Below are 144,179 nucleotides of genomic sequence, written 5' to 3'. Positions count from 1 at the left end.
AATTAACATATTGTATTTCGAGTCGACAGTTTAAAAAATCTATTTTCGAATTAGCAAGGGAAATTGGTACATTTTTGTCCATCTATAGAAAAAAACATTGCTTTATTAATTTTTTTATTTTTTTAATAAACTTCTTTTTTTTCATTAAAAATATTTTTGTAAAAAAAAGTACCAAAAAGAGGGATCACTTAGACCCCTTCCATATACGTTAAAATTTAAAGAAAAACTGCCAAAACCCATTTGAAATTTTTTTGGAGGGACAACAAAATTTAATTTATGAGACATACAAAAATCGCTCGTTTTATAGCCATAAATTCAGATTAAGTTGGAATTTTGGTGCTAGCTTTTTTAGTTCCGGAGATGTAGAGTAACCGATTTTACCCATTTCACAAAACCCCCCTTAAAATTTTAATTTTATAAAATACTTTCTTAAGCTGTGTTTCCGCATACACCGTAATCGGCGCCGATAACGAAAACTGAAACTAAAAAACGTTGGTGTTCGTCACCGTCTCGTTTCTGAATTGTTTTCGTTTCAGTTGGATGCATTGCGGCATAAAACAGAAACGAAATTATTTTTAATTTTGGATGTCGCACATTAAATAGAATTCCATTATTTTTGACAAAATCTATTATTTTTTCCTCTCTCAATAAAGAAAATTAATTTTTTTATTCATTTTGATTTTCTTTAAATTTGAAATAATAAAAAAATAATTAAAATAATTTCGTTCCTAAAGCACCTTAAACAACCGTCTTGATGATGTTTTCGTTCCGGCCCCAAATGACAGGTTTTTCGTTACGGATCGGTGCCGTTTTGTTCCCAATTTTCGTTGCCGATTTTTGAAACGAACTTTTTTTCGGTGCAAATGTATGGAATTTTGTTTTCGGTGACGATTACGGTGTATGCGGAAACGTAGCTTAAAGCACCGAAAAATAGTTCTGAAACGAACTTTTTTTCGGTGCAAATGTATGGAATTTCGTTTTCGGTGCCGATTACGGTGTATGCGGAAACGTAGCTTTACTTGTTTATTAATAATTTTATAGTTTTTATCAGATTACTAGAATATTATGACAGCATAATTGTCCATATTTTTTCATTACAATACTTAACTATCACTTACAATTATTCAATTCCGTTATAGTGGCCATCAATTCGCTAATCAATTGTAAAAATATTAAAAAACTTTTTAATAATTTCATTACAATACAAATACACTTGATTAATAAATATTTTTAAATTTTCCCGCTTTGAGCAATAAAATAGCGATTTTAACACCGAACTTGGAAAACAACCAAACACTAGAACTAAACAAGCAAGACTGGCAAAAGACTAAAACAACTTGAAATTGGTTGGTGGTAACCAACTTAGCAAACGACAGAAAAATAAAGAAAATAAAAAGCACCACAATAAAATTTCAAATATTAGAATACTATTTGAAGGTATAATTTGAACTACAACGAAAAACAAATATGAAAAACAAAAACGCCAAATGGCAAAACACCAAAAAGTATAGCAAAGTGTTTGTTTACAATGAATTGCATGAGTATAATAAGCCACTGGTAAGTAGCTGTTGTCCTAGAGAAAAATAACCGAAGAGGAAAGGAACAAGTATGTAGCATCTTCTAACAGCGCATGTTTAGAGTAATAATAAAGAAAGCAGCAAGAATATAAAGAATATATGTTTACTATAGCCAAAAAATCCTCTAGAGATTTAGAGAGTGTTTAAGGAAAAGTGCATTTCTTAAGTGTTAAACCGGTACAATTGAATGTTTTTCATTCATAACAAAAATCTAATGTACCCATAGTTTTCTTTTTTATTTCATTTTAATTTTTAACATTTTAGTCGCGTGCCCACGTGGTTGTTGTCATGTTTTTAGAGAGTCCTTTTCCTTTTCCCTGATAAAACTGTATGTTAAACATGTTGGTGTTGGCGATGACGTTGAAGTAAAACATGACCATTTTCATGCTTTAGCTATTTTTATGAGGTGGAATTTAAAATAGAAAAAAATTAATTATTTCCTTGTTAACACACTTTCATGCAGTCAATTTTTATTTTGTTTTTTTTAAATATTTTTCTTAGCATGTAGTCCCCTTTTAGAATTTTTGAGATTCCCCTTTTTTTACATTCTACTTATAAGTTGTGCTCCAAAATTTAGGAAGTTTTTGAATGGATTTTATGCTTATAAAGCATAAAAAGGTTGCTTATTTTTGTATGAAGACATAAGTTTGAATGAGTATGTGGAAAGAATTCATATATAACCCTGTAGTTCATGGGAGGTGAACTACTGGGTTCAATTATGTTTATTGACAAACTCGTTAAGCCAAAAATTTTGCAATAAAACAGTCTATACTCAAATCGATAACAGAAATTTGGATAATTTGGTAGATCTGTTCAAGCTGCAATCTATTCACGATGGTTTGCCAGTCCGTTTGACAGTTAACCCTTCCGTAAGTTCTATTGTGCTTAAAAAACACCATTTATTTACTACAAAACGACTGTCATTAGCCGGTCGCTTGTAAAGAAGTCATCTAGATTACACTGGTACAGTAACCAAACAATACCTAGTAAAATAGCAAATCCGTCAAGCCCGACCATATAATACCCTACACTAAGTAAAAGAGCAAAAACATGTTTCTTTTAAAATTTCAATAATTTATATTTTTGAATGATTTTCGGAAGTGGGCCTTATATGGGAGCTATGACCAATTATGGACTGATCACCATGAAATTACGTCGTGTGCTTTATGTCTATATTAAAGTTAACTATGTTGAATTTTGTGAGTATACCAATATTTTTAAGTGATTTTCGGAAGCGGGTCTATATAGGAGCTATGACTAATTATGGACCTATCGTAACAAAATTTGGTGACATTTTGTATACATAACACTTATTTGGAGCGAAATTTGTGTAGATACATATATATATGTATCTACACAAATATATATAAATTAAACATTTATGAACGATAAAGTCCAATTTCGAGAGAACATTTGTATGGAGGCTAGGTGAAATAATGAACCGATTTCAGCCAGTTTCAATAGTCTTCGTCCTTGGGCCGAAGAAATTATATGTACCAAATTTTAACGAAATATCTTCAAAATCGACTCAGAAAGTGATTCTAAGTCGATCGGTATACTTTAAGGTGGGTGTTAGACCAATATTTTTGGGCGTTACACACATCTGCACAAACGCATAATACCCTCCCCACTATGGTGGTGTAGGGTATAATTAAACATTTATGACCGATAAAGTCCAATTTCGGAAGGACATTTGTATGGGGGCTTGGTGAAATAATGGACCGATTTCAGCCAGTTTCAATAGGCTTCGTTCTTGGGCCGAAAAATTAATATGTACCAAGTTTGATCGAAATATCTTCAAAATTGCGACCTGTACTCTGCGCACAAGGTTTACATGGACAGCCAGCCAGCCAGACGGACGGACATCGTTTAATCGACTCAGAAAGTGATTCTAAGTCGATCGGTATACTTTAAGGTGGGTGTTAGACTAATATTTTTGGGCGTTACAAACATCTGCACAAACGCATTATACTCTCCCCACTATGGTGGTGTAGGGTATAATAAAACATCGAATAATTTATTGAGAGAGCTTTTGAAAAATTCTAGAAGTGAGCAATAAATTTTGTTTTATACAATAATCTTAAGGTACCGTGAAATAGCTCCCAAATGAAATAACTCCCAGTGAAATAACTCCCAATGAAATAATTCCCTTCAAAAATGAAATAATTCCCAAATTTGAAATATGAAATAACTACCAAAGGGTAAAATTAAATTACTCCCAATAATCGGCGGTTTCATAATTTTAAAAATATTAGTCCCAAAAAAGCGAAATAACTCCCAATGAAATAAATCCCAATAGCAATGAAATAATTCCCAATGTGAAGCTATTTATTTATGCAATATGCAATCTAAAACAAGTAAGAAAGTATGGTCGGTCAAGCCCGACCATATAATACCCTACACCAAGTAAATGAGTAAAAATATTTTTCTTTTAAAATATCAATAATTTATATTCATGAGTGATTTTCGGAAGTGGGCCTTATATGGAAGCTATGACCAATTATGGACCGATCACCTTGAAATTAGGTCGTGTGATTTATGACTATATTAAATTTAACTATGTTAAATTTTGTGTGTATACCAACATTTTTAAGCGATTTATGCACGTTAAAGTGATTTTCGGAAGCGGGTCAATATGGGAGCTATGACTAATTATGGACCGATCGTAGCAAAATTTGGTGACATGAATTTTGTATATATAAAACTTATTTGGAGCGAAATTTGTGTAGATACATAGATAAATTAAACATTTATGACCGATAAAGTCCAATTTCGAGGGGACTTTGTATGGGGGCTAGGTGAAATAATAGACCGATTTCAGCCAGTTTCAATAGGCTTCGTCCTTGGGCCGAAAAAGTAATATGTACCAAATTTGATCGAAATATTTTCAAAATTGCGACCTGTACTCTGCGCACAAGGTTTACATGGACAGCCAGCCAGCCAACCAGACGGACGGACGGACGGACATCGTTTAATCGACTCAGAAAGTGATTCTAAGTCGATCGGTATACTTTAGGTGGGTGTTAGACTAATATTTTTGGGCGTTACAAACATCTGCACAAACGCATAATACCCTCCCCACTATGGTGGTGTAGGGTATAAAAAGGAACTATAAAATTGAAATTATTCTTCGCCTACCAAACATTTTTTGCATTGCGGGCCTATAGCGTATCGCAAATTTTACTCCTCTGGGATGTGTCAAAAACTGGCTTTACTCTGAAAATTTGTTTTGCATTGTTTTGCAAAAGTTTTGTGCATTGCCGGCCTTTGGCCGTGCGCTAAGGTTTTCTCCTCCGGGGTGTATAAAAATCTGGCTTTGCTCAAAAAAGATTTCTTTCATTGCAGAAAGGTTTTGTAATATTTCAGAAAACCGATTTTCATTTCGCACCAGATTAAGTAATCGTTGCAACCTGACAAAGGCCGACGATGTATAAATAATCTTTTCTGAGCGAAGCCGGTTTTTGAAACACCCCTGAGGAGAAAACCTTTGCGCCCGACCGAAGGCCGGCAATGCAAAAAGCTTTTCTGAGCGAAGCCAATTTTTGATACACCCCAGAGGAGAAAACCTTAGCGCCCAGCCGGCAATGCAAACAACTTTTCTGAGTGAAGCCAGTTTTTTATATTTATGGGTTCTCCTATTGCAAAGTAGAACCCAACAAAAATTAAATAACTCCCAATACAGTGAAATAACTCCTAATTCCCAAAATAAAATGAAATAAAACCCAACAAAAATTTCATTGGGAGTTATTGCATTATGAAATAATTCCCAACAAAAAATTATGGAATAACTCCCTATGCGTTAGGAGTTGTTTCATAATGAAATAAGTCCCAAGTTGTATGGAAAATTTGTTGGGTGTTATTTCATTTTTTCTTGGGGAGTTATTTCATTTGGGAGGTATTTCACGGTACCTAATCTTAATATATTCTCGTCCGAAAACATACCTTCATTGTGCTAGAAAGGTGTGAAATTCTAGATGCTTTTTAGTTCAATGATTTAGGTAGTAGAATATCTCTGGGGATTCATCTTCCTCTGATATATTGATATCACGATTGGAGTTTCTTACTTAGACCCGTTAGAAATAAGTGCTATTGGGAAATGCAAAACAATAGTATCTCACGGACTCCCAGGTTTAAAATGTTTCTATAGTTGTAGTTTTTTAGTTAACAGGACACCAAAGTGTTTCTGGGAATTGTATTACAGATTCACTTTTCAGAAGGGGAACATCGTTCTTGGTAATGCAGGGTGACTTTTTCTAGGCTGACCTGACGGATCTGTCAGCTACGCATGTCAGAAGGTTGAATATCTTCATATGTGTATCTTAATGGTTGGGTAGATAACTCGGATTGCTTGGACGGGGGACTGGATTTCTTATTACAGTGGAATCGATTGTGGACCAACGTGCTGCTACAACTGACTCCATGATATAGTAAAGGGTGATTTATTTAGAATTTTAATATTTAAATAAAGTACTTAAAGTAGGATAAGATGTCAGAATATTTATTAAGACCCGAAAGATCAATATCTGGCATTTACATTTTAAAGATAATTTAATTTAAATGTTGGCCGCTGTAGGTGGTCCATGCGGAAGTTCCTGCTATTTTGGATTTTTTCTTGTTTTTAAAGTACCTTAAATATTTCGAATTTTTTACATTAACAAATATTCACTTAAAAATATTGAACTAAACATTGCAAGTTAAATAAGAGATTTGACAAAGTTTAAACTCATTACATTCCAGATTACTTAGAAAAACTAAAAGAACAATTGAATACTCGCTAGATCATTTAGGATATGTCGATTGACTTCATGATAGCAACCGAATTTGTTGCCAATCGAATGATTCTACCTTAGTGACCGAATTTTACAGTTGTGGCTACAAAATTTTAGAAGGGTAACAAAATTTTGGTTGCTTCAACCGAAATTCTTCTTTAGCAACTAACTTTCTGTTCATAGAATCGAAAAATTCTATGTGTGCAACAGAATAATTCGATTGGTATTTATTAGTGGTCGTGGCACCCTTCATACAATGTAAATATTTATTTTTGGATATTTGCAAAACTATAATTGTGATAGTCTTTAAACTTTATACGAATCAATTTCTTTTTAGTTCATGAAGTTTAAGTAAAAATGGTAGGGATACAAGTCGATAGTTATTTTCGAATATCAAGTGAACTTTAATTGTGAGAGTCTTTGAATTTTGTGTAAATTACATTAATGTCAGTATCCTGCTATGCCAAAAATTTAGGTATCGGATAAAGGGACGTACCCCTTCCTTACAAAGTAAATATCTATTATCGAATATATGGATAACTATAATAGTGAGATTCTCTAAACTTTGCGTGAGTTACTTTGTTACCATTGTACGTACTTGAGAACTGAACGCAATTGCAAATACAATGTAGAGTTTCTTGTTCGATTTTAATCGAAACCAAAACCGCAGTTTTTCAATTCCTAAAACCGACAATTATTCTTCGCTTTTTACTTTTAAACTATTTTCAGTAGAAAAATTCAAAATTAAGAATTGATAAACTAAATTTTTATTTGTATTTAAAAAAACAGTGAAGAACAGTATTTTAGATTCTGATGATTCATTCAATTGATGTAAAAATATCTTTAGACTTCTTTAAATGTCTTAAATTGTATTACAATAATTGCTTAAGATGATGTACGGGGCTGCCTTTCACAGGCTAGGCAAGAAAATCTTTTAATATGAAATGACAAAACTCATTTGAAAATATTGATCATTTTAATTTTTAAAAACATAATGCAAAATTTGTGTAACAAAGTCATAGTTATTTTCAAATATCCGATAAAAGTATTTCGTAGTAGCTGACTCGGTTTGCTCTCCACCCCAATTAGAAGAAAGAAAAGGTACTATTCATCATGAATGCATAATTTCATATATCTAGGTCCATTATTTTAGAAAATACAAAAGAATCACGTGTGCCTAATTTTTAATGTTTAAGCTATTATTACAAAATATTAAAAAAGTACCATTACAATAAAGAAATAGTACCATTAATTATCCTATTTCGTGTTTCTAGGTCCATCGTTATAAAATACTCAGAATTAGTTGAAAATAAGTACCTGTTAGTCCCTTTTTTAGATTCTAACTCAGTCATGATCATGTGTGTTTAGTTTTCTGCTTATAGGTTCATTATTATAGAAATTTAAAAAATACCATTTGATGGACGAAAAAATACTAATAGTTTTTGTTACCTCAATATCACTCCTCTAACGATATATATTTATTTTTTCCTCAGAAGCTTATTACCCCAACTATTATGTATATAGTTCCTATATTATCAACTGAATACTTAATATTTAATAAATTATCACAAAACTGAAAAAAACTGAAACCGATCGGTTTTCAAGTTTTTAAAACCGAAACCGCGGTTTAAATTCTTCGGTTTTTTTGAAACTCTAATACAAAGTAAATAGTTATTTTCGAATATCTAAAGAACTGTTAGAGTCTTCTAACATTTTGTAAATTACTTTCCTATCATTATAAGTAGTTTGACTAAATATAGGCTGGATTGAAACTGGAAAATTTACAAATAAATAAATGACTGTCCAGTACCTAGACATATGTAAATGAATATAATTGTCCAAATGGAGGAACATTGGCACTACCAAAACTGAAGGAATGTAGAACTAGCGGGATATATTTATGAATGAGTGTATTTATTTTTGTGAGTGTTTGTCTAAGTATCATTTGACCTTTTAATACAACTTACCTCACATTACCTCTAAATGTTTTATGTAAAAAAGTGTGAATCTTTCAATTTCTTGCAAGGGGAAGGATACATACAGATATAGGGGCGCAGATATCCATAACATTTGAGATAATTATAAACTTTAAAAAGGCCATAGAGAAAACGTTTTAAAGTGAGTTGCTTTTTATTTTAAAATTTTACTATGTACCACCTTCAATTTTTAAACAAAAATGTCTTCGACATTAAAACAAATCCTACCCACAAATTCCCAACACTTTCAAAAGCAAACTTCCCCATTTCAACATGTCTTGATTTGTTAATACCACATTTGGTTTTCCACACCAACCCCCATAATACCCCCAAATTTTCCTCAAACACTTTGTTTTCAATTGTATTTGTATACTTAAACAATTAAGTTGAAACAATTTAACTCATCATCATCTTTGAAACATAAGTAATAATAATAATAAGCACAAGTATTCTATTATCATGTTTAAGTTGTAAAAATACACACATGGGAATTTATTTGACTTTTTATGCTTAATATGCAATTTTGTTATTATATTATTAAAGGTAAAATTTCGAAGCAAATACATACGAGTAATTAATGAGGAACAAATATGGGAACCAGATAAATTGGGTAATGTTTAGGTAACATTTTCCATACAAATAATCGGAGATGAGGAAATTATATTAATTGAAGTGCTAAACAAAAGATTCGTTGTTGAGGTAAAAGTGTGCAGAAATGTTAAGTAGATTATAAAAACGAATATTATTTTTCTTAAACTATAATGTATATTTCTCTATGGACTGACATTTTTTAAATAAATGTTCAGTTCATAGAGAAATATACATAGAGCGGAAACTATAAAAATCCCAAATATAAAATTAGTGAAAATAATCACAAATACGAGTGTTGTTTTTGCTTTCAAATAGTTTTTTTTACTAAAACATTCTCATCGCATACGTTTTTGACAACTGAGTTAGGTTTTTGACAGGAGAGTTTCCGATCTACGTGTATTTGTCTATGGTTGAGTCCCTGACTTAAATGTTAGTTAAAAAGCTCCTAAGGCGTTGTATATGAAAGCCAATGAATTTTCAAATAATCCATTGTGATAGTGTAGTAAAGTTCTTAAAAATGTTGGTATCCACATCAAATTCAACAGAAATATGTTTCATATAGACATAAATCACACGACCTAATTTCATGGCGTACAGTGGTATAGAAAACAAGTAAGAGAGCTATATTCGGCTGTGCCGAATCTTATATAATCCGAAATTATATTTAAAAATAAAAATTTTAAATATTTTTAGGTAAACAAAATTTATTTTTTTTCCAAAGTTGTTTTTTTTCATTTTTTGAAAAAAAAAATTTTTCGAATTATTTTTTAATTTTTTTTTAAATTTTATTTTTTAATATTTAGCGAAAAAAAACTTTTGGTGAAAAAAAAAAATTCGGGTTAAAAAATATTTTTTTCCGATTTTGACCCATTGTATGTCCAACTTACTATGTATGGTCTTATATATGTCATTGCAAAGGTATTTGAAATATCTATCATTAGATATCCATATTGTCTATATTAATAAGTTAGTAATCCAGATATAGGTCAAAAATCGAGGTTGTCCTGGTTTCTTCCTTATATCTGAGCCATTTGTTGACCGATTTTCTCGATTTTAAATAGCAACTGAGCCGGAAGAATTCCGGAGATATTAATGTATGAATCGTGTATTTAAGTTACTTTATTTCAACAGACAGACAGACGGACATGGCTTAATCGACTCCGCTATCTGTAAGGATCCAGAATATATATGTATACTTTATAGGGTAGGAAAATTATATTGTGGAGAATACAAACTGAATGACAAACTTATATATACCCTTCTCACGAAGTTGAAGGGTATAAAAAAGAGGGAAATAAATATGTAACTTCTAAATGGTTAGTTCGGTTTGAATGAAATTTCATATGCGCAAAGAGGAAGTGTTGTCGAGTTTAAGTTTTGATTTTGGACTTCATGAAGTCCCCAAAGTGTTAAATTTTTAAATCGATATTATTTCTTCGTTTGTGTTCGTTTGTAGTCCTCGTCGAGCACTACAAAAAACCTCGTCGTACCTATCAATTATATCTTATGCTTAGGAGATACTTATTCGCATTTGAAAATTAAATTTTTAACATTTTTACCCACCATACTCCAGGTTTTTATACCCTACACCACCATAGTGGGGAGGGTATTATGCGTTTGTGCAGATGTTTGTAACGCCCAAAAATATTAGTCTAACACCCACCTTAAAGTATACCGATCGACTTAGAATCACTTTCTGAGTCGATTAAGCGATGTCCGTCCGTCCATCCGTCTGGTCGGCTGGTTGGCTGTCCATGTAAACCTTGTGCGCAGAGTACAGGTCGCAATTTTGAAGATATTTCGATCAAATTTGGTACATATTATTTTTTCGGCTCAAGGACCAAGCCTGTTGAAACTGGCTGAAATCGATCCACTATTTCACCTAGCCCCCATACAAATGTCCTCCCGAAATTGGACTTTATCGGTCATAAATGTTTAATTTATATATATATCTCCACAAATTCCGCTCCAAATAAGTTTTATATACACAAAATTCATGTCACAAATTTTGTTACGATCGGTTCATAATTAGTCATAGCTCCCATATAGACCCGCTTCCGAAAATCACTTTAACGTGAATAAATCGCTTAAAAATGTTGGTAAACTCACAAAATTCAACATAGTTAACTTTAATATAAACATAAATCACACGACCTAATTTCATGGTAATCGGTCCATAATTGGTCATAGCCCCCATATAACCCCACTTCCGAAAATCACTCAAAAATATAAATTATTGAAATTTTAAAAGAAAAATTTTTTTTGCTCTTTTACTTAGTGTAGGGTGTTATATGGTCGGGCTTGACCGACCATACTTTCTTACTTGTTTTATATAACATTTATAAAATTTTTCTGTTTAAGTTATCTAAAAAATATCTAAGAATTTATACTTTTCGAAAAGCCAACTTTATATCAAATATTTTGTATGAAAAAAATTAAAATTTTCGATATATAAAATTCAACTGTAGGACAGAAATTCTCAAATGGAATAGTCGATGTCAAAATATGGTAAACCCATTTTAGATAGCCCAATATATTCCTTATTATTTTGTAAAGGGTTCCGATATCCAAAAACTAAAAAATTTTTGGAATTTTTCAAAACTTTTTTGAGTATTGCATGATTCCTGATAATTCTATACAACTGTAAAACTTTTTTCTTAATCCCATTAGGCCCACTTCCGAAAATCTTTTTAATGAGAATAAATCTCATAAAAATTAGGGAATCCAAATAAAATTTAACAAAAATTAGATACATATAGAAAGATATCACGTGACCAAATTTAACTTCCGAAAATCACTCACGAAAACAAAATTTTGAATTTGTAATAGAATAATAATTTGCTCATATACTCAGTGTTGGGTATTATATGGTCATCTTACTTGTTTTCAAATATGTCAGTATTCGAATATAAACAAGTAAGAGTGCTATATTCGGCTGTGCCGAATCTTATATACCCTTCACCAAATTATACTTCAAAATTTTAAATATTTTTAGGTAAACAAAATTTTATTTTTTTCCAGTTGTTTTTTTTTTTAATTTTTTGTAAAAAAATTTTTTTCGATTGTTATTTTAAATTTTTCAATTTTTTTTTTAAATTTTAAAATTTATTTTTTTTAAATTTAAAATTTTTTTTTTTTGTAGGTCCAACTTACTATGGTCTTATATACGTCGTTGCAAATGTCTTTGAAATATCTATCATTAGATATCCATATTGTCTATATTAATGTTTTGGTAATCCAGATATAGGTCAAAAATAGGTCAAAAATCGAGGTTGTCTTGGTTTTTTCCTCATATCTCAGCCATTTGTGGACCGATTTTGCTGATTTTAAATAGCAAAATTCTCGAAAGCATGTCTGACAGAATTATTGAAGATTTGGATCCCGAAGATATCTGGGGTCTTCAGAAAATTGATTTCAACAGACAGACAGACGGATATGGCTTAATCGACTCCGCTATCTATAAGGATCCAGAATATATATACTTTATAGGGTCGGAAATGAAAAATGTAGAAATTACAAACGGAATGAAAAACTTATATATACCCTTCTCACGAAGGTGAAGGGTATAAAAATGTAACAAATGTTTAATAGAGGGCCTTCACAAGTCCTTCCATTTAAATTTCGGAATTAAACTATTTGCTCTAAAATCCCCAACAGAATACAGTTTTATATACCCCAGTATTTTTGGAATGTAAATATTTTATCAGACTTTGACCAAAATGGTCCAAATGAACAGATATCATAAAACTCATATTATTGGAATTGTACAAGGTAACCAGTTTTTTTGGTTAAGTCGGTTTCGGTTTTTTTGAAAACCTCATATTTCGAATATCGAAGAAACCGGGTTATTCTCCTCGAATTGCCGGTTTTTATGAGCTTTAGGGCCATTATTACAACTTGACTTTATAGTTGAAGTTAACTTTAAGGGTACCTTTTTCTATTGCTTAAAGTTACCTTTAACTATGTATAATGCCAAATTGTAATAATGGCCCTTAGAGTATTAAAAACTTAAAAAAATATTCTAAATCCAAAAAACTATTTTAAAACAAATATGTACTTCAACTATTTTAGAAGGCTTTTTATATTTAGACAAATATAACAAACGATCTAGAAAGCTTGAAAACTTACTCTATGCTTTGTTAGCTACATATATGTCCTACAAGTACACTGAGTGAAATATCATTTTCAATGTTTAGCTTTATAAAAACAAAAGATATACTCGATATACTCCAAAGCATTTAAACTGTATTTTATTCCTAAGAGATTATTTTAATCTTCATAAGGTCTTAAAATTTACTGACGTTAACGATCTTCGGGTCAAATTTGACCCAAATATAGAATACATATAAATTTTTTGCCAATTTTTTTTTAAAAAATCTAACGTAGTTGTTGACATTTGAAATTAAATAAAAGTCATAAAATATCAAAAATATCAACCACTCATTTTAGAAAAAATTAAATTTTCATTACAAAATGGGTCAAATTTTACCCGAAGACCTTATGTATGATAAGAAAAACATAGCTTTGGTATTAACCCGGGGAATCCCCGTTTTAATCCAAGTATAATGTTCAGCAAGCATGATGAAAAGAGACAGATATATATTAGTGCTACCAAACATATATTGTAGTACTACCAAAGCTCTGAAAACATTTAACTTAATTGTGCGTAACAAAAATTCAAGATTTTTGTTCCAGGTCAAACATGACCCAAGGACCTTAAGAGCAAAAAATTATATAGATATTTTTTGGCCAATTTGTGTTTCTAAAAACCTAACGTAGTTGTTGACATTTGAAATTAAATAAAATTCATAAAATATCAACCACTAATTTTTGGAAAAAATTCTATTTTAATTTAAAAATGGGTCAAATTTGACCCTAAGACCTTGTGAACGTTAAATGAAGTAATCAAAATTAGAATTAAAAAGTATTTAAGCAACTTAAAATTTTTATTCTTCTTATTTCTAGGCGTATTAATATTTTGAAACCTAAACCGGTTTATATTAAATTGCAATTTTTCGAAGTAAACGAAAACCGGTTTCTAAAAAATGTCGAAGAATCGATCACTCTAGATTCTACCTATCCATTGATATCAAACACGACTATTCCCGGTCTTGACACTAACCCAACTATAGAGGCGAAGGGCATAACAAAGAAAATCTTAATATTTTTGCGAATTTCACACAAAATAACTAATTTATTACAACACAATTTTTGGTGGAGGGTTTAAAAAATCATTTAATTATTTTATAATGGCATAAAAAGTGTTGTGTTTAATGTTTGATATTTTCACCACTATTTACCACCCTCTAAAAGCTTAATATTATTTTTAACTTCCGGTTAGTGTGTTAGATAAAAGCTTTGCAATAAAGTTTTAAAGCAAAAGCTCTTTGTGTAGAATAAAATATTTTATACAACCCCCCAAATAACAAATTGTTATTAGAATTTAGAAAATTATTCACAATAGCTTAAAATATTCATTCAATGCAAGTAAATATTTACATATTGTTCAAAATATTACCGTTTTACAACTATTGTAAATAAACATTCACATATGGAACAAATTACTCGTATTATCATTTCTGTTTGTTTATTATTTGCAATATTAAATTGTTTATCATGCAAATTCCATTTAAATAATTTAATAATGAAATAATAACAGGAATTGTATTAAATGTTTTAACCATAACAGTATAAATAAAATAAATATATTCAATTATATGGAGAATTATAATTAATTTATGAATAGCCCAGAGATTTTTTTCTTAAAATTTATTGCATAAATTATTGTTTATTTTTGATTAATGCAATTTAATTTTTCAACATAAACACTATAATTTTTTGTTGAATACAGAATTGAGTTGAAAAGAGTGTGAATTTTATTAATAATATGAAATTTATGTGCCAACAGTTGTGGTGAGAGAAATATACAAGGACATTAATGTTGAATTTTTTATAGACTTTTGCCATAAAATATGTATGTGTGGTTAAGATTTAAAGATGTAATGTTTGTAAAATTAGTGAGAGTTTAAATTTTTTATAACAAATTCTTGCCTAAATATTTTTATACATTTATTTACTGTAAGATCTCTGTTACAGTTTTAAAATAAGGATGATGGATGAACTTTGACCTTTAGTAGCGAAACATTAGATGAATGAGATTTAATCTTAATTTTATTGCCTTTAAATTTAATTAATAACATCTAGTTATTTTAAGCTATTTTCCTTCACACACCTGTCTAGCAGCACAAAAAAAAATCGCATCATTTATAAAAATTATGCATCACACTTGCAAAAGAATTAAAAAACTACAGGAAAAAAAATACAGCATCAGACATGAGTATAAAGAATTTTTAATTTAAATTAAACAAACTGTCAAATACAATAAACACATACAAAAACACACGTGCATGCTTAAACACGCAGCAACATGCAGATTCTTGAATATACACACATTCTCACAATGATCCACATACACATGAATATAAATATAAATATGCAAATAATAAGTTTATACATTGATTTTTTTTTTGTTCAATACTTGTGCATTTTTATTTAAATCTCTTTATTTTCTATGTACAATTATGTATGTGTAGAGACAATATTAATTCTTGTATGATTTAAAAAAAACATTTATTAAATTTATGTCTTAATACCAGTCGAATTTAAAACTGTTAAATATAATATCCCATTTAATGCTTAAAACCATATTTGTATGCAACATTTAATTAATTTCATAAATAGCCTTAAGGTATGCTTTAATTAAGTTTAATAACTGTAAGCCTTATTGAATAAAACAAACGGGTAAACGGATATTAAAAAGGAGTTGAATTTTCGAAACATGAAATCGTTGCATGAAAAAGTGGAAATAAATCTATAATTTCTAAACGGATGATAGTCTGATTTTAATAAAATGTTGCAATACTAAGGAAGAGGTATAGCTGAGTTTATGTTTTAAATTTGGACTTTAAATACCAGGAAGGGTCGGAGTCTTAAGACCCCAAAAGGTACTTCGGTATACGAAATATTTAAAACGATACCAATTTTTTGTTTTCCTATTCCTTTTCTATATTTTCTGGCAAAAATAACTGCTCATATTTTAGGCCAAGAATGAAACAAGTCAATTTCGGATAATCTGTTCTGATGTGAAGGTTATCACAGAGAGAGTGTTATGCATCGATCGAAACGAATAGTAGTCAGACGGGACAAGTTCTGGACTATAAGGTGAAATTTTAAAAGGTATTTACACATGTGGCCGAGCGTTGCCATGGTGGAAATATTACGGCTTCATGTCTGGCCGCATATTCTGGGCTATTTTCGGCTAATTTTTAGTGTGATTTCATCAGCTCATAAAGACTTTTGGTCTCACCAAATACAGAGCATTACCTTAGCGCCATGGATAGTTGGTGTCGATTTGGTTGGCCGCGCTTCACATACGATCTCTTAAGCTTCAGGTTACCGTAATGGAACCATTGTTCACCGCAAGTAATGATTTCGTAGCATTTAAGACATACAAAATCGTCTTTCAAGGTCAATTGTTTCAATTCGCTACTTGATTAGCTCCCAATAATTTTGCAAGCTCTTTTTGAGTTTTACAAAAGTCTGAAATTCCTTGGAATTCGTTCTCAAGGGGTTGGAACCCCACTGTGCATAGCGGAGTATAGCGTAGTACATTTCATCAAAGTTCTTTGATTTATTTTTATATACATATCGCTCATTTGTGACAATAGCATTATAATTCAAAAATGGACAATTTAATTTCATCCAATCATACATATAATTTTAACAATCAAAACCTCAGGAAAGTTGTATACAGCGATACATTTTTCTGTTTTCTTTTTTTTTTGTATTAAAAAGAGGAATAATGACATACTTTTTCAGTACAGCACAAAAAAGTGCGAAATAACGATATGAATTACACCAATGAAACATTGTGTATTTTTAATCGTCAAAACTATTTGGAAAACAGTGAAAGGTTTTTTTACAGAGACTGAAAATAACGGATTCACTTTCATTATAATGGTAAATTCTCATTCGCAGCCATTTAAATATAATGTTTTGTGTTATATTACTGAGATTTATTACAGCAAAAAGTTTTTTGTTGTTGACTCTAGAAGTTTCTTGAACTTTAGTTTCAACTTCAGCTAACAGCTTGTCGTTGTTTGTTCTAGAAGTTTCTTGAAATTTCTCGTTTGTTTCTTTGAATTGTATTTTAATTTTTTCCATCATAACCGCAAACATTGTTTTTAAAGCCATGGTGCTTGTTGTTGCACGGGTACAGATGGAGGTCTTCTTTATACTCGAATTCGTAAGTTTCGATATCAATATTAAGACGTTTGAATTCATCTATCAGCCTCTTTTGCTATTCTGCTTTATTACCTGCTGATGGTAGCTTCAACTTACTCAATTCTCTCTTATGTGGATCCACTTTCAATTTTTGAATCTTCATGACTGCTTTTTATTTTGTTACGCTTTTACACCAATTGTTATGCTTTTACCTTGTAAAAACGGTGGTTATTTCCTATAAATAAACCTTATTCTTTTGATTGCAATTATAGTTTGATGTTCATTCTAACAGCGTCTATGATAAACTAACTGAAATCAACTTGCTGTACCTAAGTATTTATATGTATACACAGTGCAATCTTCTTGAAGTTTCATGAATTATCTAACGGACAAAACTAGGATGTTCTATTTCTAGAGCTTTTAGCAGCCTTAATGTTGGTAGTGCTGCCAAATATCCACTTATGACAATTTATACAAAATCTTGTGGATATAGAAACTCATGCTAAAACCATCAAATTCATATTGATACAGCAATTTAGTAACAATACGTTGCCTTAATAAAACAATAGTATATAATTTTTTTGCTATTTCAAAATAATTAAGTTTACAATTTTTGTGTTAGTAGACATCTGGAACAAAAGTTTTTCCTTGATTGTCCTATTTTAGTATTACCCACTGTTTTCGGATTATTTATATAAATCTGCATATAAAATTTATAACAGTTTGTATTTTATTTAAATTTTTTTCCAGTACAAGTGTAAATAATTAGTTTAATTAAAATGACAAATTAATATTAATCGTTGCAATGTTTTTTTATTTCACATGTTTCATTTAATTTTTTTATTAATTATTTTTTTAGCCTTTAACATCGTTTCATTTTTCATAATTTTTTTTTTGTGTTTGCGTATAAAAACTACTTGCAATTTTTTAATCAAAATGTTTTCAAGTGTGAATTTTTTTTTTATGTAAAATAATACAGCATATTTTATTTAAATCAGCAACATACATTTATACATAAATTATTGGTAAACATAGTGTTAATTAAAATAATTAGTTATAATTTGTGAAAAAACAGCTAACAAGGTTAAGTTTAATTTAATTAAAGTGAGGTTATCAAAGAGGTAATGAAATTATTCATGAATTTATAATGATTTGTTTGTAGAAAATATTATATTTATTTGAATGACAATTAGGAATAAAGTAGGGAAATTTATAGGTCTTTGAAATAATCAAAGTGTTTAAAAAATGAGTTATATTTTGGATACACTTAAAAATAGTTTATATATGTTTCTCAAGAGTACATGTTTAAACATGCTTTGCATAACCCTGAATAATTAATTACTTTCTTAATTTTTTCTCCTCAATGTAAATTCACAGAAAAACTCTGCTAAAAAGTTCACCTTTAAACTTTAATTTTACGCTGAAAACAAATTTCAAACTTTTCAAGCATCATTAATATTGTAAAAACTAAAATCATACTTGTTCAAGTGCACTGCAGTTTGAAGTTTGTATTGGTGTCGGTGTCATTGTCACTTTTCTGCAAAAAACGTAAGAATGATACATTCGGTGTAGTCGAAATTTAAATAACCTTCTTCTTTAACTAAAAATGCTCAAACTAAACTTTGACTTCAGACTCTAATTGGATCTCATAAAAGAAAAATAAGAGTTAAACGAGAATATAAATGCTGCAGGAATATTACGACCGAGTAAGCTCAACTGATACCGCAGTATGAAATTACTGGCTGCCGCTGTAACAAAAATATCTAGGACTATTAGTGAAGACCACTCATGATGAGTTAATACATCCATATATTGCAATTGTGAATCTCAAGGCACTAGCAAACAACAACATCTCCTCCGATTGTGTGAAATCTGACCCTCTCACGAGTTTGAATTTTATCAATGACTTCGTAAAAGACACTTAATAAAGGGCTGACTATAAAACTGGAGAAGTGCTACTCTTATCAGCATAATCAATAAAGTGATAGCAATAAAGTGATCGTTCTAATGTGGTATAAACAACAAAAATTGGTTGAAAAATGTTAAAATTATTGAAAATTCCCCAGGCTATTAACATGTCTCAGGCCACTAGCACAAGCAATGTAGGAACAAAATTAATATATTTTGAGAAATATTACTTGTATATGAGTTTTTGTATTCGTAGGATATCATGCAGGTATGACCAAGAGTGCAGGTATGACCAAGAAAATTCAATTTTTTAAAGGCAGTTTCAAAACTCATATTTAAAATTTTTGTTAAACAAATTTCAGAATTTTTTTATCATCACATTGGGATTTATTGAGAATATAATAGAGAATTTAAATATGAAAAAGTTATGACAATAGCTCGTATAGTTTTTTCATACTAGCGATTTAAATTTTGCGATTTTCGAGAAAAACTAATTTTTTGGTAATATTTTGGCGAATGAGCCCAATTTCTTTACTGTTATGAATTCTAAGTAAAACTTATTCAGAATATTATAGTCCATATAATTCTAAATATACTCTAAACGTTTTATTAAAACCGGACAACTTTAACCCTTAAATCGTGAAGGTCAAAGGTAAAATTTTGCAATATTTGCTAAAAATATACTAGATTTACAATAACAGTGCAAAAATTTAAATTAACCCTTAAGAGTACTTTGGATACAAATGACCCTCAACATTTAAAATCAAGAAAAACAGTCAATTGATAAAGGGAAAAGCCAGGTTTGTCTTCAATTGTAACTATTTCAGATTTAGAAGTTCAATCACCAGAACATTTTGATTCAGCCAAAAATAAATCAAGAGAGATGTATAAGCCATCAACATCTCTAAAAAAAGGGAATCCCAAACAAACGTGCAGACTGAACCAGTTGCAAAGAAATCTTTACTTTTCAAACATGTCACTTCTGCTTTAGATCACAATAACGTTTCTGTTAGGGAAGCCTAAAGATTAATGGTCCCTATTGTATCAGCGTTTAGATATTATCCTAGTTCATTGCCATTATCACGAAGCACTATTCAACGCAAAAGGAAAGAAGGGAGAAAAGCTGTGTTTAATAAAATAAAGCAATCTGTTTATTTTGACGATCCAGTTATTGTTCATTGGGACGGGAAAACGGTAAGGAGAAATTACTTAAAGTGCCCAAACTTGTAAGTGAATACTACACTAAGTGAATTGGATTTGGAGATCAAGATCGAAGGCATGTGTTTTGACACCACATGCATTAATACAGGGTTGAAAATGGAGCTTGTGTTATGATGGAACATAAAATAGTAGAAGAATTATTATGCCAAGCATACACCACATTTTGGACATTGTTGTCAGTAAGGCATTTACTCTCTGTTTCGGATCATCCAGTTCCCTTAGATTCCTTTATTCAAAAGATGCAAATTGAGTATTTGACGAGTTTAACAAGCTTCTGACAAAGGATGAAGAAGAGAAACAATTGCTCATGCAAGTGGTTGATAGTGGGTTCCGACAGAAACTACAAAACAAGCAGTTTTTGAATCTTTGAAGCTGTATGATTAAACCAAGATTATTTACCCCATTCACCACTTTCCTGATTTTTGTATTATCCATAATATAATATAAACCAATTTACTATTTCTGAACCAGTTGTACTTAATTTAAAGCAATCCCCAAAATTACCAATTTTTTTTAATTTATTATTAATGTTACATGTCTTTGAGCGCTGTCTTCCAATGAGAATATTATGTTAAAATTTTGCTTAGATACTTGTTTTATTACTGGTAAACAAATTACGGGGTGCCCAGATATGTAAACTAGTTTTGAAATTTTGAGTGTTTAATATTGTCTATATTATTGACTTAGTAATCCAGGTAAAGATCCAAAATAAGTACACAATAGAGGTTGTCGAGGTTTTTGCTCATATCTCAGCCATTTGTGAACCGATATTTTAAATAGCAACTGAACCGGGACTATAGTGGATATATTGATGTATTGTTGATTTCAACATACAGACGGTCAGACGGACAGACCGACATGGCTATATCGACTCCGATATCTATAATGATCCAGAATATATATATTTATGGAGTCACAAATGACAACGGTTGAAAATACAAACGGAATAACAAACTTATATACAGTGGGGAGCACAAATGGGCACATGTTGGAACTTCGTGCACTTCTTAAGGAATAAAAATAAATATGTAATAGCAATACCAATGGATATTTCTGAAATACAAAAAGAAAATTCTGAAATACAGTTGGAAAATTCTGAAATACAATTAGAAACATTTTAAATATAAATTAAAAATTCTGAAATACAAATGGAAATTTCTGAAATACAATTGGAAAATTCTGAAATACAATTAGAAAATTCTGAAATACAATTAGAAAGTTCTGAAATATAATTAAAATATTCTGAAATATAATTAGAAAATTCTGAAATATAATTAGAAATTTCTGAAATATAATTGGAAATTTCTGAAATATAAATGGAAATTTCTGAAATTGAATTGGAATTTTCTGAAATATAATTAGAAATTTCTGAAATTCAATTGGAAATTTCTGAAATACAATTAGAAACTTCTGAAATACAATTGGAAATGGTGTAATAGCAAATCCAAAATTTTTTTCTGTCAGTTATTTTATGTTTAATATGTAACAAAATGAATTACAATTCAAAACAAAAAAACATCGAGTTCTAGGTAAAAAACAGACTAAACTACACATGATTTTGGGACTCATTTCTGACAATTGCACGTGAAAGTAGCACCAAAAATAAGAACTTCTGCATCATTAGTTTTGTCAAGTTGGCTGCCGTAATAATTTAATGGCCATACGAATTTTTTTCCTCAAGGTGATTTTTATCACTTTTTCTATATTTTAGCACGATTATATCTCGTATACCGTATAGTAGAAAAAAAGTACGGAACATACCTACCCGAAAAAGGTGCATCCAGTGCCTTAAAAATCGCAAAAATGACCATTTTTTAAAATTTTTTACCAATTTTTCACCTTTTTTGCTGAATAACTGGATTACAAATCCAATTATGGACCGATCACCATGAAATTAGTCGTGTGATTTGTGTCTATATGAAAGTTATTTATCATAAATTTTGTATGTTTACCATAATTTTTAACAGATTTATGTACTTTAAAGTGATTTTCGGAAGCGTGTGATTATGGGAGCTATGACTAATTATGGACCGATCATAAAAAAAATTGGTACATATAATTTGTTCGGCCCAAGGACGAAGTCTGTTGAAACTGGCTGAAGTCGCTTCATTATTTCACCTAGTTCCCATACAAATGTCCTCCCGAAATTGGACTTTATCGGTCATAAATGTTTAATTTATATATGTATCTACACAAATTTCGATCCAAATAAGTTTTATATACACAAAATTCATGTCAAAAAATGTTATTATGATCAGTCCATAATTATTCATAGCTCCATATAAGACCCGCTTCAGAAAATCACTTAAAATGAATAAATCTGTTAAAAATGATGGTATACAGCTCCACTTTAATCTAAGTTAATATTTTGATTATAAATTGCGATTCTTATAATATTTTGCCAGGTAAATAACAAATATTTTATTCCGTACCTTTTATTTTCATTGGTTCAAGTCCTAAGTTAAACATTTTGAAAGATTTGTTTTTAGAATTGTAACTTCTTGCAGTAATATTTATATCAGAGATCGAAGATAACTCGTCCATATACCAAAAAACCCAAATTGTGATTTATATTTTTGTGATAAAAATAAAAATAAATAAATAAATAACTGTTACTTTCTCTTTCATTTACATACAATAACATATTGTTAGTAATTTTTAAAAAATTATGGAAATAATATGATAAATATGAAGTAATGAAGTCTGAGTAACAGAAATGAGAATTTTTTTTAATTTGTTATTAATCTTTTGATAAATTTTATATATTTAAGCGTTGATTTGCATCAAATGCATTTTTGCCATTTATTTTTCATGTTCGCAAATAAAAGTCACAAGCTGACCTTTACGAAAAAAATAAATTATAAATCACTCATCAGATTATTTGTGTTTGTTTCTTTTCTGTTTCTCTCAACCCAAAACCTAAAATGTTCTCGAATAAATCACTCTCGCAGTGATATATTACAAAAAATTATTTTTAAATGGCTGCGAATGAAAGTGAACCCGTTATTTTCGGTCTCTGATTTATATATTTATAGAAGGAGCTATCGGAACACTCATCTACAGTGATAGAAAGTCCCTTTGTCTTTAGTTATTTGTCGAATTTCAGAAACAATACAATTTTTGTGAGTCATTATTTAATGAAAATTTTAAGCAATTTAATAAATTTAAATATATATGAACATTTATTCGTTTTATTTGATTATTCTACATAAAATTGTTCGAATTATTCTTTATTCGAAAATGGCCATTTTTAAATTGTTTGAATAATTATTCGTAAGAAATTATTCGATTAATCGAATGACCATTCGTCGGATGAATACCCTAATATAAGGGCATATATTGGGGTATTCATTACCACTCATGATCATTATATAATAATGACAAATATTAACGAAACAGACCCATAATTCCGTATTGAAATTAGAAAGTGAGAGCGTTTTCCACAAATAAACTGACATTCGTAGCAAAATCCACTTCAATATGAAACCATACTACTTTTGCTTTATTGGGTTAGATAAATAGTTTTAAATATTACAAATGTAACGATAAACCTCATAAACTACGTCTGTTAAGGTAGGGTACTTAAACACCTTATTATATATGAACGGAAAAAAACTAACAAAATGAAATTAAAACTAAATTATGATTATAAACCTAGACTACTAATTTAATTATACAATTCATTATAAAGTTAGTTTTTTTCACATTATAATTTAAATAATGATTAAAGGCAAAACGGAAAGTTTAACTAAAAGTAAATGACAATTAAAAGGGATTAAATAAAACTTTGTTAGAGGGAAAAGAGAAAAAGTATTATTATCAAATTGAATTTAAGATTGAATTTAAAATTTAAGTAAATATTTACACATGACATTTCCTTTGTTAAAAGACAACTCTTTTATTTAATTTTATATAGTTCATTAGTGTTGTGTCATTCCTCCATGACAATAGCAACTAAATTAAACGAAATTAAAGTTTGTTTTATTGTTCTAGTATTTTCAAAATGAAAATAGATTTCCAATAACTATTTACCAGTAAAATAATCCAAAAGCCAAGTGAACGAACATCATTCACATACACAACCTGATTTTCTATTATACCAACAACTACTATTCATTGATACAAACCAGCCATCATCTATCTATCTATCTATATCTATCTAGTCGGTAGGTCGGTCGGTCTACCAACCACAATATAACATCATCATCAATGATGTCTAAAATGAGAATGATTTTAACTTGTATCTGTATCCTAAGTATTGGTTTTGGTTCGAGTAGTATTGCTGTTTTCTATTTTTGGTATTTTTCAACAATTATTTGTATTGGCTACAAGTAACAAAATACTAAATTGTAAAAAACGTGACAAACATACTAAAGACACATGTTCATCTGTTTTTTTTTTTGGGAGGGGGATTTTGCTGCCTTTTTGTTTTTGGTAAAATAATGTCAACATAATATAACACAAACAAAATCTTTTTACATAATCTACTTGTACAAAATTGCTACTGAAATACTCTACACTAGTTTCAATTTAGTTTTAGTAGTATAGTTGGTGGTTTTAAGGATAGGAGTTTGTATGAAATAGTTTTTCCATAGATTGTATTTGTGGTGAATAATGTTTGGTTTAAGTTTTAAAGGTTTTTTTTTGTTTAGATTTTAGCTTAGAAATAATTTAATTTATAGTTGAAATTCAGTATTTTTAAATAAATTGCACAGTAGTTGTACATGACGTATGAGTAATTTTATATTAATCATACGTGTAGTAGTACATTATTGTTTTAAACATTGAAAATATGTAATTTAAAACTAATAAGAGAGTAATTGCTTTAAAATAAATAAATTATAGCACGCCAAAATTTAATTTATTTAAATATCAAAAAAAAAAAAATAATTTATTAAATATATTACCTTTAGAGATTTCTTTTTTGTCTTTTCTAAAACTTATCAAACTTCTCTGATGTCTCAAAATGTACGAAAGATTTGCATTAAATAAAAAACACATTTTTTTTCTTAATATTATTTGATTTTTTTATTTAATCTTAAAGAACACAGTATAAATCTAAGTATGGAGTATCACTTTCACAACACTGCTGGCACATTTGTCAAAATTTTCCATGACTAGTTTGCATAAATCTGGCTGGATTTTTTTGATCCAGCTTTAAAACCACTTGCGGGTTTGTTAATATAGATACTTCTCTTCAAATATCTGCACAACAATATATCCAATGTTGGCAGATCACACGATCACAGATTGAATTGTTTCGTGTGGAGAGTCTCACGGTGCATTGTTCCAAATGGAAAAATTGCCTAAAATACAGGTAGTTGTCTTAGACAAATACAATTTTGAATTGAAACTTAGTAGGACTAAATATTGTCATCATGTTTATAAACATTTCCATCAGTAGAACCTATTACTCATAGAATAAACGCATGAACGGAAGGAGTGAAGAAAAAGTTAGTCTCTTTTCACACATACGGGTGATACAAAAACAAAATACATGCAATGCATTGTCATGAATTAGGTTTTTGACAACAGACTTAGATTTTTGGCTCTCAGTTATCTATCTAGTTGTTGTCTATGCTACTACTTATCAACAGTGTTGATAGCACGCTGTTGTTAACATTGTTTAGAAGTTAGCTTAGCTCTAGGTGATCATTATGGAAATAGAAAATTCGATTTTTTCTGTTAGATTATTCATGAGACTTCTAAAAGATGACACAGACTATATAGAATTAACTGTCACAATTAAATTCGTGTGCAAAAGAAATTGATTATTATTTAAATTGATATTTAAGATTATTTTTCCAGAATTACACATCAAATTGGGACTTATGAAGCAGTATGTGATGACATTAGATAAAACTGGTCCATGTTTTGACTTTCTTTCAAGAATGTTTCCAGGTGTGAGTACAGAAAACTAAAATCTGTTAATGGCCCACAAATAAGACTATTAATGAATGACAACGATTTCATACATTCAATGAACGCTTTAGAAACAGCGACTTGGAAATCTCTTGTTGCCGTTGTGAAACATTTCTTAGGAAATCTGAAGGCTGACAGTAACCTCTTAATTAGCTTTTAAAATCTTCAATATAATATGAATATAACATGGATCCTATAGCGAAGAACAAAGAGAACGTTTTCATTCAGATTTAAGAGTGATGGAAGATATATACTAAGGTCGCTGTGATGAACATATGATGGCAGAATACTATTGGAGTATCACAAGGGTGTGTCCTAAGAACCTCCATCGTAGAGAATGTAAAAAAAGCTTTAAACCTGTAAAATAATTTAAAAAAATGTTGTAAAATCGATTGTTTCCTTTTTAACCCATGTAATTTCTCGGAAACTATACTTGGCTTTGAATTTGGGTATCGAATATACTTAAAATCTGTTTTAGTTTTGTCGGCACTAGTGAATGGTATGAAAAGCTAATAATCGATTTTTTCGACTTTTCGATCAATCATTTTTATTTCGATTTTTACAGTCGATTAATCGAACTTGTAGTGTATTTAATTAGAAAAAGAGTTCACTCCTTTAAAGTAACTTTTTATCATTGATTTAGTTTACTAATAATTTGTTTTCGCATTGCATTTATTTTAATGTACTAAACTGAAAAGGTAAAAAAAACAATACCAGTATTACCGTTAACAAAAATACTGGTTTCATTAATACTGGTTCTTAGTGTAGACATCTATTGATGTTCTTAAGTTAACTTTAGCTTGTTATAAATAAATATTAAAAAAATATAAAGCTAAAGCATTTTTATTGAGTACAGTACGGTATACTACAGTGGCGACGAGGATAAATTGCAAATAGTTTTTTTTTTATAAATTATTAAAGAAGTACATTATTTATATTAAAATAATATTAAATAAAAGAAATGGCCCAAGCAATAATTGGTAAAGTACCATATTTTGATCACACTCAAAATAATTGGGCTATATTCCACACCCAATTGGATCAGTTTTTTATTGCAAACGAAATAGTGAATGAACCAAAGAAAAAAGCCATCCTATTAACATCGTTATGTAAAACGTCACATATGCTGTTGCAAAATTTGGTGAGTCCGGCGAAAGTTGAAGATGTCGTTACAACGTTTGACATGTGTTTGGCAGTGATGAATAAGCATTTTAAGACTGCTACATCTGGGTTTGCTGAGCGATTTAAATTTTACAATGCTACAAAATCTTCCACGGAAACTATAAATGAATGGGCGGTCCGTGTTAGATCGTTGGCTGTACATTGTGAATTCGGTGCTAACTTAGAAACGGCTATTCGAGATAAGTTTGTGATGGGGTTGGAAAAGGGTCCGGCCCGTGATAAAATCTTTTTGGAGTCTGTGGAGAGCTCATTTGAAAAGGTCGTTGAAATCGCCAACAATGTGGAATATGCTAAGCACCAATATGATGTCATAGAGGACATTAAGGAGGAAAATTTGCATTTTATTAAAATAAATAAGACGAAACAACAAAAGGAGCAATACCAGGTTAAAACTGCAACACAACAACAGTGCAAGGTTTGTGGGCACTACAACCATAGGAGTGAGAATTGTAAGTTCAAGAATTATAGATGCAACCAGTGTAAGCAAAAAGGTCATTTAAAAAAAATGTGTAAGACTCAAAATTTTAATTTTATTGATAACAATGAATTAAGTTTATTCTCTATTACTAGTGATAACGATGGTCCTATTAAAATTAAAATTTTTGTTAACGAAAAAATGTTTGAAATGGAATTGGATACTGGTTCGGAAAATAATGTAATTTCTGAAAATTTTTATGAATCATTCTTTCTAAACTATGAACTCAAAAAGGTGGATGTGTTATTGAAATCATATAATGGCATGGATATAACTCCTTTAGGATCGTGCAACGTCGAGGTTAAATATGGAAATAAAACTAAGGTAATTCCTATTATTGTAATTAAGAATGGTGGCCCACCATTGTTGGGTAGGAATTTTTTAAAAAATTTTGAAATTAAAATTTGTAACCTAAATTATTCGGTACCTATGGCAAATGCACAACAAATTATTGGAGAATTTAAGAATCTTTTTGATGGTAGTTTTGGGTTGTTTAAGGGAGGTCAAGCAGTTTTGAAAATCAAAGACCAAACTATACCAAAATTTTTCAGGCCAAGGCCTTTACCTTTGGCAATTAAGGACAAAGTGGAAAAGGAAATAGATAACCTTGTAAGAATGAATATTTTGCAACCAGTTGGTTACTGTGAGTGGGGTACTCCTATTGTGCCCATCGTGAAGAAAAATGGAGGAATTAGAATTTGTGGGGACTTTAAAGTTACCCTTAATCCGTATTTAAATGTTGAGAAATACCCATTGCCTCGAATTGAGGATATTTTTTCCAAATTGCACGGTGGGGAGGAATTTACAAAATTAGATTTGAGCATGGCCTACCAACAAATTCAATTGGATGAACAATCAAGGAAATATACTACTATTTCAACTTCAAAGGGTCTGTTTCAGTACACTAGATTAATTTATGGTTTGGCTTCAGCTCCTACTATATTCCAGAGGATTATGGATTCTGTTTTAGCAGGGTTAGATGGAGTTGTCGTGTTTTTAGATGACATTTTGATCAGCGCACCTAATAGGAAATTACATGTTGAAAGACTCAAGCGTGTTCTTAACATTTTAAATGCTGCCGGGTTTAAATTGGCGTCGGAGAAGTGTGAATTTTTTTCTAAAAAAATACAATATTTAGGTCACATAATTGACAAAAATGGACTGCACATGAATCCGGAAAAAATTGATGAAATTATTAATATTCCATATCCAACAAATGTAAAGCAACTCCAAGCTTTTTTAGGTATAGTGAACTTTTATAGACAGTTTTTACCGGATGTATCTACACTTCTTAACCCACTTCACAATTTATTAAAAACAGATACCAAATTTGTTTGGAACGATAGTTGTTCCACGGCTGTTGATCACCTAAAATCTTTGTTGTTGGCTGATAATTGTTTGGCACATTTTAATGTGAATTATAATACCAGATTGACGGTAGATGCCAGTCCAGTGGGTGTGGGCGCAGTTTTGTCTCAAATTGATGAACAGGGTGTAGAAAGACCAATTGAATTTGCGTCGAGATCTTTAACGGATACGGAAAAAAGATATTCGCAATTAGATCGTGAAGCAGTGGCTATTTTATTTGGCGTTAAGAAGTTTCATTATTATGTTTATGGTCGTCATTTCACCTTAGTGTCATTTCACCAAAAAAGGGCATACCATTAATGGCATCAAATAGATTACAACGCATCGCTTTAACTTTATCAGGTTACCAATTTGATATTTGTCATATTAAGTCGAAAAGTAATATCGCAGACTATTTCTCTAGATATCCAAACGATTCCAAATTCCTTTTGGAAGAATTTCCTGATAACGTGTATATTAATTATTTAGCTAGCCTTAATGAAGAAGATACATTTTTGGACTTTGAGGTAATAGGTAATATAACGATGAAGGATAAATTATTGCAGAAAGTTAACAACTTTATTAAAATGGGCTGGCCAAGAAAATGTCCAGAGTCTGAACTTCTTCCATATTTTTTGAAACGAAATGAATTATCAGAGGAACAAAATTGCTTGTTTTGGGGATATCGTTTGATTATACCAGGAGAATTAACAACAAAAGTAGTAAAGTTTTTACACGCTTCTCATATGGGTATAGTAAAAATGAAGTCAATGGCTCGTGAATGCTGTTGGTGGCCAGGGCAGTCTAGGGATTTGGAAAAAATTGTTAGATCTTGCGAATCTTGTTTATTAACTCGTTCGAATCCAACACAACAAGAATTAATTCCGTGGCCTAGAACCTACGAAGTATGGTCCAGGATACATATAGACTTTTTTGGTCCATTTTTGAAACGGTGGTGTTTAGTGGTTGTTGATAGTACCAGTAAATGGGTTGAATGTGTTGACATGGGTACAAATACAACAAGTGATGCTGTTATATCCGTTTTACGTGAACTTTTCGCTCGTTTTGGACTTCCAAAATGTGTGATTTCAGATAACGGTACATCATTTGTTTCAAATAAATTTAAACAGTTCTTAAGAAATAATGGAATTGAACAAATCACAACACCAGTTGGACATCCCGCTACCAACGGGCAGGCGGAAAATGTAGTTAAAATAATTAAAAATTCTTTAAAACGTAATTTGAATAACACGCCATTATCTGAATTCCATAGTGCATTATGTCGCTTTTTGTTTGATTATAGAAACACAACGCACTCAACTATTGGAGTTTCTCCGGCTTATTTCATGTTTAACAAAAGGAAATTGCGAACGAGACTTGATCTTATTAATCCAAAAAGAAAAGTTGAAAATATAAAAATATCCGATATTAAAAACTTTGCAAAAGAAAAACAGAAAAATCAAATAAAATATTATAAAGGTTTTAAGAAAATAGTTTTTAACAAAAACGATAATGTTATTGTTAAAGATTATTCTGTTCCGGGTAAAGTTTCATGGTCGAAAGGTAAAATTTTTAAAGTTTTTTGGTAAAAATGGAATCGAATAAATTATGGAAAAGACATACAAATCAAATAATACCCTGTAATAATCCCAATGCTTTATAAATTCCGACTACCATATCAGATCCATTCCAAAAATTTTATCCCGTCAGTATAGATGAAAATGAAAATCAAAAAAGTTTGGAAAACAAAAATAATAAAAGTCAAGAAAATATTGTAAACGAAAATATGAAAAATCAAGAAAACGAAATTGTTAATTCTAAAAATAACAAATGTACAAATAACTGTAATAATCAAACTGAAGATTGTCAAACCATTAACAAAGGTAAATACAATTTAAGACAGAGAAAACAAAAAAGTTAAAAAAATATTGTATTTATCTCTACTATTTTCACATACATATGTACAATAAGTTGTAAGTTTATTTTTTCTCATCCATAAACATTTTTTTAATGAATTTTGAATAATCACAATATAATGTAAAAATTTTTATGGATGCAAAAAATATGTTGGGGGTATTGTAGTGTATTTAATTAGAAAAAGAGTTCACTCCTTTAAAGTAACTTTTTATCATTGATTTAGTTTACTAATAATTTGTTTTCGCATTGCATTTATTTTAATGTACTAAACTGAAAAGGTAAAAACAACAATACCAGTATTACCGTTAACAAAAATACTGGTTTCATTAATACTGGTTCTTAGTGTAGACATCTATTGATGTTCTTAAGTTAACTTACTTCTTCAGCAACTAGCATAAGATTAAGACGTTTAGCTTGTTATAAATAAATATTAAAAAAATATAAAGCTAAAGGATTTTTATTGAGTACAGTACGGTATACTACAGAACTCAATAATCGATTTTTTAATAATCGACCTGCATTTTTGGGAATTATATAAATTTACGGATTAAAATCATATTTTGGAAGAGTATTATAACTCCTTTATGTTGAGGTGCTCATTTTATAAACCGTAACGACAAACATTTGACAACAATTTTATGGAAAACATTTCGTAGCACATTTTATAAAAATTGTTTAAGGTTGAAAAGATGTCGCATTAAAAAATGAGGTCCTCCGTGAATATTTTCCCATGTCAGCTGAAGATTAATATATTGCAAATTGTAATGAAAACAAAAAACGTAGACAATACTAAAAATTCCGGAATTTTATTTCTATTTCGATTAATCGTTATTAAAAATCGATTTCAGCATAAAAACGAAATAATCGTTTTTAGACCCTGAAAATCTATATTCGACCATAATCGTAATCGATTTACCATTCACTAGGCGGCACCAAAATCATTGTATACATGTGTTATTATTTGCAAAAATAAATAAATGATAAACAAGAACAAACAATGCGCAAATTTGAGCTCCATATATTGAAAATTCGGTGTGCTATTGCAAATATAAAATTTTCTTGAACTTATTTATGTATTAAGTATTTCATTTAATTAGTTTTTAATTAACAATAGCACTAAATTATCCAAAAAAGTAAAATTTCATAAATTTAGACACATTTCAAATTAAAATTGTAGTATATCTGTTATTGAAAAAATTTATTTTGTAACCCCCTGTCTATACTTGACAAATATTCATCATAACAATAAATGACATTTGTTGTCAAGACAAAATTGTCTAAACAAAAGCACTAACAATTTTATCACAACGAAGCAATAATACTAATAAATGGAGACTATACCTGATAATTCATTATCTAGACAACCATTTTGAAGTTTATCATGATAAAATTTGTCAGGTATAGACAGGAGGTAAAGAAATATAAAATAATTAAAATTATGTAGTATATAATTTGCTACAAAATTGTTTTCTATTTAGAATATTCTGAAGTAACCAAAAAGAATACTTATGCCCTAATTTTATTTTTATATTTATCATAACATATTCTTCGTTTCTGTATATAATATTGAATTTTATAAAACAGAAGAAAACGTTCCCAAGCGCTTGAAACAGCAAAATCAAACGTTGAGAATTTTTATTCGTTTCAATATATTTTTCATTGATTTTTAAATTTTCAAAGAAAAAACATTTGTATTATAATGTGTTTTTATACCCTTCAGCTTCTTGAGAAGGGTATATACATATAAGTTTGACATTCCGTTTGTAATTTCCACAATATAATTTTCCGACCCTCTAAAGTATATATATTCTGGATCTATATAGATAGCGGAGTCGATTAAGCCATGTCCGTCTGTCTGCCTGTCTGTTGAAATAAATTTTCTGAAGACCCCAGATATCTTCGGGATCCAAATCTTCAATAACTCTGTCAGACATGCTTTCGAGAATTTTCCTATTTAAAACTCGGTCCACAAATGGCTGAGATATGAGGAAAAAACCAGGACAACCTCGATTTTTGACCTATATCTGGTTTACTAAGTCATTAATATAGACAATATGGATATCTAATGATAGATATTTCAAAGACCTTTGCAAAGACGTATATAAGACCATAGTAAGTTGGACATACAATGGGTCAAAATCGGAAAAATATTTTTTATACCGAATTTTTTTCACAAAAAAAAAAATTAAAATTTTTTAAAATTTAAAAAAAAATTTTAAATTTAAAAACAAGTCGATCTCTTCGTGTCTATTAGTTAACTAATTTATTTATAACCATATTTTTCTTAAGTACTAATTATACAATTCTTAAAACTAAACTAGACTAAACACATGTTGAAAAGTGTTTGCCTAAAATTATTTATATTTTATATCTACCCACACTTAACATTAGTGTGAGGGAAAATACTTTATGATCTAATCTTTTATGATCTGCACATTTTACTATCTGCTTGTATGTGTATGTCAAAGATCCTATCAAAAATAAAAGACCAGAAAATGTACAGTTTCACAAAACTGAACAGACTTGAAACGCAAACATCGTTTCGTTTTATAAAATATCAAATTTTTTTTCGTACCAAACGGAAACGCAAACGAAAATTCGTTTGAAGATACAAAATGAGGCCATTGGACTAATGTTTGCGTTTTAAGTCAATCTTTTGATGTGGTACCAAGAGTCTGAAAACATCATTTTTATGTCAACTTTCTGCCAAACAAATTAAAAAATTTTTATTTATTTTCCAACAAATAAAATTTATTGAAAAAATTGTAAAATTTTAAGAGAAGTCCTAGAAATTCCAAATAAATTAGCGTGGAATGAACAAAAAATATCAAAAAGGTTATGGAATTGATGTCGATGCAGATACAATCAACCGCTTCTTTAAAAAAGCTGGACTTCAGTCGTACATGGCCAGATAAAAACCGATCATTAGTCGCAAAACTCTACATACGATTTTATTATCTAACAAAGAATAACAAGAAGGGAAGCCTCTCATTTTTTCTACAACAACAACTTCTCTCTCTTCTCACATACAAGTAGTATGTAAATTCAACACTCTTGAGAGAGAGATTTAACTTCAAAACTTTTTCTTGAAAATTGCACAAAATTGCAATTCTAACATACACTTTCACCATCACATAATATTTTTATTATTTTTTTTCACACATTTGAACCATTTAAATAACCGAAACGTGTATATTTTGCACAAACGAAAAAAATATTTTTTTAATTTGTTTGACATTAATTTTTTGGGGGTTGAAATAAAAACTAAAATAAACACATTTGTAAAATTTCGTATTGGAAATTAATAAAAAAATTTAAATAAACTTAAGTAAGCTGAGAGTAACAATAATTCCTCTCTTCACACGTACTTGCGATATGTGAATTCAACACTTGTGAGAGAAATTAACACATTAAAATACTTGAAATTTTACCTTTGATTTTCCGACTAAATACAGACCGAACCACTTTATTACACTTCTATACACTATTTTATGATTTTTTTTTAACAATTTACAGCACATTTTATTTCCGAAACACGTTAATTTTGCTCAAACGAAAAAAAATACTTTTTATTAATTTTTGACACTTAATTTTATTTGTGGTGGAATTTAATTTATTGAACAGAGTTTCAATTTTTGGTATTGAAAATAGAAGAAAATTTACATAAATTTAAATTTTAACATTTTTATACAACTCAGTGTGTCTGGTGAAAATTAAAAAGGCACCAACACAATCTCAAAACTTTGTACTAATACATGCTCACGACTTAGGTTTTTGACAACAGACTTAGGTTTTTTCTATGACCATCAGTAACCAAAAAAACATATTTTTAATTATTTTTTAATGGAATGGTTTTTTTTTTAAAAAAGTATCAAAAAGAGGGATCATTTACCTTATACGTTCAAATTTATAAAAAGTTCCAAAATCCATTTGAATTTTTTAGACTACAATTCCACTTAAATTTAATTTCTGTAAAAGTAACAAAGCAAAATGTGGTTCGTGGTTCATATGATATTCCTTAAAAATAATATAAACTATGAAGATTATGGCTACATCGACAGGTTTTTGATAACTAACAATGCCTCATTTTAAGGTGAAAATATTTCTTAGTTAGGTATAAAGTCAAATATTATGGATAAAATTTGTGATGAAAATTAATATTTATGAATGAAAATAAAGTTCAATATTGATGATTTAGAATATTAAAGTTGTTATTAATACGATTCTAACCAAGCCGCCATTTTTATACAAGTTAAATTTAGGTGTTAAAAATGTTTCTTATATGATTTAGAGTTTCGCAATTGCTTTAAATTTATTCTGTATTCCTCGAATTATTTTAAGAATTTCTGCATTATTTATTATATATTCTATGGCCAGTTTAGATATCGGAATATTATCCCATCAAAAACTTATGCGAACCCCTCGCTGACAAAATTTATGAACTTGAAACTTAGAAATGCGGCTCAAAAAATGAGAAAATTCAATACCTAACAGAAATTCTTCAGTCATTAGAAATTATGAAGTTTGTAACAAATATTAAGAAATAAAATAAAGTTTTATAATTCATTTGGACGATTTTATAAAAACCTTTTACTACTTTTTTTAAAACGATTCCGGTAGTAAATTTCGCCGTGTTAATGAAGTGCCATATAATTTAGCTTAGATAATTTAAAATTTAGGCTTAGCAAAAATTATAAAATATATGAGGATCTTTAAATTAATTGCTCACCATTGAAATGTCTGCCTTCAATAGTAAAATATGTTGGTGAATTATATTTTCTTTTACTTTGAAGATTATATGTATTCCTATCATTCTTGTTCAATATTTCTCATATTTTATTTATAAAACAATACATTTTCGAATTAATAATTACTATTATTGCCTTCAACACCCACTCAACTTCCTTTTATTCCGGAAAATACTTAAATTTTAATACTTTTGTCACTTCACATTTTTAACACGAACATTAAACAGCCTTACAAGTACTTTTAATTAAATGATCAAAATAATAAATGCAGTGTTTATATTAAACAATGAAATAAAAAAAATTAACGCAAAAGAAAATAAATAATAAATAAAAAATTTATTCATCATGTCGTATGATTAATATTAATTTTTTAATAAATATTTTTAATATCACTCATACGCAGTGTATGAAATGATGTCTGTTATTTATGTAAATGTAAAGGTACTTATACATATGTGTGTTTGTTTGTGTATTTATATGCGTAAGTATATCATACGGATAATAATAAATAAATTTTCAGTTTTTATTAAATCCTCATTCTCGTTTTTAATCTTAATTTATTAACACTATTAAAAAATCAGTAAATACTTTATTATTTCATTCATTTTTACTGTTTACTCAAGTAAAATAATAATAATAATGCCAGCAACAACAAAAAACAACAACAACAGCAGAAACAGTAATTGCAGCAGCAGCAATACATCAGCAACAAAAACAGTACAACGACAGAACCAGACGTTGTAGCCACTGCAGGCGTTTGAGAATTGCAAATGTGCGTGAAGGGAAGGTTGGTGGCTTAAAAGAGCAGTGATGGCAATTTTATAGTAGAAAATTCTATAACTTAAGTTACAGAAGAGTAAAAATGATTAAAGGTTTATTTTAAAATAGCCATTAATATAATTTTTAAAAAAGTTTCATATTTTTGGAAAAAATACATTTAAACTATATAATTGAACAACTTTTAAGGTAGCTTTTTGAAAACTATATATCCAAAATGAACACATTATACAGCCTGTATAAAAATCGCTCAATTGGCCACACTATTGTTCTGGTTGGCATACATATGTGTGGCATGCAGTAAATGTGGATAAAAAGAACAAGCTATTTGTAATCGATTTCTCAGTTTATTGTAACTACTGTTTGCAATTATTGTGGTTGTTATTTTACACTTGTAAACACACATTCACATACTTTACATATACTATCATACGCATACAAATACAAACACACACACAGATACATCTTTTTGTTTGTAAACATGCCAAATTGCAGACTGCAGTATAAAAACTTAATTTAAATCGCGAGCTCATCTATAGAAACATTATAAAACAGCTATGAAGACAAATATAGCATTATAAAGAGAGAATTTTTATATTGATCGGCCAAAAGCTGCTATACTGCTATAATTTAAGACATTTGGTAATTATTCAAACTTTATATATATGTAATTTGAAAGTATATTTTTAATTAGGCATAAGTTAATTTTATTATAATTTATTTGTAATAATTCAAAGAATATCACTGAATACTAAAATTTGAATGCATTTTCTACCCTGTCAAGGGCATCATCAACAATCTTCATTGTCAAGGTCTTATTGTAAATTTCATATATTTAACTTACAATTATTAGGAATTAAAATATGGGAAATTTATTATTTGATTAGTGTGTCTGTTACTGTAGTCAACCTTTGGTTGACAATTCAGCTATGTATGTTTTTGTGTTTTTTCCTTTCCTTGGTGTTGATTCGTTGAATTAAACTGGAGATTGGAAACTGATTTTATATTAGTCTTTACTGTGCCATGTGTGTCCCTCAGATTAATAGTCCAGCACAATATCGACTGGTCTATCGGGGCACCCAACATTTCAAATAGAAATGTAAATGAAAACAGAGGCAATATTTAAATGTGTCTATAACTATTAAAATGTTGTACTTTGATATTTCTGAAAAATGGTTCGAAATTCTAAAATTATGTAAATAAAAAAGTTTCTTTTGATTCAAAAATGTCGAATTTTGTACCAACAGAGCGTCATATACCCTACACCACAATAGTGGTTTGTGCTGATTTTTGTAACGTTCAAAAATATCTGTCTAACACATCGATCGATACAAAATCACTATCTGAGTCGATTAGAAGATGTCCGTCTGTCCGTCCGTCTGGTTGGCTGGATGTCCATTAGAGTGTTCCAATATTGTACAGAGGAAAAAAATTCAAAAAAATCCCATCGCTAGAATTATTCTATGTTTTGAAGAAACACGCTGTGTAAAATATTAGGATGATTGGATAACGTTAACTGCCCAGCAAAAACTTCGCTTACAAAGCTACAAGTAATTTCTTTTTTAATAACTTACTACTTAAGTAAAGTCTAAAAAAACAAAATAAACAAACAAAAAAAACTGTTACTTTTTTTCAATTTGCCCATTTTTTTTATTGCATGTTTATTTTTAGAAAAATAGAAAAGAATATTGCAGTACTGTGTGAAAACCATTATTTGATGTACAATGAAATAACTAAGCAGTGGTGTAGTGAGCACAACGGCAAACTACCAAACAGAAGGTTGCAGTTTCGAATTGGGTCTACGACCTATTTTTTTTATTTTTATTTTTTTGTGTAAATAAAAATTCTATAAATAACTCAACTAACAAAACAACTTATTTCCGGCCAAAATATAAAGGATTGCTTTTGGGACATCGCGAACAAAAATAATGACTTCTTACAGTAGAAAAATAAGTAGTTGAGTCTAATTCCCCTTATTTTTTTAGGAACTTCAAATTTTGTATGACCATAAAGATCCTGCATACCAAGTTTTAACTTATTTGAAATGGGTAAGTTGTGATGCGTTGTCACAATTTTTTTGTTTTTTCCAAATATTGAATTTACAGATTGACAGGTAATTCCAAAACCCGTCAAGCCTTTATTTTATTTTAAAGCTGTTTCAAGTAATGTTTGATTTTTTAGTTGACATTTTACATCCCCTTTATTTTCCCAGCTCTGTATATCCGCATTTCCATGCTATAGCTTTATTACTTTACTCTCATTCCTTTCATAAACATACGTTGTTTTGTTTGGTGGTATATAGCTGCGTATGTTTTAAGCGTTTGTAGATACATATTCGCATTTTTACAATTAAAAAAATGTATGTATATATAATAGTATTACCGCATGTAGACAGACAAAATTTACTCAAGCTGCTAGCCACCACAGTTATTTGTTAATTATGCTACAAAATTGCACTTATCACCTGAATACCCGTGGCCATAAACGCTCGCACACTTGCAAACGTATTCTCTTTGCGCTGTTAAAGTTGATGGGGAACATGAATGAAATAATTTGTCATGTCTATAATGTAGACATCATTAACAAGGACATTGTCGAACAATATCGATTGATGTATTTTTTTATCTGGGAGATTTTTAAGTAAATGTTTATGTGTTTAAAGTTTTTGTGAAAATTATGGCAAAACTATACATTTAATTAATTGAATACTTTTTCAGTTTTTTTTCTTATTAGGCTGATGATCAACACTTCCCAATTACGGAAGGGTAAATATGTCCTACCTCTTCATGTGGCAGCAAAATTCATCGAAATATCATTGGAATATTAAAAACAAAAGACATCAGCTTTAATAGATATATAAGAAGTTTTTAACAGCTTCTAGTTGATGTAGATCATTGTGAAACATGGACGGTTTTATTAACATATATTTTTCTGTTCGGGCAACGTTCCGTGAGCTTCGTTCATTTTACGGTAAGGCCCAATTCTGTATGAATGGGTACGTCAATAAACAAAATAGTCATATTTGGAGAGATACAAATCTACATGAGATCCAAGAGCGTCCAATGCTTCCCGAAAAAGTCAATGTTTGGTGTGGCTTTTGGGCTGGCGGCCTCATCGGTCCATATTTCTTTGAGTACAATGTTGGTAAGGACCTAACATTGGACCTAATTCTGATCTATAACTGGATTACTAAGTCATTAACATAGACAATATATATAAATATCCCACACGCATCCCACTAAGCGAATGGACCTAAGCTTTCCATTGAGCAAAAAAAAAAAAATTAAAAATCCAAAAATTGTATTTCTTTAGTTACAAAATATTTATTTTGATAGATATCCCACTAGCGTCCCACTAAGGGACCAAAAATATCTTAAAGAAATGGACCTAAGCTTTCTTTTGATCAAAAACTTTTTTTTTAAAAAAGGCTCCATTTTGAAAAAAGTTAGATTTTGCAAAAAAAAGGTCAAAAATTTTATGTTTTGAGATACAAAATATTTATTTTGATAGATATCCCACTCGCATCCACTAAGCGACCAAAATGGTTTTCAAGGAAAATATCTCAGCTTTTATTTGAGCTAAAAAAATTTAAAAAAAGGTTCATTTTGAAAAAAAAGTCAACAAAGTTTTTGATTTTGCAAAAACAAGTCAAAAATGTTATGTTTTGAGTTACAAAATATTTATTTTGATAGATTGTAACATGGAGATAGTAACTAAGATCCCAATTTCTTGTACATATTTACTTTTTAAGTTACTTTTATATTCAATTATTATTTTTCATTTACATGAACACACCACTGTCTCACAACAGAACATTGAACAATATAATTCCCAAACGGTTTAGATGAAAATAAGTATAAAGCAAGGTTGAGTTACAATCGAGGCGGTTCACACAAGACACGAATGCGCTATATAAGTCTCGGAAATTGTAATATTATAATTGAAGAGCCGACAGACTATACGAAAGTAAAACCTGTTGTAAATTTTTGGAACAATACGAGACCTTTGGTTGAGTATTGGATAAATTACCTACACAGTGACTTCGGTTTTCTGTTCTCACAGCGGCTTTGGCCATAGAGAACATAGAGCGGAAACTCGAAAAAAACTCAAACAAAAAAATTACTCAAAAAAGTTACACATACGAGTGTTGTTTTTGTTTTCACATAGTTTTTTTTACTAATACATTCTTACCACTTAGGTTTTTGACAACTGAGTTAGGTTTTTGACAGGAGAGTTTCCGCTCTATGTGTTTTCTCTATGGCTTTGGCTGTCTGTTCTCACAGTGGTTTCGACTATCTCAAGGAGAATTTATTGTACAGGTGGCGTTGATATTACACCATTGCAAAAACAACATTGTGTTTTATTGTTGCTTGGGGGGCAAATGTGTCAAAAGCAAAAATTTGTGAAAAAAACAAAAATAATAATAAAAAAATTTTGAAAACTAACAAAAAATTATAAATTTAATAAAAAACAAAAAAGTAAATAAGCCTTTACATATTTTTAAAATGTTTTGCCGTGCAAAACAAGATAACTCCAAGGCGGACAACTCCAACAAGAATATATGTACCTCCAAAGAGGATGTGCCTAAGGTCTGCGAAACGAAAAGTGGTCTGAGAAAACTAGAGCTTGTCTGAAGAAGTCCAGACTTCAAATTTTGCTCCACTTAAGCCGGCGGGCATCACCTGGAACGCATAAGAAACTACCGTTTCCCGGTTTTTGTTTTGTTTGCATAGGCAGCAATTATTAATTTCATTTTATTACACAAAAATAAATTTCAAACAATTTAATTAATTTTTTTTGAAATCGAAAAGGTAAACAAAACAACTTTTGACATAAAATAAATTCGCCTATATACAACTTTTGACAAGTCGACCACAAAGGCGAAGAAAAAAAGTAGATCAGCTGTGCTGTTAACGCCACCTGTAAAGTAAATTCGCCTTGGACTATCTATTCTCACAGTGACTTCGGTTGTCTGTTCTCACAGTGGCTTCGGCTGTCTGTTCTCACAATTGTTTCGACTGCCTGTTCTCACAGTGACTTCGGTTGTCTGGTCTCACAATGGATTCGGCTGTCAGTTCTCACAGTGGTTTTGACTGCCTGTTCTCACAGTGACTTCGGTTGCCTGTTCTCACTGTGGCTTCGGCTGCCTGTTCCCGTAGTATAAGCAATCATTGTATTATTTAGAATTTAGACACTAAGAATTAAACATTGTAGTATTTTAAAACCAACGATCCTGATATAAACCCGAACCTGTTAGCACCAAACCCGAATGCAGAGCGCCGAAACTGCGTTAAGCCGATCCTGATATTCAACCCGAACCTGTTAGCACCGAACCCGAATGCAGAGAGCCGAACCTGCATTAAGCCGATCCTGATATTCAACCCGAACCTGTTAGCACCGATCTTGATTATTCGACCCGAACCTGCGTTAAGCCGATCCTGATATTCAACCCGAACCTACTAGCAGCGATCCCGATTGCACTTAAACCGAATCCCAACAGTAGCCGATATTAGCCCGACTGAATCAACGTAGCTATTCCATCGTAATTTATTTAATATATTGATTGTAATTAAAATTAAGAAAGTTTTCAATAAAGTACTATTTTAATTAAACCCAAAAAGTGTACATAATAATCGTCTTGTTACTTAAGGTTTGTGGACCCGTAAGTAAGCCCTGGACATGAGAATTTTTTTTTTGACAAACATTTTTTTGTAATCCAAAAATTGCTGCATAAAAAACTTTTCACCCAATAATTGTTTTAACAAAAATAGTTTTAAAATTTAATCTTAAAGTATACTTTATTAAGGGATATGTAAGATTCGGCACAGCCGAATACAGCTATTATAAAATCAATACTGATATTAAGCTGCTGAAATTGAAATGAAAAGTGAAAAGTTTTACTAAAAACAATGAAAACACCAACTATCATTCAATTCATTTATATCAATTCATTTAAAAAGTTTTTCTTTAGGTCAAACAAATATAACAAATAAAATTTAAACCATTGTAGAAAAAATCCTTTAAATCATAAAAGCCTCCCATCAAATATTAACTTTTTAATCTTAATAAAAAACAAAATAATTGCCAAAAATTTATAAATTTTGTTTTTTTTTTTTATAAGAAAAACTTTTGCACTCGGCACAATTCATATACTGTGTGGTTTAGTGTGGCAAACTTTTAATCTATTTCGTTTTTTCTTTGTTTTTTTTTTTTTGTTCAATATTGGTACATTGTTTTTGTAGTACTTTTATATATAATTTTTTGTTATTTTTAAAAGTACGCGGCTGGTCTCTCATGGTCATCTTATTAAGTGTGAGTAAGTATATGCGAGTACTTACACATTCAGACATATTCATGTTGCTTTTAAGTACCTACTACATGTGTTGTTGAACTTTGTAATGGTACTAGGGTGAGATGTGGAAGTAAATTGTTGCAGAATGAAAATATACCAACTCTAAAGTGCCAGAGGTCAATATGGTTAAATGTGTTCAATTAGCTGCTTTAAAGAACTTCATAAAAACAAGAAAACTTTGTTTGTTTAAACTTGAAAGTTTATTTTAATAATAAACTGTTTAAATTCTGTTGAAATTACATTTTTGAAAAGTTTAACAGAATTTATGCTGGCAGGCATATGATGAATATTAAATTTTATTTGTATTAAACATTAGTCATACGTAATAAGTATGCAGTAGTAATATTTCTTTTAAAAACAAAAGGCCACTACTTCCAAACTGCTTATTATTTTAGTATCACAAACATAAATACAAAAAATAATCTCAGCTTTAACTGCATTAAAAAAAATCAAAATATCTTTTTCTGTTTTTATACAAATAAAAACAATATGACTGAGCTGGAGTAGCTTGACACTTCATGTCTGTTTTATGAAGGATTGTATGAAACTGTGAGTAAAAACAAACACATGCACTTTAAGAAGCTTAAAGTGTGTTGCTGTTCTAAAACTTTTCAAACAATATTACACACACACACACACAAATAAATGCACAACAAATACAAGAAAATAAAGTGTTAGACGAAGAACTAGAATTCAGCTAAACAAAAGTGATGTTTTGTATCACTGTATGAGTTGTACGAAATATCAACAGAGAAGCACATACAGCAACACTTTTGAATATACACACTTTTGATGAAATTTTGTATATTCTTTGGGATAGAATGGGGATAGAATTCTTGGTTTGGTACTTTTTTTATTTATATCTTTGGGTACAATCGTAGCTCTTAATATAGTAGTGTCAAGACCTTAATCAAAGGTCTTCACATAGTCCTGATTAAGCTTCAATCGAAGGACTAAATATATTCTTGGTTATGCTTCAATCGTAGGTCTTAGTATAGTCCTGAGTAAGCTTCAATCGAAAGTCTTAATATAGTCCTGGGTAAGCTTCAATCGTAGGTTCTAATATTACTCTGGTTAAGACTCAATCATGAGTCTTAATATAGTCCTGGTTAAGCTTCAATCGTGGGTCTTAATATAGTCCTGCTTAAGCTTCAATCGTGGGTCTTAATATAGTCCTGCTTAAGCTTCAATCGTGGGTCTTAATATAGTCCTGCTTAAGCTTCAATCGTGGGTCTTAATATAGTCCTGCTTAAGCTTCAATCGTGGGTCTTAATATAGTCCAGCTTAAGCTTCAATCGTGGGTCTTAATAAAGTCCTGTTTAAGCTTCAATCGTGAGTCTTAATATTGTCCTGCTTAAGCTTCAATCGTGGATCTTAATATAGTCCAGCTTAAGCTTCAATCGTGGATCTTAATATAGTCCAGCTTAAGCTTCAATCGTGAGTCTTAATATAGTCCAGCTTAAGCTTCAATCGTAGGTCTTAATATAGTCCAGCTTAAGCTTCAATCGTGAGTCTTAATATAGTCCAGCTTAAGCTTCAATCGTAGGTCTTAATATAGTCCAGCTTAAGCTTCAATCGTGGATCTTAATATAGTTCTTGTTCAATATCAGACATAATACATTGTGACAACCTTGATATTTTTAAGAATACACAAAACAGTACCTTCATATCAAGTCCTAATATATTTAGCAACAAAACAATAAATCTAATTTCTCATCTCTATTTCGGTTCTACACTTTTTTTTTTGCCAGTTGGAAGCTGGTGCATGTAATAAAGTGGATGGCTGTAAGTGAGCAAACATACTGGCACTCGTACATGAGCTTGTACTTGTAACATCATAAATAAATATGATGAAGTGCAATGCTAAATTCTACTTGATATTGTGGTGTCTGTTACTATTATTACTATCACTACGACTGCTGCAACAAGAACAAGCCAACAAAAAAAAAAAGAAGAAACTATCACTGCTAACCCCACTGCTACTGCTGATGTTGATGCTACTTACGCTGCTCTGATAACTATAACGTTGACTATATTATGAAAAATGAAAACAAGAAGTAGCTCGGCAGCCACATCTGGTTGTGGTGGTGTGGTACTCTATAATAATGCAACAACTGTTACACTCGTATGTGAGATTTTTCTATGATTTTTTTGGTTGACTGCTTTTCATTGCTTGAAGAGAGATAAATCTACTTTTTTTACGACGACAATATGGCAAAAAAAAAAAAAATCAAAAAATAGAACAGCATAATATGAAGATGCACAGATTGTAGCAAACTTTTTACACAAGTCGACAATATAATCTTGAAGGCAAATGTTAAAGAAATTTAAGTATACATATGTGATCTTTATATACATATATATGTATGTTAGTTTTATCTACATACAAACATGTATGCATTTGCTAACCAGCAGCTGTTGATATGACAACATTCATAAATTTCCACACATACGAACAATTCACTCCTAATGGATTTGTACTTAGACAATGGGTATGGAATAATAAATACTTAATATTGTTAAATGCCACTTTTGCTTTTATTATCCATTCTGTTATTTTCTTTTTATGTAAAAAAAATATGTAGCATCATTTAGTTTTTATTATGGCAGGCCAAAGGGTTAAATTGTATGTGTGGACAAGTGCTTGTGTATTAAATGTTAAAACGTTTTAAAGTACTTTTTATGACAGCTTTAATAATAATGAAAAAACTATTTTATTTTACTACAAATGAGGAAAATTTTCTGTTTAAATAAACTGATAAAATTGAAGTTATTTTAAAATATCAATGTTGTTTTACTACTATTTGTATATTATAATTTTAATATTTTTTCCATACTCATAGAGAAATCGATATATACGTGAGTTTTTCTTGATCGGTTCAGATGTCCTTTGAAATGAACTTTAAAGTTCCAATGGATAAACAGTTCTAAAAAATTTATATAAAATATATATTTTATCATAAAATGGGTTTTAAATAAAGCTTAGAAGTTCAAAAGCTTTCCCCCTGACTCAAAAAGAGTGGACGTACAATTTTTGATTTTCATACAAATTTTTAAAAATAATAATTCGAATTAGACTGCTGACTTTCATAGCTTTTGTTTGTTTGATTTGGGATCAAATATTTTACATATAGTTACGCAATTGCATTATCAATTTGAATTTAATGGTCTGTAACGGCTGCTTGCAACATTCATCATGTTTGTAAACATTTTTATCAGTAGAAACTTTTATTTGTCAACAATATTGATAACACGCTGAATTTGATGTTTTATATTTGTTAATAAGTGACGAAAAACACAAAATATGAATATTTTTTTCATCCGTGCACTTCAAATGACTTCAAACACAACATAAATAAAATTTGATTGTCAGTCACAACAGGAGACGATCAAATAATCAAGCTCAAATAAAAAAATCAAAACTTTTTGATTTTCATCAATCATTGCCGACAACGCATACGTGTAGCCGAAAAAGAACGACTGCACGCACACAACTATGTGATTGATGTGTTTATTTGATCGTCTCTAGGGCACTTTAAAGCTGCTAACAATAAAATTGTACCTTCTAACAGCCCTAGGAGTTCATTGTGGAAATATAACATTCTAGTTTTGTCCTTTAGATAATTTATGAAATTATTAGAAGATGGCACTGTGTATGTAAATTGTAACAGCGAGTGGGATACCAGTTAGTATTTCCTTGGCGTTGTTAGAGTTAACATCAACTGTATTATCAGTGTATTCTTGTAAATTAAAGTGTGTATATTATATTAGAGTGACTATTTAAATTGTTGTGTAAATTTAAATAAATAAGGTGCTTTATAATTTTTGCTTTTATTTATAATTAAAAGAACCTGGTTTATTTAAAGGAAATAAACTAGCGTTTTTAATATTTAAAAACGTAAAAATATTAATTTTATAAAATTTTTTGAAAATTGTTTAATCTTTGAAATTTTAATGTCCATTTAAAAAGTTATCTGACCCGATCCAGAAAAACTGAGTATACAATGTTTCTATGTTTCTATGTATGTAGAGTATTTTTGGGATTCTTTTCAGATTTTTGGGAGGTGGTGTAGAGGTCCTCAAGTCAAGATTTTGCCAAAAATCGGGTTTGTCGGCCTTCTTTTGAGTTTTATTCATAACTTTGCTTTTACCGTTCCTAAGTTATATAAAGCTAACGAAAACTTTTGTGTTTCAGATTTTTTACGTGAACCCTGTTGAAAGAATATCTCTTTAAATTATTTTTTGTCCATTGTTATTCGCTTAAAAGTGACAACAACTTATTTCATAAACATACCTTGTATATTTTTATTTAAGAATTCGCAAATATTTCCAATAATATCAATTCATATTTTATTTATAGATTTTTAATTTATAATGTACAAATTAATTTGTCTTTTTGACATTTTTTATTTTATTTAAATGAATTATTCAACAAATGAAATACTTGATAAGAAAATAATAAAAATTGTTAATATATAGTGTTTATAAACCGGATAACCGGTTAACCGAAAAACCGGTTTTTCTTTGAAATCTCGGTTTTTTGCGAACCGGTTAATTTAAAATGTTGATTTTCGGTTAACCGGTTTATCCGGTTTTTATCACTCGGTTAACCGGTTTTTAAAATTTTGACTTAAATTAATAAATCTAATATTTTTGTGCATTTTTTATATTCATTGTGTACACATTATATCAAACATTCGGTCTGATTTGAAACCTATACTGCTGATTTACAATACAAACCTCTTTAGATTAATATTTTTAAGAATTACAATTATTCTAAATAGTAGAGGATGATGAGTTTACTGAAAAACTTTTTCAGAATAAATTGCACATATTGAAACTATTAAAAATTAAATTCCGCATAATTCTAGAAGTTAAACTAAATTTTAATAATGATTCATTATAAATTTTGTGATGATTTTACGAAACGTTAAATTGAATTTGATGTACATACCTTCTTTCAATAAATTTGACTTCATTCGTGTGTTTTGTTCTTAAACTTTTACTTTATTAATCATTTCGTTAGCTTAGTGTACAAAGTCCTATTCAGAAATATTGAAATCCATGTTTTGGAATCTGATAATGGAGTTTTATTAGTTATTTGGTATGATTTATAATAACAAATAATCACAGCTAAGAAGAAGCGCGTTTGCATCTTATAGGTCCTTTTTTGGGACTTGTAACATTTTCTGTATTATATAGAAAATTCGAGGTGATAATAAATTTCAAAATTATTAAATATTTAATTAATTTTACATTTTTTGGTTGAAATTTAACTAAAAAAACAATAATTAAAACAAGTATTATATATTTAGTAACATACACAGAAAAAATTATATTTCAATTCAAACATTTATCCCATATTGAGCTGGTTTCAATTATTTCATAATTAAATCAAGTATTCATTTGCTCAAAAACTAAATTTCTTGATATTTTCTATTGAATTTTGAGTTTTGAATTTGATTATTTTGACAATTGAATATAAAATTTTCGTTATTGGTTGAATTTCAAATACAAAAATTATTGAATAGATAATTTTCATAATTGAAACACAAAAAATAACAAAAATGTGTTTTCAATTACGAAAATTATCTATTCAATAATTTTTGTATTTGAAATTCAACCAATAACGAAAATTTTATATTCAATTGTCAAAATAATCAAATTCAAAACTCAAAATTCAATAGAAAATATCAAGAAATTTTGTTTTTGAGCAAATGAATATTTGATTTAATTATGAAATAATTGAAACCAGTTCAATATGTGACAAATATTTGAATTGAAACGGTTTAAGAAATAGTTTTTTTCTGTGTATGTATACTCAATTCCATTTGACGGAGATAATAATTTTGAAATTTTTACAAAATGGACTTTGCACTTTTGTATATTTATAGTTATTTAATATTAACCATTATTCCTGGCTACTAAAAATTTCAAAGTTGTGTATACTTTATTGGACATTTAATGTTTTCTACATATATATGACGGTTAACCGGTTTAACCGGTTTTTTCGATGTCGGTTAACCGAAAAACCGGTTTCCTAAAAAATGCCAATTTTCGGTTAACCGACAAACCGGTTTTTTAAAAAGTCGGTTTTTTATAAACACTATTAATATAACAATTTACAAATGAATTAATTAAAATAATTGTTACAAAAGTTAACCAAGTGTTTAAAATTTTTTTTAATTATTTAAGAACTGTTGTCATTTTTATCTCAAAAATACTATACCATATAAGCTTTCAAATTATGCATGAGCCCCAACAAAAATTTGTTTTTGAGACACGCTAATGTATATTGGGTGTATGATTTTTTGCTTTTATTTTGAAACATTTGTACAATATAAATTTATTAAAAGTATCGGCCATTGTTAGCTATGAACTTTTCCTATTTTTCTAGCAACATAAAGATTATGTGCCCAAAGAACTACTCAAGCCACTATCGGGTACTCTGTTCCAAAGTGAAGCGTATCCCAGAGAGAGCATTCTGTATCGATCGAATCAAATAGTAGTCAGATGGACACCACTTCATTCTGAATACTTTTTAACAGGTAATGCAATATGTGGCCGAACGTTGTCATGATTGAATAATACGGTTTCATGTCTGGTCGCATATTCTGGGCGTTTTCCGGCCAATGCTCACTTCAAACGATACTGGTTCCCTTTGATGGTTTGTTCAGATTTTAGCAACTCATAATAAATAGAACCCTTTTTGCTCCCACCAAAGACTTAGCGCCATGGATATTTGGCTTTTGTGTAGATTCAGCTGGTTAAACGGGCTTCACATTCGATCTCTTACCCTTCGAATTATCGTAATATATCCATTTTGAATTGCAAGTAATGATTCTGATCATGTTAAAAGATCAGAAGATTGTCTTTCAAGATCTCTCTGCTTTTTTCTGCTTTTGGATGCATCCAGCCGCTTGCAAATATTTGAAATTGCTGATTGAATAGCTCCCAATGATTTTGCAAGCTCTTGTTGAGTTTTACAATAATCTTCATAGAGTAATACTTCCAATTCTTGGCTTTCGAACTTTTTTGGCTGGCCTAGGCGATTTTTGAAAAAATAAAATAAATTCAAAAGATACGCCACACAATCGCAGCACGGATTCGGGTGGCTGCCATACATCCTTTTCCTTAAAAAACCTATAAACCTGTATAAAATTATTCATTTTCAGAAATTATTGTTCTCTTATAATATTAGATGCAAAGTTATGAAAATTTTATCGGAAGGATATTCATAATTCCAAGATATCAAGATTTCAATATCCTGTAAAACATCTATTTTTTTTTAAAAAAATTCGTAAAAATCGTTTCTTATTTTGGAACCAATTTGGTTATAATCATTTTAATAAAGTTATTGTTGTTTGTGAAAATTTTTATTACAATCGCAGCAAGGATTCGGGTGGCTGCCATACATCCTTTTCCTTAAAAAACCTACGAACCTGAATAAAATTATTCATTTTCAGAAATTATTGTTCTCTTATAATATCAGATTAGTTTAGTTATTAACATTTCAATTCTAGCAAGGATTTACATAACTGTCATATATCCTTTTTTAAAAAAAATACTGAAATATTTTATATATTTTCTAAATTCGGAAGGACGGATGGACGGACATTTTCAAATATTGATAGCCTTATGGTGTAGCTGTAATATTAGATACTGGATGTTGGACTATACTTTAAGTGTTCCTAATATCAGCAGAAGCTCATATTAATATCTCAATCTAAGGATATGTAGGTTATATTAAATTATTGAGTTACTTACATTTACGGTAAAAATGTATTATTTATGGGTGCCACCAAAAATAATTTTTTTTTAAAGTTCTAGTCAAAACTGACAAATAATGATTTCACATTATAATAAATAAGAGATAGGCATTAGATAAAATTAAAGAAAAATTTAAATTGATTAACATGTTTTTTTTCAAAATTAAATCAAACTTTGGAATTTTTTTTGATTTCAGCAAAAAAACATACAACATCAAGAACCAAATAATGTCTTATTAATACTCTTTATGCCATTAAACTACTTTTGTAAAATAACGCAATATTTCTTAGTTATTTAAAAGAAAAAACGGTATTATTTTATAAAAAACCAAAAATCTGGAGCTATTTCCCCAAACCATCAAATTGAAAATTTACGAAATGGTAATTTATACATTTAAACAAAAACAAAATTTTAATAGTTTTCATACGAAAGGATAACTAATGATTACATTTTCTTATAGATAATACTTATGGCTATTCTATAGTAAAACATAATCAAAATAGATTAACACGTATTTTACTAATATTCCAACTAAGTTTTAGAATTTCAGGCTTACAATAAAAAAATGTTAATTATTAAAAATTGCGCAGATTAAACTGTTAACTTTTTTTGACAAAAACATTAATTTTCCATAATTCCACATTCATATTCTTTCATTTGCAGCCAATCGCAAGTTTATATCTTTTAAAACGAACTTTTAACAATGATTTTAGTTAACCTTAAAAAAATATATATTTTTCTCCATAAAATTTATGTTGAAAATGTACTAACTTTAGCGACCTCTACTGACGACAAAAAGAAATATTTATAAAAAAGTCTTTCTTACACGAATGAGTTATTTGGTTGTCTATTGAAAAATATAAATTTCATTAACATCAAAGACATGATCCTGTTTTTGATTGTTGTCCATTGAACAAAGCACTGTGCGCCATCTATTGCAAATCCAGCATTTTTAAATCATACATCCAATACTTCAGTTTAAACTAAATTTATAGTCGAGATTAAGGTTTAATTGTAGGTCTTATTATCATAGGCCTTATTATAGTACTATATTAGCTTCAATTGCAGGTCTTAATATAGACTAGTATTAGCTACAACTACAGCTCATAATAACGTAATATATTTGCTTCAAGCATATATCTTAATATAGTCATAGATTAGCTTCAATGGTAGGCACAAATATAGTCCGAGATTAGCTTCAATTATAGCTCCTAATAATACTAGATTATATTTAATTGTAGGTCTTAATATAGTCAAAAGTTACATCGTAGCTCTTAATTAGGTCTACCATTATAGATATTAGTATAGTTCTTGTTAAGCTACATTCGTAAATATTAATATGATCCTGGCTAAGCATTGGATCTCTTAATATAGTTTTGGTTGGTATTCAATTGAAGGACTTTATATAGTTCTGGTTAAATTTTAATTGTAGTTCTTATTAAAACCCTATATTAACTTCCATTATAAATCTTATTGCAATATATTATTAACTTAAATATTAGGTGTTAATTTAGTCTTTGATTAGCTTTAATCAGAGGTCTTAATATGATCCAAGATTAGCTTCTTATTAGGTTCTGCTTCAGATTTTAGTAACCTAAAAAAAGTATGAGATATTTTGATTATATTGCTGGTATAAATTCTGGTAACGTTTTCTTACTTACAGTAAGTGGGGAGCATTGGTGTCCTTGAAAATATAGCGTCTCAATTTGTATTAAAAAATTATGCTTACAATATTGAAGATATTTCATAGTTATTTGGGAAGCACTCAAAATTCTAGTTATCTTTCTTGCTTTTGCTCATTTTATGTCTCAATCGGAATACATTCCATGGATTCGATTGTTTCTTGCTTATATTTCATTTGAATGGAATTATTTAGTTTTTCCATATAACGTCTAGATATGAATGTATTAACTATATGTGTATGTACATATTTATAGTATGTGTGTGTTGGTATTAAGGAAACTAAATCCTTTTGAAAATTGCTATTTGTGCCACTTCTCTGCAGCTACAACAAAAACTCCATTCGTTTAGTACCAAATTAGTAAGAAAGCTTTGCTGAGATCTACGATAAGTATGTACTTTTGTCTACATAAATTGCTAGTATTTGTTATTTATTTTTTTGGTAAACATAAAAGAAAATTCAATGGGAATATCTAATATCTAGCTATGAATTTACTTGCATTTATTGAACCTTTAAGATTACAGATTTCATGTTAGTTTGCGTGTGCTTATATGTGTTTTTTTTCCATTTTTATCATATTATTTGTCTATTTTTATTATAATTCCCATACTACTTGAAAATGAACGAAATTTACTTGATAGTTTTTCCAACAATAGCTGAAAGAAAGCAGAATGAATAAACGAAAACAAACAAAAAAACCTGCAGAAGTAGTAAGAAAAAACCTCAATAACACTTAAGATTTTACTTATATTTTTCTAGTTTTCTTTAGATAGATTTTATTCGCAAAAATTTCTGGTATGACTTGAAATTTTAGAGGACCAGCAAGCAGTCTTTCTTTTGAAAGTAGTAGTATAGTGCTAGAAGAAATCTTTTTTTTTATATGAGAATAAAACCAAAAAGAAATCTTGCAAAATGTTGCAAATAAAAATCATTACATTTCTACCTTACGATGTCATTGTATAGTCATGATTTTTATAGCGAAGTCAATGTTCGAGTTGAACAGAAGAAAAAAAAAGTGCATTAACGTAATAAAAGAAAAACAAAAGTCTTAGAAGAAAGTCGAGAAAACAAAACTTTATCTTTATCTTTAATTTTAATCCCCAAGAAACTAGAGACAACAAATTCTAGTGAAAGAATTAAATCATAATTTTATGGGAAATCTAAGATAATAATCGCAGGGTCATATTCGTCAGAACGAAAATATGTTTGTAAGAAATGTTGCTGTGAAAGGTTTGGTTTTGGTGAAAAACTAATTCAATCGGTGCTGTTAATATAGCCCTGGTTAAGTTTCAATAGTAGGTTTTAATATAGTCATACTTAAGCTTCAATTGTGGTAATATATAATATATCTTCAATCGTCTTAATATAGTTCTGTTTAAGCTTCAATAGTGGGTCTTAATATAGTCCTGTGTAAGGTTCAATCGTGGGAATTAATATAGTCCTTCTTAAGCTTCAATTGTGGATCTTAACATAGTCCTGCTTAAGCTTCAATCGTGGGTCTCAATACAGCCCTGCTTAAGCTTCAATCGTAGGTGTTAATATAGTTCTATATTAGCTTCAATTGTAGGTCTTAATGTAGTTCTAGGTGTGCTTCAGTCGTAGGTCTTAATATTGTTCAAAATTAGCATCGACCGTAGGTCTTAATATAATTCTAGATTAGCTTCGTTCGTAGGGGTTAATATAGTTCAAGATTAACTTCGACCGTAGTTCTTAATATAGTTCTAGATTAGCTTCAATCGTAGGGGTTAATATAGTTCAAGATTAACTTCGATCGTAGTTCTTAATATCGTTCTATATTAGCTGCAATCTTAATGTAGTTCTAGATTAGCTTCAATACAGAACGATTGTCAAAGATGTGAAACGATCGATAGAATGGAATACTACGAAAATCTAGCAAGGAAAGCATAGGCTGATGTCGGAGCAAACAACATGAGACATCTTTACCAGATTATATGTCGTCTATACAAAACAAAATTTTACCCAAAACAATGCAGTAAGAGGCTGCAACGGACAACTGGGGAACAACAAACCAGAAGTTGGAAAGATCATTTTGAGAATATTAGTAACACATAAATTACCAACGAAGAGAACAATTCAAACATGGATCAAACCGAGATTTCAACGGAAGCCATAAACATCAATCTGCCCAGTTTGGATGCGATCATGCACGCAATCTCCCCACTGAGGATGGCATATCAGCCAAAATTTTACAAATTTACCCTATAGCCACATAAGAAATTATTCAGCAATTAATCCCAGAGTCGATTTAAGTGATTGTTACAATTCGAGGAGTATTACCCTCCCCTCTATACAAGGTGAAGGCGAAAATAGTAAACAGTCGCTTGAAACCTGTTGAGCAAGGTTTATGTGATTAACTGTATGTATGACAATGCTATGATCCAAGTCAATAGGCAATAGGTGAGGAATAGTTTGAAATCTTCACAACTATTTAGAGGATCTCGATTGCTCGGTCGACATATGTCTACTCTCTCAAAAACACTGAATTTAGCTATTTCAATATGGAAATGCCGTCGACTGTTTTCGGAAAATCATTTACTAGTAAAAGGAAACTTAACACAGTGTTAAAAAAAAGATAGAAATAATTCTGTAACTTCTAAATAGTTAGACCGGTTTCAATGAAATTTCCCAAGGTTTCAATGAAATTTCCTAAGAGGAAGTGGTCCCCAAAGTAGGACGCCTTGGGTGTGTTAAATTTTTAAAACGATCATATTTCTTCGTTTGTGTTCAAATTTGAAACAAATTATATACATATATAGAATCTCCTCATAGAGCACTGCAAAAAACTTGACCTAAACCTATCAATTATCTCTTAATATTCGCATTTGAAAATTAAATTTTCAAAATTTTTACACACCCTACTCTAGTGTTTTTTATAACAGAGGATCCAAATGTTTCCCGATTCTATAACTTTTTCTTTTATTTCCAAGTGTTTGTATCAAATAAAATAAATAACTGTTTAACCTTTATGTCAACAGCAACATACCTGGGTAAGTACATACGTTTTGTATGGAAAATGGCATGCCGTTAGCATTAAAATGCTAATATCTAATTCGTTTGTTGGAATTTCTGTATTTTTTTTTGTTAGAAATAGACAATAGTTTAGAAAATTTTATGATAACCAGTTCTACCCTTACATTTAGTCATTGTTTGTTGAAAAAAGAGGTTGTATAGGTATGACAAAAAATGCTTTTTATTGAGTTTTTGCAAAGTCACAAAATTTTCAAATTAAAATAATTTTTTTATTTATGAATATTTTTAATGAAATTTGGCAGTTATATAGATTCTTATACTAGAAATAAAAAAATAAAATAAATTTTGAAATTTATAATCATGAATTCTGCAATTCCCAAAAAAGTGTTTAAAAATCCCAAAAATGGGATTTTTTTAGTTTTTTGGATATAATATCCATACCAGGAGCGGGTTTATCAGAACCTTTTACAAGATAATTAAGAACATATTTGGCCATCTAAAATGGGCTACAGAGTTTTGAAAATGCAAAACATACTAAGGTATGTTGCCGTTGACATGAAGGTTAAAAATGACTGCAAAGTTATTGCATTTGAATTTAAAAATTTTTCAAAAGGGGATTTTTCACTAGTTGTAGGGTAAAAAGTAGTTGTTTTCTTTTTAAGTTTTCGAAAAAAATTTTACGGAGATGTATAAGGAATTTATACCTTTTGAAAAGCCAATTTTACACAAAATATTTTAAATGAAAAAAAAAAATTGAAAATATATGATACTGACCAGGTCAATCCAAAAACGATTATTTTTTATGTAAAATTCCAATATTAGGGCATAAATACTTATATCGCATACTCGATATCAAAATATAGTAACCCATTTTAGATGGCCCAACATGTTTTTCACTGTTTTTAGGGATTTTTCAAATCTTTTTTGGGAATTGCGGGATGCCGATAACAAATTTGAAAATTTGTTTTTATTTTTGCATTTTCAATAGAAGATCTATATATGTAAGTGCAAAATTTGTATCTGCGCATAAATTCAATAAAAAGTTTTTTTTTGGCATATTTTTCTAAAAAGTTTTCCGTGAATTTTTTAATTGTCAAATGTTATATATGTTTTTGAAAAATACACAAAATGTTCTATCCATTGATACACAGAGAAAACAGATTCGTGTTGGCAACCGAATTTGTTGCCAATCGAATGATTCTATCTTCGTGACCGAATTTTACAGTTGTGGCTACAAAATTTTAGAAGTGCTAACAAAAGTTTGGTTACTTCATCTGAAATTCTTCTTTATCAACTGACTTTCTGTTGATAGAATCGAAAAATTCTATGTGTGCAACCGAATCATTCGATTGGCAATAAATTCGGTTGCTATCACGATCTGTTTTCTCTGTGTATATAACATGTTTACCTTATGTTTTGTACATGGTAAATTAATTAGGGAAACTAGACATCTCGCAGAGAATTTACCGATTTGCAAATTCTGTATTCTGGCCAAATACAATTACTAATTGAGAGCTTTGGAGGAACACCAAAAAAACGTCCATCGAAAACCAAATCGAGAGATCAAAATGAAAATTGAAAAAAGCTTTAGTCGTTGCTCTTAATATAGTTTGGTTAAGATTTAATCGGTAGTCTTAATATAGTTTCAGTTTAGCTTCAATCTTATAATAAAACTTGTTCTGCTGCTTAAATTTTTATTAGTTTGAAAAACTTTAGTTTATAAAGAATCCTTACCACATTGGAAACCTTCCTTTACATTACTGCCTTAAAATTAAAACTTTAAAAAAATATTGTTCTTACCTAACGAACTTAAATTGTACGACTTCGAGTTTCTAGACAGTCACACATCCACAGCAAGAAAAACATTTGTTTGTGACAATAGTGAGAATTGTCGCAACAAATGTTGTAAAATTCAAAATCGATTCTCAAATGGTGGCGTAAATGTTGCAAAAACTATTATTGTTTGACGATGTCGATGATGACGACAACGGCAGCAGCGGCGGCGACGATGACAGAGATAAAGATTTCTTAAGTTTTTTTTCAATCTTTTGCACAGTTTAAATGTCTTTTTGCATGCATTCTAAAGTAACAAATCTGGAAAGTGGGAAGGGGGTAAACGTACATAGACATTGCTGGCTGTCGTAACATGTATTGTCGAATTTAAAAATCATTGGCATATTAAGTTTGGTGAATGGTTTGCAACATATTTTCAAGGAATGGCTAAATAAATTACAAATTGTTACTCTTTTAGAAAGAAAATATTTACAATCAACTAAAATTAAAAATTATTCCTCATTATTAGTCTCCAAAAATTATGAATTTTATCGTACAATTATATTGAATTTTAATGCTTTATTATTTTTTTTTTGGAAAACCCTAAAAAGGTATATTTCAATTATAGGTCATTTTATAGTCAATCTAGCCTATCACAAAGATCCTTAATAGTTTCTTTCTAGTTTTCTTTCTCAAGATTTTTTTCTTTAAAGAAGTTTTTCCTTTATTTTTGTTGGTTGCTTCAGCAGTATGTAACCACCATACATGGTTTTGCCTCTATGTGTATGTTAAACATTTGAAATTCGTTCATTTGTTCGTTATTAAATTGCTAACGTTGTTTTTACGTGACAAACATTAGGTATGCAATACATGATTTCTGCCATTTTTTTGTCTTTAACTTCGATTTTGTCTTATTTTATATACATAAACGTTTGTTCGCACACAAGTACACAATCATGTTTTAAACCTGGTAAATGTTTCCTGTTGGAGCATGTTGTCTTCTGTTTTGTTTTAATTTTTTTTATTTAAAAAATTGTTATGGTTTCTGTGTGACTTTTTTCACTCTCCTTTGTATATCCGGTTTTGTGATAAGATTGTTCTAATTAATGTTTAAAGCCTAGTCAGATTATCACTTTGTGGTTGTCCAAATATTTGTTTAGCATATTAATTATTCATTGTGGCAATTTTGTGGAGTGTTGGTATGTTTTGAGTTTAGTTTTAGATTAAATTGGATTTGAACTGATTGAGCATGCAATGCAGTAACTGTGCTTTACTAAGTGGAAAGGTAAATTTAGAGACAGAGTCACAGTGGTAGTAATAAATGGATACTTGACAGGAAATCTGAATATAATTTATTTTGTTTAAATTTGTATTTGTTTATTGATTCCGGATTACTTCCCAGGGCTTACAATATGTAATTAAATCTTATAACTAAAACTATAAAATTTTGCTTTCAATTAAATGCCACGAGGGTTCAAAAGGCTTCAAGTAAGTAAGGCGGTAAGTCAGCTCTACGAAGCCTTTTTCGAGTTTGGATTCTTCTAAATAGTTTTGAAAGTGGGATTGAATGGTGCGGCAATTTCGAGATGTACCTATCACTAGTGTTTCTAAAATCGTCTTTTACTAGTGTTACTTCTAAGCCTATGTAAGTTTACAGTTCATATATACCATGGTACCATGATGAGCCAATGCAATTTAGAAGATTTTAGTCTCATACAGGCTTCTATGTGGCGATGCCAAGTAAGTCGTCAAGACTGTGGGATGATCACGTTATTAAGTGAGGCAGGTAGAAAGTTTCTTCTATTATGTGTTAAAGTATCGTGTTTGCTTTAGATTTCATTTGCACATATTCTCCAGTTTTGTTAGTTACGCATTTATTAGATTTCTCGTCGCATTTATAAGATTCTTCACATTCTGCGATTTGGTTTATTGCTGTATATGTTCAAGCCATGATATCTCCTTTCTGCACCTACTATGTTTTCCTTCATCTTTGGCTTGGATGATTGTTTGAAGGACCTTATATTTAGGATTCCTAAATATGCAGTTTTTCGTTTTTTGATGTGAGATAAGAGTTCACGTTCTCAATTCAATCTCCCTAAAACTTTGTTATTAGATGTAAGTCCTAATGTCAAATGTTTCTTAATATCTTTATATCTTTATAGTGCATACTTCCACAGCATATAGCAATACTGACCATATATAATTTTTTTTATAAATCTCGATTTTGATTCCATGTTTATATCGTGATTGGTTAAGACTCTTTTGTATTTAAAAAGGGCATATCTTGCCATCTTTATTCGGCATCTAATTTATTTTGATATGTCCATTGCTCATTAATTAGAACACCGAGATATTTAAAATAGTGTACTCTATCGACGCACAGTGGGTTCGATGGTACCCAAAGTGGCGATTAATTCATAGAGCATTTTAGAAAAAACAATTAAGAGAGCTATATTCGGCTGTGCCGAATCATATATGTATACTAGAGTGACAATCAGTTGTATGGAAAAAAATTTTTGTTAAAATTTTGAAGAGTGCCGGGTGGAATATTGTGACACTAGGCCTAAATGTTAAGTGCTGAAAATTTGAGCCAAATCGGGCAACGATTTCTGGACGCGCATCGAGGTCAAAGTTCAGATATATGCAAAATTTTACTGTTAATATGGAATAAATAGGTGAAACTCGTTAACTTTCTGCATTGTTTTCTAGAAATATGTAGATTTATTTATATTAATGAATATTACATTAAAAAAATTTTTTTGGAAGTTAACCCTGCATCTCCTTTGTGTCAAAATGACCCAAAAACTGTATTATCGCCAAAATTCGGAAAAAATGCAAATTTTTCAGATATTTTAAAAATTTTGCTACTAAATAAATACTTTTGCAATTGAATGCAAAAGAATCGAAATGTTTACGTAATTATCGTTGTAATGAGATATAAGTGACAAAATTTGGTTAAAAAATGTTAAAGTTATTACAAATTCGCCAGACCATTACCGTGTTTCAGGCCAATTGAACAAAAAATTTAGAAAAAAAATTTAGATATTTCGAGAAAAATTAAAATAAAAGCTCATTTTTACTTAAAATATGTCCATATTTACTTGTATATAAGTTTTTGTCTTCGTAGGATACCGTTAACCTATTCGCAGGTATGGCCAAAAAAAATTCTTTTTTTTAACGGCTGTTTCAAAACTCCATTTTCAAATTTTTAAAAATTTTGTTAAACAAATTTCAGATTTTTTCGATCATCACATTGGGGTTTATTGAGATCAAAATAGGGAATAAAAATATGAAAAAATTATGTCAATACCTCTTACAGTTTTTCCGTACCTGCGATTGAAATTTTGCGTTTTTCAAGAAAAACTAATTTTTTGTCCATATTTAGGCGAATGAGTCCAATTTCCTTACTGTTATAAATTTTAAGTAAAACCTATTCATAATATTATAGTCCTTGTAATTTTAAATATGTTCTGAAAGTTTTACTAAAATCGGAAAACGATAACCTTTGAATCGCGAAGGTCAAAGGTCAAATTTTTCAATATTTGGAATTTCTAATGAAAAGATAGCGAAATGTTATATATTTTTTGGCCGATTTTCATGAAACTTGAGGAAAATATATATTGGGGTCTAGCATTTACAACAACAGTGCAAAAATGAATTTTAACCTTTAAGAGGACTTGGGGTCAAAATGGTTGTGTTTTGCGTGATTTTAAAAGTTGAGGGTAATTTGGACCCCAAGTGCTGCTAAGGGTTAATTTCCATTTTTGTGCTTTTATTTAAAATTCTTGACTTTATGTTATATTTTCCTTAAGTTACATTAAAATCGGCCCAAAAATATATAACATTTCGCTATCTTTTCATTAGAAATTCCAAATATTGAAAAATTTGACCTTTGACCTTCGCGATTCAAAGGTTATCGTTTTCCGATTTTAGTAAAACTTTCAGAACATATTTAAAATTACAAGGACTATAATATTATGAATAGGTTTTACTTAAAATTTATAACAGTAAGGAAATTGGACTCATTCGCCTAAATATGGACAAAAAATTATTTTTTCTTGAAAAACGCAAAATTTAAATCGCAGGTACGGAAAAACTGTAAGAGGTATTGACATAATTTTTTCATATTTTTATTCCCTATTTTGATCTCAATAAACCCCAATGTGATGATCGAAAAAATCTGAAATTTGTTTAACAAAATTTTTAAAAATTTGAAAATGGAGTTTTGAAACAGCCGTTAAAAAAAATTATTTTTTTTGGCCATACCTGCGAATAGGTTAACGGTATCCTACGAAGGCAAAAACTCATATACAAGTACATATGGACATATTTTAAGTAGAAATGAGCTTTTATTTTAATTTTTCTCGAAATTTCTTAATTTTTTTTCTAAATTTTTTGTTCAAGTGGCCTGAAACACGCTAATGGTCTGGCGAATTTGTAATAACTTTAACATTTTTTAATCAAATTTTGTCATTTATATCTCATTACAACGATAATTACGTACATATTTCGATTCTTTTGCATTCAATTGCAAAAGTATTTATTTAGTAGCAAAATTTTTTCAAAAACTGAAAAATTTGCATTTTTCTCTAATTTTGGCGATAATACAGTTTTTGGGTCATTTTGAACCAAAGGAGATACAGGGTTAATTTCCAAAACTTTTTTTTTAATGTAATATTCATTAATATAAATAAATCTACATATTTCTAGAAAAAAATGCAGAAAGTTAACGAGTTTCACCTATTTATTCCATATTAACAGTAAAATTTTGCATATATCTGAACTTTGACCTCGATGCGCGTCCAGAAATCGTTGCCCGATTTGGCTCAAATTTTCAGCACTTAACATTTAGGCCTAGTGTCACAATATTCCACCCGGCACTCTTTGAAATCTAAAAAAAAAAAATCGGCTGTCACTCTAATGTATACCCTTCACCAAATTATACTTCAAAATACAAATTTTAAATATTTTTAGGTAAACAAATTTTTTTTTTTTTTCAAAGTTGTTTTTTAATTTTTTGAAAAATTTTTTTTTTCGAATTGTTATTTTAATTTTTTTTTTTTTTAAATTTAAAATTTTTTTTTTGTTTTTTAAATTTGAAATAATAAAAAATATAATAAAAGTGTTTCGGGTTTTTCGGATTTTGACCCATTGTAGGTCCAACTTACTATGGTCTTATATGTCGTCGTTGCATTAGATATCCATATTGTCAAAAGTCGAGGTTGTACTGGTTTTTTCCTCGTATCTCAGCCATTTGCGGACCGATTTTTCTGATTTTAAATAGGAAATTTCTCGAAAGCATGCCTGACAGAATTATTGAAGATTTGGTTCCCGAAGATATCTGGGGTCTTCAGAATATTGATTTCAACAGACAGACAGACGGACTTGGCTTAATCGGCTTCGCTATCTATAAGGATACAGAATATATATACTTTATAGGGTCGGAAAATTATATTGTGGAAATTACAAACGGAATGACAAACTTATAAATTTAGGTTAAATTTTTTTTGTTTTTTATTATTGGTTTTTGGAAAAAATACCTTTGTTCACAATTCATGCTGTAACTTTGGAATGGAGAGCTATAAATTATTGAATAAAATTGGAAATTAAAGCATATTTAATGTGCTATTATAAAATTCAAATTATATATTTATTGTATGTATTTATATTGGTATTAATTTTATTTAAAATCCAATTTTTGTTTTATACAAAATTGTATAAATTTACATTTTTTTTTTCAAAAAAGTCACAAAAGAGAATATTATAATTTTTTAGTAATGAATAAATACATAAACAGCATTTAAAAAAAAAAATGTTAACCCGTTAAGTGCATTATTGTTTTTTGGAAAAAAAAGACTTTTGTTCACAATTTATGCTATAACTTTGGAATGGAAAGCGATAAATTAATGAATTAAATTGGAAAAAGCATAAATAAAAAAGCATATTTAATGAGATATTAAAAAATTCAAATAATAACTTTATTATATGTATTTATACATTACTATAAATTTATTTTTTGTTTTTCACAAAATTTTATAAATATAAAATTTTTTAAAAAAATCACAAAAGAGAATATTATAAATTTTTGTAATGAATAATCATAAGTACATAAAACACAGCTTAAAAAAATGGAAACAAAATTTATTAGCCTGTTAGGAGATTTTTGTTTTTCGGAAAAAATATAATTTTCGATGTAACTATGAAATCAAAATAAATTTAAAGATTAAGTTAATATGTAATATGTATATTGTATATTAGGGTGGGTCAATTTGTTCGGGCCCAAAAAACGTGGTAAAGCGTATAGCAAATTCGTAATCTACGGAAAATTCTATGAACTTTTTCAGAAGAAACCATGGTTCTAAAATCAAAATCGAGCTTCCGGTTTTTTACGAGAAGATTTGGAGCTCAAGACCTCTTTTGCCATGCGCTTAGTAGTCAAAAAAATTTACCCACCCTATTGTATATGTAGTATATATTTGTATACAGTTTTTCTTTCACTAAATTCAGTAAATGTAAAAATTAATTTGAAATAATAAAAAATATAATAAAAGTTTTGGGGGAATCTTTTGTTTCGTTTTACCTACTTAATTAAAAATATATTAAAATATTTGTATTATTCTGCATTCTCAAATTCACCACAAATATCACAATTATCATAAGTTTCATTATAATCATAACACTATACAACACCAAAAAAAAAATACGAGGTCCGACCAATAAATTTTGATAGAGGAGACAAAAAAAAAGGACACGTGTATCGGCGTTTTGAAAGATTACATCTGAATTTCATTTGAGGGGGGGTTAAAGTTTACCAACTCTGCCACATTCTTATTGTAAATCGTCATAAGAAACCATGTGATCCTTACATTTAAGGTATGAAATGTGTTCAGCAAAGTTATATAAAATGTTACGGAGAATATTTTTATAGAATTTTTTATAGAATAACCCTCTGAATCCTCAAGGCATGGGTCTTTTTTGTCCTTCTTTTAAAAATGAGCAAACAAAAAACATCACAACAGGGATTTAAGGGGTTAAAATATTCTGCAAACAAATTATACGTGAAATTTTACTACAAGTCCCTGAATACATCAAAACGGAAAATTCAACCAGAAAGTCAGAAATAAGACATAACAAAAGAAAGCATAGGGTTAATTTCGCATTTATTAAGAATTTTATTTTAAAGAACATTTTAGGTATAAAATGTATTCAGCAAATATATGCAAAATGTTATGGAGAACATTTTTGTAGAATATGTTAACCCTCTAAACTCCATTAAAACAGGGATTTAAGGGGTTAAAATGTTCCGAAAAAATACTCTCCGTGAAATTTTACTATTAGTCCCTGAATACACCAAAACGGAAAGTTCAACCAGAAAGTCAGAAATAAGACGTATTTATTAAGAATTTGGATAGGAAGTCTTCATTAATTACATTTCTTCTTCATCATCATCATCACTATATTTCTCGTTGTTATCATTTACTGGTCTTGTTAAATAAATGACAACCAGAGTTTTTACACACGGGGCATTGTCTGGAATTTTTTTTCAAATATAAGCTGATATCCTATACTATTATTAAATCCTTAAAACTAATTTCAACGTGTTAGCCATATGAAAGATATGGTCAAATTGTATGTGTCTGCTCCTGGATATGTTGAGGGCTTTGTTATTGTGGTGCAATATCGTTTGTTTATAAGAATGAAGTCTGTTTGGTTTCTTATAATATTTCCTATTCTATCCTGGAGGGATTTCCAGGTATAAAGCCTTCTAGGTGGAAGACAGATCAAGTTGTTTATAATTTTAAGAGCAAATTCTCTTTGGCTAGTAAACGAATTCTCACCAAGCTACCGCTAATCGTTTTAGGAATTAGTAAGTAACAACGGTTTTATTGGAAAAGGTTGATTAATGAAGAATTAAGTCAAGAGCCGAATACCGCATGAGAAAGAAAATTAGTTCAGTTAATATATATAGTCCTGGCAGAAAGAATCATGCAAGCTTTTTTGAAATTAAGTTCCAAAGTTATTTAAACTTGAACATAGCTAATTTTTAACAAAAATGTCCGAGATGTTCAAATTTAGTGGGCTATGAAATAAGAACCATATGCGCATTTAAGAGTAGAATGTATGAATCCCACCTGGGTCGAAATAAAATGGAATCATCCCGGCAGTATGGCTACTGCAAGATTAAGGCACCTAAAACTAACATAAGCTGCTTGCAAATAGTCACAAAACGATTGATATTCATGCCAAAATTCATGCATTAATTATACAGACATGATAGGAAACACTCAAACTTCTCCATTACAAATGTTTAGTAACTATTATCTTTAAATTAACCAAAATATTCCTTAAGTAAATACATAATTTATATTCATAATTATTACTTATTAAATTTTATTATATTCGTATCAATTTTAATTTTATTTGTTAATTTTTTTTTTGTGATTAAATATTAATATTTATTTTGTATTTCAATGAAAAATTTTATAATTTATCACTAATGATGACAAATGTTGGTTTATCTGTAACTGCAACTAAAACAACAACAACAATAGTAGTTATTTGTAATATATTTTCATAATAAAATTGTAATTTTTGTTTGTTGTTATGTTTTTTTATACACTAATTTCATAATTTATACATTTTCTCTCAGCACCACATGACGTATGAGTTGTAATTTTTTAATGTTTAGTTTGCTTCTCATTTCTTTGCACAATCAACATCAAACCTCCATGACGTATGAGTATTATTTATTATATTATTACTACAACTACTATGATTTTTTTGCCTGTTGTTGTAAAAATATAAAGATTTATTTATTTTTTTACTCCTGCATAAATAAATATAAATCCACCATAATCATCAATTTTAATTAGTTTAAATTTTAATAATAAAATATTTTGCTGTTGTTGTTTTTTCCACAGAAGTCATGGTATTAGCAGAAAATAATTTACATATAGTAAAAAAAATGTTTTTTATAGTTTTTATTTTTGAAATTTTTTTTATCTGTTAAAATTCATTTCATCTAATATGTTACATTACAACAACATCCATCATTTTGTTGGATGGATAATATTAATATTTTACAATGTGAATTTAACATGACAAGTGAAAACCAGCAAACCTTTTGCTTGATGATTGAAATATTGAGAGTAAATTTTAAATAACTTCTAGGTGATCGATGTATTCATGCTATGTAGATTTGTATAAGATGAAGTCTTATTTAAATTTAATGAGATTTAGAGAAATTTTAAAATATTGTTGTGATCTCAAATTCGTAATGTTTTTATTTTTAATAAAAACAATATCCTGAAATCAAGGAACGAAAGTGAAATCAATAATGGTTTTTAAAGCAATTTTCTTAAAAATTGGAGAACAAATGTCAGCATCATCAAATTGGCAATGATTCATTCCAAAAAAGTAAGAAAGTATAGTCGGTCAAGGTCGACCATACCCTACACTGAGTATATACTAGGGTATTCATTAGACTAATGATCGTTCGATTAATCGAATAATTACTTACGAATAATTATTCGAACAATTTAAAAATGGCCATTTTCGAATAACGAATAATTAATAAACAATTTTATGTAGAATAATCGAATAAAACGAATAAATATTCTATATATTTAAATTTATTAAATTGATTAAAATTTTTCATGATTTTAAATTTAAATAAGTAATAAGACCCACAAAAATTGTATTGTTTCTGAAATTCGACAAAGGGACTTTCGATCACTGTAGATGAGTGTTCCGATAGCTCCTTCTATAAATATATAAATATTACAGCAAGAAGTTACAATTCTAAAAACAAATCTTTAATAATTGTTTACTTGGGATAAATGTAAAAGCTAGGAAATAAAATATTTGTTATTTAGCTGGCAAAATATTAGAATAATCGCAATTAATAATCAAAATATTAACTTAGATTAAAGTGGAGTTGAATGTGATGGAGAATGTGATTTGAAACGGTCATCGAAAGTGATATTGAAGATGACATTTATAATGATTACATTGAAATAGATAAAGGTAATGATCTTAAAATATATGTATATAAGTGATGTTATTAACCGCGTACGTAAGTGTTGCAAAATATTTAATAAATCGAATGATAAACACAATTATTGCAAACTAACGTTTTGTTGCAAGAAAAGCATGGAGTTCGTCTTATACATGATTTTTAACATCGTTGAACATCTTTGTCTAACATGGTAATAAACATTTTGCGTATTTGTAAATCCGTCATTCATGCACTGCCTGACTTTAAATTAGTCACGTTCACTGACGACGGTCAAAGGTCTTAAGGCTGGAAAATCACCTGGTATAGATAAAATTACTACCACGATGATAAGTAATCTGCCCAACTCAGCACTGAGAAATATTTTGTTCATATTTAACTCAATACTACGTATTGGATATTTCCCATCCTCATGGAAAATATCTCATATAGTTATGATACCGAAACCGGGAAAAGTTGTCACTCAAGTAACATCATACCGTCCCATTAGCCTATTGTCAATATTCTCAAAACTTTTTGAAAAGTTGTTACTTGAGAGACTTATAGTGCACCTTGACGAAAATTGCATTATTCCTGACCATCAATTTGGTTTCAGAAGGAAACATAGTACTATCAAACAGATACATCGGATAACTACACTTATTCGGAAAACCTTCGAGAGCAAGCAGTATTGTTCCGCATTATTTATTGACATATCTCAAGCCTTCGATAAAGTCTGGCACGATGGACTAATACACAAAATTACTAGATTACTACCTGCGAACGTACATAAACTGCTTAAAAATTACATACAAGAAAGATCTTTCTAAATCAGATCAAAGGATATGATCTCAACACGTCGAAAAATATCCGCTGGTGTACCAAAGGGAAGTATTCTAGGGCCGTTCTTATATATTTTATATACTGCAGATATGCCCACGAGCGCACTGACTCACACATCTACATTTGCGGATGATACCTCTTTTTTAAGTACACATGAAAACCCCGTAATAGCTTCTGAACAACTCCAGTCTCACATCGGCGATTTGGAAAAATAGCTGGACAAATGGAAAATTAAGATCAATGCAACAAAATGTATTCACGTTACATTTACTTTAAGACGAGAAAGTTGCCCTTCCATACAGATAAATAATATCAAAATCCCAGAACAGAGCCATGTGCGATATCTCGGTATCCACCTTGATCGCCGTTTAACATGGTCCCACCATATTGAAGCCAAGGTCACGCAAATAAAATTAAAGTCAGTCCAACTGTACTGGTTTATTGGCCCACGGTCTGCTCTAGACTTGGAATACAAAGTGCTTTTGTACAAAACAATTATAAAACGGATATGGATATACGGCATTCAGCTATGGGGAACAGCCTCCTCATCTAACGTTGAAAAATTGCAAAGAAAGCAGTCAGCACTGTTAAGGACAATAACAGGTGCCCCATGGTACATTCGCAATAGTAATATCCATAGGGATCTCAATGTCCCCATAATACGCGAGGAGATCAAACTCTCCAGTCTAAAATACATTTCAAAACTAATGGATCATCCAAACCCCCTCGCCAGGGAGTTGCTGTCATTTGAGGGTCATAGACGACTGAGGCGATTGGAAACACTGGATCTGGCCAGATAATCATTTAACGAGCACTCATGTTGGATATTGCAGCGGCAATAACAACTTTAGTTTTAGTTTAGGTTAAGATTTGAATACTTATTTGTATATTTCTAAAAAGAAAGATTCAATAAAGAAAAAAGAAATACTGAAAAAAAAAAACGTTTACTGACAATGATATCAAACTTTGGATAGATTCCCTTTATTGTGTAATTCCGCAAGACCACTTTATTAAGCAAAGATTCGGCAACGTTAATAGAGCTTGATGTATAATACAATTTGTTATAAATAATTTAGAAATCGTGAATAATTAATTTACTAAAGAATTAGTATTATCAATACTTGAGTTGTTAACTTTAACGTTATTTTTTGTTTTTCTTTAACAATAAAATATTAAAAATTCATTTTTTACTTTTTTAGAAAAATTTTAATTATTCGAATAATTCGATTAATTTTAAACGTGTGATCGAAGTATTCGAACAAGTTAAAATCTCTTATTCGAATTATTCATTTTATTCGAACAAGAGAAAAATCGAATAATTCGATTACCCTAGTATATACGCGGCGGCATGAAATAACCCCCACGAAATAACACCCCAAAAATAAAATGAAATAACCCCCCAACATTTGGGGCCTTATTTCATATGTAATAAAACCCCAGTTTTGAAAATGAAATAAGACCCCAACGAAATGAAATTATTCCCCAAACAGAAATGAAATAACACCCCATTATTAGGGTCTTATTTCATATGAAATAGAACCCCAATTTTTAAAATGAAATAAGTCCCCAAACTCAGTGAAGGTGATCAAAAACAATTGGTGGTTTCAAACGGTCTACTATAAGGTCATATTTTCATAATGTTCGATAGTTTAAAAACATTTTTGTTGTTTTTCAAACAAAAAGTTTTAATCTAATAAGACTTTTTGAACTATTTTTATTGTTTTATCATAAAATAACACTTTTTGTTTGAAGAACAACAATTTGTTTAAACTATCATAATATATTAGGACATTATGACAATATAACTTAATAGCAGATCGTTTGAATCCAACAAATGTGCTTGTAGCTTTCTCATTTTGTGTTGAAATCTCTTTTAAGACTTTTGGATGAAATAAAAACTATATCTATTTCAATACGAAATATATTTGGGTTTAATGAGATTTGTTAAAATATTGATTTGTAAATATATTTTGAATTAGTGTAATATTTTGTAATCAAGAGCCGCTGGCGAAAAATTGTGTAAAAAATAAGAAAATCGCGCGATTTTTTATTTTTTACACAATTTTTCGCCTGCAGCGCTTGATTACAAAACATTAGAGTAATTTACAAAACAATATTTCAACTAAACTTGTTTTAGGTTAAACCTTATAGCTCTTATTAAAAAAGTTAGAGCAGACTAAATATACAAAGTTCCTATGAAAAAGTAGACCTTTTTTAAAATTAAAATCTTTTTAATTTTTATTTATTTAAATATGAGAAAATAAATTGAATTGTTTTCTCGGAAAGTATTTTAAAACACCATTAGAAATTTAGAAAAAAATATTTTTTACCTAATATTTAAATTATCACGATCCTAACTCTGCGAAATTATCACTTCAACTGATATCACAATTTTTTTTTGTGAATGTTAAATACAAGTTGTTAATATATCGGGACATAATTTACAGATTTTTCGTTTTCTTTATAAATTAAAAAATGAAATTATCCCCCAAAATTTATATTGGGGACTTATTTCATATTGATTTATTGGGGTATTATTTCATAGGAAATAATCCCCCAATTAAAAAAGTGAAATCATACCGCAAAAAATGAAATAACACCCCAAAAATCGTTGTTGTTGCTCTCTGTACTAATTTTTGGGGGGTTATTTCATTTTATTTTTGGGGGATTATTTCGTGGGGGATTATTTCATGCCGCCTATATACGCAAATCATTATTCTATTACAATTTTATTAATTTTGTTTTTCGGAATTGGGAGCTATGACCAATTATGGACCGATCGTCCTGAAATAAGGTTGCTTAAATTTTATTTGGATTCCATCATTTTTATGAGATTTACATATATGGGACCTATCAGCAATTATAGACCGATCAGCCAGAAATTAGGTCGCGTGATTTCATTCTAAATGATTCTTATTTCTGATGAATTTTATGTGAATATCAACATTTTTGAGAGAAATGTTGGTACCCATATAAAACGATGTGGGTTTTATATGGGACCTATGACCACTTATGAACCAGTCCTCATGAAATTAGTTCGCGTGATTGCTTCCTATATGAATCTTATATCTGTTGAATTTTATGTGGGTACCAAAGTTTTAAGGCTGCTTGAATAAATTAATTGGTTCATTTTCAATTATTTGTGGTTCACTGGGTTATTTCCGCTTTAAAATTTTGTTAAATACTCTGCCTTCATTTATAGTGATAAAGCATTGTAAACATATTTGTTTTTCCCGCTCACCAGTGTTTTACATTGTAATAACTTTTTCATTTCCGTTTTTATTTTATTTATTTTGTGTGTTTCGGACACATGCAGTTTATTAAATTTCTGACATTCATATACGCCAGTTAGGCCATAATTGATGTATGACTTTTTATATTTAATAAAGATAAATAATGAAATATTTGCTGGCATTGAAATACAAAAAATTAAATTATTAGTAACATTTCTTATTCAGATTACTATTAATATGTAATTTGAAATTTGTTTAATTTTAATAGAAGTTTTATAAAATGTGTCTAAATTCATAAAAAACTCAAATACCAACATCATTAATAATACACCAATCTCAAACATAAAAAATAGAAAAGCAAAATAAAATGTTATAACTGCAGAAGTATGGAATAAAATTACATATTACCTGTCAGGCACTATGAAAATGGCTATAAGAAAATAGGACATGACTCACTGGAAAAATAAATAACCAACAGAAAATATAATAATCATATGTTGCTGGTTTATCAGCATAAACCAGTGAATTCAGGTGGCCTCACTCGACCTTGGAGAGCAATTGGCAAGTCCATTTCTCGAAATCAAATTATAGCCAGATTTCGAAATCAAATAATCGCCATACGGCGAAGGCAACCATCATTTTCCGCTTTTGGCCCATTGTAGGACCAACTTACGTCTATATGGTCTTATATACGTCGTAGCAAAGGTCTTTGAAATATCTATCATTAATGATATTTCTTCTTGCTTTAATGTCTGTAAATTTTTGCTCTATGCTGATTATATAAACATTTTTTATAGTGTTAAATCTCCTCAAGATGCTTTAGATTGCAGAAGAGTTTGGATAAATTAGTTTTATGGTCAGATCGTAATAAATTACAATTTAATATTGATAAATGTTGTTATCTATGCTTTTATAAAGTGAAACATACAGTTTATTTTAATTATTCCATAAATTCTATATTACTACATGAAGTTTACGATATCATGGATTTAGGAGTTATATTTGATAGCAAATTAACTATCATAAACCATCTAAATTATATTATTCCAAAATCATATTCTCTTCTAGCATTTGTTAGGAGAAATAGTACTGAATTTGTTAATCCATTTACATGAAAAATTTTATACTTTTCATTTGTTAGATCTGTTCTTGAATATGCTTCTATTATATGGAACCCACATTATGTTGTACATGTAAATCGGTTAGAAAGAGTTCAACGTAAATTTACAAAATTTGCTCTTTCTTTGAATATAATAGATTATAATATGTTTTCTTACATAACCCGTTGTAATATGTTGGGCATTCAAACACTTGAGAGTAGAAGGTCATTCCAATCTATTTTATTCTTATTTGATATTGTAAATTACAATATAGTATGTCCTAATTTGTTGTCATATGTTAATATAAGTGTACCATCTAGATCATTAAGATATCATAATTACTTTTTTATTGGTTTACATAAAACTAACTATTCTTTGAATGAACCATTGGTTAGAGCTCAAAATTTGTTTAATAATTTAAATGAAAATTATGTTTTAGATTTTAGTTTTTCTGAAGAAAAATTTAAACATTATTTAAAGAATTTGTTATAATTATTTTTAATCGAATAGTCTGTAAGGATATTTTGTAAATCCAAAGACTTTTATAAATAAAAAATGAAAAAAAAAAAATAATATCCATATTGTCTATATTACTGACTTAGTAATACAGATATAGGTCAAAAATCGAGGTTGTCTTGGTTTTTTCCTTATATCTCAGCCGTTTGTGGACCGAATTTGTAATGTACAATTGAATCATATCATATTCAACGCTATATGAGGTTACAGCTTTTGGATTAAAATTTAAATGAACGACGGGAGCCATTAATTGCCACTAGCGGTCAGTCGGAGGGTGGATTCTTGTTCATGTTAAATTTTCTCTCATATAGGAATCATTATACATAAATAATTTATTATAGACTCCCTGACTGAACTTACTAATTGAAAAACTCTTTTGTTATTATCCCATGATGTTGTTTGGGATAATCGCCTCTAAACCCTCCCATCCAATGATCTTATTGGCGAATATTACACTAAGATCCCTAATTAAATCCACACTTACTTTTTCATCTCATCGCGAAAACATTAATAATAACTTAGAATTTCATAATTCAAGTAAACAATTTATTTAACAAAATTGGGGAAAAACCATTAGGTAGGTAATAAAAAAAATTCAATGACTTTTAAATATAAATTTGGTTTAAAAGATCAAAATTCAGAAAAAACATTATTATAACATTTTTTTTTTTTTTTAACCAGTAATAGTAAAATTAAATTTTTAAGAAAAGAAATGCCTAGTAATTAAATATAGATAATTATAATAATATTAAAGAAATAATCTAGTAAACTATATTTCTATATTTTTGGGACAATACTGTAGTAAAAAAAAAGAATAATCAAATTAGAGAATGCAATGGGTATCTTGTAATGATCATTTACAATGTTAAATGATCATTGCTTAAATTTTTTTTGTTTTATTGTTTTATGGTTTTCGATTTTTTGTGTTTTGCTTTTACATATCAATTTATGAATTACTTGTGCATAAACAAAAAAAAAAAGCGTGAGAAAACAAAGAAATGTGTTTTATTTCTTGTTCTTTTTTGACTTTGTTACTGACACAGTATTCCCTAGCAAATCAAGGAATATGTAAATGCAAACCTCAAAAATTTGATTATTGTTTCTTTTAAATTACAGATATTCTGATTTTGTTATTAAATTTAATAATAATGAATGCAAAACTAAATTTTTTTTTTTAATTAATAATATTACTTAAAACAGAGAAAAAAACTCACCAACTTAATTCTGGAAACGCTGAATGATGAGGCCTCGTCAGACTGCTTTTGTTGGATGTTTACTTTGTTGTTACATAGATCTTATTTGTTTTGCATGTCATTAATTATATTATATATAAAAAGAACTTAATTAATAAATAATTCAACTGTGATAATTTATGTGCAATATAGGTTAAGTTTCTTTTTTTTTTTTTTTGCTTTTAATCTTTATGTTTTACATTTATACATTTTAAACTTTTAGTTTTTAATTTGTTATATATATTTAAATTAGATTTAAGTTAGGTGATTTTTCTTATTGGTTTAGTTGTAAGTTTTTAATCACACTTATAAATTTTGTTAAGAAATTCAAGTAGTTTGATTTATTAAAGGTAATTTAAATTGTTTGCACCTTTTGATTTTAAGAAGAAAAAAAAGAATATAAAGCCACAAAAAAAAAACTTAAACATGCACAATCTTACGTAAAATTTTAATTATTTTGAGACTCAAATTTGGGTAATTGTCTTATGAAGAACTTAGATGATTTTTGGAGGTTTTCCTAGACGACTTATCCGGTCCTATTTTGGAAGCTGGTAGGTGTTTTGAAGCTCGTCTGAGACTCTTAATATTTGCTTATAAAATTTGTAGTTTTTTTTTTTTTTTGAATTTCTTTTTGGCTGATACACAATAATGAAGCACTTGACTTTAGGTGTTGTCTTATCGGTAGATTTAAAATAATGATGATCAGCGGTAAGCACAATTCTTGTGAGAGTGGTTTTTAGGTTTTTTTTTTATGTGACTTAAAAGTGGATACAGTGGTGGCTAAATAAACACCCCCGTGCCTTTTTAGATGGAAATTAGCTTGTATATTCGAGGCTTTTAATGGTGTTTTTCCACAATTTATTAGTCTTCCAATAACCTCAAGGATTAAGAAGGATTCAGGTTATGTTGAATCTTGGGATTTAGCAATATGGTAATTTCCACTCTAGTTGTCTATTAAAAAAATATTGTATGTTAATTAACTACATCGAAATCTTTAAGTCTGCGAGATTTACCTTTATGAAACTTTAAAATTAAATTGGTAGAAAAAATAAAGTGTGTCCTGTACAAAGGATATTATATATTTTAACTGAACGATGTGTTCACTTTGAGGTATAAAATCAAAAGAAGGCTAACACATTTGGTTACGAAAAACCATGCTTCAATTCTCGTTAGTGTTCGGGATTTTTCTATTTTTTTTAGTTGCGTTAATATGCGTTGCTATGCGTTCTCATGCGTTGCAATGTGTCAAAACAAAGTGGCTATTTTCAATGTGGCTAACTTGATTTTTTAAAGTAAATGCAACAGTGTGAGGTGAAATACAACACACAAAGCATTACTGTTAAAATTCAAAACGAAATTTTCGAAAAAACCGAATTTGAGGCAAAATTTTAATTTGAATGTGGAATAAAAACCAAACATATACATATTTGTTTATATACATATTTATATATATAAATATGTATCACAATATAAAATATGTACTTTCAAGAATTAAACTTTTTAACAATAATCGTCCATTACAAATTTCTCAATTTTAAGTAGCAACCGAGCCGGAAGAATTCAGAGATATTGATGTATGGGGGGCTTCGGAAAGTTGATTTCAACAGACAAACAGACAGACGGACATTGCTTTATCGACACCGCTATTTATAAAGATCCAGAATATATATACGTTATAGGGTCGGAAAATTATATTGTGGAAATTACAAACGGAATGGCAAACTTATATATACCCTTCTCGAAGGTGAAGGGTATAAAAACGCTGGTTTATTTCCTTTAAATAAACGGGATACTTTTGACTGCAAATAAAAACAGTTTAGTAGTTTAAAATTTGTGTATTTTGTGTATATAAGTAACACACTTTAAAAACACACTTTATAATGTCCAAGAATACACTGGTAATACAGTTAATGTTAATTCTAACAGCGTCTATTATAAACTAAACACTATTGTTTTTACACAGCGCCATCATCCTTCCAATAGCTACATGAAAGTTATATTTCTACAACGATCAACTCATAGCTTTTATTCAAGGTTGTATGTTCCACAGCTATGTTAATAACATCTACAAATATGTTATGCGAAGTTTTAAAAACATTGGCTCATGAGTCCCTCCATATATACTGAAAGGTAAAACTGTCAAAATTTGGCAAAAGTTTTGCAAAACAATTTTCAACTTGGTATGGTTGTAATTAGGTAAGTATTTTTTTCAACAAACATAAACTAATTTCCAAACAAACAATTGAATAACTTCAAAAGGGGACATAAAATTACACCCACTAATTGGCAGTTTTATAATAATAAACAGATTTGTCCCAAAAAATGTGATATAACTCCCAACTGAAGTGACAACCATTTTTATGATAAAGGAATGACCATATTATGTTGCGTATTATGATATAACGATTCATCATAAAAATGGTTGTCACAAACATATACTTGTTTACAAGTAACCATATATATGGTTTATACAATCATGCGAAACATAAATTAACCATATTATGGATACCACAATCATGTAAATAGTTACTGTGACTATAATATTGTTAAAAAACTTGTAACAATGTTGAAATGATTACAGTAAACATGCACAACATTATTTTTTCTCTGGGTGTGGGGTGTATCAGAAGCCTGCTTCGCATAGTAAAAAATCCAACTATAAAATTTAGAAATGGTGATCTACATAATGCATGTTGACTTACAAATATATGTTGAATTTTTTATTTTCCAATTTAAATTTTATTTTATTGTAAACGTTTTATATCATAACTTCAATAAGCGTTTAACAAACCCACTTCCCATTGAAATAATAAGCAATTCTTTTACTTAAATAAATCGTTTCTAAAATCTCAACAAATTCCTGTAGCAATATACAATTTGGATTTCCTTTTTCCTATATTTTACAATTACTAATCATTTCCTTTGTGTGCTGGCAAGTACGTACATACATATACATGCAGTAGTATGGGTGTATGTATGATTGTGTGGGTTTCCACCATATTTTACGCTGTTAAAACGTTTCTTGTACCACTAAACGTGCTGGCGTGGCAATGCAATTTGCAGCAAGTTAACGCAAATGAAAAGAAAAAAAAAATGAAAGAAATCAAACTGTTCCAAGGAAGAAAATATAATAAACGGTAAATTTCTATCGTTTCCTTTTACACTAGTCACACACTCATACTGCTGCAACTTAAATGCTTAGCAAATAGATGAGAAATATAGTTTTCTTCTATTTCTATTTGCAATTTTTATTCAGGGTTAATTTGCTTTTGATGATCGTATCCACCATAAAATTTTTAGTATTAAGCTTAGGGATAAATATAGTTACTTCCCCTCTGGTTTTCCGTAAAGCTTGTGTTCATGTAATTGTGGCAGTGGCAGTTGTACTGTGAGTTTTGTTTGGCGTGTAATTGTGTTTGCTAAAACTGTATGTTCTTTTTACTGCTACAGCAGTTGCAACTACAAGATTGTGGAAATTCGATTATTTATTACGGAATATACAGAATTACATGGTATTTCCTGGGTAGAAAAGGAAAAACTTAAATTGAAAGGAAATCCCAATTATTGCGAACATAAGTGTTGTGTTGAATGAACAAAAAACTTAAAAATTTTGGAAATTAAACAGCAGTGGTGCCATACGTTGTAAGTGTTTTCATTTGACATATAAATTATGGACAAAATACCGTAAAACTGGTGCATACAATTCTATAACTCCTGATTAATTATAATTAAATATCTCTATTTGGGTTTTTGTTTAGTTTAAATTTTTATTTAAGGAACTTTATATATTCCGAATTATATCAAATTCAAAATGACCCAATTGTCTTTTGGTTTGTGTATTCCGAATCGTTACATACTTTTACTTAACTTATTTTGCCTTATCTCTAAAAATGTTCCAATATATTGACTGCTACCATTATCATTGTGGTTTTTATTCTTTCCGCTGGCAATTGTTTAATTTACATTTGTATTTGCTTTTAGTTTTATTTCTTTTATTTAACGAAACATGCTGTTGCTGATAAACTCTTTTATTTGCCACCATTGTAACATAATGCAGAACATGACAACCATAGAAAATGTTACAATAACTTTTTGTTGTTAAATGCTAAAAACAAAACAAAAGGAAAAGATCTCCCTTAACATTTGTTTTTTTTTTTCATTGTATTCAGCTGTGCTATATTTAAATCCAGCTGTCATTTTGGTAAATAGTTCATGGTGCAATCCGTGGTTATAGTTTGAAAGAATATTCAAGTGGAAACCACTTTTTCTTTTTTTTTTGTTTTAAATATTTTTAAATGATGTCAAACCGTTTCATAGATAATTTAAAGTTAAATGTTAGAATTGTGAGACAATTGTAGTGATTTTAATTGTGATTAAATGACCTGTCATTATTTTAAAGATACAGAAGTTATATTAGGAGTACTTTAGATAATTCAAATTCTTATAATATGAAATTATTATTTTGCGTATGTTTATTACATTTTTTAAATATTAATCATACGTGACAGCGCATAATTTGCATATATGTTCATCCTAAACGTATGCAATATATTTTGAATAAGAACTGAATGAATCGTGTGACGTATACTTAATTTTTGATACTATTAAATCAATTATTCGCCATGTAAGTAATTGTTAAATGGTCTCGAAATATCCCACAGTAAATTTTTTAAAAATAAGTTGACTGTTATACCAAGATTTTGAAGAATTCGACTAAAAATGAGTAGCCGCAGAACAAAAGGTACTTTTTTTAAAATTTAAACATTTTGGGAAATTGATTTTTTCTAAAAGATTTCAACCCAAATATTATAAAAATACCAAAAAAATCAATTTTTAAAAAATACGAAAAAGTACCGTTTGTTCTGCGTCTCCTCAAGTATTAAACACATTTTTTTTGAAATGAAGATACTCCAACTATAGTCTTCTACCAAATGCTGATCCCATTAACCCTGATATTTAACATTAAATCCGACACGGAAGAAAATAGATAATAAAACTGTATATTCTAAATCGTACAAGAGGACATAAGCATAAATTTGTTCCCACCGTTTGTTGAATGATTTTGCTTGAATTTGTATTAGTGTTTATAGTTGTTTGTCTAAGCTATGATGTTTTTACAAGTAAAGTTTGAGTGTCTGTAATCTCAATCGTTATATATTGGGTTATTAACTTAAAAATTTTTAGCTTTTATTTTGAAACATAAATATGGACAATTCCATTATGTCGTATGGGACATTCGTACACATTTAAAGTGAAAAATAAGTCAAAATAAATAGAATTTTTAGTTTGACAAAAGGCTAAATTTATAGCTCTTAATTAGCCTCATAATTGGTGCTAACTTTGATTTTGGGCAAGTTTTCACTTTCAAGATAATTGCAAAAAACCGAAGCATTCGCACGGGACAAATACAGAAGTAAATTTCGCGGCCAACCATTCGAATGCCAATTTTCAGCGAAACTAGAGGCAATATTTCAATGTGACTAATTTTAGAATATTGTGCATTGATGTCTGTTAAAAATGGTTTTGATTTTATGGAAAAATTTGTTATACTTTTTTATTAAATTAATTTTAATCACAGTCGCACGAGACATTTTTTACCATCATGATATTAATGTAGTTTCTGTTGCTTTTTTATGAAATAATACGTAAACAAGCTTAGTGTAAACGTTTTTAAATTAATAGAAGTATTAAATGTATTTATATCAATATAATATCAACAAACTAAAAACGTAAGAAAAATATTTAGTACGAATTAGCCCCTGTCTATACTTGACAAATATTTATTATAACAATAAATGACGTTTGTTTTCAAAACAAAGTTGTCTGAGCAAAAACACTAAAAATTTTGTCATAACGAAGAAATAACACTAAAAAATTATAATTTTTTATATTGACATCCATTTTGACGTTTATCATTCAAAAAATGTATCAAGTATAGACATAGGGCAAAGTATTGTATATCAGTAAATACAATAAAAAAATTAATTTAAATGAAAGTAGTTTCAGGAATATCAAATGGATATTTTTTTCCAGAATACGTAGTTCGACGCACTGATACCAAATGTTGTTTTTCAATGTCGCACGGGACATCGAAATATGTGATAATGCAAAGCAAAAACTTATAGTTATTTGCAATAGGATAATTTCGTATGTATTCTTTTTTGACTCTTTGTACTCAGTGCATAATGTCTCTATTTAAGAAATTGTATCAAAACAAATTGTGCATTATAAATATTCAAATCAGAAAAGTTACCCTTGGTCGACTTTGCATTCGAATATCTCGAAATGGGTTATGAATAAATGGAAAATTTCTTTACATTATTTAAATTTTATTGTTTACCTATGAAACTGGGATAAAACAAAGTGTTTTCAGAAATACATTTAATTTTCTGGTCTCGGTGGACCTTTCGGTGGAAATGCCCATATAAATTTATTCAAAGTATTATCAATGATCTGTTCCAATGTTGCTGGGAACACATGGATTTCGCGACAAAAGAACTGCTCATCTGTTGAGTCCAAGAACGAATCAAGCCAATATCGGATACTATGTTCTGAAGTGAAGCGTATCCCAGAGAGTGCGTTAAGCATCGATCGAAACAAATATTAGTCGGGTAGGGTAAGGTCTGGACTAGGGCGAGGCAAAACTTCCAAACAACTTATTTCTAAATAGTTTTAAACATGTGGCCGAGCGTTGTCATGATGGAATATTACGGTTTCATGTCTGGGCATTTTTCGGCCAATGCTCGTTTCAAACGAATCAGTTGAGTTTGGTGCATGAACTCCTGAAATCTGGTCTAACAGCTCATAGATAGGACTCTTTTAGTCTTACCAAATACAGAGCATTACCTTAGCGCCATGAATATTTGGCTTTGCTGTCGATTTGGTGCACAAATGATTTTATTTTATAGCGTTCAATCAGCATGTCGACATGAAAAATCCTCTTTCATGGTCTCTCGGCTTTAGTTCGTATGTTACCCAATTTCCCAGTTTTTGGATGATTAGTGCTGCTTGCATACATTTTGAAATTGCTGTCAATGATTTTGCAAGCTCTTGTTGCGTTTGACAACAACTTTCATGGAGTAATGCCTCCAAGTCTTGGTCTTCAAATATCTTTTGGCTGGTCTGGGCGATTTTATATGTATCAAAATCACCATTTTTGAACAGCTTCTGCGGCACTTTTTTTTTTTTTCAAATTTCAATATTCGACATTTTCAAAGCAAAAAAACATTGTTGTTTACAATATAATGTCCAATAACTAAGTGAGAATTTATATGTATAATATCTTAAACATTCCGAAAGCGAAGATTAAATTTCAGTGAATTTATCAATAATACAGTATTTAAACTGGGAATTTAGCACATAAAGACTAAGAACTATTAAAATTGTGTTTTGTAAAATTACTTTTAATAATAATATGATTACTTTAATTCAAAATATGATTTCATTGCATCATAAAAATGATTACATTACATCATAATATGATTTTATTGTTTAAAAATATGATTACTTTGAATAATAATATGATTATATAGGATCATGTTGCGTTCGATCATAATATGATTACTTCATAAAATAGTATGATGTAATATTACGACTATAATAATGATCATAATATTTTTGGACCACAATCATAAATCATAATATGATGGTCTTAGATAATGTTTACCACAATCATGTATTTTATCTGTGTGTGACGCTCTATATAGATTGGGATTCTCTCTATTGGTCTCAAAGATATATGTCTTGCTGCTATAGCCACTGCGAGTATTTTGGCCTAAAATGTGTTACATGTGTCAGAAAATACCACTCCCTGTACCACATGCCATTTCTTCGATATTATATTTTAATTTCGTTATCCATGTTGTGATCTGGTGATACCCGTTTTATCATTATATTTTAACGCTCTGTGACATCTTCTTGCTACATTGATCAACATTGTTCTACTTAAGATTATTTGTAAGAAGCTCTAGGTGATCATTGTGAAAATAGAACATTCGAGTGTTTTCCGTTAGATAATTCATGAAACTACTAGTAGATGGCACTGTGTATATAAATAATAACAGCGAGTTGCTGAGTAGTTAGTATATTGTAGGCGCTATTAGACTTCACATCAACTGTATTAGCCCAATTCACAATCTCGTACAAGTGGTCTTGCATTATTGTATATGCATTGGGTTTTTATTTTACACTAACAAAATATCTGGAAATAATAAATTACACGAATTTTAAATACAAATGCACAAGATTACGAATACCGCTAGTGTGTTATTAAAGTGGGAATATTAAAAGTAATACCATTTTTAAAAGGTAAAAATGTAGGAATATTTATACCAAAACAATGCTCTCTGATTGTAATAAGTTTATCTCCATTTCTATCATTACTCTATCCTTAGTACATATACAACACTTTTGTCGATTGGTTGTCAATATTTTAATTACTAAATTTATTAGTTTACTTACGATTTAGACTTAACTTAACTGCTTTCCTGTTTTTTTTTTTAATTTGTTTTACTAATTACATTTCATTGGAAAAATCACGTAAACAAACTCAAAAATTCAGCTTCTTTTGAATCCCGTTTTACACTTGAAATTATTAATGCTTAAAATGTATTTAGTCGTTTATTTATTCATGCTTTAACCGCTTTTTTAAAACTTTATTTACTCTCTCCTTCCGTTCCTTTTAATAGTACTAATTAGTAGTAAATTTACATTTATTAAAAACTTTTTATCGTCTTGTGTTAATGTTGTTGCTTTTCTCTTCTCTGTTGTTTGTATAATGTTGTTTATGTTGTTGTTATTCTGTTAAAAGAAAAAAACCAAAAGCCTTAAAGTATTAATTTGTTAATTAACATAAAGGCTCAATAGAATAATGAAAAACGAAAGAGAAAAATCTGAAAAAACTTTTTGCTTTTTTCTCGGGATGCTGCTACTTTGACTGCTGCCGCTGTTTCTTTTTCATCTTGCGGTTATATTGTGTTAAAGTGTTAAAATTAATCATGGTAAGTTGTTTTAAATAAAAAAACTACCTTATAAATTGGTGGTATATTAAGATATGGCAAGCTTTCGTTACATAAATATTTTTGTTTTAACTTTTGTGGAGATCTAAACAATAACATTAAACAATGAATTGCTGTCGTTATTATGTTATATCCTAAAATTGTAATAAAATTGTTGCCTTAGGTTTTGCCAAAAAAAAACTAACTTTATTGCAGGGTACTTAAACAATTCATTTCGCCCACCTATATCACTTTTACTTACACTTTTGCCTAAATACCAAAATCCAAAAAAGCAGTTTGAACAAAATGAAATGGAAATTTATTACATTTTTTTGTTTTTATTTCTCATTTCATTTTCAAGTTTATTAGAACTTTGAATGGCTTTGAAAAGCTATCACTTTAATTGTTAACGAACTATGAGTGCCATAAGAACCCAAAATAAAATAAAAAGTCTGGGACATTGTTTGAAATTTTTCTTTGGAGAATAATATTATGGTTAAGTTACTTTTTGAAACTTTTTTTTATTGTGAAAGCCTTTTGTTAACATTACTTAAAAATATGTTAATTAAGGATTTGTGTATTTTTAGAAAAATTAAAGCAAAATTTCAATACCTAAACAAACAGCGGAAATATAGAGGAATGTTTTTAATTGATATATTAACCAGGTTTATTTGGTATAACTGCACAGCGGCTTTCGAACTAGGGTTCTATAAGTCGATTGTTCGAACAATCAATCGACTATTTCCTGAAAAATGTCGAAAAGTCAAAATCGAGTTTTTGGTCGGAAAAAAGTCGAACAATCGATTATGTTATCTCAAAAGTAGAAAATAGTCGATAAAAGTAAAAAAAGTCGACTTTTTAGATTGTTAAAAAAAATATTGCACTTGCATTTTTTGTAGTGTATGCTAATATACATATGTATGTATGTAAATAATAAATAAATAAATGTTTATAAAATAAAGCTTTTTCTACACAAAATTCTTACAACATTATTCTAACTATTCTCGCCTTGATAAATTTAATTTTTATTGCTAAACATTACAAGAGGCGCATCAATAAATGTAGAAACCATGTATTTTTTACAAGAAATGGTAAAAAGTTGAAAAAAGTCAAAAATAGTTGGAAAGTCGAAAATAGTCGAAAAAAGTCGATTAACTAAAAAGTCGAAAGTTCGAAAAGTCGACTTTCTTAAACTACCAAAAGTCGAAAGGTCGAAAAGTCGACTTTTTGTTTCAGCTATAGAACCCTATTTCGAACTACAGTGATGAGGTATTGTAATATTTGTTAAAGATTTCTCACAAAATCATAAACATAAATAAAACAAAGAAAGTGCTAAGTAGTCCTTCATTATTTATGTTTAATTTAAAATTTTTGGTTTTCGATCATTACATAATTCTTCAGTTAAATGAGTACATAATATCTGAACCAACATAAACTAGAATTTGATCACTTTCAGAATCTAGTACAACTAGATTCTTAAATTTTCGATCTTGATGGCTGCTTATTTATGTGTACTCTTCTAATAAAAGCCATTGCGCCATTGTCTTATAATGAATTGCAAATAAAAGCGCCAAGCGGGTTATCAGTTACATAGTTCCTTAAAATAGGGCTACATTAACTTGGCCACCCTACATGTATCTAAGTATCGATTCTTAGCCTTTGTAAGAATGTATCTGAAGTAATACTTTTAATATTCGCCAGTGGAATTGCTACTGAAACTGCATTGAAGATATTCAAAGCGGATCCCATTTAGGCTAACTCCTCTGACTGTTCATTGCTATAGTAGTCTCTATGCACAGGGGCCCAAACTAAAATAATGTCAGATAGACGACCTAGCCTTGACAGAGCATTCTTCCATTGGCTGACTAATGAAGATGAAGTTGTATAAATTAAATTTTTTGAAATTTTGACACGGTACCCGCTGAAAACTTTCGTAATGACCTAAAATAGCACCAAAAAAATGTTTAGCTTGTTCTAAGAAGGGCAACCCGTACCGACTTTCGATTTAGTTTTACAAGGGGAAAAAAATGCTTTTTTCAGTTTTTTAAATTTTTGCCGTTAAATAATTTCTCTTGCAATTTAATTTAAAAGAAAAGAAATGTGTACGTAATTGTCGTTCTAATAAGATATAAAAGGCAAAAATTGGTTAAAAAATGTTAGTTATTAAAAAATCGCCAGGCCACTAGATCAAGAAATGTAGGAACAAAATTAACATATTTTGAGAAATATTAAAACAAAAGTTTATTCGTACTTAAAATATATAAATATTTACTTGTATTTCAGTTTTTAACTTCATAGGATACAGTAAACCTATTCGCAGGTATAACCAAAAAAAAATATTTTTTTAACGGCAGTTTCAAAACTCCAATTTCAAATTTTTAAAAATTTTGTTAAACAAATTTAAGAATTTTTTGATCATCACTTGGGGATTTATTTACAACATAATAAGGAATAAAATTCTGAAAAAAGTATGTCAATACCTCCTATAGTTTTTCCGTACCTGCAATATAAATTTTGTGATTTTCGAGAAAAACTAATTTTTTGGCCATATTTTGTCGAATGAGTCCAATTTCCTTACTGTTATTAATTTTAAGTAAAATCTGTTCAGAATATTATAGTCCAGGTAATTTTAAATATAGTCTGAAAGTTTTCCTAAAATCGGAAAACGTTCGTCACATAAAACTCCAGAACCAACACCACCGCTGAATATTTCCTGCTGTCATATTCGTGCACAAGATTACCGGTACACCACTGATCCCTGTAGGGAACTAAGACTTTGAACACCCTATCAGAATCTGTATCAGTATTAATGAAGTCCGAAGGTTGGTTTACTATCGAAGGCAGTAGGCCCAGAATCCCCGTGTGGCTATATGTTCTCGATATCCAACATCCAGATGAATTAAGATTCGCTGCGTTGAAACGTGTTGCAAGCAGAGATGGCCATTATATGAAAGTCTATTGTAACAAGGTGCATATAGTGTTCAAGGCTTCAATAAGTAAGAATTGGACGTTATAAATATACCTGTATGCATCTATTTAACTATGTTGGCACTAAGTCCCCATTCTTTACCAAACATCTTACGACAGGTTTATTAGGTTAATAGGTTGCCATCTTAACTCTGTGTGGAGTATTCAGTTTCCATGATAGTCTAGAGTCCAGGATAATACCCAGATATTTCGAATTATTTGAAAGGGGGATTTAGCAGTTTTTCAACTGCGTAAGTCTGAAGCCCGGAATCTTGTTAATATTGGGGTTTTGAAGCTTTAAGCACTTCGGCTGTCATCTATGATAACCAAATTCGCGCACGCGGTCTCGTAAGAATTTCTTGAGCAGAAATCAGTTTATGGCGTAAACCTTCCAATGCATCACTAATCTTTGCGATACATTTAGGAAGTCTTTTGAGAACTCGTCCAGGCACCTGCTCACCCTGTAGCACCGATGAATCTCACCAGAGTCAAAACTAGGTGCCGTACTAAACCTATAAGCGAGCAAGTGTTCCATTACAATTAGTTTGGATTCGATGGCTCTTCATTATGTTACCACAGGATTAATGAGAACATCTTTTTCTGTTGCTAGAGTCATTAAAAGGTCGTCTTTCACCACCTCGTTGAAGGGTCGTCTGGAAGTGGTGTTTGTTGTTTTGCAAGTCCCAGGCGGATTTTTTTCTTGCAACTTTTATCCTTTTAGGCGTTTTTTCTCCCTCTGTTTGAAAGCGATTGCCCTTGGACCTTTGTGTGTCTTCGGCTGCTGACTTAAATGCACTGGGTATGGAATCCAACAACTTTTGGTACTCTATCTATAATAGCTCGGTATTTTGCGCGATCTATCTCATCGCGTTCATGACGGACGCCGCTGACAGCATTCTTAGCAAATCTTATTAAGAATGAATAGCGGCTTGGCTTATCTTGATTTGAGGATGTCTTTCTGACTCTTTCTCCTTGTTATTTTTATCTTCAATTGATCGCCAACCTTGGTATACGATTGAAGAGCTTTATTTGTCAGGTTTTTAGAGGGTAGTAGAGTACTGTGTCTCTCACTCATGCTGCCTGACAGATCGACCAATGCCTCTTGACTGTAGTCTGATGACGATCCAAGATCATCGGTTTTACTTAGTGTATTCTTGCTGTTGTTGTTATTGTTTTTGTTGTTCACAATTTTGGTCTCACAAGTAGGCATGTAAGGGGATGGTCAGTTCATACAGTGAAGGCGTACTTGGACTAGACAAAATAATTACAATCGGCCCATGTCCTAGCACGGGATGGGAGGTGCTAGCGACTAATTCTTTTACCATTAGACTTTCAGGTTCTCGGCACTGCTATCAATCAGGTTAACCTTACAAGTGGGGGAAGAGATAAAAAGCGAAAGAGAAAGGATTAGAAAGAGCAAGGATAAGGCAGGGGAGAATAACCTTTGGTCGAGAAGGCTTTTGAGTTCATTATTTCGGAAGTTGACCTTAGATTATAGCGGAATTCGCAACCAAGATAAAAACCACAGCCAACACTAAAGCCACCACATCGCGGAAAGATTGCTATCCAGATGGTGGTACTAATAAACTTTTATAATTTGTTGCTCTCGCTCTTGCTACCACTATTTATACACCAGCAACATCTTCTAGCAATGTCCAGTATTATCTAGCTAAGACACCCGAATGAGTTATTTCGACAATGTTCATCACATGCTTTTAAAGCTGCTTCACATTCAGTAATATCATCTTTATAAACTATGTTAATAACAGCTTGTTATCAATATCGTTTATAAGTAGAAGTCTTCCCTTATGGGGGAAGACGAATTCCCATTGAAAGAGTCACTGAATGCACTTGTGTATGTAGTAGCTCCTTCTCAATTATAAAGAAAAGGAACGTATTCACCTAAGATATCTTAATAATACCAAAGAAAAATTTTAACATAAATTTGCTTTTAGTAGTGTTAATGAACCTTTTCTTAATATTCACGAAAATGCTCTAACCAATTTACATATTCCCAAATTCACGATGACATTTAACTATTTCCTATTTACTATTTCTAAATAAAATTCTCCATAAAAAATGCATAATTTTTCGCCACTGCAAAATTGACTTGAAACTTTTGTAATATTAATTTCTAACATTCATAATCCACAGCTTTGCACAGCAACAATACCATAAAACGTTTTTTGCATAATTTTTCACCACATAAAAACTAAACTTTTTCAACAGATTCCTTCTAGATTTTGTTTTGTTCTGGCAGTATTTTTATTTTGAGCACGAGTAGCTGTTGTTGAAGATTTCTTCTATTATTTGTTTATTCAAACTAAATAATACTTAAATGTCAAATTGTAATCTTCGTATCAACAAACGAGTAAATTATGCGCAAATCTTCTCAGCTTTTTTTCTGTATTTTTTTGTGAAATGTTTTTTGCAAAAGTACCAAAAGTATTATTTTTTTCCGCACTTTCTGACAATTTCAAGATTCTCAATGAAGTTGGTGTCATGCATAACAATAAACAAAACTTTTTTGTTGTGTATATCTGTCTGTCTCTCTGTTTATAACTTACTGTCATTTCTTTTAAGAGTGTTGGTATGAATATCTGTTTGCATGAGTATCCTTTATTATTTTACTCCACTCTTTTTATACCGAGACAACTTTTTCTTAATAATATTGTGGTTGAGCTTAAAAAAAGGATAATATAATTTATATATTTCATTTAATTTTTTTTTGTTGCTGCTGTTTAGTTATAAAAGTTTTGTAATAAAATTATGAGTGTTAATAACCACAGGGTATTAGCGAACGAGCGACCGAGTGAGAGAAAATAAATGAATGATAAAGTTTTTTCTTTCTTTTCCTTTAGTGTTTAAGGATTTGCTCGTACAAGTAAGTGGGAGAGAAACTATGATGATAATATTATGATAAATCACAATGTTTAGCAATTTAAGTAGAAATAATAATAATGAATGGGATTGGAGGTCATTTAGTTGGTTTGACAAGTTTTGAGCTGCTATCAATTTTATGCTTAAATAGTTTTTGGAGTAAGACAGGTCAGTCAATTTGATTAAAGAAGTTTTGGGAGAGTGGGGTCAAATATTAAGTTATAACATAGAAGAAGGCTTTAGTAAATATTAAGAATTTTTCTAAATTTAACGTGTATTAAATTCAAATCAGAATATACTTACCTATATTCACCATATTATCAGGGGTGTTCGTGAATGATTACAGAGAAAATGTTTCGAGTCAAGGATAGGTATGGGAGTGTATTTAGTCTAGGACTTTTTATCTAGAGCCGGCTAATAAACGGCGAATTGGGAGGTGTAATGGTCGTTGGAAAACATAATGTTTATGTTACTTCTGCAAAATAGTAATTTTATTTCATTTGGAAATGGTGTATAAATAAAATACAAATATATCACATTTGCTTTGCTTAAAATACAAAATATTTACTAAAAGAATTTAATCTATGCTCTTTATATTAAAATTGTTTATAAAAATACCAGCTTAATTTATATTTTTTGTAGATTGTAACATCAGTCCTCAGAAGTACAAAATTCCCAAGAGTAGACTTTCAAAACCTCTGGTCTGAAAAATATAAATGCAAATTAACTTGTTTAATGATCATTCGTAAACTTAAAACAAGAAAATTTTACATACCTTATAAGAGAGTAATTCTGCTGACACGACCCACAATTTTGAGTATAATTATGTCGAGTGATTATTTGATTTTAGTTTTTATTAAGCAATCAATTTTATTAAATTTTTTACACATTTGTTTTTGTTTGACTTTGTAATTTTAACAGATGTATTCAGCTTTTGTTTTGTTCCTGTTTTTATCTTAATATATACTTCTCATTATTCTTGCTGTGGTAGGTTTTATAGCAGATGCACTGCATTATCATTCACAGTCACTTTTAGATTTGTTAAGCATGAACAAAAATATCTGGATATACATTAAATTAATTAAATTATAAAATATAATTACAATTTTAAAATACAATAAAAAAAATAATTAATTCAATTGACTGAAAACTTTCTGTTTCAATCTTAATTGCTTTACATACCCTATATAATATTTTTGATGGTGATTTTTATTTAGCGATTTTTTAGCACTAGTAACAAAAAGTAATATCCACAAAGTATTAACAAACGATTTAATACTAATTGCATACAACAATATTTTATATACTTCTTCTTCTACCATTCTTAATACCGTATTCTGAAATTTCTAGAATCAAAATCGACTTTTAATGCAAAATTGAATTGCGTCTTTCTTTTGGCTTTTTAACTTCAACGTAATAAAACCTAAAACGTGTTAACTGCTTTTGAAAAGACTATTTAACAAATTACATAAAGTGTAATAGATATCAACTGCAATTAAAATTTAAAAAAAATTTAACAATCCAGATATCGGGTAATATTTTTTTTATTCAATTCAATTCATTTCGAATATTAAACGATTTTGAATAATAATTTTTGGAAATAGAGCATTTTGTCTCGAAAAACATTACTGGATCACGTTTTCATTTCATGTCTCGTAGTTTTGTAAGAGGCATTCTGGCCTAAGACTTGAAAGAACATTTGGCAATCTTGATCTCTACAATTTTCATCTTTGGAAGATTAGGTAACTATATTCTGTTCCATCATATACAAATTTCTAAATTCTAATGTGACACAATTTTTAAACATTAGATATAAGCGATTAAACATCATTTCTCGTGAAAAAGTGGAAATTGTTGGAGCTTGTATCCAAATTGTCAACGTGATTTCTAACCAAGTAAAGACAACAATCAGATGATAAGAAAAAATATTACTCTGCAAGATAATCCGGATAACGAACAAAAGCTTAACAAAAGTCTACATAATAGGTTTGCCAAAAATTCTAACAACAAAATATAAAAATATTAACAATATGATTTAAACATTTGTTAACCAAAAGTCTTTTAAAAATCCATGCTCAACTCAAATATAACCTAAATTTCTTAAACCTATTTAATTAACACTAAAGTAACCTAAAATTATGAAAATTATTTGTTAAAAACTAAAATAACCTAATTAAAACAAAATGTCTTAAAACTAAATTAACCTAAACAAATCATTTTAAACAAGCCTCAAAATTTTGCATAATTAAACATCAATCAGAATTTTTCAAATATGTAACTTAACCTAATATCACAAACTATTTTAAAAAAACAAAATTTAAATTTAACTAAAACATTACTAATTTAAAATCTTCAACATAATTTCTTAAAACTTACAATTTGATACAATAATGAAATGAATTAAAAAGTCTAAATATTACACAAAAATTAAATAATGTGATTATTGTTAATCAAATTGTAGTTTTTCCAGAATGAAAATGTTGGCAAATTTTGAAGATTTTTGTTTAAATTTATAATCTTAATTTAATATCACAGAAGAAACTTAAAAATCTAAATTAATCTATGTTCTACTAAAATCTAATATTGCACAATCTATCTATCTAAACAACTAACATATATTTAGTTATTATGAATTATTACTAACTTAAATGGCAATCTACAAAATAATGCAAATCCATATTTAAATTACACATCAAAAAGAAATTCTTCGAAACCACATCAACGAATTCTTGTTGGAGGCCTTCATCAGATCGGTGTGATGCGGTAAGTCGTTTACAACATTTTTTTATTATCATAATTTTGCATTATCTTTATTAAGAAACAACATTCATCATAATGCAATTAAGAGTAAAGTTATGTTAATTTACAGTATTCTTTATGATATGCTTAATTAAACGCAACTCTTTTACATGATTTTGTTTTCTCTTTAATTAAATCTCTTTGCAATAACAACGAGGTAAATGTTGAATTTTGTTTCTTTGATTTGCCTAAAATCAAATATTAATTAAAAGAAGAAAAATATTATTTCTTAACCCTTTATGAACTTATGTATAATTATTAATATGAATCAAATAGTGTGATATTTTATTCTAATTATTTTTCAATTCAAGATTATTAGTTCCTAATAGATAATATTTTTTTATAAATTTGCTTTTGATATATAATTATGTTTAATGGGTTGAATAAATCAGTTTTTATAATGGAATGCTAATTTAAAATCTTCAGGTGTTTTCTTTTAATGGATCCAATAGTTTAATGTATAATTGATAATATAATTTCGGGGTTTCTTTAATTTGCCTAAGAAACTATGGCAGGAGAGGGTTACGAGGCAGTATCTCGAACAACATCATTGAGAGATACATATATTAAGTTTATTCGATTAACATCAGCATCTCTTTTCAATATGACTAGATTTGGGGCAAAATTCGCTTGTATTAAGTAATCTAGTTAGCCTGGTCCTGACATCTTTATTCAAACACAAAATAGGGAGTCTATAAAAGACTTTGTAATTGAACATGCATTTAGATAGGGAAGGACCGAACTACCCCAATCCGACTGTTGCTAGCAACTTAATGGCTCCCGCAGTCCTCTCTCTTCTAAACTGCCCACACCCAATGCGGTTTTATTTGTTTTTACAAGTAAATTGTAATGGGAGGTTTTATCTCATGTGTTTATGGTATTGCAACATTTTCACATCGAGTTTTCGTTTTGTACATTACAGAGGCGCATAAGAAAAATTGTCAATTTTCTAGCAGTACCTATATCACTTTTACAAAAAAAATGCATGATCTTGCTTTTGGTCAAAGCAGTACAGATTTTACTAGATACATGATCAGACCATAGCACGTTATATGTGATTGTCCACTGTTAGCATCGAAGTGGAAGGCCTTAATGGCCCCTTGCTCTGCTTTTGGTCTCTCATTAAACAGGGTAATTGTTTAATGAGAGACCATTAAACATACCGGGCAGCTATAAAATTATTGAACAACATCAGATCAGCAAGCGGAAAACTACTCAAAGATGATAACGGAGAGCTCATAACAGCTAGGGACCAACAACTGAAACAATGGCATGATTTTTATGAATCCATGCTAACACAATTACCTCACCGGGCCAAATGTTGTGCCTCGCACTACGAAAATAGTTATAGAAATATCAGCAGAAATTATATCTCTTAAGTACAATAAATTCCCAGGACCCGATAACATATCCATGGAACTGCTGTTAGCAGAACCAGATTGTAGTACTCAGCTTCTTTTACCAGCCATCAGGAAATTTTGGCGTAACGAAACTCTTCCTGAAGTTTAAGTAATTATCGTCAATGCTAAGTATGGTAAACAATGTAATTGCTGTTACGCGTCGTATACGAAAACAATAACAAAAATTGTCGAAGATTCGCCTTGATAGAAAAGATAGTAATATTTATTAGAATACTTGGTTAAGGGCAAAATTATGATGTTTAGCTAGCTCAGTGGTATTAATGGTTCTTAACCCGGTTTCATAGACGCTTAACATATAATACACTCTTTTGCTTAAACTACCACAGAGTGTAAAAAAAAATCTTCAAATATTTTAAATAACAAAGCTATTGAGATGGCAAGATGTTGTGCCGATTGGGGTACATTTTTCCCTCCCTACTGACCAATAGACTGTCAGACGCCGTGACAGAACACATACCCTGAATTTAATTTCTGTCCCTAAAATGACATTATTATTTATCTACCAAAAGAAACATTTTGTATTGTCTATCCTTCCCATATAGTAAAAAAAATTAAAATTGCATCTTTTTATATTTCATAACAATAATTAAAAGTATTTATTGAAAAAAAAAATAAGAAAATAAAAAGATCATAATGTAAACAAAATAAAGATCATAATTATTCATTCATAAAAACAGAATTGCATGAATGAGAAAGAAATTAAAGAAAACGAAAAAAAATAATGAGTATCAAGAAACAAAGTGGTAAATGAACCAACAAATAAAAGAGAATTACTTATGATAATAATACAAATTACAAAAATAAAGGGTTTTATAATTTACTCACAACCAAAATAAAATTTGTGTTCCATTTCATGATGTTCCGATTGTAGGGCCCAGCAATCAATTCATAATGATGGTGATGTTGTTGTTGCTTTTAAAATAAAAACTTTTTCTTGTAATTAAAATATTTTAAGATGTAGGTTTAGCAAATAATAAAATAATATAAAAGATATTTTAAGTTACACTCGAAAAATTATGTTAGTATAATTTAAATTATAGTTATATTTTACATAATGATTTCATATACAAATTCAAACATTTAAAAGTATAGATAATTAATATTAATTTTAAGTAAATATAGTTGTTTTATTTCATCTTTTAATTAATTTTTTTATGTTTATATTGTATTTTAGTTATGTTTTTATATTTGATTATGAATACTTTTAAATGTTTTTACATATTAAAGTAATACACAAATTTATAGTTTAAAGTTAAGTTATAATATTAATTCACAATCAGATTTTTATTTTTGTAGTTTTGTTTAAATAATATTAATTTGTTTAAAAAAATGATGAATTAGGTTTAATTAAGTAATGTTGTGCAATAATAGTTTTAAATATAAGTTAGATTGAATTTGTGTGTTTTATTAAAAACGTGTTTTATGAAAAATTAGGCTATTTTAAGTGCATGATTAGTTTAAGTTTTAGAATATATGTATGTAGTTTTATATGAAAATCTCAATTATGTATTATTAATTAGAAATTTTGAATTAGTTTAGCAAAGTTTTAGCAAATTTAGGTATTTTAAAAGAATTTTGTTTTTGTATGTGAAAATGTGATTTTTCTTAAATTCTGGATTATGACCAATGATCACATGGTGAAGCTGAAGACGGTAGATTTTGGTGTCTCACTAATAAAACGTGTGGTTTATGTGGAAACCTTCCACCACGAGTTGGAAATTGGGTACTGAACCAGACTTTTGATGTTTTCCAAATGATTTTTGGGTCGAGGAGAAATCCACGACCAAATTGAAAATGATTTCCTTTGAGGAATAAAAATAAAAAGCCTATATTATATTTGGACACATGCTTTTCTAATGAAATAAAATTCTCACCTTGTGTTATAAACGAAATTTTCACTAGATAATTGTTAGAATAATTTTCTTATAGAAAATTGTTGTCAATGTCTTTTATTTATTGTTTTATTAACACAATATATTTAGGTTATTATTTTCCTTTAATAAAATTATATTATTTATAAATTCTTTGTTTTCTGTTTGTCATCAATCAATGTTCACTAATTTAAACAAAATTATTAATTTTAAGAAAAACACTTATCTTCACTTTGACTTTTTGTCTTTACGGTCACTTTGATAATGAATTTGAAAGTTTTAATGAGATGATTAAGTGCGTTTTAGAACAAAAAAATGCGTTGTTAAATTAATATATGTAATAGGAGTGTAAAAGACAATGGTATGTATATTTGTTTGGTCATAGGTGAGAAAAAGACAAAAAGTAATAATTTTATGAAACCAAAGTTATTACCATATATGGTAATGAATTTGATGATTTCAGTGAGTGTAATTTCAATGTTACAAACATAAGTACATACCTACACTAATTGAGTGAGAGAATTGATAGACTTCAAAAAAAAAAATATAAATCTGTAGCATGCTATAATGAGGGAAGTAACACCTAGTAGTATCAACCAACATACTGTTTAAATGTTTTCTAAGCAAATGTTAGTAATTGTAAAATAATCAAAATATTTTGCAAAAAAAAATTTCATAACATTGCTCATGTAATAAATAAGGATTTGGCCCCCATAAATCATACTTACACTATGTCAACAGCTTAAGAATAGTAGTAGAACTGTCAGTGGAATGGAGATCACATCTTTATGTCACATTTATCGTCTTTGAGAAGGCATTAGATACCCTAAAACACAGTGCAATATGGCAGGATCTCGCTTGTAAAGGTGACTTTATACTAATGCTACGTGCCGAATACTTCACGCGAATCAACTAAGTGAAAAAGTCACTGACAAAACTGTGTGCTTTCACCCTTTCACTTTAATTGTGTACACGTGATGGAAAATGCTACCAGTCACAGTACGTAGAAATTATAAAGAAATTTCCGACAATTCCCAGGAATTCCGGGGAAAATTTTCTCACGTATGAATCCTTGAAGTCTAACATAAAAAAACGGAATCGATGCGTATTAACGTGACAAATTTTGAACATCATCGCATACAAGACCAAGTCAAATCAGAATGATCAACAAGTAAGAGTACTATATTCGGCCGTGCCGAATCTTAAATACCCTCCACCTAAAATGATGGTATAACAACTGAAATAATATAACAATTGTTAGAAATACTAGTTTACGCAGAAGATATTTTATTTCAAATGTACAAAAAATTGTATCTAATTCAGCAATTTATAACTGAAATTCCTATTAGAACGTTTGACACAGTTAATTATTGTCTTTTAATTGAGAAATTGTAGTCTAAATTTAATTTTTCTAAATCTTCGTGTAAATTATTATTTTCTTACATAGGTAACCGTAAACAGTTTGTTGGAACTGGGTTAAACGATCTACAATATCTGAGTGTCAAAGTGGCGCACAGTGTTATGAGAAAAAAAAGAGGGAAATAAATCTGTAACTTTTAAACCCTTAGTCTGATTTTAATGAAATTTCACATGCGCAAAGAGGAAGTGTTGTCGAGTTTAAGTCTGGACCTCATGAAATGAAATTTAACAATTTATATACTTAATCTTATATATAAATAGGCCACACGTTTTTTTGTGGTACACTTTTAAGTATGTTATTTTCCACCAATATTGATAAAACATATATGGTTGAAAAGGTTTTTTTCTGTAAATGTGCAAAAAATATTAAAAAATTCGTTCCATAAAAGTGGTAAAAAGCGTTTTAAAAGTGGTCGAATTTCGGCCACCAGGCGATCTTAGTAATTAGTTAATACGTTTGGATCAACATTTTTCCCTTTTAACCTCAAGTGAAGAAACAGAGTATAAAAGAAGGGTATACAAATATATTTAGACAAATTTCAAAATATTTGTGGGAGCTATGACCTATTATGATTCGATTGTCATAAAATTTTTTTACGTGATTTTTATGTATTTATATGAGAGCTGTGGCCAATTATGGACCAATATTCACAAAATTCAGTATTATGATTTTTGAATACAAATTACTGATCTGTGTACTATTTTGGTTTAATATGTGGTTGCTATGACCTATTATGGTCCTAAGTATTTAAGGGCTATTTTTGTAGAATTTCATATAAACAACGCTATTAACAAAGAGTGGATCTTATATGGGAGCTATGCCGAATTATGGACCAATATTTAAAAAATCTTGTAGTACGATTCTTGGATACAAATTACTGATCGGTTTAAAATTTTGTTTCAGTATAGATTTTTTTGGGATATTTGTGCAGGTTAATGTGTTTTCCTGAAGTGGTTCTTATATGGAGGCTATGACCAATTATGGGCCTATCATCATAAAATTTGGTACATCGATTTTTCTATATATTGAATAAATTTGTTTTGAATTTCAACCTGATAACTATATTTGTAAGAAATTTATGAAGATTTTAGTGATTTAAATATGGACCGATATTCACAAAATCCAGTAGTATGATTTCTAAATATAAACTACGGATGTGTGTGAAATTTTTTTTTGATATTGTTATTGTTTAGATATTTATGTAGGTTATTGTGTTTTACGGAAGTGGTCCTTATATGGTATAACCAATTATCGGCCGATCTTCACAGAATTAGGTACGGCGATTTTGGTATATACGGGGATTATTTATATTGAATTTGAACTTGATAGCGACATTAATAAGACATTTATGCTTATTTAAGAGATTTTCGGAAGTGTACTTTATATGGGGGCTATGGTCAAATATGGGCCGATCCACGAAAAATTGTGTAATACAATTTTTTTACCACGAAATTTATTTTTGCTGAATTTTATATGGATATTCCTATTCTGTAGGCATTTATAGACCATAGAACCATATTTCGGGAAGAAATTTGTATGGGGGCTAGGAGAAATCTTGGACCGATTTTTATAATTTTCACCAGAGTTACTCCTTTTATCATAAAAGTGACGAGTGCAAAATTGTATGATATTACCTGCAATATATTTACAAAAAATGTCCAAAAATATGTGAAAATTATCAATTTTTTTTTGAGGTTGTCCCGCATTTTAATACATAACTTTGGTTCCACTGTACCGATTTCGCTGATTTTCAATACCAAACTGATTAGGACTATAATAATATTGTTTGCGTATTTTGGACGTGAGCGTGTTTTACACAGACGGACAGACAGACAGACAGACAGACGGACATGGCTCAATCGACTTAGAATTTCATAAGGATCAATAATATATATACTTTGTTGGGTCTCAGATGAATATTTCTCAATGTTACACACGGAATGACAAACTTATATATACCCTCATTCATGAATTTAAAATAAATATAAAAAATCAGCCAAATAGCTCCAGCCGTTCTCACGTGATGACATTACATACATGGACCATTTAATTTTTATATATGTAGATATGTATGTTAAGATTTTTTCGATCAGTCTCAGTATGAAAATTTTAACATATTTTTCAATTTTCAAATCGCGATATTTTTACATCGGAATTAGTTTCCATTGAGAAAGTCAATGATATGTGGAACATATTGTATATATTATGTATGTGGTAAATTTCAATAAATTTGGAGATGGTAAATCTAACTGCTGTCCGCTTTTACATGGATTCTTTAAATAGATTCTATTAATATTCTTTAAGTTTGATGTGGATATATATATCTAGAATTTTTGTAATAAAGAGAAGTTTTTTACATATTTGTCTGATCATCATTAGAAATTTTCATCCTAATCATTCCTAAATGAACAACTTTTCACAAGCATTTAACAAAACAGTTTAAATCCCACATAAACGTTTATACTTTAAATATTTAGCAATTTTTCAGCTCTCCAATACACAAATATACTCTAACAAAAATCTAACATGTCACAGTTGAGTAACTTTAGCATGAGCAAAAATATTACAAACAAAATTTTTTTTCCTCATTTTCACAAAAAATTTAAAAAATGTAAATAAACTAAACTTAACGTATAAATAAAGTGAAACATTTTTAACATACACATGCAAAAACGAGTGAGTACCATTGAAAAATGTAGACAAAGTTAAATTTTTTGGAAAATTTATTTTAAATTCATGTTTTATAAAAAATTTTCTTTATTGTTGTCAAGTAATAAACTATGAAATTGTTTATACTGGTAACCGATTTGAGTTTATTTAGGGTGAAAATTGGCTTTAAGCAAAACGTATTTAGTTGGAATAGAAATGATTTAGTGAAATTATTTTGTTGAAATGGCACATTTTATTGTTGTTAGCTTTTTATATAAAATATATTTAAATAAGATATTAGCCATGAGAGTATAGCTATTGAATCTTAATGCGGAAATAAATGTTTTTTTTCAAATTTTAGAATAACAATTGAATGGTTTTAACACAACAATACTAACAAAAAGAGGGAGTAAAACTGCACAAATAAACATTTGCATAAAAACCTTTAAAAAACCCAAGAGATTTAAGAGCACATTTTAGAAAAATACTTAAGTAAAGTGGATAAAAAGTTGGACAAAACTAAGAATGAAATCTAAATATTTTTGCTTTATTTTTTTCTGGCACTCAAATAGAAGCACACACTTTTTTCTTTTAATGTTTAGAATAATACCATTTGGTGTGTGTGATAATAAAATGAAATAAAATAAGTTCTTACAGGCGAATAATTCTCTCTTCAAAAATAGAAAAATAATTTTTAATACGCATTCGAACAATTGAATTGCAAAAATATACTTAGTACAAGAAAATACTTATAATGGAGATAAAATAGTTGGGAAATATATATTTGAAAGAAGTTTTATCAGATATTACTGAATAGAAAACAAGTAAGAGTTCTATAATCGGCGTTGTTGTAACTAAAATACCCTTCAGCTTCGGAAACACTTGTCAAACTCAACAAGAACAGCAGAGTTCATCTAAAAGCAGGGAAGGTAATGTTCTATATTTAATGGGACCAAAAGGTTCATATCTATTATTAGCTGCTGAAATCTGGCCAGACCATAACAGGGACCGAATACAACTAATTCAGAATATTCAGCCAGACATAAAACTTTAATATTCCATCATGACAACACTCGGCCACATGTTGAAAAACCTGTTAAAAAGTGGAAGTTTTGCTTTACCGATCGAAGCAGAACGATCTCTCTTTGGGATACGCTTCACTTTGTAACAGAACATCCGATATTGGCTTGATTCGGTCTTGGCCTCAAAAGATGAGCAGTTCTATTGGCTCGGAAAAATACGTCGCCAGAATGATGGGTAAAAGTCATAGCTTAAAATGACCACGACTTTGAATAAATTTATATTGTATCAATGTTTCAAAATAAATGCCAAAATTTTGAAAAAAATTTCACATTTTCATGTCATACATTCAATACAAATTACATGTAATGGGTAAAATATAATTGAAATTGACAGTAATTGATGAAAAATGTGTAATAATTACTTTTAAAGTATTTAATACCAACCATGTAATTACACTGTCCAACAAATTGAGACTTTTTGATTGGAACAGAATAGTGACCCTTTAATTCTGAAAGAGCATGTTGAGTAAATCATTTTTGTGGAATAAACTTATAGTCCAGCTGGTCTGAATTTTGTTTTACAGTGGGTCAAAGTTTTCATTTTTTTGATCTTTAGGGCTCAATTTGACCCTGTTTTTGAGAAAATCAAAAAATATTCTAGGAAAATTTTTGACGGAAAATTTTAATGGGGTCGCCAAAGATAACAAAGTTGTAAATAAAGCTCTTTGCGCTTAATTGGCAAAATTACACGCGAGTCTCGCATTTTTTAAAAAAAATCACAAAAAATCTATTTATGATCCGATGTATATATATACGTAGTTTATCACTTTGAGGTGAAGAGTTATTTAGGTTTATTTATTTATTTTTTTTTTATTTTTTTCGATATTTTTTTAGTTTTTTAGATATGTCGTACAGTGCTTTGTTTTCATATAGCAGACGAATAAAAATTAGTAGAATATTACCATTTGGTAAGATTAAGAAAAAATATAATTCTTGAAAAAATCCGTGCAAGGACACGGATACCTCTCATATATCCTGAACATATAATTTTGAATAAAATTCATAGTTATGCTCCTAACATTTTAAAATTTGGTTATAATCATTTTAATAAAGTTATTGTTGTTTGTGAAAATTTTTTTTACAATCGCAGCAAGGATTCGGGTGGCTGCCATACATCAAAAAAAACCTATAAACCTGAATAAAATGAAAAATTTTCAGAAATTATTGTTCTCTTATAATATTAGATGCAAAATTATGAAAATTTCATCGGAAGGATATTCATAATTCCAAGACATCAAAATTTCAATATTCTGTATAACATTTAATTTTTTTTAAAAAATTCGTAAAAATCGTTTGTTATTTTGGAACCAAGCATTAATTTAGTTACTAAAATTTCAATTCTAGAAAGGATTTACATAACTGCCATATATCCTTTTTTTTTAAATATACTGAAATATTGTATATATTAATAATACTTTATGCCATTTAACTACTTTTGTTAAATAATGCAATATTTCTTAGTTATTTAAAAGAAAAAACGGTATTATTTTATAAAAAACCAAAAATCTGGAGCTATTTCCCCAAACCATCAAATTGAAAATTTACGAAATGGTAATTTATACATTTAAACAAAAACAAAATTTTAATAGTTTTCATACGAAAGGACAACTAATGATTACATTTTCTTATAGATAATACTTAAGGCTATTCTATAGTGAAACATAATCAAAATAGATTATTTTACTAATATTCCAACAAAGTTTTAGAATTTCAGGCTTACAATAAAAAAATGTAATTATTAAAAATTGCGCAGATTAAACTGTTAAACCATAAAAAAAAAATATTTTTCTCCATAAAATTTATATTGAAAATGTACTGACTTTAGCGACCTCTAGTGACGACAAACAGATATATTTATAAAAACGTATTTATTTATTAGAATGAGTTATTTAGTTTACTATTGAAAAATATAAATTTCATTAACATCAAAGACATGATCTTGTTTTTGATTTTTGTCCATTAAACAAAGCACTGTGTGTCGGGCCTACGGTGTTTCGAAATTGTTTTTTAAAATATCACCAATATTTGCGATAAAATTTCGAATACTATAAAAAATAATTACTAACAGTTCTGTCGTTCCTATAAAAAGTTACACAAAGCATACAAAGTTGGTACATGTAAAAATGGCCGTTTTTTTACGTTTTTCCCAAAAAAGTCCTTATATATTTCCTTTTGGAGAAAAAATTTATTTTGTTGATTTTGAATCCATAATTTTGACTAGTGGAAAATGTAGAAAATTCTTCCTATTTACAAAAATACATAAAATTTTTAAGAATTAAATATTTATAGAAAACTTTTTGCAAAAATATGGGAAAAAAATGTTAAAATGGTATTAGGGAATATTTGTTTTTTCTTTTGTGTATAAAATCAAAAGTTATTGACAGATTTCGGCTTGTTTTGTTTGGAACTATGTTTTCTATAAGCGTTGGAAAAACTAATAGCGTAGCTGCCGTTTTAAAAAATCAGAAATTTCGAAGTTTTTATAAAAAATTATTTTTTTTTGCCCAAAAAAATTTATATTTCTAAAACGATTGTTGAATTTCGGTTTTTTTATTAGTTTTACGCGCCGCACAGTGCGGCCAAATGTACCTTTGTCCGGCCAAAAGTGAAAAATGTACAAAATGATCCACAAATTTGTATATGGGGGTTTTTGGGGTCGCTGATTACGAATCCGTCAGAATTAGCAAATTCAAAATGGCCGACCTAATATGGCGTCATTTCATACGAAAAAAAATTAAATGAATTTGCTAATTGATTAAAAGTTTTTGTTTTGATATTTTAGGGTATATAATTGAAAATATTTTATGAAAAAATTATATTTTTTTTCAAAAAATATTTTTTTCTCTTATTTTCATATACATATCAAAAATAAGCCGAGCTTTTTTTCCTTTTTTTACGTTAAAAATTTAGACGCAAAGAGCTTGTGATCCGAATTTGTTCTATTTCGCTCTTACTCTCTTAGCATTCGAAACAACGTTATTTTAAACTTCTAATTTTTCTGTTTTTTAAGAAACTATGGAGCTACCTTGTTTTTTAAAAAATAAGGTAGGCAAGTTTTTATATAGAAATAACTTTTAAATGAGAAATTATATCAAAATTTCGATCTGACAGAGTGGTGGTAAATGAAACGTACTTTCTATTTATGGTTTTCTAAATGACCATATTTTATGACGACCGGTTCATTGAAATACCTAGAAATTTTGGTACAATGTTTTTGGACGATCGGTCCGTAGTGAGTCGAATATGGCTCCCGCTTCAGAAAAACAATTAAAAGATAATACATTTCTTAAAATATTTTCGCTTTTAAGGATATCTGAAATCGTACAACATCACAATTGGTCATTATAATTGATCTATAATAAACTCAAGATTTAATAAATGACTAGAAGTGTAAGTGCTTTATTAGCAGTAATCTGTTAATATTGTATACTTTCTGTCACTTTGTTCGAATTGGTAGTCCATCTCCGTTTAAAATCTACCACACTTTTGGATACCTTTTTTGTGCTCTTTAATTCTCTTTTAGCAAGATCCCAATATCTCTCTACTGGCCTTGGCTCTAGGAAGTTTAGAGGATTTACCTCTCTTGGTACAAATACCACATTATTGATCTTGTAACACTCAAGACCATGCTTACAACAGTGACAGGGTGATAAATAAAGCCAAAAATAAGTGGACACATTAAGAAGTCGTATGAATGGAAGCATCCTCTTTTGTAAACATTCACTGATGTAAATTTCGGTATTTATAGAGCCGTTTGTAACAAATGTTTGGCCTCTTTTGCTGCAACTGCATATTGCTTGTCATGCCAAGAACTTTTTGGGAAAATTTTCTGCTTTTGGGTCCTAAACTTTTCTTCAACATTCCCTAGAGCATCAGCAACATAAAAATATTTACCCGAAATATTTCATAGGTACGTTTCGTCATCCATTATGCAGCAGGAATATTTTTTGTATAAAATTTGACTTCAATTTCCGTGCTCTGTCTTTGACCTCACAATTTTTAGCAGCGTTCCTGTCAGGAACTTTTTGAGCCTTGTAGGTTTTTAAATATGGTCCCAGTACTAAGCTAATCGGACTGCTTTTCTACCGGATGTGTTGGCTTTAGAAACATCATGTGCACAATTCCTTCTAGATGAATCTGGTTTTCTATTAACGAACAAATTCTCCCGAAACTGTTTAATAACATTGGAAACAGTTTGACGGCAGACCTTTGCTTGTTTGGCCAACTTTTTGTAGGACCCTGTTGAGTTTTGTTGAGAATATTTAATAATTTTAGTAAGCACTTTTTTCTAGTCACTCATTTATATCAGATTTACCACAAATGAATATAATTGACATTAAGCATGATAACTGACACGCTTTACAAAGATAACTTGATAAAAAAAAATCAAATAATACTTGGGTGAAAAGTTTTAATGAAAAACGTGTGTTAAGGTTTTTTCGATCTCAGTCTTTAAGTTAAATTTTATCAAAGAACCCCATTTAAGTTACCTTTCTGACGACATCAAACACAAGTATTACCGATTTTTGTACAAAACTGTGTACTTGGGAGTATTTTCAAGTTAAATGAAGCGTATACTTTATATTAATGGTTAGAAAAAATTATTCAACACTCATACGTACAAGTGGAAAAGTAGAGCACCCATGAAGCATCTAATAACGAATTTAAATAATAAGTTATAAATTAATTATAAATTTGCTTTATTAGAATATAATATTTAAATATATTAATGACGCCTAAGGACATCATTATGTTTAGAATCCTTTAACATTATAACAATTTGCATAATTAAATTAAAACATAATTCTACTTAAACTATACTTTATAAAAGCATTATATTATCCATCTTAAAATAACAATATTTAATTAAATAAATTAAATTAAATCGCATTACTTTTGTTTTTTTTTGAGATTAAAATAGACTTTCAAAAAGCAAAAATAGCTTATGTAAATAAATAAAAATATAAACATGTTTTTTTCTTCTTGTTATTTTATATTTGCGAAAATAATACAAACTGACTGACAAAATGAAAACATGAAAAAAATAAAACTTTAATCTTTTAATTACACATGATGATAAGTAAACAAAGTTGAAATGAGATTTTAAGTTTTTTTCTCGAATATATTGTATATAAAATTACATACAATTATACTCTTTTGTACTTATTCTCACATTTCAATTTAAGACATCAACAAAATTGTTTAAGAATCTTTGTGTGTTTTAGAATTTAAAAGAAAAATAAACCACAATAAAAGCTCAGAAGTAAATAAAAGCTCAAAGATAAATTAATTGACAGACGTTTCGACAAAAATCATTTGGGCTTATAAAAAAAAATATAAGTCCTTTATTGAATTTCTGCACTATACAAATTTAAACAATTTATTATATATTGAAATATATTGCAAATTTAATAGAGTGAATAAACTTGCAATAACAAAACATATTGCAATTGTATTAAGATAATGATATTTAGTGACCCGACAGACGTTGTTCTGCTTAAATTAGAAAAAAAATTTGTGTTCGATTTGTGAGAAGCTGTTTTAATGTGTAAAAGCAAATAACGGTTATCCAGAAATTTTTAAATCAATAACTCAATATGTAAGAGTCGTATTGACGAGATTTATCAGAATTTATGTTGATATTAATCAACGTAAAAATAAAAGTTCGCATGAAACTCTTAAAAAAAGAGTTTTAAATAGCCTTCATAAAAGAACTCTGAGGAGTTTTATTTTTGCCATCAGAAAATAAAACTCTTTTTGTTTAATTATTTGTTTAAGAAAAAAAAAAAACAACAATTTGATAATAGGAATCAAACATTAAAATCCCACATAATTTTATTTTACTACAATATATTCAATTGCAATGCAAGTTGCTTTACAAATTGTAATGATCATTGCCGCTGCAGCGGCAAGTTTTAGGTGTTAATTTACATTAAATGATTTTTATTTTCTGACGGGAAAAATAAAACAGCTCAACTGACTTTTATTTTATGAATGAAAAAATAAAACTCCTCAAATGAGTTTTTTTTCTGGCGGAAAAAATAAAACTTCTCAAATGAGTTTTTTTATGACGGCTATTTAAAACTCTTTTTTTAAAGAAATTCTTGCGAACTTAAATTTTTGCTGTCTCAGATGGATATTTAATTTTAAAGTCTCAAAATAACCGTTATAAAATAACCTTTTTGATATCATTTACATCCGTTATGGTCCCTGGTAAAAAAAAGTAAAAAATACGTTTTTTTGAATGATAATTTTTATTTATATAGGTTTGGGGCATAGACAACAACTAGATAGGTAACTGAGAGCCAAAAACCTAAGTCTGTGTCAGAAATCTAATTCATGAGAATGTATTTTGTGTTTGTATCACCCGCATGTGTGAAAAGAGAGTAATAGTTTACTCTCTCCTTCCGTTCTATGCGTTTATTCTATAGTTTGGGCTATGATTGAATTACATTTGATTTGAAAATATGTACAATAATGATGTTGATAATAATAATGGTGTTTAATTTACATTTTAATTGAAAGATCGATGTTCAGTCAACCATTACAAAGATTACCGATCCGACTTTAAAACTCGGTTGCATACTTGACGACATCATCTTGGGAAGTAAGGGAACAGAATCCATCAATTCAACAGCAATTATATTTGAATATTAAACTTCAATTCGTCGATATCAATATTTTTCGCAGCCAATATAGCACGTTTGCTCAACCGATGATAATTTTTGTAATTTTGTGCAATGTTTGGAAACATTGGTGAATTGGCAGAAAGTAACTGGAAATTAAATGCAGCCTGTCGAAATGTCAACCGGGATTTTGCCATTGTAAAAGTCCAGCAATTGCATAGAAAATATTTCTCCAGATTGATCGTTCTGCAGCTCAGCACGCATGTTCACAGTCAATTTGTGTTTCTTCCACAAACCTGAAACTGGATTTCCTTGTTTCCACCGTTGAAATTTCGTTGACGGTTGATTGGCATTTCGGTGTATAGCAGCGTTCGGCCAAATTCATCATTCCGTCACATTTCAGAAAATCTGATAAATGTTGCTGATGGCGATCGATCAACGAAGATTTATTAAATATGGAGTATTAGTGGACAATTTTTCTTTCTGTAAGAATCTTTTGTGGACTATTGCGAACTTAAAAAAAATTAGAAAAATCTGCGATTTTAGACACATCAAAAAAAAGTGGGCGTGGTCAATTTTTCTTTCAGTAAAAACATGAATTGGAATACTACGGACATTTAAAGAAATTAGCTATATTGGTGCAGCCGTTTTCCGATTTTACACAAATCGTAAAAGTGGACGTAAAAGTAGGCATGGTCAATTTTCATTTCCGTAAAAACCTAAGTTGGACAATGAGGAAGATTTAAAAAAATGGTTCAAGAACGGTCCAGCCGTTCTTAACTGACGCAATTACCAATGAACGACATTTTATTTTTATTTATGGGAGAATCCATATCAAATCGGACAGAAAACTGCTATTTTTGTATTTGCCATCTTCGATATTAATGAAATTTACTAGACAGGGTTTCTCAAATCAAATTCAAAACAAGTAAGAAAGTATGGTCGGTCAAGCCCGACATACTATGACCAACTATCACCATGAAGTTAGGTCGTGTGATTTATGTCTATAATAAATTTAACTATGTTGAATTCTGTGTATATACCATCATTTTTAAGCGATTTATGCACGTTGAAGTGATTTTCGGAAGCTATGACATTTGTATGGGGGCTATGTGAAATAATGAACCCATTTCAGCCAGTTTCAATAGGCTTAGTACTTGGGCCGAAAAAATTATATGTATCATATTTGATCGAAATATCTTCAAAATTGCGACATGTACTCTGCGCACAAGGTTTACATGGACAACCAGCCGACCAGCCAGACAGACGGACGGACATCGTTTAATCGACTCAGAAAGTGAGTCTAAGTCGATCGGTATACTTTAAGGTGGGTGTAAGACTAATATTTTTGGGCGTTACAAACATCTGCACAAACGCATTATACCCTCCCCACTATGGTGGTGTATTAAAAAAGAACATGAGGACACCTAAACTCTCTACTATATTCGTGCAAAATAATTTCGATGGAGACTTGATTAGTTAAGGAGTTATAAAGACTATCGTAATACATTAGAACATTATAACAATATGACCTAATAGCACACCGTTTGAGTCGCCCCATTATATAAATTGTTTTGAATTTAAAAACAAAAATTAATCCATATAAAATGTATATAAACTATAAATTGTAGAATTGGCGGCATCTCTTAACATTTGTAATAAAATTGATCAACATTGGACAACCCATCCAAAAAAGGTGGCAACAAACCACCAGGAGGAAATCAACATTATTTTAATATGGGTAAAAGAAAGACTGCAACTAACATTTTGAGAAAAAGCTGAAAATATAAATCCTAATTAGAAAATACTCTTCACAAATTAATAAAGACAAACGTGAAGACGTGTCAAAAGCAGGTGGTCTGGATAGAAGAAGCTAATTTTAAATTATTTTGTCTTTGAAAACATGGTTGGTCTAGTGTTGACTCCCGAACAGTTCTTTTGATACCCCAATATCCACCTGATATGTGCAATTCTCACCGCAGGTTTTATTCAAAGAGGTTAATTCACTACCGAAACGCGAAAGGTCAAAAAAGTACTTGATAGATGGGAAGAGTTGTGCCATCAGTTATCATAATTTCAACAAATAGATATATATCAGTGCTTAGTTACCAGAGCTGTAAGTGAATCATTTTTTTTGATTTTAATTCACTATGAATGTAGATGTAGAAGAGATTGGCAACACAACAGATCCCTTGCTGCTAAGCAGAGGCTGTCCATTGCAAGCAAGAAATTAAAAAGAGCCCTTCAGTCTGAAGAGGATCGCAGAAATCGAAACTATATTGAAAGTTTAACCAGTACTAAGCACACAAACTTCTCCCTTTGGAAGGCATCTATGAATATTAAGCGACTGGTAGAGGGTCAAAGTCCGATAAGAAAATCTGATGGTTCCTGGGCACGTAGTGCAAAGGATAAAACCGTAGTTTTCGCTGAACACTTAAGTAATGTGTTTCAACCAAACCCCCCATCAAATAATTTTGTGTTGGGGGATTTACCTGTTCGGATAGGAACAGACTCCGAACTAATCAATGTTAGTATAGAAGATGTTCAGACGATCATAAAGGACAATCTTAAACTAAGAAAGTCTGCAGGTTATGATTTAATTACACCTTCCATGAATGCCTACTGCCTTCTAGAACTCACAAAATACTAGATTCTTACCTATCGGATCGCTTGTTTAGGATAAAATACGGCGATTATGTGACAAGCGACTATGCGATCAATGCTGTTGTACCTCAGGGAAGTGTTCTAGGACCAACCCTGTACTTATTATACACCTCAGACTTGCCCGAGCCCGAAGAATTAACCATTTCCACCTTTGCAGATGACACTGCAATTCTTAGTTCTCATGTGGACATAAATGTAGCATCTAGAAACCTTGATAATTATCTCAGGCACGTGGAGACGTGGTTAAAAAATTGGAGAATACAAGTGAACGAAATTAAAAGCAAGCATGTAACGTTTTCACTTAGGAGAGGAAATTGTCCACCAATGACACTAAACAGTGTGAACATCCCACAGTCTGACCACGTTACATACCTTGGCATTCACTTAGATAGACGTCTTACTTGGCGTCGGCACATAGAAGCCAAGCGGCTCCACATGAAACTAAAAGCTTCTAATTTACACTGGCTAATCCACCACCAATCGAAATTAAGCCTTAACTGCAAAGTCATCCTGTATAAGACAGTCTTAAAACCAATTTGGACATACGGAATCCAATTATGGGGAACAGCAAGCAATACCAGTATAGATCTTATACAGAGGGCACAATCCAAAATTCTTAGAACCATGACGGGAGCTCCATGGTACATAAGAAACGAGAACATCCACAGAGACTTAGATATACCCTTGGTCAAGGATGAATTCAGAAAAACTCGTGAAGCTTATTTATCAAAATTACATCATCATCCGAACCCGCTCGCAAGGCTACTTACAGTAACTCAAGACAGCTCAAGGCTGCGTAGAGCTGATTTACCACTCATCTAATTTTCCAAATATGATTCTCAATTGAGAGAACAATAATTGTCTAGTTTTAAGATTTAATTACATATTATAAGGCCTAGAAATTAAAGGCAGGAATAATATTATAATAAACGTATAAAAAAAAAATTAGGTAAACTTTGAATTAATTCATTGAATTGAAAAAATTAATTGAATGAAATTTGAATCAATTCAAACGAATTAGGCAGAAATGAGTTGCAATTCATTTGATTTGAATTGATTTTGAATTAATTCAATTGAATTAGAAAAAAGAATTAGCAATTGAAATGAATGAATCAAAAATGAGTTGCAGTCAATCAAATTCAAGACCAAATCTCTAGGGGGAATGAAAAGTGTCTCCTACCAAAACGAAAATATCCAGTACAAAAATCATATACAGTACAGAAAAAATATCCAGACTGATCAATGAAAACATGGTGTTTGGAGTTTCTTCATGAAGAACTGATTTTTATTTTGAAATACGCTGAACGACAAAACACATTTAATATTCAAGAAGCAATTAATAATTTTTGAAATTTTGTGACCCACGACCACCCAACGACAAACTTTTTGCTAATATATATATATTTATTTCAAAAAAATAAAACTGTCTTCCACAAATAACAATGTATGTAATGCTTGCTGTCTTTTACATAAAAAATTTGTTGAATGACAAAACGACAGTAATGCTTACTGTAGATTTATTTAAAAAAATCAATTCAAATGAGTTGGAAATGAAATTAATTCAAATGAATTGCTGATTATTTTTTCTAATTCATTTGAACTTATTCAAAATCAATTCAATTCAAATGAATTGGAAACGAATTGCAATTCATTTTCACCAAATTCATTTGAATTGATTCAAATTTCATTCAATTAATTTTTTTGTGTGAATGATTCGCGAATTAATTCAAAAATGAATGATACATTTATAGCTCTGTTAGTTACTTATGGAGTAAAAATATTTGGTAATTTTTACCCGGTAAATTTATCTGCTGGGTATTTTACTTCGCAGATATATATTTGTTGAAGTTATGGGCATTAGTCCTGTGTAGCTACTGGAGATTACAGGAGAGCTATACAATATACAACATCATTCCAAGATAAGACTGTTGGTCAATAACACTATGTAGTGCTTAATGAAGTTCAAGAAACTATTTCCCCCTTAATAATGCTATTAAAAATATTCGAAACTAGATTGGATTTTAAATTTTAAATACTTTGTTAATTAGCCATTGCAATATATATTTTCTTAACCCCTATTGTGAGCTCAAAACCAATAAAATTGTCTTAAGTGGCTTTTTAAATAAATTATAAAATACAAAAAACCAAAGAGAATTAGCATCTCCTGAATGGTCATTCAATATCTATACCATACCTCATACACAATACATACCTACATATATATTTCATTATAGCAAAGACGTTTATCTATAAATCCCCACAAATCTTTTCAATCACAATTTATAGCTGGGTGAAATGAAAAGAAATCAAGGCTTTTTTATTTTCCTATTTTTTTTATTTATGTAATAGGAGTATTGGCTCGTAAATCTGTTTTTAAGTTCAATTCTTACAACATCTCAATCAAAATTAAATGGCAATTCGTACACAGTAGAAAACATTTATGAGGCACTTAAAAATTAAAATTTATTAACGTTCTGACTGACCTTCTGTCGAGCTGAGGTTGCTACACTCGTGTATGGATGGCATGGTTTTTTCTGTTGTATTATGGGCTATAATTGTTATTGGCTGACTCTTAGCAGTCTATGTTTAAATAAGCCATAATGATGAAGATGATGATAACTCAATCTAGGTTTATGTTCCAAAAAAAAAAAACAATATAAGGGAGACAGGGCGAGTGAAAAAACAGGCGATAAAGGAAACCTACTGCAATATGTCATTCATTTGTTGGTTTAAACGAAGGTGGAATGAGAATTTCTTTTAAAGTTAGGGGGAAATAAATTAAACATACTAAAGTAAATTTTACAGAAAACCGTTCATTGGTAGTGCTCACTAAATTCGATTCAATTGGCCCGTTTGTGTTACTTCAGAGCAGACGATGAGATAAAGAAAGACGCAATGCTGTCTTACCCAGAAACTCAGAAGGACAGCAGAAGAAACGATGTTTCAGAAACTTAGTATGCAGATCTTCTACGGCATGACAATTGCAGACAAGATTATATAAAAGATTGGCTAAGTCATTAGCGAGGCATGAAGTTTCTTCAGCCGCATGGTGAAAACAGGAAAGAGAGCAGCTCACTTGGGTCCAAGCAATATGAAGGGTACAGTTAGATGGAATAAAGAAGTAGAAGAAGTGAAGAGGAAGGAGGTCGGAAGAAGAGAGGATGCACCATTCAATTGACGGTCATTAGATCTCTCCGTGGCAATTCCCGTGATTGGCTTGATTAGCCAATTACAATTGCATGGCCGAAAGCTCAAAAAAGCTATTTAAGTAATGATGTCCAAGAAATATTGTGCGTAGATCTCCTAATGGCGAACAATGACAAAGAAGATGAAAAAATAGTCTCATCCCCCTCTTCATTTTGACAACTTCTACAGAAGTGGTTGCCAAATGTGTGGTATCCGATTATCAGCGCCACTACATTACTAAATTGTGAGCATGTCATCCCAAGAATATATGTTGTCCGCCCTTGGACAACAGGTGGGTTCACATTCCCATCTTGTCTGAGCGAGCTCATAGTAAGAGTTATTAATTTGTAGATTGTAATTACATAACGAAGTCGCTCATAGGAAGGCTATCTCACCATCAGGCATAATGATACCTTTGTTCGCCAAAGCTTCAGCAACTAATATCTCCGTGTCCACGTACCCACATGGGTATGACTGTTGAAAGTCTCGCCATCCTGTTTAAGGATGCCCGGCATTCCTTTATGTTGTGTAAATACCTGTCAGAAATTTTATAGCGGTCTGACTATCAATATATCCCTGTCTGAAATCTGGTAATAACTGAGCCAGTTAACCGACCTTTTAATAGCCAATATTTCAGCTTGAAGAATGCTACAATCATTTGGAATTCTAAAAGATAGCCTAATTCCGAATTCCTGAATATATACACCTAAGCCAACTCGATTTCCCCTCCTAGAAATGTCCGTATAGACTCGTTGTGCCATGTAAGGGTCCGTCCATTAGTTTCGTGTTGTACGGAATTGAGAAATCGAAGTTCCTCGATAGGAAGAGTCTGGAGATGCAATAATCAATATTATCTGGAAGATTCTGTATACTTTCGATTGTACTGGCGTGACCATAGGTAGCATCTTTGCATGCAACAATATCATTAAGCCTGAAGGCCTAATTGAATCCCATTTTTCTGGCCATTAGATCCACAGGGATATACATATAATAAAGATCGATTTTGTTGTAGTCGTTCTTAGAGTGCAGGATTGTCATTCTCCTTACAAAACTCTCGATACAAATTGAGCCTTTGTCTAGTGCCTTCCACCATACAGAGACTCCTGCATGCATGTCAGTATAAACACCCGACATATCAAATCAGGATTTGGGTCCTCCTTATCCCCTTTTAGAGCCATCTATATAAATGGAGAATCCCACTGTATCACACTTATCTCATTTCATTCAATATTGAGAAACTAGTTTCCCGAGCGAAATACCTTAGGACTGCTGTAGTCAATGTGATTCGAAAACTTTGTATAATCCTGCAATGTGATCTATTGACCACAAATAAGCAGTTCATATTTCTATTTGACTTCCAATAAAATGCTTATGGTATTCTTGGATACATACATTGCACTTGCAGGCTGATGAAACCCAAAGTATGTTGGGCTATTCGTAAGTATCAATAGATAGAATAACATTAAAACATACAAATATATTTTAAATCTAATTACTGAACGAGAAAGTTGGGATGAAGTAACTGCTACTTACTTACTGATGATGGCTTTATAAACTATTCTTGGTCTTGACCTCTTTCGATCTTCCTGCGATTCGATCTGCATTTGGCTTCTACAATAATTTGTATATCCTCTTTCACTTGGTCCTTCCCATTTGGTATTTCCTTTGTATAGGTCATCGGAGTATCAGCGCTTATTCTTCCAACGTAATACAGCTAGAACAATCACTATATCTACGTTAACCTAACACAGCGATCAATACATATGGGTTCATTGATTTTTTCGAAGTATATTCCTCTTGAATATTCCGCTAACTTTTTCGTATGCTCTAGGAAATACTCATGTGTTTGTCTTTCGAAAGATTGCTTTAAACAGCCTTTCGGAGTCGTGGTACAGATCTGAGTTGAGGAACAACTCGCGCTTCATCGTCATTATCTCTTAAGAGCGGTCAGGCCGATTTTTGTTGTTTGTCCTTCGAGAGTTCTGCGTCTCTTCTCGCATTGGTATTGATTTAATACGTCGCATTACTATTTTCACAGTTTTGAATCGTTTATGTTAATACACATGCGTTCGTTTTGTTATAACCTTGATTTGAGGTTATGAGAATGCACAGTTAATATACATATTTTGTGAAGAGAAACCAGATCCAGGACCATTCAAAACTCATTGAAGGAGACTCATTAAAACTAAATTGAAGAAACTCTGGTGGAGGACCACATAAAACACATTTTTTTATTTAAAATCTGGATCTGGTGGAGCACCATTATTTAAAAACTCGAAATAAAAATTTCATAGTACCAGATTCTTATGGCACATAACTCATGGCACATAAACATAAATAGTTTGCCATTAAATCTTAAAGTAAAAACATTGCTTTTCGCAGTAATTATATAAGGTTGATGTGATTTGGCTTGTTTACCGCGGACAGGAGTAATTTGAGTTCATGCAATTTCGTTGCAATTGCCTGGTTTTCTTTTTGTAGCTTTTATTCCTGATATTTACTTTACAGTTGAACCAATACTGAACCTTATACTCGTTTTTCGTCAGGCCTCATAGAAAGAATTTACATCTCGAATATTTAAGTTAAATATCACTGGCATAAAAGAGAAATGTTGTCCAGTTCTCTTTTCAAGTTGCTATCAATAGCTAAGAAACGATATCGTTGAATTTGAGAATATCCTGGATGGTGAGGAGAAATTTCATGTCTACATCATCCAGGTATCATAGGAAATGAAAAGGCGGGCGAGATATCCAGGATGTACTCCTACATAAACACCACAAATTTTGAAAACAAGAGTTTAAGAAAAATGATAAGGAACATAATTTTATTAACAGGTTAAACATTCTCATATGAAAATGTCGAATGAATAAAATAGCATCTTATTAAAAAACCCCAATGGAAAGAGGACTCTAATTGGTGTGGTTACTGGGGATATGTAGCTGAGATCACATATCTTTGAGATCAATTACTGTGGAAAGTCTCAGGAGCTAGGATTAGAAAACCTTCTTGACATAATTTAAGGTTTTCACTCTTTCTAATGCTGTTTGAAGGATACAATGAAAAGATTACTGTTGTTCATCTGTTGATTCAGTAATAAGTATACGAAATACTTTCCAAATTCCCTTCGTATATTCCACTCGGTTTAAATGACCATTGAGTAGTGAACTCTTACATTCACTCATATAGATAGACACATTCACATATATTAATACGATATATTCATTCGCATGTATTCAGTTTAAGTATTGCTGTTGTTGCTACTGCTGCTGCTGTTGTCATATACACATTAAACGTATGGAAGCTGTCAACTTTGTGTGCTTTTAATTGCAGCAATTAATGTCAGACATTGGCCCCATTAAATGTATGCTACTCGTATCTCTAAATGTTAATGCCATTTATGCGTGTGACTCTGTGTGTGTGTTAGTGTTTGAGTGTGTATGTTTTGATGTCTGCGTTGATGTATCTGTGTTCATGTAGGTGAGATTGTGATTGTGTTCACAAAGGTAGTTTAACTTTGTTATGTATGCTTACTTACCTAGTTGTTCTGACAACAGACTGGCATACACACAGACCGGCAGGCAGACAGACAATTAGACAAATTGCCAGACGACTGACTAGCTCCTCTGAGTTTACCATGGATATTTGTTATAAAGCCAAACGCTTTAACAATTCTCTTTAATTGACCGTTTTCACACTTTACCTTTCTAGACCCCAGCAGTTAAGCAAGTAGTCAATGTATCCCTTAAAGACAGTAATTGTCACAAATGTCTTATCACTTGGCTAACTCCAATTTATATATTTTGGTCATTTGACACGTGTGTGCACTTTGTAGAGCAGAGAGAAGACAATTGGTTACTTTATACATCCCAAGTAATCTAGCGTGAAGACAATTGACACTTAAGTGTCTCTAAGTAATCTGGAGTGTAGTCACTTTAAACGTTTTGTGAGTAATTCGTACAAACTGGTTTTATACAAATTGTGTTGATATAATTCTTATACAGTTTATTTTTATTTTTGCTTAAGTATCTGGTATCCCATGTAACATAGCATGAAGTCAATAAAAAAAAATGAAGTCACTTTAGTGTCTCTTAATAACCTATGGAGAAGTAACTTCATACTTTTTTTTGTACTGCACTTTATTTTACCCACCAGAAGCGTTGACTACTTTCGATCAGCTATCAGATAGCCACATTATATCAAAAGAGTCAATTGAACCCCTACTTACGACATGTACGTGTTAAAATAACTAGTCAAGTAGCTGATCAAGTAACCAGTTACAAAGCTAGTAAGGTAACTGACGCTATGTAACCAGTATGTGAATCTAATGCGTTGCCTACTTTGGACCAGCTATTAGACAGTCGCATTGTAATCAAAAAGAGACAATTGACCCCCTGCCTAGGACATGCCCGTGTTAAAATGACTAGTCACGTGGCTATCGAAGTAACTAGCTCCCACCCTAAAGGATGGGTAAAATCACTAGTTCGGTACTGTCTCCACGAACTGCTGGGACGCCTTCAAAGTAAACCTCATCGTATAGGTGTTTGTTAAAAACATAAAATGTGTGTTAGATACGGTTGTTAAAGATATTACTGTGGTTATAGATAGAAATAGTGGGATTTGGATTTTTGCTAAAAGCAATTTTATAGTAAGGAATTATTTTAAAACTCATTTGCATAAATCGTATAGGGAGAAACTAACCACTTCAAAAATTATTAAAATTAAAAAACGATCTACCTGTGGTAATAAAAAATTTTAAGCTGCTTAAAATGTTTAAATTTGCTAAGGTTCGAGTTTCAAAGTCTAAATTTTATATATTTTCCTAGACATTTTTTTCATTGAACAAAGGATATCTCAAAAATGATTAAAAGCATTGTATAGTTAAACATTTATAAAAATTCAGAGTGTAACATGAGGGGATCTCGAGGTACTAAACAATTTATAATAAAGGGTATTTTTTTTAAGCCCGATACTTGTAAAAAAATAACACAAAAAAGTAAATTTTAATCAACAAATTTTTTTTATTCGAAATATCAATAAATGAAAATAATTTTGGATATATGGCCACCGGCTGCTCTTGGTGAGCAGTGCTGGTTATATGTCACGAATAACACGAACAATGTTGGCCTTCATAATACATTTGGACAAATTTGTAAAACTAAATTTGTTAACACTAATGCGATTGATATAGATGTGTAAGAAAAATTGTATTTTGAGCAAAAATATAAAAATGTCAAATTTAAAAAAAATCTATGAAAATCCTGAAAACAGAGATTTCGAGTTTTAATGTACAGTTTTTGTACATTTGCTACTTTCAACTTTAAAAAGCTTATCTGTTTTTGTTTTGGTAAAAAAGTGTGACCTTTTTATTTTTGAACGAATTGTTCTAGCATAAATATTTAAAATATTATTTGTTCTTAAAATAGCTATTGATCATGTTCAGATAAAAAAATCAATGTAAAACTTCCATTGGTTTACTCACAAAAAAAATATTATAAAAGTCTCGTAAAACCGGAAAAATTAACAAAAGTGATACGGTTAATGAAAAGTGTCTGATGAGCAAAAACAAAAAATTTAAGTTTTCAAAAAATAAAAAAAAATAAATGTTTAGCCACAAAAAAATATCATACAAACCTCTTAAAATGAAAAAAAAAAAACAATAAAAATGCACTTAATTGTCTTCACTTTTCTGATATTCACATCTTCTCTAAACTACAAATCTCAATCTAAAGTCTTGAAAATTCACAATATGATAAAGAATTCTGTTGTCTATCTTAGATTTTTTAATTTCCTTAAATTTATTTTTGAGTTTTTGCCAGGTTTTCTGGTTAAATGCACTTTAGTGGTTCATTTCAAAAATGTTTTTTTATTTTATTTAAAGATATAGATACTGGATTCTGAAATTATGGATTTAAGTAACTAGTAACGTCGTACACTCAAAATTATCTGCTGTTTTGTCAAAATCAGAAAACTTAAGAAATTATGAACAATTAAGGCCGGTGTCATAGATTTTTAAAGAAATTTTTAAAAGTAATATTTGCATATTTTTTCTTAGATATAAAACCACACAGAGAAAACAGATTCGTGATAGCAAACGAATTTGTTGCCAATCGAATGATTCGGTTGCACACATAGAATTTTTCGGTTCTATCAACAGAAAGTCAGTTGATAAAGAAGAATTTCGGTTGAAGCATCAAAACTTTTGTTACCCCTACTAAAATTTTGTAGCCATAACTGTAAAATTCGGTCACTAATATAGAATCATTCGATTGGCAACAAATTCGGTTGCTATCACGAATCTTTTATCTCTATGCAGCTTGTAATTTTGTATATTTTATATATCGAGTAGAAATATCCTTTTTAAGTAAAATTTTATTAGAAAATTTGTTATATAGTTTGCTAAAGTAACCTTTATCTTATGACATCCTTTGAATTCCATTTCCAATTTTTGGCATGCCTTTTCCAACAGTAAAACTAATTTGTATGAAAACAAAATACAAACATAAATTATCTCCTGAAGTCTCGCATGGTCCATTCTAAATTTGATGTATGTTTTTAATCGTGTAAAGGCTCTTAAATATGAGGAGAGTGCTTGAGAAGTGAACGATGGCATTTTTGAGATATCCTTTGTTCAAAGACGATTCTCTATGCTACAGCCTGTTTGGTAAGAAACGGATTTCGTGAAAAAACTATAGAATTTAGTATTCATTAGCTTTAATATGAGATTAAAAATGATTAAATCTGACTAACAGTCCTGAAGTTATTTGTTAACAATTTTTCTTTACGTGTTTTGCACGCATCTATAATTTGAACGTATTTTGCACGCATCTATAATTTGAACTTTGAACCTATATAAAAACCAAACTAAAGCGAACTTAGAATTTCTGAAGAACTTTAAATTTTGTATGGCTATGGAAAACATGTTAAATTCAGAAAAATAAAGGTTCAAAAATTATATATCATTCCGTTTGTAACCTCGAAATATTCATCGCAGACCCACAAACGAATATAATTATGTATATATTGGGTCCGTATTAAATTCAAAGATGGTCTAGCTATGTCCGTCCATCTGTCTTTTTAAAACACGATAGCGCCAAACGAAAATGTTCATTAAAATGTTCCCCCTCCTGGAATACAGTTTTAGCAGTCAAAAATATGTTGAGTATGCAGTAATACTGATAAAATGTTGCCCAAGTAAGTTTTAAGTACTCTGAGTATACTATAAAGTATGCTGAACATCGGTAACATTTGGCCCTAGTTCCTATACAAGGTCCTCCGCGGAAAATTACTTCATCATTCATAATTGTCTTATAATACTTAAATCATTATGGATATGGACATTAACAAGTTTTATATGAACCTAAACCTTTCCGCCAACTTTTATGAGGATCGTTCCCTAATTGACCCAACCCCCAATATAACCCCTATATCAGAAAAATATTTTATTGTCACTTATTTATGGTGGTTATACAAGATTCGGCACATCCGAATATAACACTCTTACTTGTTAAAATTTATTTCGTTTTTAAATTTCTATATTTTCAAAATTATCACAATATTTACTTGATACCCTTTTATCCACTTTTTCCCTAATCCTTATCCACTGTCCTACATCATGTTGTTCAGTCTTGTTATCATATTACTTTTGTTACTGTTAGCTCCTTGCAGGACTTCTTTTTTTATTGTGTGTATGTTTGTTTGTTTTTTAAGACCTTCTCCTACAGTTTAACAACTTCCCTACGGTGTTATTGTTGTTAGTGTTAATACAACCATTATTTATCGTATGTTTTCCTTTGTTTTCCAATGGTATTTTTACATTTCCTTTTCCGTTTGTATTTGCTGTTTTCTTACGGTGTGTAAGTTAGGTTATCAAATCATTTAGCACCTTGGTTATTTTGTTACCGGACATCTATTGTCATTGACAGTGTTTATTGTATTGTTTGAATGTCTGTGTATTTTGAAACTTAACATGGTGTAAATATGGTCTGTAATTTGTTGTTATTGTTGTTAACTATATATCTATATAATTTAGTTAACAAGTTGTTGCTGAGTTATTGAGAATCATATACAATACTTAGAAAAGGTGTGTTTTGAATGGTTTGTTAGGTAGAAAATAAATTATAGCGTTTATTTTGATGGCAATTAAATATAGCAAATATACTGTTTGATTTGTGTAAGTACAGACAATTTGGTTGGGTCATCTATATGCGGCTAATGTTAAAGTTTTCTAAGAATTAGCTTTATGTTCATAAGTTAACAAGTCGTAATTAACGATTAGTTTTTATTTTAGGACAATTAAGACATCGTAATTTAGATGAATAGAACACAAAAACAAAATGTTTAACAATATTCATGAAAACATTTTTCCATTCTCATCATTGTCTTTTTCAATAATGGAATAGTATGGATTAATACTGAATTATCTATCTATATAAATAAAAATCAAATGTCGTTCGTTGGTAATTGCATCAGTTGAGAACGGCTGGACCGATTTGGACAATTTTTAAATATTCGTCATAGTCAAACTTAGGTTTTTATGGAAAGAAACCACGGAAATCGGCTGCACCGATAGGGTTAATTTTTTTAAATATTAGTAATAATTCAAAGGCTAATTCCAGGTTTCCACCATTTAGTTTTCATTGACGCATTATGTCGCATTTACGCAGTCCATCCATGAAACTATGAGTGTTTCTATTTGTGTTTGCTATTAGTCGCGGCCCAACATCGTTCCATTATTTGCGAACTATAAATGGTGAATTGTGTATTACATATAGATAAGCGTGTCAATGCTTCACAGAAAAAACTATTTCTTAAACCGTTTCAATTCAAATATTTTTCACATATTGAACTGGTTTCAATTATTTCATAATTAAATCAAGGATTCATTTGCTCAAAAACAGAATTTCTTGATATTTTCTATTGAATTTTGAGTTTTGAATTTGATTATTTGGTCAATTGAATATACAATTTTCGTTATTGGTTCAATTTCAAATACAAAAATTATTGAATAGATAATTTTCGTAATTGAAAACACATTTTTGTTATTTTTTGGGTTTCCATTACAAAAATTATCTATTCAATAATTTTTGTATTTGAAATTCAACCAATAACGAAAATTATATATTCAATTGTCAAAATAATCAAATTCAAAACTCAAAATTCAATAGAAAATATAAAGAAATTTTGTTTTTGAGCAAATGAATACTTTAACTATGAAATTATTGAAACCAGTTCAATATGGGATAAATGTTTGAATTGAAATATAATTTGTTCTGTGTTGCGACCATAGAGAATAGACATAGAGCGGAAACTCTGCTGTCAAAGACCTAACTCAGTTGTCAGAAACCTAAGTGGTGAGAATGTATTAGTAGAAAAAACTACGTGAAAACAAAAACAACACTCGTATGTGTAACTTTTTTGAGTAATTTTTTTGTTTGAGTTATTTTCGAGTTTCCGCTCTATGTTCTCTATGGTTGCGACTGTTAGAGAATGACACTCATTGGAAACACGCCCTCAGATATGCTGTGTTTTTGTCAAATGCTCAAATGCTCAAATGCTACGAACACTGTTTTCGATTATTATCTCCATTTGCTTCCCATCAAACCGACTGAATTGTGAGCACATAAAAAGATTCATTTTGGATCAAGTGCGTATTAGAACTTCAAATCCAAATTTGCAATTGAGCGAGGAAATTTACAACGAGGATTTGATATTAATTGAGGACATGTGCTTGATTATGTCGAACAAGGTATTATCCGATGCTCGCACGCATTTAATCAAGAGCGAAACTTGTCATTGAATATGCAAATTAATGAAAATCCAATATGCAACATTTCCAAGAACAATGCGATTTCCAAAGTTTTGCAACAAAGCAAGATGATCTTTTGGAATGTACGGTGGAGCATAAAAAGTCCTTGGAGGCATTAGATAAAACGTTGCAAGAGTTACGATTCAATCAGAACTGGTTTAGTGGTGCGATGATTCTGTTGGCAGTTGATTTTGGTAAACAATGCCAGTGATTCCACGGTCAACGCCAGCCGATGAACTTAATGCATGTTTGAAATCGTCCGTTTTGTGGAAACACGTCAAGAAAATCAAATTGACTGTGAATATGCGTGTCGAGCTGCAGAACGATCAATCTGGACAAGTATTTTCCAAACAATTACTGGGCATTGGAAACGGCAAAATCCGAGTTGACATTTCGACCAGCTGCATTCAATATCCCGTTGCTTTCTGTCAGTTCACCGTATCGAAATTCGAACTCATCCGAAAGGTGTTTCCAAATATTACAGAAAATTACAAAAATCATGAGTGGTTGAGCGAACGTTCTATATTGGTTGCCGTTATTGTCGACGAATTGAATTTTAAGATTCAAAGTGGAATTGATGACGTACAAATCGGTCGATTTCATTAAGTCCCAGTCGAATCGGTAATCATAATGTTACGAAACGGAAACCAACCACGTCTTTATAATTGCACCCGAGTTGCTATATAAAACCTGATGAATAACGTCATCGAAGCAACAATACTTAAAGAAAGTACAAAGGAGAAGACGTTTTGATACCACGGATCCCAATGAATCCCAAATGCCATTCGATTTTAAACGCTTGCAGTTTTCGGTACGGCTTTTATTCACAATGACAATTAACAAATCTCAAAGACAGAAATTAGCCTTAGTAACCGAATTTTACAGTTGTGTCTACTAAATTTAAGAAGGAGTAACAAAAGTTTGGTTGTTTCAAGGGAAATTCCTCTACATCAACTGATTTTCTGTTGACAGAACCGAAAATTTCTACGTATGCAACCGAATCATTCGATTGGCAACAAATTCCGTTTGGAATAAATTTTGCACCATTTTATATTGCTTATGTTATAAGTTAAAACAACAGATTGATAAAGATTTGAGTCACATTATTTGATTATTCCCATAATTGTAGACTATATTATTATTTTTTCTTCTTGGATTAGCACTCAAGGGATGACCCCTATTCATGCAAATCATTGTGTTGGAACTAGGAAAATAAGTTGTGGGAGGAAGGAAAGAGGGAGTAGTGTTTATGGACATTTGATTTGAACTTTTCCACATTGGAAATCACAGGAAACACTTCAGCGGAAAGTTTGTTCCACATACAGACAGTACGGCTAAGGAACGAATTTTCCCTGTAGTCACTGGTCCGTCGACCACAAAGGGATGTGTTCTTTATGAAAAACGTGTATTACGTAAAAATCTGCGGGTATCAGGAACAAGTTCCTTAATTTCATCAGAACAAATTCCATTGTAGTACCGATAGAACAGTGAAACCCAGCCCACATTGCTACGGTGTTCTAGCGAATCAATAGAGTAGGATACCCTACTGTCACCAATAATCACCTTCGGCCTCTCCTGTACGCAGTCGAGCAGCTCCAAAATATACTTTGGGGCACCGGCCCATACATGTGAGTAGCATTCCATCTGTCGGATATAGGTGGTGTAAATAGTGATAAGATCAGTTCCTACACCGTTTCAAAAAACCGAGACACTTGAATGCTTCTTTCGAAACTTGAAAAATGTGTTTAGGCCAGCGGACATCACATTGTATTTTCATGCCCAGAACATCTAGAGCGTCTGATTCCACAATATTTACACCATCCATAAATACAGATGAATCAACATTGTCTGTCGTTCGTTTTTGTGTCAATATGCAACACTGAGTCTTGCGAGCGTTGAAAGGGACCCTATTCGCACGACCCCATTTAGAGATTGTCACAAGGTTCCGATTCATGTCTGTCCTCATTTCCCCAATCTCCGACAGGCTTGATCTATAAATGAATGAATATGAATGGCAAGAATAGATAGGGTTGGAAGTTTGACGTAGAAGATCATTTAGTAAAATAAGGAATAGAGTAGGAGAAAGGACGGAGCCTTGCGATACCCCTGAATTTAACTTTAACTCGTTTGATGAGATCCCATCTATAACAATTCGTATAGGGCGAACTCTGAGAAAGCTCGATATAAATCGAGAGAAGCTATTATCGGCACTAAAAGCAATTAGTTTTGATAAAAGTGCACCATGGTACACTCTATCGAACGCCTTGAAAATATCTATAGCCACCACTTTACTTTCGCCAAAAACCTTAAATGGAACGACACCATTTTTCCGACAGGAAGACTAGAAAGTCTCCCGTAGAGCGTCCTCTACGGAATCCATACTGGCGGTTGTTAAGTAAATTGTTGGATTCTAAATAATTAACCAAATGCTATGTTACCATACTTTCCATAACTTTGGAAAGTGCAGAACAAGTTGCTATTGGACGGTAATTTTCAGGGTATTAGGCTCTCCCTTTTTAGGATTTGGCGTGACTTTAGCAACCTTTCAACATACAGGAAATTCGGCGGCACGGTATAATATGCTGAAAATGTTTGCTAATGGACGAGCTAACATCGATAAGCACTATTTACGTTGAGATCCGATAAAACCCTTTTTACAGCACGAGCTCGAAATAATATATTTGGCATAGTCACTAATACCCTTTCCAGTTCGGGCAGTGGTTGATCACATTTCGGCAAGTGAGAATCACTTGCGAATAATTCAACAAAATGGTTAGCTTAAATGAGTCGGAATTGAGGAACTATTATTATCCTTTACTCTTTTAACGAATGACCAAAAGCTTTAACTACCCAGGGGAGCAGTAAAAACTTTAGTACGAAGGCTTTGCTCATATAAAGCTTTTTCGTGCCTTAGTACTTTGGCACACGAACAAAATTATATATTTCCTCATTCAACACTATTGGTGGTGCAGGTTATTAAGAGATTTCTCGTTAATTATCATTATCAACAATGTCCTTTGGGCATTTAAACAGTTAAAAAGATTTTAAAAGTTATTTGGAAGATAACATAAAATTTAATATTTCTTTAAACTATTAAAGTCAATTGCTGTTACTTGTACGTATTGCTTTCACATTTAAGTTTCTTATTAATTTTGGTAAATACCCTTAGGAAACAAGTTGTATTATTTACCCAAATGTTCTTTTCTTTCCTGTTTTTTGTTTAAAATATTAAATCTCCTGACAGCATTTAACATTTTAACATGATTTTCAATCAACAAGTTGTACCCGTATGTGCGTTTTCTATTCATTCACAATGTTCTCAAGTTTACTTTTTCCAACACATAAGAATTTCTATTTAGGTTTTTTTGTTTGGATTCTGCTATTTCAAAACTGATTTTAAGTACATTGATTTTTATTCAATGATACGAATATCACAGTAAGTGAGTGAGTGAATGAATGTATTGAGTGTAGTTCGTTTTTTTTTGTAGTTGATTTACATATGAATAAGTTTTCCATTTTTGTGTATGGCTTTCTTTTTTATTTCTATATACGATTTTATAGAACATCAATTCCTTTTCATTGTGCTCTTTATATTCACAGCAGCAGTCTTTATTCAGATTTCATTGATGTAGTCATTGTAGGAGCAAGTAAGGAATAAGTTTTCCTTGGGAGTTCTTTTCTTCTCATTTCGATTCCCTTGCAAGCGAGTATAATGTGTCATGAAATCTACATAAATTGAATTTTCTTTTTAGTGATTTTTTTTGCTCCCTGCTTTAGCTTTATTTTAAGTATGTAAATGTTTAAATTGACATGTTATCTATGTTTATAAATATTTAATGTGATGTTAGTGAAATGAGTGAAGGAATGAATGAATGGAAGTGGAATTGAATGAATGTGTAAATGTATACTTATGTTCTTATTAATTGAGTTGTATTTAGTGGGAATGTTAGTTAAGTAAGAATTAAAATTAATGGATTTTAAAATGTTTCTTTTGATTATTACTAAAGGAGGAAATTATAACTGAACAGTGATTATTACAAGTACTTAGTTTAAATATCTTAGGCATTTATAGATAAAATATAAGCTAAAGATTGTATTTTGTGAAATGACTTGTGTGGCAGGCAAAATGTCTATAATTTGTATCAAGATTATTTGATATGAAAGTCAATTTCAAGAATGTGGCTTGTTGAGATAACTTGCTAAAAATGAGTGGCATTTATTGGGTTTATGACTTAAAAATGCGGGATATACAATAGAAGACGAATCTTTTGAACGCAGTTTTTGTTTTAAATATCTTATACGTCGTTTTGAAGGTTACATGTCTGTCTTAGGGTGCCCCTATTGATTAGTCTATATTGTAAAGGACTATTAATTTGAGGGTTGCTGGTTCGATTCCCACCAGATACTCTGGATGAATCTGCAGACATTCAAAATGCTTCGCATTTGTTAAAAAAAAAAAGAAAATATACAAATGTCACTTAATTATTGAACAACAACGCTTTTTCTTGCTTCGAAAATGTCGAATTTTGTACCAACAAATCGTCATATGCGGGAAGTGTTGCTTTACTTCTTTAATCTAAAAAATTACAGCTGAAACACACCGACTGCTCATCAAAGTTTATGGTGAATGTGATCCATCGATTTCTATGTGGGAGAGATGCTTTGTTAGGTTCAGAAGTAGTGATTTTGACACGAAAGAAAAAGATCGTCCAGGCCAGCCAAAAAGTTTTGAAGACCATGAATTGTAGGCATTTTTCCATGAAGATTATTGTCAAATTCACCAAGAGCTTGCAAAGTCATTGGGAGCTACTCAAGCAGGAATTGCAAAGCATTTGCGATCAGCCGAATTCTTCCAAAATGAATTGAATGCGAATTTTGCATGTCCGAAATGATGCTGGAAGGCTCAAAAAGGTAATCATTTTTGCACCGAATCATTAATTGCTATGAAAAATTAATCCATGGCGATAACTCGAAGAGATCGTTTGTGAACCAGTCTAATCGATACCAAAGCCAAATATCCATGGCACTAAGGTAATGTATTTGGTGGGACTATCTATTATGAGCTGCTGAAATCTGACCAGACCATCACAGGGAACCTGTACCGAATGCAACTGATTCGAAAAACGCCCAGAATATGCCACCACGGCCACATGTTGCAATACCTGTGAAAAACTATTTAGAATGAAGTGGCTTGTAAGTTTTGCCTCACCCGCTTAGCTCAGATCGTGCCCCGTTCGACTACTATTTGTTTCGATCGATGCAGAACGCTTCAAAATAAAGAGGAATTTTTTAATAATACTATGGAAGCAAACTATTTGGATACTGTGAAATAAATACTTTTAGGATTATACAATTTCTCATTTGTATTACTTACTAAGACGAAATCTTCAAACCCACTGAACTGTGGATAATATGATCTTATAATCATTCTTAATCTAAGCTTAAAAACTCGTGAATCTAACCCCGATTTTTTTTAATAACAGAAAACACTCTATTATTTCTCTTTATTCTATAATTTATTCACCATCCTAATATTCAAATTATTTGATTAAATAGTTCAAATATATCTTTGTTTGTTTTCTTGGTTTTATTACGTAAAATATCTCTTACAAACTATAAAAAGAGATCTATAACTTTTTCAAAAATATACAAACTTCCACACATTTCCACACTTAAACATATTTGCAACTTTTCATAAACTTTTCCAACTGAAAACTTTTATGTGTGAATGTGTGTTTCTTTATGTGTGTTTGTTTATGACAATCTAATATTTATTTCTATTTTTACTTTCTAAAACAACTTGACTTAATCTACTTATGAATTTTATATTTAACTTACATTTCATATGCATATTGTACTAGATATGTAAATAAGGCTATGATAAGGGGGTGAATGCAGCAAAATATTCATAATGAATTTATATTTATTTGTTTTTGAAGATGAGTGAAATAGAAATTTTGTTATATGAATTTCAATAAGCTACAAAATTGTGTAACAATTTAATAGTATATTTTTTGTTTAAGTTTTAAAATTATTTCCAAATGTATAAATGAGGAGTCGCAGAACAAAAAGGCTTAATCAATGTTTAAATATATTTTTTCCATACAAAAAAATTTATTTAAACATTGATTTGCCTTATCTATGTTTAAAATTATGATAAGTTATATTTTTAGAATGAGGAAAAAAATTTTAAAATGTTATAAAAATACCAAATAACCAATTTCTCAAAAAATTCGAAAAAGGACCTTTTGTTCTGCGGCTCCTCAAATTAGAGTAAATGTAGTTTCATAGGAACAAATGATTGTTTCGCAACTATTGGTTGTATGATTTAAAAATGCGGTATTTTTTCTCCAAATTTTAGCTTTTATTTTGAAACATTTCTACAATATAAATTTACTAGTTAAAAAGTCTATCCATGCCAGGCAAATCATCAAAATCGAATAATCCAAACATGTTTTAATAAATAAAAGATTCCCAGTATGCAAAATTTCGAGTCAGTTCTTTTTATCGAACTTATTTCGAATTGAAATCGAAAATATGAATTTATTATGATGCTCTATCCAATCTACATTTTTTAGAATATCGTATTTTAATATTTTATAGAAATGGCGAATAATGTTCGAGTTTTTTTTAATGTCAAATTTTATTTTTGCACAAATTGACAAATTCATATACAGTACGGGCTCGATTTGCGCAACCGAAAGGAAATCGAGGTTGTTGCGATATTCGAAATGTTGCAATAAGCAACCACTATATATGCTATTATTTGTTATTCTTTTTTTAACAAAAACATGCAACTTAATTAACAAAAAGTAATTAATTCATATATTAAACAAAACAAAGTAAAAATAAATGGTGTAAATAAATCTTTTAATAAAAAATAACGGAATAAACAGCCAAAATTTTTTATGAGAGCAGTGTCGTCGTGAAAGTATTTTTTAGGTGCCTATGATTTGGTAAATAGTTTTGAATTACGCTTCTGATTAAAAAACAACCAGAATAAATAGAGAAGAGAATAGAATAATTTCTGAATAATATTACATATAAAAACAAATAAAGTTGCACGTATCGCGTCTGTTTTTTGAAAAAAGTTGCAGTTATAAAGACTCTAATGTTAAAAAATAGGCTGTTGCGCTAACCGGTCAGTTGCAATAATAGGTAGTTGCACAAATCGAGCCCGTACTGTACATTCATATTATTCTTTTGTCAATTTGTGAGAAAATAAAATTTTATTTCTTATCCTATCAATAACATATTCATAAAAATATAGTTTAACACGAAAAATGGCTCAAAGACATCTTAAAAGAAAAGCGCACCCAATTATTGATGTTGTTTTTGACAATTCGAATCTCATAATCAGCAAACATCAGAAATATGTGCAGAGTTTATTGCATTTGAAAATGAAAACAAATCTAACGCAACATTATTGGATAATAAATTATTTCAAGAAGAAATTGCTCGTTGGTATAAAGTATACGAAATTGTTCATATATTTAATCGAAATCGAATCAATTTAGAACATTTTTAATACCGAAAAAGGTATAGTATATCGATAAAAATTAGAATCAGAATAGTAAATAATTTTCGACTCTTTATCGCTCTGCACACTACTTAGGAAAACATGCACATTCTCGGCATTATATCGAAGTCGATATCGATAAAATTTTACGAAAAAATTATTCATTTTCGATATAACTTTGAATCATTTTGCACACAATTGTAAAGAATTTTTAATGGTTTTTAATGAAGAACAATTTTATTTCTTTATAGAATGAAATACACAATTTAATTTGCAAACAAATAAGCCTAATTCACAGAATCATACATAACAAAAAGCAATAACTAAAATTGGCTTAAATTTCCTTTAGTTATTTCGATTTAAACCAAAATTTTCATAAGTTAACAATAAATAATCAACAAATTTCTTTATAGACAATAGTCTTTGAAAATACTGTGGAACTGCCCTTACGAAGCATATCCTGCTTTCCATCTTCATGAATCATTTCCACACTAACATCATGAAGGGATCGTGATTTACAACATTCATTTGGCCATGGCTAAAAACTCGTGATAAATACGGGACTTCCTTCGGTCCTCAAAAACATATGAGGTTCTTTGAAAGTCACCTGCAATCTTGTGGAATTACAGAATCCTCTCCTCGTGTTTAAATTCCGCAGAAGCATTACAATAGCAAAAACTCTCAAAAATATGTAATTTTTTTAAACATTTCGTTCGTTCATAGTAGAGCATCGTTCGTTCATAGTAGAGCATTCGTTCGTTCATAGTAGAGCATTTGACTTTACCAACTGATTTTCTGATAGAAGTGTTCGGTGCTCTTCGAATGAGTTGTTCGACTTTTTGTTTGCCTTTCCAATAAGTGTTAGACCTTTTTTCCTGATCCAGGTTTTCTTGCAATGTTCACGTCTTCCTTATACTGTTTAATGGCTTTATAAAACAGTATGGCGACGAACCTTCATTATTGGATCTTTTTTAAAATTTTAATTATTTTTTGCATGTACTTTTCTTCAGTGACCATTTTGACCGAAATAACAGTTGTAAATAAAATGATTAAGAAACAAGTAAGAGAGCTATATTCGGCTGTGCCGAATCTTATATACCCTTCACCAAATTATACTTCAAAATACAAATTTTAAATATTTTTAGGTAAACAACATTTTTTTTTTCATTTTTTGGAAAATTTTTTTTTCGAATTGTTATTTTATATTTATTTTTTTTTTAAATTTAAAATTTTTTTTGGTTTTTTAAATTTTTTTTTTTGGTGACAAAATAAATTTTTTTCCAATGTTATTTTTTTCATTTTGTGGAAAACAAATTTTTGTCGAATTGTTATTTTAATTTTTTTTTTTAAATTTAAAAAATGTTTGGTATTTAAAATTTTTTTTTTTTTGAAAAAATAAAGTTCGGGTTAAACAATTTTTTTTCCGATATTGACCCATTGTAGGTCCAATACGTCGTTGCAAGGGACTTTGAAATATCTATTATTAGATATCCATATTGTCTAAATTAATGACTTAGTAATCCAGATATAGGTCAAAAATAGGTAAAAAATCGAGGTTGTCCTGATTTTTTCCTCATATATCAGCCATTTGTTGACCGATTTTGCTGATTTTAAATAGGAAACTTCTCGAAAGCATGTCTAACAGAATTAGTAAAGATTTGGATCCCGAAGATATCTGGCGTCTTCAGAAAATTGATTTCAACAGGAATTTTTGACGTAACTTCGTATCTTTGCTCCATAATACATTGGGGTCTGTGATGCCAATTAGCTACGAGGGAGCTTGATCTGTAATAGCCGTATCATTGCTAAGATAAGATATTGTGTTAATGAAATAAAATTATTTGGAATTCAAAATCGTTATTTGATGAATGTTGAGTGCTACTTCCCATTTGAAAACAAGTAAGAAAGTATGGTCGGTCAAGCCCGACCATATAATACCCTACACTAAGTAAAATAGCAAAAACATTTTTCTTTTAAAATTTCAATAATTTATATTGAATAACACAGTGCAACAGTGAAAAAAACACACGATCATGACAGTATAGATTCGACTCTACTACCAAAGGGTAGTAAAACCCTATACTCAGTTTGCCCATTTTGGTGACCGATTTTTTTTTATGGGCCCCCAAAGTTTCTGAAAATCAGTGGGGCCTCTAAAAAAGGTGTCATCAGGTTTTGGTTAACAGCTAATTCAGACTTTGTGCTACGGCTTAACTTTATATGGCAATAATATAGCTAAGAGTCCGCCAAATAAATTTTGTTAAAATTTGTTTCCAAAAAATAGCTTTTTCGTGCACTTTTGTTGAAAAAATATAGGAAGAAAATTTTTTTTTTTTACTTTTTTTAGAATAACTTCCAGGGACTCCTAATTTTTCAATAACAATATCTCGCAAAGTTGTAGCTACGGTAAATTTGAATAACTCTCGTGAACATATCAAAGCAATCCGAACATACCTAGGTATTCTAAATAGCTGTCAAAAATCACTTTGTAGCTTAAAATTTGTAGTTTTTTACTAATTTTTGACTCTAAAACAATAATTTTTTGTTAAAAATGTATGTTCGAGTGTATACTTCTCTATTGTGCTGGAATAACGAAGAATGGGCAAATCATTATCGGTATGATCCGGGCGCATAACTTTATCCAATCTTGATCATGCAAGACCGGCTTGATGCAAGATATGAAAAAACTTTAAAATTTTTGAAAGTGGGCAAGGTTTGTGGAACTTCTGAAGTGTAAATATAAGCTTTTTATATAAGTTTTTGATATCGGTGGAAACCTAATGACTTAAAGATTGACATTTTAGTGAAATGAATAATTTTGTGACGTCATTTACCTTAAAAACTAATAATATTTTAAAATGGTGATTTTCCATCAAGAAAAATAAAAACTTTGAATTAATGTAAAATTTGAACAGTTACAGACATCACAATAAAATTTGGAAGTAATATAGACCTAAATATTCGTAAGTCAATGGCATCACTAATGTTGCCATTCTTTGTTTTTAAACACCGAAATTCCTAAAACGGCGAAAATTTGTTCCAAAAACTAAGTTTTTTTTAGAAAATAGCCCACTTTGACGTTATTTACAGCATGATAGTAAAAACGTTCTGTATGTATATAAACAACATATGGGGCTATACAAATGTGATGAGCTTTTGAGGGTCGGTGTTTTGCGTTTTTAGAATTTTTTACTCAAACCTAATTTTTTTTTTCAAAATTGCCCAAGTTTGGATAGGGCTGGGGGGTACAATGTCCGCTTAAGTTAGTCAAATGTTACCTTATATGTTTTTGCATTAAGTTCTCTTTCCAGATCATAAAAAAATTTATATAGTCCCGAAGAAAATTAGTTTTTTATAAAAGAAAAAATATGGGGACTTTTTTGGGAAAAAACTTAAAAAACACACGCATACAAAGTTGAAATATATAAAAAGATGCTTCAACTTTGGATGCGTGTAACTTTTTATAGGGACGAAATAATTGTTATCAGATTTGTTTTATTTTCTTTAGAATTTTATCGCAAATATACGTCATATATAAAAAAACAAATTTCGACCTTTCGTAGCCCCATCAAATTTAAAATACGAAAAAAAGATCGGGCAAAATTTAAAAAATATTAAACCCAAATATCTCTTGAACTAAAAGAGATAACTACGGATAAAATCATATTTTTTGTAGACATTCTCAAGGTCTATCTATATTTAAAATTGCAGCTCATTCGGATCATAAATGACTTTTTGGCAATTTTTTTATAAATGTGTGACATTGAAGGTCCACCCACTGATCCCCATTCCGAACACCTCAGCCGAGTAAATAATACAGCACAACATAGAAGTGTGGACTTGATAATACTATTTTTACAAAAAAATCTTTGTTTTAGCGTCAAAAAATAGGAAAAACGTAAATTGTTAAGGTACAAAGTGATCTTTATGTGCTATGTAGAGTGACTAGACACATTCAGAATGCATTGATATGTTCACAAGAGTTATTCAAATTTACCGTAGCTACAACTTTGCGAGATATTGTTATTGAAAAATTAGGAGTCCCTGGAAGTTATTCTAAAAAAAGTAAAAAAAAAAATTTTCTTCCTATATTTTTTCAACAAAAGTGCACGAAAAAGCTATTTGTTGGAAACAAATTTTAACAAAATTTATTTGGCGGACTCTTAGCTATATTATTGCCATATAAAGTTAAGCCGTAGCACAAAGTCTGAATTAGCTGTTAACCAAAACCTGATGGCACCTTTTTTAGAGGCCCCACTGATTTTCAGAAACTTTGGGGGCCCATAAAAAAAAATCGGTCACCAAAATGGGCAAACTGAGTATAGGGTTGTACTACCCTTTGGTAGTAGAGTCGAACCTATACTGTCATGATCTTGTGTTTTTCCAAAAGTCTCCATTTGTTGCATAGTGTAATCGGTCCATGATTGGCTATGACCAATTATGGACCGATCACGATGAAATTAGGTCGTGTGATTTGTGTCTATATGAAAGTTTACTATGTTTAATTTTGTGAGTATACCAACATTTTTAAGCGATTTATGCACGTTAAAGTGATTTTCGGAAGCGGGTCTATATGGGAGTTATGACTAATTATAGACCGATCGTACCAAAATTTGGTGACATAAATTTTGTATATATAAAACTTATTTAAAGCGCAATTTGTGGAGATACATTTATAAATTAAACATTTATGACCTATAAAGTCCAATTTCGGAAGGTGAAATAATGGACCGATTTCAGCCAGTTTCAATATGCTTGGTCCTGGGCCGAAAAAATAATATGTACCAAATTTGATCGAAATATCTTCAAAATTGCGACCTGTACTCTGCGCACAAGGTTTACATGGACAGCCAACCAGTTACAAACATCTGTACAAACGCATAATACCCTCCCCACTATGGTGGTGTAGGGTATAATGACATCGATCTCTAATTTGCTGGTTAGGGATGTTATACTGGCCTTTTTCTCTATTTGATACAAATTAAATAGATTATTGCTAATATTAAAAGAAAAAACTTTTTCAACAACAAAATCAGAAATCCGTTTCATTTCCCTTCAACATAAACGCAACACTTTCACTTCCTTTTAATTCTCATTTTCATTAAAACTTTCTTTCATCTTATAATTAAATTAAAGGAAATTAATATTTCTTATTATTAACACTTTTACTTTTATTGCTCTCCAGAGTAGGAGACACACGCACACACAACATTAATATAAAAATTTTGTACATGAACAGAACAGGGCAAAACTAAAAACGAAACGAAAAGTTTTTCATTTTCCTTGATCAAATTAAATTAGTACGATGAGCTGCAGTAAGAAATAAAGAAGCTGCAGCAAAAACATTTAACAAAAGTTATCAAGGTCTAAAAAACCATCATGGAAACTCTTCTTATTTTATTTTTTTTTGCTTCTCTTAGCTATTTAAAGAAACTTGTGTAACACAAAGTCAATGGCTATTAGTTTCTATTACGAACGTAGCAAAACTTTTCAAGTAGAAATAGAGTTTGAAATTACAATAAAAACGAAAAGAAAAAAAAAACAAAAAATTAAAAAGAAAAATAACTAAGGAAGTAGAATAAACTTTAATGCAATTGTTTTAAATGCGCAATGAATTCAAATTAAAATGGTTTAGAAAGCTGTTAAGATTTTTAAGCAAATGTAAAGAAACTAGAGGTGTGTAAATCATTAGCTTTAGAAACGATTTATTTGCTTTTCCCAAACCCCTCCCCCCGAACAAAAAAAAACCTTAAGCATTTTGTTAAATTCATTAAATATGAGATACGTCTAATAGTTTTTACCACTTTGTGGTGTTGCATAAAATCAACTGAAAATTAATTTAATTTTCCAAATAATATTAGTTTTGCCTCAGCGATTTGTTGTAAATAAAAAATAAATTGTAAACGTTAGCTTTTTTTATTTATTCTCTAATTTATACAATTAAAGCAACAAAAAGATTTTGTTAATTTAAATCTGTTTTTCTGTTTTTCAGGATTTTTAATTAACCACAATTTTCAGTAATAATCAGCAGAATGAAAAAAAAAACTAATAAAAACTGCAGCAACAAAAAATAAACAAATAAATAAATGTTTTAAATTGTAGGAAATTTTATAAAAATTTGTATAGATGTACCACTAAATATTCTAATCCAATTAAAATTACAATATAAACGCAAACATTCATACACCTATAATACACACTAGCTGATATTAATTCAAACAAATACACAATTAACCCATTATTACCGACCTTTTTGCGATACTTTTTAATTTTCATTTGATTTTGTGCAGCACCACAAAGTCTTTAATGAACAATGAGATATTAAGTTTTGGGCTCCAGTGAAAAGTTTAATGTCATTCAAAGGAGAATTGTTTACTGTTACTTAAATTTTTTTGTCGGAACAGTAATAACAATTATACAAAATTTAACCTGAGGGTTCAGCATGGAAATTAATTCAAACGAATTGTTCTACTTCAATAGGATGGATTCATAATTCCCTGGACATAATGAGGAAGGATTGGCTGGACAGATACGATCAGATGGATCCATCCTTTATGCGATCAAAACAATTCTGCACATATATCTGAATGTACTTCTCGTATATACGAAGTTTAGATAACTCTTCCGAAGACATGCTAGAAATAGCTGCTGCATCAACATGACGACGCACAGTGGTATGAGAATAAAAAAGAGGGAAATAAATCTATAACTTCTAAACCCTTACTCTGATTTGAATGAAATTTCACATGCGCAAAGAGGAAGTGTAGTCGAGTTGAAAAAGCTATTAAAAGACTATGATGCCTAAGTTGAGTTTTACCTCATTTGTTCTGGTGGTGACGAGTGCATTGTGGACTGTCGCAATGATGGTGCAGTTGTGAACACATACACGTATGAACACAAAATATACAGAGATGTCTTGAAGCTGAATATAATCAATTTTAATATTTCTCTCTTTCTTTCAGAACTGACCTTTGTTTATATGTTTGCTGCATGCAACATAGAATTATTTACTTTTACACACAATACATTATGTACCAAAATTGTAGTGTCTTTCTCTTTCCATGAGAGCTGCCGTAGGAAACTGATTTTTGCTATTTTGAAACATCAAAATTGACGTTCAGAGTTTATAAAGGTAGAAGTTAAACATTAGCTGACACCGACCAGAGGGACTCTTCGTTTAACTCTTCGAAGTTCTAAGCATCTCTTTCTTTGAACTGAGATAATTCACTATTCATCTCTTCGAATTGTTGGACATTGTGAACTGCAGAATGTCCTGATTGAATGTGGTGTGACTGACCATATTGATAGGCTAGATGATCTTGTGCTGGACTATCTATCCAAGGCTAGCGGGTTCCATTCTCGCCAGAGACTCTGTGTGTTTCTGATGACAAGCAAAATGCTTAACAGTTTGTGTTAAAAAAGGTCATTGTATTGCTTTCGAGACTGAAAGATTATGCAGTTTCCGAACAATACTTCATTTTGCGTTGTCTTTCTTGAGGTGCTCAATAAAAATCCGGTTATATGCACACTCGCAATGTTTAAGGTTGGATAAGGTGGTAATTGCGTCGGTTTGGAGAGACTTGGCTGTTGATCTTCGAATGATCTAGGAATTTGTTCAGCTTGTTCTCATTTACCAGCCTGCTGATATCGTGATTCAGATGGGTGACCATTCTTTCGTCATGTTTGAACCTTCAAATATCGTCACGTTCAGCAGTTAGTAAGATACATTTGGTGTGCCGAAATTTGTCATTAGCCCAAACATCAGTACTTTAACCAATGATCTTTTTCCCGCTTGGGGAAAACACAGCGCGCTCACGGAAGTGACTTCACCAACGATCCTACAGGACTAAAAGTCCTGGGGCCAAAGGATCCCCGCTGCACTATATAAAACTCTAGTTAGCTTCGAATTTTATAAATAAAATTCTCACCAGGAATGAGGTATTTATTTCCCCTCGTTGCACAATATCAAAGTGTGGAGCTCACCAAGATGCATATCCGTGCCCCAAGGGGGGATATAGGAGGTATATTGGTCCGTTTCTCAGGTGCATAGTGACAGGCTAATAACCATTGTAAGGTACACGACTCTTAGCTCACCAAGGTGTTCTAACAGCAGCATGGATAATACCTCGGGTCATATAAGCCTCTTAAGGCTTTATTGCGTTGATGTCTTCTATAAGTTAAGTATGCAGACAGACTAGACGATAGTGTGCTTGACTATATCTCTAATGGTGGCGGGTTCGATTCTCGCCAGAGGTTCTGAATGTTTCTGCAGACAAGCAAAACGCTACGCAGTTTGTGTTAAAAAGCCGGCATATGCACACGAGCACCATTTAAGGTCTTATATGGTGGTATCTGTAAACTTAATCCCGACTATATTGTTCTTCTTCGTCGGTTTGAAAATAACGGACAGTAGACCACAATTTCCCAACACCTGAACTCAAGTTGCAGTTCTTCAAATGATACACTAGCCATTTGGTCTGCTAATTCTCATTTACAAGTCTCTGATATCGCGATTCAGATGGGTGATCCTTATGATGTTCTTGTAATGATCCAGTCATTTGTCCCGCTTTTCTTCCTTAGCAACCTGCTTTCATCTTGATTCACTTGGCCGATACTTAGATCGACAAGGTTGGTGTCTCATATGTCATCACGTTCGTCTGGGAGTACCGCTGCTTCAACTGGATTGAAGTGAGACTTTGTAGTCTGCTCTGTTTTCTTTAATATAAATTTGGCATTCAAAGATGATACATTTTTTTAAGTTTATTCAGACAAACGAGTGTGGGTAAATAGTCTTATTCCACAGATAATACTGCATTATAGGTTTTGAAGTTAATCAGACCGGGACTCGCTATAGTAATATCAGGCGAACTAGTGCAGTTACTCATAATTCGTGTGGGAAATTTTTTCAATCTGTTCAGCCAACGCCGCTCCTCTCTGGAGTTTCCCAATACTGGATTTTATGAGCTGATGGCTTCCAAGTTTCCATGCACGGTATACCGGGGGAAAATTTGATACTGGCATCCTCCGTTATTTCTTTTTAGTCTCCTTGATTGTTGTGTTGACGCATGAATAGGGTTTTCTCTGAAATATTTAATTAGAAGTCATTGCAGTTGAACTTCAACGTGGATATCTGTCCAAGTCTTCGGACTGCAATTATAGTTTAAACGATGATTTTTGTTGCTACTGTAGTTGCTGTGATGATATAGAAGAGGTCGATGAATTACATATTTTGTTCAGTTCCAGTGCATACAATTAAGATACGGAACAGCTTTGCTGAAAGAAGCAATTAAAAATTGTATGATAGTTGTCGCTGGGCCAAAAAACTTAGGGTCGTTTGTCGTGGAAATGATTATATATATGTATAGTCTAATGATAATTGTATAAAGGCACACTGCAATTTCAGATAAAAATGTTAAACAGATCAAACAGAACAGCAAACAAATTTTATAATGTCGTTTTAAAAGAGAAAAGATATAGATCAAAATTAATTGTAATTTAAATAAAATCATACATTTTACTACAATACACTATAGGTCAAATGACCACTTTTTCTGTGTTAAATTAATAACGACTACAAAATCATGTTATTCAAACCAAAATCTGTAAGAATTTCATAACTAAGAATAATTATATTATAAAAATGGAATTAACCCACAAATGACCAAAAATTAACCCTTTTGCAACCATTAATACAGACACAATACATTGTATTCATTCATTTATTTCAATTATACTAAAACATTTAGTAATTGGTTAAATCTAATTCATTTTGTTAATTTATAACAAAAAGGTCCTCTTCACTTTCATTAATTTTATCGTCTTGGTGGTTAAGGTGAAATTCTTCCATGGGTTCACTGCAACCTAATAATTCAATTACTTCAGGTGGAAGTTTGGAACGTTTCCGATTTTGTAAGCGCCAATTTAAAATTTATGTGGAAATTAATGGATCTGAAATATCAACAGCTTTATATTATGTCGGAAAACTCGTCTTCACCGCTTCCATTGCATCTCAACAATTCTTTCAGCAATATGCAGTAAAATAGATTGCAACGAAACTTTGGCAAGGGTCTCATTTGCCTTTATCATTTTTCTTTTAAAATTTGAATAATTTATATTCTTGAGTGATTTTCGGAAGTGGACTATGACCAGTTTTGGACAGATCGCTATGAAATTAGGTCGTATGATTAATTTCTATATGAGAGTTATTTCTGTTGAATTTAATATGTATACCAACATATTTAAGAGATTTATGAATGTTAAAGTGATTTTCGGAAGGTCTTATATGGGAGCTATGATTAATTATGGACCGATCATTAGAAAATTAGGTGACATGAATTCCGTATATATAAAACTTATTTGGAGTGAAGTTTTTGTTGGTACCTATATAAATTAAACATTTATGACCGATAAAGTCCAATTTCGGGAGGACATTTTGAATAATGGATGGATGTCAGCCATTTTCAATAGACTTCGTCCTTGGGCCGAAAAAATTATATATACCAAATTATGTTGGGTGTTGAATAATATTTGTGGACCTTACAAACATCTGCACAAACGCATTATACCCTACCCAATATGGTGGTGTAGGGTATAAAAAATAATTTTTTTCTCCACTTCATATGAAAATATGTTAACTTCAATTAAAAATGGCATAAATTTTTTCTTTTGTTGTACATTCTTTTCGTGATATATTATATAGATAGTTTTTTTATACACAGGTTACCTGAATTAAAGAGGTATTACTCCTAAAACGCAAAAATTGCAGTTTGAAATAAATTGCTGATAGCTCATTAGTTATTCTTTAATCTATTAGTAAAATTTGAAAGAGGTCAAATGGGGTCAAATTTTTTTATGGCTTACGAAAAGTCAAAGTTTTGGATAAATTTTACCGCTTTGAGCTTATGTAGGAAAATGAGTTATTTTAAGGTATAGCGAAATATATATAAAGCAGCTTTAATTAAATACATTTATACTTACTTGTCTCTTTATTTTCCATTTTATACAAATGAATTATTACGAACACAATTCGAGAAACACGCACTTCAAGTTGAGCAAGCACTACTGAAATTGCAAGCACATTTATGAAAAAAATTACATCTATTGACTTTGACGCATAGCTGTGTAACGGTGCTTAACAATTAAGTCAAACAAAAAACAGGAGTCTTTTATTTGAAGTGTTTCCAATTAAAAAACAACAAAAACAAATGTAAAACAGCACTTCTATTGACCTAATGTGCAATACGATGATTTTGCATTTTTATTTATCGAAATTGGTTTGCTATTTCAAATAAGATTAATATAACAAAATTATTTGTTTATCTTGATTACCATCATAAACTAGAGGTCCAAGACTTCAAAATTAATTTTAAAAATCATTTGTGATTTTGCACAGAGAAAGGTTTTTAAAAGTACACCAAATATTTAACCCTCTAACCATCCAATTTTATTTTGAGGTAAAAAAATATACCAGGTTATTGTTTGAATAAAAAAAATACGTAGGAATAAAAAAAAACAAAAGACAGGTAAATTGTTTGTCTCTTTACACATATTTACCATTATAACGGGTGAAATAAGCAAATAAAGCAGCATTACATACATTTAATATACCCCGCCTAAAGGCAGCCTTGCCGGTTAGAGGGTTAATATCATGGTGTATGATTAATATTAATTAACAGCTGTTTAAACAAATCTCAGCATAATTAGAAATCTAAAAGTACATTTTAAGAACTGGGATGAGTTTTTACTAATAAATACTTATAAAATTCTAATATTACTCTTAAGGCTGTTTTAAATTCAATCTAATTTGAGTTACAAGCTATCAAAATCCAAAAAATGTTAACATGTTATTATTATATGAATTCGTAAAAACTCTACCAATGGGTTAAAGTCCTGTACAAATTAATACATATGTATAAATATGTCCAGAGAAAATACTCGTAATATAAAATGTTTTTATTTTTTGGTTGTAGTTTGTATTTATTTTCATTTAAGCCTAAATACAAATTAAATCGAAAAATCAATGTAAACCACAATTGTTATTTTGTTTATGTTTTTTGTTCGTTTAATTTTTAGTTTAAAATCAACACTAAAAATTATTATACACACATGAATGTATTTAAAATTTTTTTGAAAACAGTTTAAAAGTCTAAATATTTCACCTAAATTTGGTTAAACGAGGGTAGGGTGTTAGTACAACAACTGATGCAATACCTTTTTATTTATAGGCTAATTCCAAAATTTATGAATATAATCACCGTCATGGGTGAGCACTATATGTCAATGATTCGTTTGGGCTGAATTTGAGGCCATCGTGCGATCACTGTCATATTTTTCTGACAGAGATTCTCTCGATTATGGATTTTGGTTGTAGAGTGTTTGGATTGGTGCTGTGAATATTTATTAAGCATTAATAGCCCTCCCTCGCAGTGGGATTTAAATCGAAATGGAAATATTTTTTAAATAGTTATAATTTTTATTTCAAACAAAACAACCACAATTCGTGGAAATCGTGAATAGAAACCACATTATTTAATAAGTACCAATCTTTATATTTAGTTGTTGTTTAGATTTGCTAATATAAATAATAATATTGAAACATTTGTTAAATTGATACTTACAATTGGTTAATGGTTGCACAAGAATTTTAAGTTCTATGTAGTAGTGATTTAAGGTCAGTTTAACAATAAGACATTTATTGTCCTTTCTAGAATCAGTAAGATTTTATGCAAAAATATATTCCAGTTATGTTGTCAAAATAGACTTATGTGCTGTTTTTCTATAGCGAATGAGCGTTTTGAGTGGACGTTTTACATGTATTTTGTTTTTGTTACAATAACAAAACACATGTTAAATTTCCACTCAAAGTACTCGTTCGCTATAGAAAAACAGCACATTATATTCTTCTTTAGAATATTGTTACGACCAAAACAACTTTTCCTTTCTAATAATTTTATGTTAAACAATTTCCCTTAATACTCATTTAAATAACACACAATTAGTGAATTTTAAATTAAAAAATATTTCCGCAACAATTTAAAAACTTTTTTACATCACAAAATAATGTTTTGTTGCAGCAGGATGGCATTGTCATAGATCAAACATTCAACATCCACAAAAATCGCTTCATGCAACAACTATTAAATTATTGCCTGCCACTACTTCAATCTTTCCATTTCTACATCCTCGTAACATGCTCATCATGACAATATGTTACATGCAACATACCAATGCAATTTATGATTTATTAACGAGTGTAAAGGTTTTTGCTTTTAGAGGGAGGGAGAGGGGGTGGACGACAAACAAAAAACCGAAAAAAGTCTTACTAAGAGTATGAGTACTAAAACTAAAAATGTTGTTAGAAAGATACACAGACGGACTAAACGACAGACTGATGATGATGATGAAACGATACAAACAATAGTTCATAGTCGTCAGCAGCAGTATCATCATCACCAACCAGTCGTCACATGTACAAAACAAAAAAAAAAAGAAACATAGCAACTAAAATGAAGGATGTTTTATATGATGGATGTGTAACAACATGATGAAATATTGTATGTGTAGTTTGAGGGAGTTTGAAAAAAAAAAACAAAATGTTTCTAAATATTCGACATGGAGTTTGGATTTTTTTCCTTTTAATTGAGGAGAGCTTTTGCACGAGTAATTTAGTTCTGGTGATCATTAGTGCCCATTAAAGGGGTTGCTGTGCCAGCTATTAATTTAGAATGATGAGCAATAAGAGACAAAAATAATATATTTGTATGTGGTAATATATATCCACATACATTGTATCAAATTTATTAGTTGTCAAAGACAAATAATACAATGTGCATAATTTGGGGATAATTATAATTGATTTGTCATAATTTTCATAAAATATGTTTTCAACTAATTACTTTATTTTTACAATACTTACTTATAATGTTTTTATATGAAGCTTATAAAGATATGGATTAGGGTTATGCTGATGAACAAGTTAAAATATATCTACAACCAGGGAAAAAATCTAAGTGATCCCATTCGGTGGGTTTTTGATTTGAAACGCTTAATCTTTTTCCATTTTATTTTCACCCTAATACTTAATAGCGATGGAAATAAATTATGATTACTTGCTCAG

At 30.0% G+C, this 144,179-nt stretch overlaps 1 protein-coding gene across 1 annotated transcript; it reads left to right on the top strand.

Annotated features, from left to right (window-relative positions):
• The first annotated feature begins 27,208 nt into the window (after positions 1 to 27,208).
• Positions 27,209 to 109,539, top strand: LOC135950789 (uncharacterized). Its single transcript, XM_065500316.1, has 4 exons — positions 27,209 to 27,844; positions 28,139 to 29,009; positions 29,226 to 29,502; positions 109,050 to 109,539. Exons 1-4 carry the CDS (start codon positions 27,209 to 27,211, stop codon positions 109,537 to 109,539), a joined length of 2,274 nt encoding a protein of 757 aa, XP_065356388.1.
• The last annotated feature ends 34,640 nt before the right edge of the window (positions 109,540 to 144,179 follow it).

The sequence above is a fragment of the Calliphora vicina genome, chromosome 2 (assembly GCF_958450345.1).
Source record: "Calliphora vicina chromosome 2, idCalVici1.1, whole genome shotgun sequence".
In the NCBI taxonomy this organism is placed as follows: Eukaryota; Metazoa; Arthropoda; class Insecta; order Diptera; family Calliphoridae; genus Calliphora; species Calliphora vicina.
The sequence above is the reverse complement of the archived record's forward strand: the minus strand, read 5'-3'. Positions and strand labels throughout refer to the sequence as shown.

Coding starts and splice junctions, on each gene's coding strand:
- LOC135950789 (XM_065500316.1), top strand. CDS start 27,209: ATGGCCCAAGCAATAATTGGTAAAGTACCATATTTTGATCACACTCAA. Junction 27,845..28,138: donor CAACACAACAACAGTGCAAG/GTTTGTGGGCAC, acceptor GAACTCAAAAAG/GTGGATGTGTTATTGAAATC. Junction 29,010..29,225: donor TAAATTGGCGTCGGAGAAGT/GTGAATTTTTTT, acceptor TATTAAAAACAG/ATACCAAATTTGTTTGGAAC.